Raw genomic sequence first — 144179 nt, forward strand, 5'->3', positions numbered from 1 at the left:
TCCTTGTCATTATGTTGTGTACGTGTTGTACTGGACTGCATTAGATGTTTTTTATTGGGTGCATATTATACACCCAATATATCACTCCCAATCTTCCGCCGTAGTCTGAAGACCCACCTTTTCAGACTCCATCATGGCCCATAGCACTTATCCTACCCCCTTAGATAGCACTTTTTAGACTTAGATAGCATTTGAAACAGACTTATAGCATGTCATGTAGACAGCACAATAATTGCATTGTATATAGTCATAGCACATCATAGTAGCCTACATATGTATAGCATAGTATAGTATATATGTATAGTTAATATGTATAGTGTCATTATATAGATATGTTCTAGTTACGTTCTTAGCTTACGCATGTTTCTTGATAAATGCATTTTATATATGTGATGTATTCCCATACATTTTCCTGAAAAACCCATGTTTCTTTGTCAGTGGTGCTCAACCTTTTTCATGTAAAGGACCCCCAGAATTATCTGTATTTGGCCGCAGACCCCCATCTGAAAATATGTTGTCCTAGGGACCCCCCAGAAGCCAATATTTTAGTTAAAAATGTTCGCTCTATATATTCAAAGATTTGCGCCACACGACTTCCCGACTTTTCAAAAATAGCAGACCTACAAGCTCGTATCGCGCCACTCGGTGCCGCGCTACAAGCTTGTAGATCTGCTATTTTTCAATAGCTAAAGTAGAACATAATGCTTAAAACACCAACAGGGGTTCCCTCCCAAAATGGGTTAATGACAGACGTAGTCACTACGACCACAAATGTCCCAAGAAACTAGCTAGCCTATAGCCACCGAGTTTGCTGCGCTCTGGGAGAACAGAGCAGCTGAATTCTTTGTTTTGATTAGGTGTGGAGTGGTGCTCGTTTGAACCACGGCTAGAAGGCTGTCTCAACCAATCAGATCAAGTATTATATCACTTATACTGTGTGGTGAAAGAGGCGTGTCTGTCTCACCTCTTTCACCATGTTCTTGATCAGCCGGTTGGCTTCCTGCAGGTCCTCTGGGTTCTTACTCCTCAGCAGCTCTGCCAGAAGCTGTGGAACACGCGCACGCACACACACACACACATGCACACACACAAAACAACGGTCAATTTATTTCTAAAGGATTTCTGTATGTTCCTTCCCCAAAGCACTTTGCAATCAATGTGCATTACATTCACTCAGCAGTTCTGAGAACCCACCATCAGAAATGTAAATCGGCAACCATGGTTCAGTGTCGTGCTCAAGGACCCTTCAACCATGGTTCAGTGTCGTGTTCAAGGACACTTCAACCATGGTTCAGTGTCGTGTTCAAGGACACTTCAACCATGGTTCAGTGTCGTGTTCAAGGACACTTCAACCATGGTTCAGTGTCGTGTTCAAGGACACTTCAACCATGGTTCAGTGTCGTGTTCAAGGACACTTCAACCATGGTTCAGTGTCGTATTCAAGGACACTTCAACCATGGTTCAGTGTCGTGTTCAAGGACACTTCAACCATGGTTCAGTGTCGTATTCAAGGACACTTCAGCCATGGTTCAGTGTCGTGCTCAAGTACACTTCAACCATGGTTCAGTGTCGTGCTCAAGGACACTTCAACCATGGTTCAGTGTTGTGCTCAAGGACACTTCAGCCATGGTTCAGTGTCGTGCTCAAGGACACTTCAGCCATGGTTCAGTGTCGTGTTCAAGGACACTTCAACCATGGTTCAGTGTCGTGCTCAAGGACACTTCAACCATGGTTCAGTGTTGTGCTCAAGGACACTTCAGCCATGGTTCAGTGTCGTGCTCAAGGACACTTCAACCATGGTTCAGTGTTGTGCTCAAGGACACTTCAGCCATGGTTCAGTGTCGTGCTCAAGGACACTTCAGCCATGGTTCAGTGTTGTGCTCAAGGACACTTCAGCCATGGTTCAGTGTCGTGCTCAAGGACACTTCAGCCATGGTTCAGTGTCGTGTTCAAGGACACTTCAGCCATGGTTCAGTGTCGTGCTCAAGGACACTTCAGCACAGAGCTAAGAGCTGCCGGGGATCGAACCAGGAACCTTCACCTTATATTAAACACGACGGCTGGCTAGGGTGACCAGATGTCCTGATTTGTGCGGGATTGTCCCGCATTTCAATGACTTTTCATGCGTCCCGCAAATTGAGACGTTGTCCCGCATTATGATAGACAGGCTCCGGTTTTCAAATGTGCGCTTTATCTGTGGGTCTGTGGGAGAGCAGCGGAGCTGCGGAGGCTGTCATGACAGGGCCAGGGGGCGGGCCGTGACTGTGTGTGTGTGTGTGTGTAGGTAGGTAGGATTGGCTGTCAATCAAACAGCCGGGCAGAGAGGGGGAAATCAAATCAATGCGGTGCGGATAGTTTAGTGAACACCCACCAAAACAAAACAACGCACGAAACACAGTACAACGAGTTAGCGTCTTAGCTAAAACATGGAGGAGAAAGGGGAAGAAAATGAAGTGCAGTTACAACAAGCACAGGGAAACTATTTATCCGTGGGTGAAGAAGCCATGCAGTTCAAGGCATATTGAAAGAGTCTTCTGTGACATTTGTAATTAGAGTTGTTTCTCAGTGACACACGGAGGAGGTGAATAACGACGTGAAGCAACGTGTTGATCAAAAGGAGGCTTCACGGTGCATGGACACGTTTTAGTACAAACGTGTCCATTGGACACGTTTGTACTAAAACCAAAACAAGAAGAAAAGGTAACAGCAGCTGAACTAACTAGTGTTTACCACATAAACACCTAAACACACTTACAAAGTGTATATCCTGGCTGTGCTGCTATGGTGGAGAAGTGTGTTTACAATTTAATTTATTATGAGTTGCCTCCAATGCTGACCAATTTTATTTTATTTTATCTTGTATTTATTTTACCTGTATAATTTCAAAATAATTTGCAGTACTTGGCTTTGTTAGGAGGAGGATACTTTGATAAAGTAAACATTTATTTATTGGTTCCTTATTGGTTGTAGGCTAATTCATGCCTTCACAATCAAATAAAAGCCCCTTGGTTGGTTGGTTGGTTCGTTGGTTGGTTGGTGAATTGTCCAGTTGTATTGGTTGGTTGGTTGGTGTATTTTTTCCCAGTTGTTTTGTTGGTGTATTGTCCAGTTGTATTGGTTGGTTGGTGTATTGTGTATTGGTTGGTCTATTGTCCTGTTTGTCCAATAATAGTTCATTTAAATGCATTTCTGTTAAGTTTATTTTATTTGCATAGTAGTTCTATTATAGTTATTATCATCATAGTCCTATTATGTGCTACTGAATCAACCAGATGGCAAAGCATAGATATGCTATGTGAGGGGCAGAATAGAAATGTCTAATTGAGGAATAGAAATTAGTTATTATTTTTTTTTCGTATACACATTATTCACGCGCACGACACAACCTAGCCCGTCTCCGGACCCCCCGGGTTGAGCTCCTTTGGACCCCTATGGGTTAGGGGTCCAAAGGAGCTCAACCCGGGGGGTCCGGAGACGGGCTAGACACAACCCCGCATGTGTCCCACATTGTCCCACACAAACACACTCTTTGTCCCACATCTGGTTAGTTGGGATCTGGTCACCCTACGGCTGGCCCCAAATATTACACTATTCTGATACCCGTTCAGCAAGTTTGCTATTTCAACATCATTTCAATATTGGGATGCTTCATATTAATGTATCATTTTAATCATTGCAGAGCTAGGTCATGTGTACACAAGGATCTGCTTTCTACATGCAGCTCCCATGCAGATCTGCCGCTGGCTGCTTGTGAGTGAATTATGCACAGAATATCCAGAGCTTGAAATAACTATTATTCGGGACGTCGGGACGACTGGTGTAGTAGAATGCATTTGACAACGTTCTGCATTCATTATGAACCCCTTGGACATTAAAGAGGAAGCTCACCTTGCCCATGTCCTCGTTGTCGAACACAGGGTTCTTGGGTCGCGTCGGGGGGGAGGGGATCAGGGTCTTGTCCAGCGGTAACTCTGGGTCGCTGGTCACCAGACCTGTCGGAGAGGGGGAGGGAATTAATGTTTGGACTGGGGGTCGCTGGTCACCAGACCTGTCGGAGAGGGGGAGGGAATTAATGTTTGGACTGGGGGTCGCTGGTCACCAGACCTGTCGGAGAGGGGGAGGGAATTAATGTTTGGACTGGGGGTCGCTGGTCATCAGACCTGTCAGAGAGGGGATGGAACTAAATGTTTGGACTGGGGGAGGCGATCTGGGTCGCTGGTCACCAGACCTGTCAGAGAGGGGGAGGGAATTAATGTTTGGACTGGGGGTCGCTGGTCATCAGACCTGTCAGAGAGGGGATGGAACTAAATGTTTGGACTGGGGGAGGCGATCTGGGTCGCTGGTCACCAGACCAGAGAGGGGGGGGGGAGGAAGTTCAAGGAACTAAATGTATGTACTGATGCTATCTAGTACTCGTAGGCGTACACAGATGAAATGGTAGGGAGGCCGCCTGGGACAAATAAAGTCCCAGGTTTCGTCCGGTAATGCCCCCTCTCTAGCATTCAGAGCTCAGAACAGAGTTCTGAGGCAGTGAAACACCTTTTCCCTTCCGAAGCCGAAGTTATTTTCCGTTTGCCATACGTTACAGGCAGCCTTAGGGTGTTGATGACGACACACCCTGTCTTCTGAGCGCCTGCTAGGCCTCAGTGATTTATTACATTTCTTTAGTCAATTCCATTTTTGATTTTCTGATCCGGTCCAGAGCGGAAATAACTTCACGCCATCAGGCGGCCGGAACACATGACAGGAAGCATCAGCGTAGTTTTCATCGTCGTTCTCAGTTTTAGAACGAATACCAGACTTTCCTGGGTAGTGTAAAGACTGGTGACGCAGGGTTACTGATTTATTAGACTGGTGACGCAGGGTTACTGATTTATTAGACTGGTGACGCAGGGTTACTGATTTATTAGACTGGTGACGCAGGGTTACTGATTTATTAGACTGGTGACGCAGGGTTACTGATTTATTAGACTGGTGACGCAGGGTTACTGATTTATAAAGACTGGTGACGCAGGGTTACTGATTTATTAAAGACTGGTGACGCAGGGTTACTGATTTATTAAAGACTGGTGACGCAGGGTTACTGATTTATTAGACTGGTGACGCAGGGTTACTGATTTATTAGACTGGTGACGCAGGGTTACTGATTTATAAAGACTGGTGACGCAGGGTTACTGATTTATTAAAGACTGGTGACGCAGGGTTACTGATTTATTAAAGACTGGTGACGCAGGGTTACTGATTTATTAAAGACTGGTGACGCAGGGTTACTGATTTATTAGACTGGTGACGCAGGGTTACTGATTTATTAGACTGGTGACGCAGGGTTACTGATTTATAAAGACTGGTGACGCAGGGTTACTGATTTATAAAGACTGGTGACGCAGGGTTACTGATTTATAAAGACTGGTGACGCAGGGTTACTGATTTATTAGACTGGTGACGCAGGGTTACTGATTTATAAAGACTGGTGACGCAGGGTTACTGATTTATTAGACTGGTGACGCAGGGTTACTGATTTATTAAAGACTGGTGACGCAGGGTTACTGATTTATTAAAGACTGGTGACGCAGGGTTACTGATTTATAAAGACTGGTGACGCAGGGTTACTGATTTATTAGACTGGTGACGCAGGGTTACTGATTTATTAAAGACTGGTGATGCAGGGTTACTGATTTATTAGACTGGTGACGCAGGGTTACTCATTTATTAGACTGGTGACGCAGGGTTACTGATTTATTAAAGACTGGTGACGCAGGGTTACTGATTTATTAAAGACTGGTGACGCAGGGTTACTGATTTATTAGACTGGTGACGCAGGGTTACTGATTTATTAAAGACTGGTGACGCAGGGTTACTGATTTATTAGACTGGTGATGCAGGGTTACTGATTTATTAGACTGGTGACACAGGGTTACTGATTTATTAGACTGGTGACGCAGGGTTACTGATTTATTAGACTGGTGATGCAGGGTTACTGATTTATTAGACTGGTGACGCAGGGTTACTGATTTATTAAAGACTGGTGACGCAGGGTTACTGATTTATTAGACTGGTGATGCAGGGTTACTGATTTATTAGACTGGTGACACAGGGTTACTGATTTATTAGACTGGTGACGCAGGGTTACTGATTTATTAGACTGGTGACGCAGGGTTACTGATTTATTAGACTGGTGACGCAGGGTTACTGATTTATTAAAGACTGGTGACGCAGGGTTACTGATTTATTAAAGACTGGTGACGCAGGGTTACTGATTTATTAAAGACTGGTGACGCAGGGTTACTGATTTATTAAAGACTGGTGACGCAGGGTTACTGATTTATTAGACTGGTGACGCAGGGTTACTGATTTATTAGACTGGTGACGCAGGGTTACTGATTTATTAGACTGGTGACGCAGGGTTACTGATTTATTAGACTGGTGACGCAGGGTTACTGATTTATTAGACTGGTGACGCAGGGTTACTGATTTATTAAAGACTGGTGACGCAGGGTTACTGATTTATTAGACTGGTGACGCAGGGTTACTGATTTATTAAAGACTGGTGACGCAGGGTTACTGATTTATTAGACTGGTGACGCAGGGTTACTGATTTATTAAAGACTGGTGACGCAGGGTTACTGATTTATTAGACTGGTGACGCAGGGTTACTGATTTATTAGACTGGTGACGCAGGGTTACTGATTTATTAGACTGGTGACGCAGGGTTACTGATTTATAAAGACTGGTGACGCAGGGTTACTGATTTATAAAGACTGGTGACGCAGGGTTACTGATTTATTAGACTGGTGACGCAGGGTTACTGATTTATAAAGACTGGTGACGCAGGGTTACTGATTTATTAGACTGGTGACGCAGGGTTACTGATTTATTAAAGACTGGTGACGCAGGGTTACTGATTTATTAAAGACTGGTGACGCAGGGTTACTGATTTATAAAGACTGGTGACGCAGGGTTACTGATTTATTAGACTGGTGACGCAGGGTTACTGATTTATTAAAGACTGGTGACGCAGGGTTACTGATTTATTAGACTGGTGACGCAGGGTTACTCATTTATTAGACTGGTGACGCAGGGTTACTGATTTATTAAAGACTGGTGACGCAGGGTTACTGATTTATTAAAGACTGGTGACGCAGGGTTACTGATTTATTAAAGACTGGTGACGCAGGGTTACTGATTTATTAAAGACTGGTGACGCAGGGTTACTGATTTATTAGACTGGTGACGCAGGGTTACTGATTTATTAAAGACTGGTGACGCAGGGTTACTGATTTATTAGACTGGTGATGCAGGGTTACTGATTTATTAGACTGGTGACACAGGGTTACTGATTTATTAGACTGGTGACGCAGGGTTACTGATTTATTAGACTGGTGATGCAGGGTTACTGATTTATTAGACTGGTGACGCAGGGTTACTGATTTATTAAAGACTGGTGACGCAGGGTTACTGATTTATTAGACTGGTGACGCAGGGTTACTGATTTATTAAAGACTGGTGACGCAGGGTTACTGATTTATAAAGACTGGTGACGCAGGGTTACTGATTTATTAAAGACTGGTGACGCAGGGTTACTGATTTATTAGACTGGTGACGCAGGGTTACTGATTTATTAGACTGGTGACGCAGGGTTACTGATTTATAAAGACTGGTGACGCAGGGTTACTGATTTATTAGACTGGTGACGCAGGGTTACTGATTTATAAAGACTGGTGACGCAGGGTTACTGATTTATTAGACTGGTGACGCAGGGTTACTGATTTATTAGACTGGTGACGCAGGGTTACTGATTTATTAGACTGGTGACGCAGGGTTACTGATTTATTAAAGACTGGTGACGCAGGGTTACTGATTTATTAGACTGGTGACGCAGGGTTACTGATTTATTAGACTGGTGACGCAGGGTTACTGATTTATTAGACTGGTGACGCAGGGTTACTGATTTATTAGACTGGTGACGCAGGGTTACTGATTTATTAGACTGGTGACGCAGGGTTACTGATTTATTAAAGACTGGTGACGCAGGGTTACTGATTTATAAAGACTGGTGACGCAGGGTTACTGATTTATTAAAGACTGGTGACGCAGGGTTACTGATTTATTAGACTGGTGACGCAGGGTTACTGATTTATTAAAGACTGGTGACGCAGGGTTACTGATTTATTAGACTGGTGACGCAGGGTTACTGATTTATTAAAGACTGGTGACGCAGGGTTACTGATTTATTGTATAGCAGACTTAGCAGTGGTTCTCAACCAGTGGTCCAGGGACCACCAGTGGTCCTTGAGGGGGTTCCAGGTGGTCCCCAGCGAAATGATAGAGTTGGTAACCAAATGGACCCTTATACAGTAGATCTCTATAACTCTTGAGTGTAAAATGAAACCAAATGGACAGTTACGGCTCCATTTGGTTTCATTTTATGCTCTCAAGAGTTAAATTATTGTTAAACAACTCCATTACTTAATTTACCAGAAGTCTACACAATTAGAGAATGTAGAAGAATTGTTATCTTGCTCAACGTTTGCCTGTTATCTCTCCTATCTCTCCCAGTTTACTGTCCTATGGTACTGTCCTAGAAGTAACGTAAAGGTATATATATTTGCTCACCCTGTCTCCTCAGGGTCTGGTAGGCCTCATGTATATAGTACTGTAGTACTGTAGTCTGTAGTACTGTAGTACTCACCCTGTCTCCTCAGGGTCTGGTAGGCCTCATGTATATAGTACTGTAGTACTGTAGTCTGTAGTACTCACCCTGTCTCCTCAGGGTCTGGTAGGCCTCATGTATATAGTACTGTAGTACTGTAGTCTGTAGTACTGTAGTACTCACCCTGTCTCCTCAGGGTCTGGTAGGCCTCATGTATATAGTACTGTAGTACTGTAGTCTGTAGTACTGTAGTACTCACCCTGTCTCCTCAGGGTCTGGTAGGCCTCATGTATATAGTACTGTAGTACTGTAGTCTGTAGTACTGTAGTACTCACCCTGTCTCCTCAGGGTCTGGTAGGCCTCATGTATAGTACTGTAGTACTGTAGTCTGTAGTACTGTAGTACTCACCCTGTCTCCTCAGGGTCTGGTAGGCCTCATGTATAGTACTGTAGTACTGTAGTACTGTAGTCTGTAGTACTCACCCTGTCTCCTCAGGGTCTGGTAGGCCTCATGTATATAGTACTGTAGTACTGTAGTCTGTAGTACTGTAGTACTCACCCTGTCTCCTCAGGGTCTGGTAGGCCTCATGTATATAGTACTGTAGTACTGTAGTCTGTAGTACTCACCCTGTCTCCTCAGGGTCTGGTAGGCCTCATGTATATAGTACTGTAGTACTGTAGTCTGTAGTACTGTAGTACTCACCCTGTCTCCTCAGGGTCTGGTAGGCCTCATGTATATAGTACTGTAGTACTGTAGTCTGTAGTACTGTAGTACTCACCCTGTCTCCTCAGGGTCTGGTAGGCCTCATGTATATAGTACTGTAGTACTGTAGTCTGTAGTACTGTAGTACTCACCCTGTCTCCTCAGGGTCTGGTAGGCCTCATGTATATAGTACTGTAGTCTGTAGTACTGTAGTACTGTAGTCTGTAGTACTGTAGTCTGTAGTACTGTAGTACTCACCCTGTCTCCTCAGGGTCTGGTAGGCCTCATATATATAGTACTGTAGTACTGTAGTCTGTAGTACTGTAGTACTCACCCTGTCTCCTCAGGGTCTGGTAGGCCTCATGTATATAGTACTGTAGTCTGTAGTACTGTAGTACTGTAGTCTGTAGTACTGTAGTCTGTAGTACTGTAGTACTCACCCTGTCTCCTCAGGGTCTGGTAGGCCTCATGTATATAGTACTGTAGTACTGTAGTCTGTAGTACTGTAGTACTCACCCTGTCTCCTCAGGGTCTGGTAGGCCTCATGTATATAGTACTGTAGTCTGTAGTACTGTAGTACTGTAGTCTGTAGTACTGTAGTCTGTAGTACTGTAGTACTCACCCTGTCTCCTCAGGGTCTGGTAGGCCTCATGTATGTAGTACTGTAGTACTGTAGTCTGTAGTACTGTAGTACTCACCCTGTCTCCTCAGGGTCTGGTAGGCCTCATGTATATAGTACTGTAGTACTGTAGTCTGTAGTACTGTAGTCTGTAGTACTGTAGTCTGTAGTACTCACCCTGTCTCCTCAGGGTCTGGTAGGCCTCATGTATATAGTACTGTAGTACTGTAGTCTGTAGTACTGTAGTACTCACCCTGTCTCCTCAGGGTCTGGTAGGCCTCATGTATATAGTACTGTAGTACTGTAGTCTGTAGTACTGTAGTACTCACCCTGTCTCCTCAGGGTCTGGTAGGCCTCATGTATATAGTACTGTAGTACTGTAGTCTGTAGTACTGTAGTCTGTAGTACTGTAGTACTCACCCTGTCTCCTCAGGGTCTGGTAGGCCTCATGTATATAGTACTGTAGTCTGTAGTACTGTAGTACTGTAGTCTGTAGTACTGTAGTCTGTAGTACTGTAGTACTCACCCTGTCTCCTCAGGGTCTGGTAGGCCTCATGTATATAGTACTGTAGTCTGTAGTACTGTAGTACTCACCCTGTCTCCTCAGGGTCTGGTAGGCCTCATGTATATAGTACTGTAGTCTGTAGTACTGTAGTACTCACCCTGTCTCCTCAGGGTCTGGTAGGCCTCATGTATATAGTACTGTAGTACTGTAGTCTGTAGTACTGTAGTACTCACCCTGTCTCCTCAGGGTCTGGTAGGCCTCATGTATATAGTACTGTAGTACTCACCCTGTCTCCTCAGGGTCTGGTAGGCCTCGGCGATCTTGGCCTCGTTAGGGAACGCCACCGTCCAGCTGTACAGCATCTCTATGATCTTGGTCTTCACCTTCTCTGGAACGCCGTCGCCCATGTACTGAGAACACAATAATCACACCCGCGTGAAGTGAGGGGCGCCCGCTGCGTTCATATCGGACACAACATGGCGTCTTATGTCAACATTTAGTGCTCTAAACAAAATTAATCATCCTATACTTGGCTGCCATATGACGTATTCCTCAAAAGTCATGCATTAATACTTCTGTACTGTACTGAGAACACAATACTTCATCACAATACTTCATGCACTGTGAGAACGGAGTAGACACCACCCTGGGAAAAGGAACGGGAATGCAAGGAGGTCCCAAACAAAATGGTAAATGGTGCATTTATATAGCGCCTTTATCCAAGGCGCTTTACATAGATGTGCATTACATTCACCCATTCACACACACATTCATACACCGATTGCGGCGGAAGCCATGCAAGGTACCAACCAGCACATCGGGAGCAATTTGGGGTTCAGTGTCTTGCCCAAGGACACTTCGACATGTAGACAGGAGGAGCCGGGATTCGAACCGCCGACCCATGGATCATTGGACGACCTGCTCTACCTCTTGAGCCACAGTCGCCCCCAAACACTGAATGTCTCTACGTTCAATAGATTCAGGACTGGACACCATGGCCACTGCTCGGCCAGCAAACTGAGCCCACTGTGTGCTGCTGGTGGAGAGGAGCAAACTGAATTAATCTTGTCCTCTCCAAAGACTGAAGTCACTCTCCATAGTACAGCAGAGAAGCAGGCACACGCGCGCGCACACACACACACACACACACACACACACACACACACACACACACACACACACACACACACACACACACACACACACACACACACACACACACACACACACACACACACACACACACACACACACACACACACACACACACACACACACACACACACACACACACACCTTTGGAGACACCACTTTGATCATCTCGTTCAGGAAGCGGTACTTCCCGATTTCATTGTGAAACCTTCTGCCACAGTTCTTCATACACGCCTCCAACACCTGCACGGGGAATGGAAGCAAAGAAAGAAAGGGTTTACAATTTAGTCTTTTAGAACAGGGGTTCTCAACGTTTTTGGCCGGGGACCCCCGGAAATGCTTTGGCAACGTCTCGGGACCCCCGCCCCGCCCCCTCCCGACCCCCAATATAAATTGACTGCTACAATAACCTTAACCCATTTTGGGGCGGGAACCCCTTTTGGTGTTTTAAGCATTATGTTATAATTTAGCTATTGAAAAATAGCAGATCTACAAGCTCATAGCGCGCCACCGAGTGGCGCGCTACGAGCTTGTAGGTCTGCTATTTTTGAAAAATCGTGAAAATAAAATTTAAAAAAAATCTTTTTTTTCTTCTTTTTTTTCGAAAATAATTTGGGGACCCCCTAAAATAATTTGGCGACCCCACGAGGGGTCGCGACCCACGGGTTGAGAACCCCTGTTTTAGAAGAAGCTCTTTTCCAGGGCGACTTACACATGATGAAGAATCAGAATAAGCATAATAGGACAAAAGTCATAAATAGAGGAAAACTTTAATACCAGATAAACAATGAACCTACAGTTAGCATCCGTCTAAAGCAGGTGTGACGCGTTGTGTTTTGGTGAATGTTGGTGAAGTAGTATAAAGTTATATACTAAGTTTAAGTTATATACATTTTAAGTGTAAAAGTTATTTTCAATTTATCCTAATGAAAACACGTTTTCCTCGTGACATACTGTAGGGTGGAAAGATTTACATATTTACGTAGCGACCGTTAATATAAGACAAGGTTCTATTACAATTTACAATTTAGGCATTTAGCAGACGCTCTTAATCCAGAGCGACTTACATTAGGCAAGAACAAAAGCATGGGAATACATCACATATATAAAAGCATTTATCATGAAACATGCGCAAGCTAAGAACGTAACTAGAACATATCTATATAATGACACTATACATATAACCTATCCATATATACTATACTATGCTATACATATGTACTATGATGTGCTATGACTACATACAATGCAATTATTGTGCTGTCTACATGACATGCTATAAGTCTGTTTCAAATGCTATCTAAGTCTAAAAAGTGGCTAGGATAAGTGCTATGGGCCATGATGGAGTCTGAAAGGTGGGTCTTCAGACTACGGCGGAACATAAGTAACAATGTAATCAAGGTGGTGCCGTGGATGAAATTTACAGGGGTGATCTGAGACAAAAAATGTTTGAGAACCTCTGATCTAAACATAAATACATATGGTACAGTCGATCAGGATTCTTACTGTCAGAGCTTGTAGAGCCTCCCATTCCTGCGGCGAATGGATTTTATGGACTAGCAACTTCACTGCTATCTGGGGTCTGGAACAGAAACGTTTAATAGTGACAATGAGTTTAATTAGCATTTTAACATTTTCAACGGTGACTCATATCGGTGTCATAATATTTCATACGCCTGCTGGCTATAGTTTAGTGATGCACAATTCATCGGAAAAAAGAAAGATAACGATCTAGATTCAGACACCTATGAGATGTCATTTCTAAATTTGAACAAAAATCATGCAGCACTAGTTAGTTACTCTTATGTTTTTGCTACAAGAGAAACTTTCATGCATTTTGGGCGGGAACCCCTGTTGGTGTTTTAAGCATTATGTTATGCTTTAGCTATTGGAAAATAGCAGATCTACAAGCTCATAGCGCGGCACTAGTACATGCTAGTGTACATGCTAGTGCTGCACGTATCACGATTCTTGCTCAAATGTGAATCTCGATTTTTCCTCCACAAGAATTGAGATCTTTCTTTGGTCAGTGTGTGTTCGATTAATGAGCAGCACTAATACATGCAGTCAGCGTTTCCACACCTACGCGCAAAACGGCCGACAGCCGCGGACAGAAGCTGCTTTTTCCGGGTTTTTAGACAGCTGGTGGATGGAAATTAAGCTCCACCTCCGCGGACGACTGCCGCGACGGCCAGATTCCCGGAAACGCTCTCCTCCGCGGCAGTCGTCCGCGGAGGTGGAGCTTAAGTTCCATCCACCAGCTGTCTAAAAACCCGGAAAAAGAAGCTGCGCACAGCCGTGAACGTCTATAAGTGTGGCAGCACCTAGTGTGTGTTCTATTAGTGTGCAGCACTAATACATGCAGTGTGTGTTCTATTAATGAGCAGCACTAATACATGCAGTGTGTGTTCTATTAGTGTGCAGCACTAATACATGCAGTGTGTGTTCGATTAATGAGCAGCACTAATACATGCAGTGTGTGTTCGATTAATGAGCAGCACTAATACATGCAGTGTGTGTTCGATTAATGAGCAGCACTAATACATGCAGTGTGTGTTCTATTAGTGTGCAGCACTAATACATGCAGTGTGTGTTCGATTAATGTGCAGCACTAATACATGCAGTGTGTGTTCGATTAATGAGCAGCACTAATACATGCAGTGTGTGTTCTATTAGTGTGCAGCACTAATACATGCAGTGTGTGTTCGATTAATGTGCAGCACTAATACATGCAGTGTGTGTTCGATTAATGAGCAGCACTAATACATGCAGTGTGTGTTCGATTAATGAGCAGCACTAATACATGCAGTGTGTGTTCGATTAATGTGCAGCACTAATACATGCAGTGTGTGTTTGATTAATGTGCAGCACTAATACATGCAGTGTGTGTAATATCAGGCATTGTGCAGCTCCAGTCCGTACCCTTCCAGCTCCTTGTTGATCTGATCACAGAAGCCCATGATGTACTCCCAGTCCTCCTGCCTGTTGCTTGGATGGGTGGCTTTATCTGTCCGTCACAGGAGGAAGAAAATACTTCTTATTAAAGTAAGTAAGTAGGCAGATCTACATCGCCATGGTTACAGCGGAAGTGAGGCTGTACGCGACCTATTGTATCGATGGATTCCATATTTGGACATCGTTGTCCCATAATTGTGACCATATATGATGATGAGCTGGCGCCTTCAGGGACAGACGTCATGGTCCGACTCATGTACCATATTTGGGCGTAGATGTTGTGGATCTCCATATAAGGATATATATAGTTGATATGTCATGATGACATCATCATGATGACCATAAGAGAGCTCAGTTATCAGGTCCAGCTACAGTCTGGATGGCACGGGTACGAGAACACAGGTACGCTACAGCACACCTGTCAGAAGCAACACAGTAACCAAGCATGTCAGTTTGGGAGTCTGGACCATTTTACAGTAAGTAGGTCAGTGATTATATTATAGTCATTACTTTAGTCATAATTTACTGAGGTTTACGTTTAGGAACATATCAGGCAGAGCAGTTACGCCGGCTGTCTTGAGCCAAGTGTTTATGGTATTCTTATGAACAGCAATATGCATTGGGTGATAGCACTCGACCACTGAATAGCTTAAAGTCAGTCTGTCCAGATTCACAGCTGAGCTGTATTCAAGTCCAGACCTGCTGTGCTGTTGTCTGTCCCTCTGACTGACTGATTTATTGAATTTCTTTGAGGGACGCTAGCCGCTCCTATATTCAGCTATTAGTGTAGATTTTCGTCCTACACAAACATTAAATTCCCATCGACAATGAATGGAGAATTCACGTCATATGTGTCTGAGCTAATCGGCCAGCAAATCTTCACACGGGTGTGATCTTTATTTCACACTGTGCAGAATGGCTATACATTTCAAAACGAAAGTACAGGTCAATCAATACAAGAACTGTCACTTGAGGATAAAACCAGAAAAAGACTTGTTTACATCAGGGTCCTCCATTTTCAATTCATCATAACATTTAATGACGTATATACAAATATTCACTTCTATGAAGTGCAGAGCAGACAGTATCCTAATGATACCCTCCTCCTCCTCCTCCTCCTCCACCCTCCTAATGATACCCTCCTCCTCCTCCTCCTCCTCCTCCTCATGATACCCTCCTCCTCCTCCACCCATCATACTGCTTCATCTCTAAACAAACCTACCTCCATCATAAAACACACACGTATCACCCTGCACCTCCCACAACAGCAAGGCACCCGAGCCAATTAATGTCATCTAATTATTAGTTAAAAATAACACCACCCATGACCCACCACATTTTCACACACACTTATCGCCCAATCATGTCTTACAGCACAGCTCAGCTCAGCTCAGCTAGACAGACAGACAGACAATATCATCCAATCCAATCCAGACACACACACACACACACACACACACACACAGACACAGAGACCGACAGACAGACACACACACACACACACACACACACCCCCACAACAACCAAGGAAGCATCATCGTAGCTCCTTGCATGAGACAGTCATCATTAATGGGTTTTATATTAATTTACTCACTGAGTCACACATACATAATGGACTCCACCATTATGCCGTCATTAAAGGCTTTTATATTAATTCATTAATTCATCATTAAAGGGTTTAATATTAATTCACTCACTGAGCCAGGACTCCAGCGTCTCTCCTTCTTCCTGGTACGCCATAGCGTCTGAAAACATCCCGTGACGTCACTACACGCACACGCACTGCGCGTGTGCTCGAGAAAGACCCAGACCCATTTATTGTTTTAATTATTATTAAGATAAATATATTACACACCTAGTAAATTACGCCTGGCAGTGGCATAACGTTAAATATACATTAGTGTTTAAATTAAGAGATAGTAATAATAACTGTTGCTGTTTGATTGTTTTTTTCCACGCAGGCATCTGATAGACGGTCCTAAGTGGGGTCCTCGTCGCGCTTCAGGCACATTTCCAAGATGGCGGCCTCCATCACTGGTCTGTTGTTGAAACCTTGGACTCCAAGGTAACTGTTTATAATTATTATGTTATTGTTTAATATATGACGGTTATCATCAGTTAATAACTATAAAACATTATAATAATGGTTCATTCATGCTGATTTGTGAACTGACGCCATGCTTAGATGTGTGTGTACTCTCTCTCTACTGTGGTTACTTTAGCTTCTGGCTAAAGTTCTCGTCGGAACAGGGATTGAGGGATTGAATACTTTAACAGTTTGCAGAAATAAAGCACAGGAGGAAAGTAGCGTTCTATATAAGCTTCAATACGAGATGATTTATTATTATAACCCAAGAAAGCCTGTGGCTTAATTGTTTACACGATTTTCAGTCAGAATCGATAAATACATCTACGACGAGAGTCTAAATCTTAGGTCCTCCATGTTCAATTCATCAGAACATTTAAATGACATACAAATACACAGTACTATCGCACAAAGATTTGACCGTATTTGGCCCTGCCTCTAGTTTTGATTGATTGATTGATTGATTGAAGAATTTATTAACAGTTTGCAGAATTACAGTACATTTCAAGCACAAACTCAATACAAAGGCTGTTAACTGTGAGTGGACGACCCAATTAAGCATTACACTTGTTTCCAATAGGGTCCACCATGTTCAAATCATCAAAACATTTAGAGACGTACAAATAGACACTTCTATAGACAGAACAGGAATTCATCATAAAGGAGGTAAAAAGGGAAAAGAAACATATACAGTGAGGGGAAAAAAGGGGTGGGCGGTGGGGGGGATTCACGTTCAGCTCCGTTAATTTGTTTGTTTTCCTGGGAGGAGCTGCGTTGGGTCCCCAAGTCGGCTCCGTAACTGTGAGGACCCCCCTGTTGAAGATCCCTGTTGTTCTTCTAAAATCTACTCCACTACATTTCAGAGATGAATATTGGATAGTGCACTTTTTACTCCACTGCAGTAATATATTTAATAATAATAATAATAATAATAACAAACAATGTTTTTAACTTTTTCTATTGTCTTGTTGGTGTTTCTGTGCTACGTGTGGTTTTTGATGTGGGGTGTTTGAACAGACTGTGAAGACAAATATCTTTCGGGACAATAAAGATTATTATTATTATCCCACCAATGAAGTGCTTTTTGAGCGTCATGTTGTGAACCACGGCTACAACAATGTGCATTACATCCACCCATTCACTTCACATACTGACAGATGGACCCTATAAAACGCTGTCTGTCTTGGCTTCCAGGGTGCTGGCAGTGAGATGGAGCAGGTTATAATTAGAGTTATACTAATAATAATAATGAATTGCATTTTTTTTATATCGCTTTTCTATCGAGGCAATGTAGGGTTCAGTGTCTTGCCCATGGACACTTCGACATGTAGTCAGGAGGAGCCGGGATTCGAACCGCCGACCCATGGATCATTGGACGACCTGCTCTACCTCCTGAGCCACAGCCGCCCCAAAGTTTTCCAGATAACCATTTTTTTCAGACCGAGTACAAGTACTTAATTTTTTGTACTTGCCGATACGGAGTACCGATACGAGTACTTTATTTTTGTTGAGTACCCACTTATTTTATCCCCTTTTCCTCATAGATGTGTAGATGGATCTCCGTTCTACTCTTGTTAGTTACTTGTCATTCATGCTTGTAGATCGGCTGTTTTGTATTGGGCGAGTTGCTGCAGTGTTGGGTCAGACTTGCTCCCGTTGCATTCGTTCAGGCTAGTGTCAATTGGATGTTTTGGTACGCGGGTCAGATTATCGGGCCGGTTCCGAGTACAGAGTACTTGAGGGTGATATCGGGGGTCCGAGTACCCGATACCACTATCGGTATGGGAACAACTCTAGTTATAATGTTGATCTCTTGGTCTTGGCAGGGTGCTGCTGGTGAGATGGAGCCGGTATAACCCGTACTACCTGGAGCCAGAGGTGCGTAAGGAGCCGCACAGCGTCCCAGAGACGGAGCTCAGCGCCGAGGAGAAGGAACAGCGGGAGCTGAAAGCCGTCAGACCCATAAAGGCAGCCAGCAACTCACAGAACAGCTCCCCGTTCCACGACCCCATCTTAAGGTACTGAACACAGTCCTAAATGGGGGTGGGTGTATTGCCTGCAACCTCACGACAGATGAGTATCACGATACAGACGCCACCATACGATATATATGATATACTATACGTTGATTCAAAATAATGACCATGTATTTACTTTATCATTCTGTAGCAAAGGCAAAGCCTTTAAGTATTGCATAAATACAATGAAACACGTTCAGGCCCACAGAGATCTTTAAATTAAAATAAAAGCCACCTCATGGCTTCATTGTGCATTTTCACATATCGTCTGGAGTATATATCGATATATTGCCGTATCGATTCATTTAACCCCCCCCCCCCCCCCCCCCCACTAGTCCTAAATTCATACTCATTTTTTAAAAGGCCTTATAATGTATTACATTTGTATTCGATTCATTTTCGAAAGGTCTCTTAAATATTGTTTAAATTAAGACCTGAGGCCAATTCTAGTTCTCACATTTTCAAGATGTTTCAAAAATGTAAAATAAAAATAAAAAATTAGTTTTTATATCTGCTGCTTTTGAATAGCCAACACTAAAATCACACAGATGCATTCCCAGTTTGAATGGGTTGCTGTAAATTTGTATACCAGTCGGACTCTATGACTACTATTTGACTCTATGACTACTATTAGTTTTGAGTGGAGAAAAGCTAATATTCTTGAACACCAGAACCACTTCTGAATTCAGATTTTTCATCTGAGTTTCATTACCTTGACAATATTGCATATTACATTGAGACCACCTTAAAACGTTTCGTGTTTATTTCTGTTGCAAGCTTGGCCTTACATTTCATTCTAGATGGCATACAATCCTTTAATGTAAGTTCCTAATACTTGCAGACAAGCTGACTGCTAGGCGTGTGTTGTGGTTAAGAAGAGCATGATGCAGCTGAGACAGCCTGAGAGCTAACCGCATGTTGTGTTTTCTCCACAGTAAGTTCATCAACATGATGATGAAAGGTGGAAACAAGGTTCTTTCCAGAGACCTCATGAATCAGGTGAGGGAACGTCTGCTCTCCTCTGATCCTGTTATTCACCCATTAAGACCCGAGGCACATTCTACACACATCTTCTAAATTCTAACGGTTTCATGAAAAGCGTACGTTTCTAGACCCCCACAATTATATGTATTTTGCCTAATACATATCATGGCCTAATACGTCTCAGGCAGACCCCCATCTCAGAATATTTTGTGCCGGGGACTCCCGGAAGCAAAGTTTCAGTTAAAAATGTTTGCTTTAGGCCGGGGCCATGGCTCAGCGGTCCAGGCACCTTGGCTGGTAATCCAGTCTGGCAGTGTGCCACGGGTTCGACTCCCGATCCCGACGGCCTTTACTGCATGTCACCCCCCCCATCTCTCTCCCCATTTTCCTGTCAGCCTACTGTCTGTCCCTCCATAAAACATATAAAATAAAGGCGAAAAAAAAAATGTTTGCTTTAAAAATATATACATTTTAAGATTTGCACACTTTTTCCACCTTCTTTTCAAAAATAGCAGATCCACAAGCTTGGAGCGTGGCACAGAGTGACGCACTGTGAGCTTGTAGATCTGCTCTTTTTGAATAGCCAAACCTAAAACCCCACGTGCCGACATCTACAGTAACCCCTCCGTGGTCTCTTCCTCTGTGGCAGACGTTGGAGAGCATCAAGAGGAAGCAGGTGGAGAAGTACCACAAGTCTCCTGAAGCCCAGAGGGAAGACATCCAGTGTAACCCGTACACCGTCTTCCACCAGGCTCTGGACAACTGCAAGCCCGTCATCGGCCTGGCCAGCATCCAGAAAGGAGGCAAGAAGTACCAGGTCAGTGACGTGACACTAACGGGAACGCTTTTATAGGAAATTACAAAGTGTCCAACAAAATGGGTACTGGATAAAAAACAAACCCTTGTAAAACTCCCATTACGAGGATTCCCTTTAACGCAGTGGCGTGACGTTTTGGAGCAACAAACAGCCTCTTGCTCTGTTGTCGTCACGTCATTGCATTCAATAAATCCTTCTAAGTCATTTCCTTTAGTTTTTTTCCTCAATGGGAGCTGTTTGGATCTTGCTGCGCTAACCTGACATGTTGTAGTCTCGTGTAGGCAAACTATCAAGAGATCTCCTTTTATGTATGAAACACCAGGAAAACCTATGCCCACTGATTTGAAAACAAAATTATGATATCTGCCCTAATTATCTGGATCTTTATTGACCGTGAGGGAAATGTGGTTGTCACAGCACAAACAAGGCTAAATAACTCTTAGTAAACATGGAGCTGAAACCATCTCTTCCTCCTCAGGTGCCCATCCCCCTGACGGACAACAGGCGTCGCTTCCTGGCCATGGACTGGATGATCTCGGAGTGCCGGAAGAACAAGCACCGCCGCACGTTCATGTACGATAAGCTCTCCCAGGAGCTGCTGATGGCCTTCCACAACGAGGGCAACGTCATCAAGAAGAAGCACGAGCTGCACAAGATGGCCGAGGCCAACAGGGCGTACGCGCACTACCGATGGTGGTAGTGTAGTGGCGTCGTGCTGCCTCCCGTGCAAAGAGACACACCGAGAAAGACAATGAACTTTGAGGATCTGGGATTCCACGTGGCTCCAATAGAGGCTATGTGTGTTACCGTACGTCGTCATATCTGGAAGTCATGCGAGAACGCCTACTACTGAGTGGTAAAAAACAACTTTCTGGGCTTGACAGCCCATACAGAAAAGTCCTGAGCGTATTAAACAACGTTATTTATGGAAACCTTGAACCTTGGTAAAAAGTTAGGAGGTAAATGATGTGACCTGTGCAGCGTTTTGTGACATTATCGCTTCTAGATTGTTCATAGCTATAATAAAACTCAGACAGGATTGAAAGAAGTGTCTTGTTGGCACTTAGGAGGACCGGTTCATGGGAGTGAATGTTCAACCAGAGCAGCATGGGACAAATCACTAAGGCCGCGTCTGAAATCACATACAAATCAGTGTCCCTCTTGTCAGCATACTTCATTGACAAGTGTTCTATACTATACACAATGCTATGTTTGATTTTGTGCATACTGAGACCAGACCACCCCGAAAGTTAGTTAAGTGCACCATCTTGTGACAAAGCACAGGTACTACATACATCTTCCCATCAGTTAACATGTCATTGGTTTCAACAAATACAGTATACTGGCATAATTGATTACTCAAGTCTTACTTGTTAGGCATACTGAAAAGTAAGTGACTTTTCAGACGCAACCAAATGCTTATGGTATGTTCCAGACTGATTGTAAATAGTGAACACTGTTGGTGAAAGAACAATGTAAAAGTGTGAGAGAAGTTAAATATTGTATCGAGTGTTTGTATTGAGATCTAATAAAGTACAAATGCAATAAATGTATCACACCAAATCCTTCAAACTCAAAGATTTATTCAAACAAATCTTTTTACATTCAGTGTACAATCCAACCGTAGGAAGTAAAACAAAATGGAATTGACCTACTACGTACAAATGTTAAGAGAATAGATATACATAACCCAGGAATACTAGAAAATATCTTGACGGGCAGTTTGCACCGTGTCCTGACAACCGTGTCCTGACACAGCAGAACATCGTTGACAATCAGTTGTTTGTGATCAGATTCATTCAACCTACTGCATATGATGGTCACGAAATACACCTGGATCTTTACAACACGTTTTCAACAGAACTGACTAGCTTTTACCAGACTATTAGTTTAATCTTTTAGTAAACCCTTCAGAACTCAAAATAATGCAGCTAAAAGTTTAGTGTTTCACTGGTGTTAATTGGCTTTTTAACTCTTTCATCCTTAAGCTGTACAAACTCACTAGAATTGGTCAAGTCCTATTATTTGCATCAAATGCACTGGGAAGCTCCGCCCAGGCAGTAGTAGTGCATGTTACGCAGGGAGACACATTTTGCTCGTCTAGTGTTGAAGTTTTACACGTTTATTTTAATGACCAATCGATTGACTTATTAAAATGAAACGTGCTCTGAAAAATGACCGTGGCACACCCATCTCTGCTGCCGTGTTAAAAGTGGTCAGATAGCTTTCAGGAATTCATCATTTTCCCAAGTGGTCAGAAAATGAAGAGAGAAAAATAAGATTTTTTCAGTCATTTGGAAAATAATTGTCGATTGTATGATCGTGAGTTGAGTGAATCGTTACATGCCTAAATTAGCCCACAGATAAAACGCAACAGATCAAGGTTTAAATTTCACAGCAAATCGAGTCTACAAGTTATTTTTGTTCTTCCCTCCTTAAAAGCTCCATTAGAGCTGTAAATTGACTTTGTTTTTATTTATATACCTGGTAACCATTTAACCCCAAGGAAGGCACGGCTTTGGTTTGGAATCATTGAAGCTGCCAAATGAGCCACAGAATAATACAAATAAAAACAACCATCGCTGAGGTCGGCTACTGGTATGTGCTGGTGGAACGAACAGCAGAGCAGACTACTGGTATGTACTGGTGCTGGTGGAACAAACAAGTAAAGAACAGCTTTTATAAAATATACAAGTACTGTCTGGCTGGGCCCCATGTTTATACTGCAAGTCTACAACTTGCCAATATAAGACCTAGCTCTTAAAAGGGATAGTTTAGTTTAGTTCACTTTTCTTTCCTTTCCCGACTTCACTTCAAGGAGCAGCTGAAGTGAGAGGAGACGGTGGAGCTCAGCTTCAAGGAGCAGCTGAAGTGAGAGGAGACGGTGGAGCTCAGCTTCAAGGAGCAGCTGAAGTGAGAGGAGACGGTGGAGCTCAGCTTCAAGGAGCAGCTGAAGTGAGAGGAGACGGTGGAGCTCAGCTTCAAGGAGCAGCTGAAGTGAGAGGAGACGGTGGAGCTCAGCTTCAAGGAGCAGCTGAAGTGAGAGGAGACGGTGGAGCTCAGCTTCAAGGAGCAGCTGAAGTGAGAGGAGACGGTGGAGCTCAGCTTCAAGGAGCAGCTGAAGTGAGAGGAGACGGTGGAGCTCAGCTTCAAGGAGCAGCTGAAGTGAGAGGAGACGGTGGAGCTCAGCTTCAAGGAGCAGCTGAAGTGAGAGGAGACGGTGGAGCTCAGCTTCAAGGAGCAGCTGAAGTGAGAGGAGACGGTGGAGCTCAGCTTCAAGGAGCTGAACCTACTTTGACGGAAGGAAACGTGGCAGGTGTTCCCCACGGGGGAGGAGGGGAAGGGCAGTAACGTCACCGAGCCTCTAGTCTAGAGAGAGCCGCCATCGAGATGGCCAACCGATAGCCCTGGTCCAGTGCTTACAGCGAGTCTCTCTGAGAGAGAGAGACTTGCTGTAAGCACTGGACCAGGGCTAGCCAACCGACACAAGTACAACGAACCTCGCTACGTCAACCTCTGGATTCAACTGAACTGGCCCAAAAGAGCATGATGTCCACTGGGGACATGTACAGCTACAGCTACACGCATTATATATATATTTTAAGTTATTTAAGTTATTTTTGGGCTGAACTATCCCTTTATGCAGCAGGAGGGGAAGTCCAAATGTAATTTCTATAGCACCCTGACAACAAAATATCTTGACCTGTATTGGATTGACAGCTGTACATGTACTATTGTTGGCACCATTTGTATTTCAATGAAAAACAAATGCAAATTCTGATTCCTACACGTCACCTGGCGTCATTAAAAAAAAAAGAAAAAACACATTGCCTGCCTATGACATCCCCCCCCCCCCCCACCCCCCAATGTTGAATCCTGCTGTTAACGTCACTCCAAAGATGCACATTATTATTAATGATATGTTAATTAACTAAATAAATCAACTAGTATTGATTATTGCTTATAACATCAAGAAGAAACTCTTAAACTACTCCAGATTCTTCAAGTGGTCACTGAAGCACCAGAACCGGGAAATCGTGACGGCTGCAGATGCAAAACATGGCGCTGCTGAAAGACCTTAAATTTGATTTCTACAAAATAATCACCCCGCCTCCTTTCTGCTTCCGTTAAAATAACGTCTACATTAAAAAGGTTAATACCTCCCCCTGGCCAGCCGGGGCGCCTGATGGAGGGGAACGGAACTGGTCGGAATAATGTGTTCCTTCCACGCGCTACGCCCGGCCGGGGAAACTCTCCCCTGTCAGGTGTAAAGATGCAGCTTGGACTCCTCATGCATAGAAGGAAGCATGAGGTCAGTCCGCTGCCCTCCCCAGGTTGGCAGAGGAAGTGTAGCGCCCAGGATTACATTAGATAATTGACACGGGGTAAAAAAAAAAAAAAGGGTTGCAAAATTGTGGGATAAAAATTTTAAGAAATACAAAAAAGTTTGAGCACGTCTTAAATCTGTAACAAAATAATCCCTGATATAAGCAAAAAAAACTAAAACGTTTTCTGTCTAGCACACGTTGGAAAACCACACCTTAATCTGAAAAGTGGCAGAGATGTGTTAATAATATAAATGTTAATATAAATTATACCACACAACAAGACGAAACCTTGAAATGATTGAACATATTTCAGTCGAAGCAATCCAAACCTTTTTGGAAAAATAAAAAAAACTGTCAAATATATATATATATATACTGCCTAAATAATTGAAAACAACTGTCCTCCCATTTAACAGCTGAAGAAATACACGGGTATTTCTGAATTAAAACTAAAGCAAAATGCACAGCGTATACCCCTGTTTGGAATGTCCGTTGGTACTACTTCAGTTCCATACAAAAAATATATAAAAAAATACCACAAAGTGTAAACCTTTTCTAAAACTGGAATGCCAGCAAGATGGGAACTAAAACAAATGACCTTTGTTTTAAAAAGTAACAAAACAGCAACTTCTTTTTCAGCTGGTATTCAAACCTATAAGCAACCAAATAAATTCGAAACACACCATACCAGCATAGTGGATAAATCTCTTTAAACTAAACCAACTATTTACAATTGCACAATCTGCATCCCCGGCTGCGTGCCATAGGTGCAATCTTTCCACTTCACACATCTGTAACCTTATCTTTACATAGAATTGGTCCTCAACTAACGCTCATTAGAAGAAGTCACCATTTCGGTCTACTCACTCCGAGTCTCATTGGAGAGCTGTGGACAGTTCAGCCTACCAGTGACATCATTGATGGGGATTCCAAACTAATAGAAACTAGTCTCTCTCTCCCCGGAAAGCTGGCATGCTGGAACAGAAGCCATTGTTCTTACTCTTAGTCAAGCGTCCGGCTGCGTTAAGCATGTATACGAACACTATTGGTCTGTGTTTGGGGGAGGGAAGCCGAGTGGGGCGGGGCGGTGAACCTGAACCTGAACCTGGGGCAGCAGCTACTCCTACGGGCCAGGTTGGGGGCAGCACCTACTCCTACGGGCCAGGTTGGGGGCAGCACCTACTCCTACGGGCCAGGTTGGGGGCAGCACCTACTCCTACGGGCCAGGTTGGGGGCAGCACCTACTCCTACGGGCCAGGTTGGGGGCAGCACCTACTCCTACGGGCCAGGTTGGGGGCAGCACCTACTCCTACGGGCCAGGTTGGGGGCAGCACCTACTCCTACGGGCCAGGTTGGGGGCAGCACCTACTCCTACGGGCCAGGTTGGGGGCAGCACCTACTCCTACGGGCCAGGTTGGGGGCAGCACCTACTCCTACGGGCCAGGTTGGGGGCAGCAGCTACTCCTACGGGCCAGGTTGGGGGCAGCAGCTACTCCTACGGGCCAGGTTGGGGGCAGCAGCTACTCCTACGGGCCAGGTTGGGGGCAGCACCTACTCCTACGGGCCAGGTTGGGGGCAGCACCTACTCCTACGGGCCAGGTTGGGGGCAGCAGCTACTCCTACGGGCCAGGTTGGGGGCAGCAGCTACTCCTACGGGCCAGGTTGGGGGCAGCACCTACTCCTACGGGCCAGGTTGGGGGCAGCAGCTACTCCTACGGGCCAGGTTGGGGGCAGCACCTACTCCTACGGGGCAGGTTGGGGGCAGCACCTACTCCTACGGGCCAGGTTGGGGGCAGCACCTACTCCTACGGGCCAGGTTGGGGGCAGCACCTACTCCTACGGGCCAGGTTGGGGGCAGCACCTACTCCTACGGGCCAGGTTGGGGGCAGCACCTACTCCTACGGGCCAGGTTGGGGGCAGCAGCTACTCCTACGGGCCAGGTTGGGGGCAGCAGCTACTCCTACGGGCCAGGTTGGGGGCAGCAGCTACTCCTACGGGCCAGGTTGGGGGCAGCAGCAGCTACTCCTACGGGCCAGGTTGGGGGCAGCAGCTACTCCTACGGGCCAGGTTGGGGGCAGCAGCACCTGTCAGCGGGGAGGAGTGGGAGGAGTAGGCGCTACATTTGTATCAAAGTCTCCTCAATGGCTTCTCTGGGCTTTATGGGCACTATTCTCTTTTATTTATTATTTAAGTTATTTTTGGGGTCAATGGCAGGTCAGTCAGTAGGACGCAACAGCAGTGACAACACACTGAAATGCGTGTGTGGGGAGGAATTCATTCATTGGCACGACGACTAAATTGAGGAGAAAAGTGTTAAGCGCCAACAGACGTTGTGGCGACACAGACAGACTGATGAGAACTCTGACGGACAGCCAGGAGTTACAGCAGAGTGGTACCGGACGGACAACAGGTCTCAATGCAAAGCGGCTGGCGGTCCACCTGTGATCCAAGTGCTTTACTTGCACTACACACGAGGCAACTAACTGCCCTCTGCCCAGTCAATCCATTATGACCCCTCTGCCATCGCTCCATTGTTGTTTACCATGCTATTCCACGCTCAGGTGCAAGATCCCCCCCCCCCCCCCCCCCCATGCTCCTGTCAATGCTCCTCCCCACAGTAGTGGACAGATGATCCACTGGTAGACAGGTTTCTGAACTGTCCACAGCCCTCCTCTGACACACAGAGTGAGTAGAAAGGTTGCTGGACTGTCCACAGCTCTCCTCTGACACACAGAGTGAGTAGAAAGGTTGCTGGACTGTCCACAGCTCTCCTTTGAGACAGAGTGAGTAGAAAGGTTGCTGGACTGTCCACAGCTCTCCTTTGAGACACAGAGTGAGTAGAAAGGTTGCTGGACTGTCCACAGCTCTCCTTTGAGACACAGAGTGAGTAGAAAGGTTGCTGGACTGTCCACAGCTCTCCTCTGAGACACAGAGTGAGTAGAAAGGTTTCTGAACTGTCCACAGCCCTCCTCTGAGACACAGTGAGTAGACAGGTTTCTGGACTGTCCACAGCTCTCCTCTGAGAGAGATGTGGACTGAGGTAGGACGTCCGCACACCGTTCTTAAGCTCAATAAAATACTACTGGGAGCTTAAGAACGGTGTGCTGACTGTGGACATCCTACCTGCTTTCTGTATGTATATTGTTTTGTTCAGCACCCGTCAACTTTTTTTTTAGATGTGCGTGCTTCCACTTGGGATCTTATGTCATCGACAGAAATGGTGCCATATTATAATGAGCACTGGCGAGGACCAATTATATAAAGATAAGGTTGAAAATGGGCGACGCGCTCGTGATTTAAGGTCAACTCATGCTTTGTGCGACAGGCGTTGCAGAGGGTGTCGCGTACCTTTGAAAATCGCAGACATGGTACTGTACCATTCTTGTTTGGAAGACGTTTGTCACCACGATGAACGAAAGAGTCACTTTCAGTCACAAGAATTCACTTCCTTCCTTCCATGTTGTGGCACCGCCGTCGGCGAGTCGCAGACAGCGTGAACGCTCAGAACTTGTGAACGTCGCTTCGTTACACACTCGTCACACAAAGCATGAATTGATCGTTAGACGCCGTTGCCGCCCGCGTGCCCAAAGAAAATAGCAGATCTACAAACTCAAACAATCTGCAAAGAATTCAGCACACGATCCCCGGCACACAACCACGTGTACAATAAATCAAGCCTTAGTCAAGCATGTCCATTCATTTGTTCTATGCTTTCTACCACTTCCCCAAAACACAGTGGCGTGCACAGATAGACACTAGGGGGTGCTAGAGCACCCCCTGCCCTTTTGGCAATGTGCCCTTTTGAAAAAAAAAAAAAAAAAAAAAAAACTTTTTTCCCCTTTTTTTTTGATTTTTCAAAAATAGCAGACCTACAAGCTCGTAGCGCGCCACTCGGTGGCGCGCTATGAGCTTGTAGATCTGCTATTTTTCAATAGCTAAAGCATAACATAATGCTAACACCAAAAGGGGTTCCCGCCCAAAATAGATTAAGGCAACCGGCCGGTTCCACGCGCTGCACAAGGTGCCCTTTTTTAACTTGAGCACCTGCCCCTCTAAATGTCTGTGCACGCCACTGTGTTTCATGGACTACCACCGACAGACACAGGCGTGATTAGCTGCCCGTCATCGATTGCCATCTTTAGTGATCAGTGGTAGTAAAACGAAGGAGGGTTCTTTCTCTACACATAAAGAAAACCTTACTCAAAGTGCTACTACTGTATATACGTCACCCGTTGGCTAACACATCTCCTCTTATTGGCTAAAAGCTACTGGATCAAAGCCACACCCCCTGCTGGGTCAGAAAGATTAAAAAAAAATCCCATTCAAAAATCTATTTTTTTTTTATAACTGTGTGCAAAAGATAGAGTGCAGACAAAGCACTCCACAAAGAATATTTGAATCCACAAAGATTCAAAAAAAATCCCATTCAAAAATCTATTTCTTTTTCCTTTTTAAACAACTGTGTGCAACAAATTAAAGAGAGCAGACAAAGCTCTCCTCAAAGAATATCTGAATCCACGACTAGAACTCCACGTTCTATTTGGTGAGACTGAAGAGATTCTACTAGAACTCCACGTTCTATTTGGTGAGACTGAAGAGATTCTACTAGAACTCCACGTTCTATTTGGTGAGACTGAAGAGATTCGACACCTCCATTATGTTAGTTGTGTATTCTGTTCCTCCTCCCTGCCGGAAACAATTATTTTTAAAATAAAATATCGTTTCGTTAAAAGATGGTAATTTGTTTCATGACTTTTCTTTTTAAGCTCAGCTTGCAGAGCTGCCAATGTCACTGTATAAACACAATCGTTTTAAACACGCCTGGTGTCAGGATTTAGTAGAAAAACCGAATGGGAGGGAGTTTATGACCCAGAGGGGGACATGGATTTGACGTCAGCAGACCTTCCGTCCCGACCTTAGCCTAGTATGACATCATCACCTAAATAAGGAGCTGGAAGCGGCGGGCTGTAGTGGCGGGCCGCGGCCACCGGGGCGGCGCTAGTCCGCCAGCTCGCTGTAGTAGTATTTCTGTGCCGTGTTGCTGAGGACCCAGCCCCCCGCCCGGAACTCCAGGATCTCCAGCAGCAGCAGGCGAGCCATGGAGGTCAACCCGTCCTGGAGAAGATAGGGATGGGTATAGTTAGGATTTCTGCTAAGATAGGGATGGGTATAGTTAGGATTTCTGCTAAGATAGGATGGGTATAGTTAGGATTTCTGCTAAGATAGGATGGGTATAGTTAGGATTTCTGCTAAGATAGGATGGGTATAGTTAGGATCTCTGCTAAGATAGGATGGGTATAGTTAGGATCTCTGCTAAGATAGGATGGGTATAGTTAGGATCTCTGCTAAGATAGGATGGGTATAGTTAGGATCTCTGCTAAGATAGGATGGGTATAGTTAGGATCTCTGCTAAGATAGGATGGGTATAGTTAGGATCTCTGCTAAGATAGGATGGGTATAGTTAGGATTTCTGCTAAGATAGGATGGGTATAGTTAGGATTTCTGCTAAGATAGGATGGGTATAGTTAGGATTTCTGCTAAGATAGGATGGGTATAGTTAGGATTTCTGCTAAGATAGGATGGGTATAGTTAGGATCTCTGCTAAGATAGGATGGGTATAGTTAGGATCTCTGCTAAGATAGGATGGGTATAGTTAGGATCTCTGCTAAGATAGGATGGGTATAGTTAGGATCTCTGCTAAGATAGGATGGGTATAGTTAGGATGTATCCTGCTATACCGCTTATCGATTCCAGTTCTTATGGTCTTATTTCGATTAGGATTTTATCGAATAAGGGCCCTTCTCGGCCCCACCCTTCTGCCATTGTTTATTTTATGTTTAGGATCCAAGATGGCCACAGCACAAGGAGGGGGTGGGGCGGGGTTGAGCGGGCGGGGTCGACATATGCCCTTACTGGGCTGCGTTCAAGACACTTGCCTTGTGTCTGAACACAGCTTTGATGGATGTGTTCTGCCTCCCTCCTTCCATCAAACAAGACGTTTGGTCAAACCACCTCCATCAAACAAGATGTTTGGTCAAACCACCTCCATCAAACAAGATGTTTGGTCAAACCACATGGGCTTCCATTGGAAATGCATTGGAGCGGCCATTAAACACAGACACAAGACGGGTGTCTTGAATGTGTGAATGCAGCCCAGTAAGGGCATATGTCGACCCCACCCGCTCACCTCCACCCCACCCCCTCCTAGTGCTACGGCCATCTTGGATCCTAAACACACTCTGGATTAAGAGCGTCTGCTAAATGCCTAAATTGTAAATTGTAAATTGTATAAACAATTGGAGAGGGGTGGGTCAGAGAAAGGCCCTTATTCCTGTGGACACCAAGGCCTACCTGCAGGAGGAAGCCGTCTCGCAGCAGGTAGAAGAGCTCGTCCATGCGCTGAGGGTTGATCCTCTCCAGCTGCTCCCCAATGCGGTGGAGCTGGAGGACCAGACAGTCCACCTGGGACAGACATGGAGGACACAGGACAGGTCAGAGAGAGACATGGAGGACCAGACAGTCCACCTGGGACAGACATGGAGGACAGGTCAGAGAGAGACATGGAGGACCAGACAGTCCACCTGGGACAGACATGGAGAACACAGGACAGGTCAGAGAGAGACATGGAGGACCAGACAGTCCACCTGGGACAGACATGGAGGACAGGTCAGCGAGAGCGACAGGGACATGGAGGACAGGAGAGAGAGAGAGAGAGATATGGAGGACACAGGACCGAGAGAGAGAGAGACAGGGACATGGAGGACAGGACAGAGAGAGATATGGAAGACACAGGACAGAGAGAGAGAGAGACAGGGACATGGAGGACAGGACAGAGAGAGATATGGAGGACACAGGACAGAGAGAGAGAGAGAGACAGGGACACGGAGGACAGGACAGAGAGAGATATGGAGGACACAGGACAGAGAGAGAGAGAGACAGGGACATGGAGGACAGGACAGAGAGAGATATGGAGGACACAGGACAGAGAGAGAGAGAGAGACAGGGACATGGAGGACAGGACAGAGAGGGACATGGAGCAGAGAGAGAGAGACAGGAACACGGAGGACAGGACAGAGAGGGACATGGAGCAGAGAGAGAGAGAGAGACAGGGACATGGAGGACAGGACAGAGAGAGATATGGAGGACACAGGACACAGAGAGAGAGAGAGACAGGGACATGGAGGACAGGACAGAGAGGGACATGGAGCAGAGAGAGAGAGAGACAGGAACACGGAGGACACAGGACACAGATAGAGAGTGATAGAGAGAGAGAGAGAGAGAGAGATGGAGGGAGGACACAGGACAGATAGAGAGAGAGAGAGAGAGAGAGACAGGAACACGGAGGACACAGGACAGAGAGAGAGAGGGAGAGAGACAGGGACATGGAGGACAGGACAGAGAAGGACATGGAGCAGAGAGAGAGAGAGACAGGGACATGGAGGACAGGCCAGAGAGAGATATGGAGGACACAGGACAGAGAGAGAGAGAGAGAGAGACAGGGACATGGAGGACAGGACAGAGAGGGACATGGAGCAGAGAGAGAGAGAGACAGGAACACGGAGGACACAGGACATGTCAGAGAGACGTCTCCACGTCCAGACAACAACAATATATTGTGATAGTAATCATTGCTTAGCAATGGAAGATTTGAACGCAACGGGAAAAAAGCCTAATTTAAATAACGATAAATCAATCAATGCTGTCACCTCGTCCTCGTTGAGCAGAGCGTCTGGCTGGGACAGTCTGAGCAGACAGTCGTACACGGGGTGGACCAGAGCTACCATGGGCATGTTGTTCACCTGAAACACACACATTAACCCATTCAGTTTTCTAAATCATGAAAAGTTTCGGAAAGAAAAAGGCACATTTTAACGATTTTTCAAAAATAGCAGACCTACAAGTTCATAGCGCGCCACTCGGTGGCGCGCTATGAGCTTGTAGATCTGCTATTTTTCAATAGCTAAATTATAACAATGTTTAAAACACCAAAACGGGTTCCCGCCCCAAAATGGGTTAATGGTTAATGTGGTTAAACGCTAACGTGACATGGATGCGTTCCAGGTCTCAATGGATTAAAACAATACATTAACAACAATTACACCATGGTGTGGGCATGCATTAAACATCTGCGACTACTATATAACGACATCCCAGAATGGGATGGAAATGGGACCTTGAGGTAGTCGAAGACGTTGCAGATGAAGGTGACGTAGCACACCCACTCCTGTCTGGAGCTCTTCCTCAGCTTCTCCCGCTCTGTGAACACCTGCTGCAGGCGGTTGAGGAGGTTCCTCCTGAACACGCTGCCGTTGTTCTGCTTGGACTCAGCCTGGAAGAGAGACAACACCATCAGCAATGATCTGCTTGGACTCAGCCTGGAAGAGAGACAACACCATCAGCAATGTTCTGCTTGGACTCAGCCTGGAAGAGAGACAGAGAACACCATCAGCAATGATCTGCTTGGACTCAGCCTGGAAGAGAGACAGAGAACACCATCAGCAATGATCTGCTTGGACTCAGCCTGGAAGAGAGACAGAGAACACCATCAGCAATGTTCTGCTTGGACTCAGCCTGGAAGAGAGACAACACCATCAGCAATGATCTGCTTGGACTCGGCCTGGAAGAGAGAAAACACCATCAGCAATGTTCTGCTTGGACTCGGCCTGGAAGAGAGAGAACACCATCAGCAATGTTCTGCTTGGACTCAGCCTGGAAGAGAGACAACACCATCAGCAATGATCTGCTTGGACTCAGCCTGGAAGAGAGACAACACCATCAGCAATGTTCTGCTTGGACTCAGCCTGGAAGAGAGACAACACCATCAGCAATGTTCTGCTTGGACTCAGCCTGGAAGAGAGAGAACAGCATCAACAATGTTCTGCTTGGACTCAGCCTGGAAGAGAGAGAACAGCATCAACAATGTTCTGCTTGGACTCAGCCTGGAACAGATGGATGGGAGAACAACAAGAAACACCATCAGGATCCTGCACTATGCATGCAGTCAAAGCGAGGTAAGCAAGCAACATTATTCCTCACGGTTTTTGTACGGAACGGAAGGGGGGGGGGGGGGGCTTTCAGAGTAAAAGCTGCCATATCTGCGCGACACCCCGAGCTTCTATTTTGAAAGAAATCCCGGCGCCGATTGTGTTAATAAACACACCTGTACGATGGCGAAGCAGATGCGTCCAGCCTCTTTACTGAACACCTGGTCCTTCAACGACTGGTCGATGATGATGTTAGACACCTTCTCCAGGTTCACTGAGGCCGGGTCTGGAAACAATAGACTACAGTAGCTGCTACTGAACATAAAGACATACTTAATGGGCGATATGCTCATTGAGAGAGAGAGAGAGAGAGAGAGAGAGAGAGAGAGAGAGAGAGAGAGAGAGAGAAAGAAAGAAGAGAGAGTGTGTGTGTGGTGTGGTTACCTGTGTATCTCCTTGAAGTATTTAGGAATATTAAGGAGAAGACTGCTTCTCTCCAGGAGAACCAAGACCAACTGGGCTGACAACTTCTCATCAGCTACCTGGAGCACGCACACACACACACGCACGCACGCACGCTCCACGCACGCACGCACGCACGCACGCACGCACGCACGCACGCACATGGCATATCCCACCAATAAAACATTCACAATGATCTGTCATCATATCATCCATGTCAGGTGGAAACCTTGTATGTTACTTTTCAGGAAATTCTCAGAAATAGAGAAAATAAGATCTACAAGCCCACAGCGCGTTGCCATGTGACATGTTGTGAGCTTATCGATCGGTTATTCTCACAACTTTTTGCTAGACACTCTTGTTGAAATTATGACGATACAAGATTTCTGCCCGACCTCAACGACAACCAAATAGGGTTTTATTAACCCATTTAGACCCGAGGACGAGTCTACAAATGCCTTCTAAATCCTGAGTTTTCTGAAAAACCCATGTTTCTGTCAGTGGTTCTCAAACATTTTCATGTCAAGGACCCCAAGAATTATATGTAATTGGCCGCCGACCCCCATCTGAAAATATGTTGTTCCAGGGACCTTCCAGAAGCAAAGATTTGAGTTAAAAACGTTCGCTCTGAAAGAATATATATTCAAAGATTTACGCCACATTTTCACGATTTATCAGAAAATAGCAGACCTACAAGCTCGTAGCGCGCCACTCGGTGCCGTGCTACGAGCTTGTAGGTCTGCTATTTTAGACAGACAGACCGACAGACAGACAGACAGACAGACAAGACAAGACAGATTGTCAGACAGACAGACAGACAGTGGCCCCCAAAAATAGCAGACCTACAAGCTCGTAGCGCGCCACCGAGTGCCGCGCTACGAGCTTGTAGATCTGCTATTTTAGACAGACAGACAGACAGTGGCCCCCAAAAATAGCAGACCTAGGGGGAACAACATATTTATAAAAGCTGACTGAATACAATTGTTTAGAATCTATACCAGTGCTTCTCAATTCGGGGTCCGGTGACCCCCAGGGGCCCTTGGGGGATTTCCAGGGGGTCCCCAGTAAACGTAGGTAATGCAACATCACAGTGGTTTGAACACGACTAGACAACAGTGCAGTCTGTTTTCACGTTTATAAAAGCTAACTGAGCATACACATATTATATGTGTAACTCCCTCCGAGCACAGACAGACACAAGTGGTTTCCTTGAAACTGATTTATTTGAAGACTTGTGGATCCTCCAAATTCACCGTGAAAACTCTAAACAATACAATAAAACAAGCACGTTACAATTAACATAAATACGACATGACATGCACAGCATGTAGATGCAAACATTTTACCAAAGTAAAATAAAGTAAAACGAATACCTCGTTGGCTGCCTGCAAATAACAAAGAATGGAATCTCTTCAGTCTTAGGTCCTTATAACCTTTCTTATGACAGTCTCTTGTAACTTAGTCTCTTTGTGTGACCAGTGCAAAAGGAGCTGCTGCAACCTGCTGCTGCTAGCAACCTGTGTACCCAATTTACATGAGCAGACCAAACGAGACACGGAACATGACTTTGACTCTTCAAAATAAAAGCATTACAACTTGACACAAATACATGAAATAATGTTTTAAACGTAAATTAACGTAAATTAAACTTCTTCATTATGAACTTGGACCTTTTAGGAATAAAGCAAACTATATCACCTATAGTGGCAACAGTTACAATATGAATGTGTTTAAATGCCAGTGTAGCTGGTTGTAGCTGCACACAATGCAGCAGGCATTAGACAACCTGACAGCCACCAACCTGGCAACCCTGAATGAGCCAATCAGCTGCCAGTCTCTGGTGTGTGTGTGAGTGTCACAAGTACTGTGTGGTATCAAATCCCTTTGATGTGTGTGTGTCGTCTCGGACGAGGAGCAGGAGGAGAAAAGAACAAACTCTACCCTAACGTCACTAAAAAGTACATTAAAACCCTTTTTCCTTTCCAAAACAAACACAACGTACATTATGACAATATTTCACCCTTTGCATTGGTAAAATAGACTTTATTTTTTTTTGTCTTCCCTTCCAAAAAAACAAAAAGATAAAATTACCCAAAATCCATGGTTAAGAGTATTCCACGATGGCTCAGTGGTTTGGGCAGCTTCCTACGGTGCCTGCCAGAGGATGCTGGTTCGAGTCAAGATTCGTGACCTCGGACCAAGGACTAAGGATCCAGAATGAATAAATCAAAATAAATCACTCTTTACCTTTTAGTCAAGGATTGAGGATAAATCAAAAATAAATCAGTCTTTACCTTTTGGTCAAGTAAATGTACTATTGGAATGTATTTTGGCGGACATAATCCAGTTGGTGCCACAGGGTGGTGCACTGCTCCCTTTTGTTTTGCTTTGTGTAGAAGATCTGACGTAAATTCCACCTCTTGCTATAGATAGACATGACATGACATGATGTGTGTCAAACAATTGTCACACATGGATGGATGATTAGCCGTGTTTATTTATTTATTTCCGGGGGGAATGAATGAATGAATGAATTCATAAGTGAATGACTAACCTAACCCTGTAAAACCCGGATTAATTTCTACTTGCAAAAAAACGATTTCAACCTTACTACTACTTTTTACTACTAGGACTTATAAGAGGAAATCATGTAAAATAAATTATATATATATTTTTTGCACATTTATAATAATTATTAAAATAATAATAATAAATTAATAATTTACATTTGGGGGACATCTTTCACAATAATAAGGATAAATCCAAATAAATCACACTTTACCTAAATGTACAATTGAAATGTATTTAAGACCCGACTCAGCGCCGTCCGAGTTACGTCCCGATAGGCAGAGAATAGTATATATCAGTAGCCCCTAGTTTCCATGTGCTGGCAATAGTTGGAAATGACACGTCCACCTGGGGGAAACCTTGACCAGGCTATGGTGAGTATGCCAGTATGGCCACATTATGCGTGTATTATGTTGGCAGCAGTGCTCCGTTCACGTTTGTTTATTATATTAGTGCTGTGAGACCTGGCTTAATATGGTCAATACTGAATCAGTCTAAAATATGCTTTGGCGCCCCCCCCCCCCCCTCCACCTCTTGCTATAGACAGACATGACATGACATGACATGACATGACATGACATGACATGACATGACATGACATGATGTGTGTCAAACAATTGTCACACATGGATGGATGATTAGCATTGTTTATTTATTTATTTCCGGGGGGAGGGAATGAATGAATGAATGAATAAATAAATAAATACATAAATAGATAAATAGATAAATAAATAAATAAATAAATAAATAAATAAATAAATAAATAAATAAATAAATAAATAAATACATTCATTCATTCATTCATTCATTCATTCATTCATTCATTCATTCATTCATTAATAAATAATCATATTTCCGGGGGCATTTCTCTCCAGGTGAGGACAACGCCATCCAGTCAACCAAATATGGATGTCAGAAGATCAGGCATCATCTCGTATGTATTACTTCTACTTCTACTACTACTACACACACACCTCACATTGGTTACAAACTCCACCTTACAAACTCCACCCCCTCTCGTTAATGACTCTGCCTCTCGTAATGTTAGGCCACACCTCCTCTCATTGTCTTAGGCCACGCCTACTCGCTATGTAACTCCGCCTGCTTTGTGGGCGTGGTCTATGCAAATTGCATGGGCGTCGTTTATGCTTATTGATGGCCGTCGTCCCGTCCGCTTTGTGGGCGTGGCCTATGCAAATTAATGGGCGGCGTCCCACCTGCTTTGTGGGCGTGGCCTATGTGAATTAGTGGGCGGCGTCCCGCCTCCTTTGTGGCCGTAGTTTCGGCTACTTTGTGGGATTGGCTTATGCAAATGAAAGGGCGTGGTATGCAAATGAAGGGGATATGCAAATGAAGGGTATTGGTATGCAAATGAAGGCGATATGCAAATGAAGGGGTGTGGTATGCAAATGAAGGGGAGTAGTATGCAAATGAAGGGCGTGTTTCGGCTACTTTGTGGGATTAGTTTATGCAAATAAAAGGGCGTTGTATGCAAATGAAGGGGATATGCAAATGAAGGAGTGTGGTATGTAAATGAAGGGGAGTAGTATGCAAATGAAGGGGAGTAGTATGCAAATGAAGGTGCGTGGTATGCAAATGAAGGGGCAAGGTATGCAAATGAAGGGGATATGCAAATGAAGGGTATTGGTATGCAAATGAAGGCGATGTGCAAATGAAGGGGTGTGGTATGCAAATGAAGGGGAGTAGTATGCAAATGAAGGGCGTGTTTCGGCTACTTTGTGGGATTAGCTTATGCAAATGAAAGGGCGTGGTATGCAAATGAAGGGGATATGCAAATGAAGGGTCTTGGTATGCAAATGAAGGGGATATGCAAATGAGGGGTGTGGTATGCAAATGAAGGGGAGTAGTATGCAAATGAAGGGCGTGTTTCGGCTACTTTGTGGGATTAGTTTATGCAAATGAAGGTGCGTGGTATGCAAATTAAGGTGCGTGGTATGCAAATGAAGGGGAGTGGTATGCAAATGAAGGGGAGTGGTATGCAAATGAAGGGCGTGTTTCGGCTACTTTGTGGGATTTGCTTATGCAAATGAAGGGGTATGGTATGCAAATGAAGGGGAGTGGTATGCAAATGAAGGGGAGTGGTATGCAAATGAAGGGGCATGGTTCCGGCTACTTTGTGGGATTAGTTTATGCAAATGAAAGGGCGTGGTATGCAAATGAAGGGGATATGCAAATGAAGGAGTGTGGTATGTAAATGAAGGGGAGTAGTATGCAAATGAAGGGCGTGTTTCGGCTAATTGGGGGGTTAGCTTATGCAAATGAAAGGGCATGGTATGCAAATGAAGGGGAGTGGTATGCAAATGAAGGGGAGTAGTATGCAAATGAAGGGGCATGGTATGCAAATGAAGGTGCGTGGTATGCAAATGAAGGGGAGTGGTATGCAAATGAAGGGGATATGCATATGAAGGGTCTTGGTATTCAAATGAAGGGGATATGCAAATGAAGGGGTGTGGTATGCAAATGAAGGGGAGTTGTATGCAAATGAAGGTGCGTGGTATGCAAATGAAGGGGCATGGTATGCAAATGAAGGGGAGTAGTATACAAATGAAGGGCGTGTTTCGGCTACTTTGTGGGATTAGCTTATGCAAATGAAAGGGCATGGTATGCAAATGAAGGGGAGTGGTATGCAAATGAAGGGGAGTAGTATGCAAATGAAGGGGCATGGTATGCAAATGAAGGTGCGTGGTATGCAAATGAAGGGGAGTGGTATGCAAATGAAGGGGATATGCATATGAAGGGTCTTGGTATTCAAATGAAGGGGATATGCAAATGAAGGGGTGTGGTATGCAAATGAAGGGGAGTTGTGTGCAAATGAAGGTGCGTGGTATGCAAATGAAGGGGCATGGTATGCAAATGAAGGGGAGTTGTATGCAAATGAAGGTGCGTGGTTTGCAAATGAAGGGGCATGGTATGCAAATGAAGGGGAGTTGTATGCAAATGAAGGTGCGTGGTATGCAAATGAAGGGGCATGGTATGCAAATTAAGGGCGTGTTTCGGCTACTTTGTAAGATTAGTTTATGCAAATTAAGGGGCGTGGTATGCAAATGAAGGGGCATGGTATGCAAATGAAGGGAAGTGGTATGCAAATTAAGGGGCATGGTTCCGGCTACTTTGTAAGATTAGTTTATGCAAATTAAGGGGCGTGGTATGCAAATGAAGGGGCATGGTATGCAAATGAAGGGGAGTGGTATGTAAATGAAGGGCGTGTTTCGGCTACTTTGTGGGATTGGCTTATGCAAATGAAGGTGCGTGGTATGCAAATGAAGGGGAGTGGTATGCAAATGAAGGGCGTGTTTCGGCTACTTTGTGGGATTAGTTTATGCAAATGAAGGTGCGTGGTATGCAAATGAAGGGGAGTGGTATGCAAATGAAGGGCGTGTTTCGGCTACTTTGTGGGATTAGTTTATGCAAATGAAGGTGCGTGGCATGCAAATGAAGGGGAGTGGTATGCAAATGAACGTGCGTGGTATGCACATGAAGGGGCATGGTATGCAAATGAAGGTTTGTGGTATGCAAATGAAGGGCGTGGCAACACCCACTAATTTGCATAAGCGACACCCACTAATTTACATAGCCCTCACCCACAAAGTAGCCGAAACAACGCCCTTCAAATTTTCATAACCCACTCCCACAAAGTAGCGGGAACCACGCCCCTTCATTTGCATGAACCGCTCCCACAAAGTAGCCGGAACCACGCCCTTCATTTGCATACCACGCCCCTTCATTTGCATACCACGCCCCTTCATTTGCACAAGCCAATCCCACAAAGTAACAGAAACACGCCCTTCATTTGCATACCAGTCCCCTTCATTTGCATACCACGCACCTTCATTTGCATACCACGCCCCTTCATTTGCATACCACGCCCCTTCATTTGCATAAGCAAATCCCACAAAGTAGCCGAAACACGCCCTTCATTTGCATACCACTCCCCTTCATTTGCATACCACTCCCCTTCATTTGCATACCACCCACCTTCATTTGCATAAACTAATCCCACAAAGTAGCCGGAACCATGCCCCTTCATTTGCATACCACGCCCCTTAATTTGCATACCATACCCCTTAATTTGCATAAGCAAATCCCACAAAGTAGCCGAAACACGCCCTTCATTTGCATACCACTCCCCTTCATTTGCATACCACTCCCCTTCATTTGCATACCACGCACCTTCATTTGCATACCACGCACCTTCATTTGCATAAGATAATCCCACAAAGTAGCCGGAACCATGCCCCTTCATTTGCATACCACGCACCTTCATTTGCATACCACTCCCCTTCATTTGCACACCACGCACCTTCATCTGCATACCACTCCCCTTCATTTGCATACCACTCCCCTTCATTTGCATACCACGCACCTTCATTTGCATAAACTAATCCCACAAAGTAGCCGGAACCATGCCCCTTCATTTGCATACCACTCCCCTTCATTTGCATACCACGCACCTTCATCTGCATACCACTCGCCTTCATTTGCATACCACTCCCCTTCATTTGCATACCACGCACCTTCATTTGCATAAACTAATCCCACAAAGTAGCCGGAACCATGCCCCTTCATTTGCATACCACTCCCCTTCATTTGCATACCACGCACCTTCATTTGCATACCACTCCCCTTCATTTGCATACCACTCCCCTTCATTTGCATACCACGCACCTTCATTTGCATACCACTCCCCTTCATTTGCATACCACTCCCCTTCATTTGCATACCACCCACCTTCATTTGCATAAACTAATCCCACAAAGTAGCCGGAACCATGCCCCTTCATTTGCATACCACCCCCCTTCATTTGCATACCACGCACCTTAATTTGCATAAACTAATCCCACAAAGTAGCCGGAACCATGCCCCTTCATTTGCATACCACTCCCCTTCATTTGCATACCACTCCCCTTCATTTGCATACCACGCACCTTCATTTACATAAACTAATCCCACAAAGTACCCGGAACCATGCCCCTTCATTTGCATACCACGCCCCTTCATTTGCATACCATGCACCTTCATTTGCATACCATACCCCTTCATTTGCATAAGCAAATCCCACAAAGTAGCCGCAACACGCCCTTCATTTGCATACCACTCCCCTTCATTTGCATACCACGCACCTTAATTTGCATAAACTAAATCCCACAATGTAGCCGGAACCATGCCCCTTCATTTAAATACCACTCCCCTTAATTTGCATACCACTCCCCTTCATTTGCATACCACGCACCTTCATTTACATAAACTAATCCCACAAAGTAGCCGGAACCATGCCCCTTCATTTGCATACCACGCCCCTTCATTTTCATACCATGAGCCTTCATTTGCATAAGCAAATCCCACAAAGTAGCCGAAACACGCCCTTCATTTGCATACCACTCCCCTTCATTTGCATACCACTCCCCATCATTTGCATAAGCCAATCCCACAAAGTAGCCGAAACACGCCCTTCATTTGCATAAACCGCTCCAACAATGTAGGCGGGCGACACCCACTCATTTGCATAATGACCAACTAATTTGCATAGCCCACACCCACAACGTAGCAGGAACCACACCCTTCATTTGCATAAACCACTCCCACAAAGTAGGCGGGGTGACACCCACTAATTTACATAAGTGACACCCACTAATTTGCATATACCACACCCACAAAGTAGCCGAAACCACGCCCATCAAATTTGCATAACCCACACCCACAAAGTAGCCGGAACCACGCCCTTCATTAGCATAAACTGCTCCCACAAAGTAAGTTAGCGAGAAAAGTCGCGAAATTCGACAGAACAAATCCGAGACCATCACCGCAACCGGGTCGCGGCCCCGATCGCAGCCGTATAGGGTTTGGGCCAAATGGACATACGGTCGCGACAGTAGCCCTGCACGAAAGCCTTGAAATTTGCGACTTTGACGCGAAAGTCGCAGAACAAATCCGAGACCATCACCGCGGCCGGGTCGCGGCCCCGATCGCAGCCGTATAGGTTTCGGGCCAAACGGACATACGGCCGCGGCGGTAGCCTTGAACGAACGCCTACAAATTGCCGACTTTGACGCGCTACAACGCGCCAACGATAAAACATCACGGTCCGACGTTCGGATATGTCGGAGAGCCAGCCGAGACGAACGGTTAGGTGTCTCGGACGTACGCCTCCGACAGTCGTACACAACGTCCTTCACTTTGGCTCTGTGCATGCAGACACGTCATAGACCCATAGACTAAAAAGTGAAACGAGACCGTGCCTCTTAGAAAGGTCGCCCGAGGACGTTCTATAGATCCATGCGTGCGTCTCCGGGAGCTCTATAACATATCCGAAAATCATCCCGGAAGGCCTCACCGTCGTGGCGTTCCAGTGAAGCAAAGTTTGACGTTCACGCGCGCCTACGACGACGATAGTAAGTCTGTTCGGGATGGGCCGAACACCTCTGCGATCGCGGCGACGAGCCGATCTTCGTGATGGTCTGAGTTTTTTTCTGCGACCTCGGGAACCTCAAATCTGACCCGAGGCCTAGCATTGCAGTGTAGTTCCCTTTATCGGACGCTTGTAAGAGTCCCACAAAATCGAGACCAACGCCATTTTATTCGCCATGGCCTGAATATGGATATTCGGGGGTGTTACATATTTAAAAAAATATCTATCACTTAATTGTTAAGGCATTTGGCCCAAAGGTCACCGTGGCAGTCTTTCGGCTGACCTTTGACCTTTGCAAACGTCGTGGAAATTCGAGACCGGTTCCATTGGATTCGACATGACCTGAATATGGATATTGGAGGTTCTTACATATTTTTAAAAATATATATCACCCCGTTTTTTTAAGAATTTGGCCCAAAGGGTCACCGTTGCAGTCTTTTTGCTGACCATTGACCTTTGCAAATGTCCTGGAAAGTCGAGACCGGCCCCATTGAATTTGGGACGCTCTAAATATGAATAAAATGTCTCGTTTGCGAAGAATAGGGTTAGGGAACATATTTTAAAGGTGTGTTTTGTCTGTTTTCACTTCTGTGGAGAGAGGGGAGAGAGGAGGCAGTCTTTTTGCTGACCATTGACCTTTGCAAACGGCGTGGAGAGCCCAGACCGACGCCATTGGATTCTGCGTTTTCTAAATATGAATAAAATGTCTAGTTTGTGAAGAATAACATTAATGAACATGTTGTGTTTTGTGTTTTGTCTGTTCATTCAAAAAGAGAGGAGAGGAGAGGAGGGGAGAGGCATATGCCTTCATACATGTGGATGGGCTGTGGCGCTGTTCTGAATTCCACTGGCAGATGACGGTCTTTTCTTTGATTCGTTTCTCTGACTTCCTATGTAAGTGCTGCTATTAAAATGCTTACTTTAAAAAGACTAAAATAGCTAAAATACAACAATTCATGGTCATAAGTTCATAAAGCATAATTCATAATAATGTCATGATACAATAATAAATATGTGGTTCATAATTGATTTCATATGAGGTTAAAAATGTAAACATGATGTGATGATAACTTTCTGAGGCAGAACCAAGTTCCCTGTCTGTCAGTAGCAACACTGGACCATGATTGATTGACTGATTGATGCATGATTGCCTGGCATTGCACACAGGTGGTACAAACATTTCTCTCACTCATTCAGACTCTGGTCTGCACAAGGAAGCACACTCGCAGCAGAGTAGTGTGTTTGAACTGTTTAAAGTTATTAAACACGGTCAAAAGGACATTCAAAGGACTGTATGAAACTCAAGAAGCATCAAGAACCTCTTTACACAACAAGCGGCCAACGAGGTATTATTATTTGAGAGTTATCTTTGTTGTGTTGTATTGTGGTGTTTTGGCGGACACGTTCACCTGCGCATCGCGCAAATCTACATGTTTTGTATTTCTTTGTTTGATCAATATTATGTATTGCGACGTAATTTGTTGATTGTTTATGTGTTTATTATTTTGTGTGAACATAGTTCTCACGGCATGGAACAGCAGAGGGATGAGAAGAATGCCCAATAAATGCCCGTTTATAAAGAACCGACCTGTGTCGTCAATGTTGTGAGAAGAGCTACATCCTACGTGTGTGTTTCGTGTCGTGTCATTCATCATCACTTTGTTTACTTTACTTCATCACAGCTAACAGTCACATCAAGGTCTGTGAAATAGTTAGTAATTAATGAATAGCTGACTCTGTCGCGATTTTGGCTTTTATGGTGAATGTTTTACAACTATATGAACTTCAACTTTGGCCAGTAGTTGTACAAAGCCATGGGTCTGAATGTAAACAAAGTATATGCTGCTTTATAAGACAACGTTTTATTTTTATATTGAGTGGTGGTGTGATTTGCATGTTATGTAATGAGTCCGAGTTTGTATTGTGCTAAACCAGTCACCAGTAGCATGGATAAGAAGCTAACTATGCTAATCAGAATTAGCATTAAGCTAACTGCATCCACTATAATGTTACACATTATATTAATGTGCTCTGTGTGTTCAGCCATGGCCAGGACGTCGAGGCACGACCGAGAGATGGCGCTGGACGCCAAGAGACGTCTGTGTGTGAGTTCAGATCCCGTGGAGAGGCTGAGGCTGCAGTGCCTGGCCCGAGGGTCGTCTGGCATCAATGGCCTGGGCAGGTGAGTGTGTGCGCGTGCGTGTGTGCGCGCGTGCCTCCCTCAGGCACAGCAGAGGCGTACATACAGACAGTTGGACTGTGAGGTGACGTGGCAGCCCTCCTCCTCGCCATCACCCAGGAAGCCTTGGAGGTGTCGGCCGGTGTTGCTGGGCTCTATAACATATGAAAATCAGACCGGAAGGCCTTACCGTTGTGGCGTTCTACAGAAGCAAAGGTTTTAAATAGCAGACCTACAAGCTCGTAGCGCGCCACTCGGTGTAGTGGAACGTTCGCGCGCGCCATGTCGACTAGAAAGGTCGCCCGAGGACGTACTACAGTTCCACGCGTGCGTCTCTGGGAGCTCTGTAACATATCCGATAATCAGACCGGAAGGCCTTACCATTGTGGCGTTCTACAGAAGCAAAGGTTTTAAATAGCAGACCTACAAGCTCGTAGCGCGCCACTCGGTGTAGTGGAACGTTCGCGCGCGCCATGTCGACTAGAAAGGTCGCCCGAGGACGTACTACAGTTCCACGCGTGCGTCTCTGGGAGCTCTGTAACATATCCGATAATCAGACCGGAAGGCCTTACCATTGTGGCGTTCTACAGAAGCAAAGGTTTTAAATAGCAGACCTACAAGCTCGTAGCGCGCCACTCGGTGTAGTGGAACGTTCGCGCGCGCCATGTCGACTAGAAAGGTCGCCCGAGGACGTACTACAGTTCCACGCGTGCGTCTCTGGGAGCTCTGTAACATATCCGATAATCAGACCGGAAGGCCTTACCGTTGTGGCGTTCTACAGAAGCAAAGGTTTTAAATAGCAGACCTACAAGCTCGTAGCGCGCCACTCGGTGTAGTGGAACGTTCGCGCGCGCCATGTCGACTAGAAAGGTCGCCCGAGGACGTACTACAGTTCCACGCGTGCGTCTCTGGGAGCTCTATAACATATCCGATAATCAGACCGGAAGGCCTTACCGTTGTGGCGTTCTACAGAAGCAAAGGTTTTAAATAGCAGACCTACAAGCTCGTAGCGCGCCACTCGGTGTAGTGGAACGTTCGCGCGCGCCATGTCGACTAGAAAGGTCGCCCGAGGACGTACTACAGTTCCACGCGTGCGTCTCTGGGAGCTCTATAACATATCCGATAATCAGACCGGAAGGCCTTACCGTTGTGGCGTTCTACAGAAGCAAAGGTTTTAAGTAGCAGATCTACAAGCTCGTAGCGCGCCACTCGGTGTAGTGGAACGTTCGCGCGCCATGTCGACTAGAAAGGTCGCCCGAGGACGTACTACAGTTCCACGCGTGCGTCTCGGGGAGCTCTATAACATATCCGATAATCAGACCGGAAGGCCTTACCGTTGTGGCGTTCTACAGAAGCAAAGGTTTTAAATAGCAGATTTACAAGCTCGTAGCGCGCCAGTCGGTGTAGTGGAACGTTCGCGCGCGCCATGTCGACTAGAAAGGTCGCCCGAGGACGTACTACAGTTCCACGCGTGTGTCTCTGGGAGCTCTATAACATATCCGATAATCAGACCGGAAGGCCTTACCGTTGTGGCGTTCTACAGAAGCAAAGGTTTTAAGTAGCAGATCTACAAGCTCGTAGCGCGCCACTCGGTGTAGTGGAACGTTCGCGCGCCATGTCGACTAGAAAGGTCGCCCGAGGACGTACTACAGTTCCACGCGTGCGTCTCGGGGAGCTCTATAACATATCCGATATTCAGACCGGAAGGCCTTACCGTTGTGGCGTTCTACAGAAGCAAAGGTTTTAAATAGCAGATCTACAAGCTCGTAGCGCGCCACTCGGTGTAGTGGAACGTTCGCGCGCGCCATGTCGACTAGAAAGGTCGCCCGAGGACGTACTACAGTTCCACCACCCGTTTCGAATGGGATCAGTGTATTGAAACGGGGAAAATCAGGTGCAATCAGGCCTTTCAATAGACTGAGTAGACGTCTACCCGTCTACTCAGGTGCTCAGTAGGTTGATTCCTTCCGATTGTGTCGGTTGATCTGTGCAGTTTAATGCATCGCATGCAGCTACTGGAGCGGTGCCGTGTCGTTAGTCAGAAGGTTCCTTGTTCCGAAATTACTATCCCTATCTCTAATCCTAACCTAAACATAACCGCAAGCACGGGAGCAGTGCATCTCTAATCCTAACCTAAACATAACCGCAAGCACGGGAGCAGTGCATGTTCGATGTTACGGCTGCATTGAAAGGAATGATCACCTACTGAGCTCCAGTAGCTGCATGCGATGCATTAAACTGCACAGATCAACCGACACAATCGGAAGGAATCAACCTACTGAGCACCTGAGTAGACGGGTAGACGTCTACTCAGTCTATTGAAAGGCCTGATTGCACCTGATTTTCCCCGTTTCAATACACTGATCCCATTCGAAACGGGAGGTTCCACGCGTGCGTCTCTGGGAGCTCTATAACATATCCGATAATCAGACCGGAAGGCCTTACCGTTGTGGCGTTCTACAGAAGCAAAGGTTTTAAGTAGCAGATCTACAAGCTCGTAGCGCGCCACTCGGTGTAGTGGAACGTTCGCGCGCCATGTCGACTAGAAAGGTCGCCCGAGGACGTACTACAGTTCCACGCGTGCGTCTCGGGGAGCTCTATAACATATCCGATATTCAGACCGGAAGGCCTTACCGTTGTGGCGTTCTACAGAAGCAAAGGTTTTAAATAGCAGATCTACAAGCTCGTAGCGCGCCACTCGGTGTAGTGGAACGTTCGCGCGCGCCATGTCGACTAGAAAGGTCGCCCGAGGACGTACTACAGTTCCACGCGTGCGTCTCTGGGAGCTCTATAACATATCCGATAATCAGACCGGAAGGCCTTACCGTTGTGGCGTTCTACAGAAGCAAAGGTTTTAAGTAGCAGATCTACAAGCTCGTAGCGCGCCACTCGGTGTAGTGGAACGTTCGCGCGCCATGTCGACTAGAAAGGTCGCCCGAGGACGTACTACAGTTCCACGCGTGCGTCTCGGGGAGCTCTATAACATATCCGATAATCAGACCGGAAGGCCTTACCGTTGTGGCGTTCTAGTGAAGCTAGTGCCGCGCTGTGAACTTGTAGATCTGCTATTTTTGAAAAATAGCAGATCTACAAGCTCATAGCGCGGCACTAGTACATGCTAGTGTACATGCTAGTGCTGCACGTATCACGATTCTTGCTCAAATGTGAATCTCGATTTTTCCTCCACAAGAATTGAGATCTTTCTTTGGTCAGTGTGTGTTCGATTAATGAGCAGCACTAATACATGCAGTCAGCGTTTCCACACCTAAGCGCAAAACGGCCGACAGCCGCGGACAGAAGCTGCTTTTTCCGGGTTTTTAGACAGCTGGTGGATGGAAATTAAGCTCCACCTCCGCGGACGACTGCCGCGGCGGCCAGATTCCCGGAAACGCTCTCCTCTATATTACACACCTAGTAAATTACGCCTGGCAGTGGCATAACGTTAAATATACATTAGTGTTTAAATTAAGAGATAGTAATAATAACTGTTGCTGTTTGATTGTTTTTTTCCACGCAGGCATCTGATAGACGGTCCTAATTGGGGTCCTCGTCGCGCTTCAGGCACATTTCCAAGATGGCGGCCTCCATCACTGGTCTGTTGTTGAAACCTTGGACTCCAAGGTAACTGTTTATAATTATTATGTTATTGTTTAATATATGACGGTTATCATCAGTTAATAACTATAAAACATTATAATAATGGTTCATTCATGCTGATTTGTGAACTGACGCCATGCTTAGATGTGTGTGTACTCTCTCTACTCCACTGTGGTTACTTTAGCTTCTGGCTAGCCCCATATGTGCCCTCTCCCTACGCTCATTCTGTAGCTCCGAGATGAGGTCACAGACAGAAACCCCTCCCACCCCGTTCAGAAACGGTGCATGTTTCCACAATTCCCCATTGCTTACCCTTTTCTTAACAATGCACCAAAACCTTGAAGTGACGTTCCGGGTTTACACTAATTTACCGTCAACAACGCCAAAGAAAATCCAACTTTAAACGGTTACACGAGCGTTACAGCGGTTGTTTAGCATGTTTTTCAAGGAAGTTGAAAAGCTTTAGCGCCTCCCCGGCGCCTCCCCTGGTCGAAAATGTCCAACTGACTTCAGTTCACTCGACATGCCCGCGCACACGCACCAATCCCTTGATAAACACGGAAGCGACTGACAAAATTCGCTTCGTAAAGGCTCGGTTCAAATCGCTAGTTGGATTTTCTTTGGCGTTGTTGACGGTAAATTAGTGTAAACCCGGAACGTCACTTCAAGGTTTTGGTGCATTGTTAAGAAAAGGGTAAGCAATGGGGAATTGTGGAAACATGCGCCGTTTCTGAACGGGGTGGGAGGGGTTTCTGTCTGTGACCTCATCTCGGAGCTACAGAATGAGCGTAGGGAGAGGGCACATATGGGGCTAGCTTCTGGCTAAAGTTCTCGTCGGAACAGGGATTGAGGGATTGAATACTTTAACAGTTTGCAGAAATAAAGCACAGGAGGAAAGTAGCGTTCTATATAAGCTTCAATACGAGATGATTTATTATTATAACCCAAGAAAGCCTGTGGCTTAATTGTTTACACGATTTTCAGTCAGAATCGATAAATACATCTACGACGAGAGTCTAAATCTTAGGTCCTCCATGTTCAATTCATCAGAACATTTAAATGACATACAAATACACAGTACTATCGCACAAAGATTTGACCGTATTTGGCCCTGCCTCTAGTTTTGATTGAAGAATGTATTAACAGTTTGCAGAATTACAGTACATTTCAAGCACAAACTCAATACAAAGGCTGTTAACTGTGAGTGGACGACCCAATTAAGCATTACACTTGTTTCACCATGTTCAAATCATCAACACATTTAGAGACGTACAAATAGACACTTCTATAGACAGAACAGGAATTCATCATAAAGGAGGTAAAAAGGGAAAAGAAACATATACAGTGAGGGGAAAAAAGGGGTGGGCGGTGGGGGGGATTCACGTTCAGCTCCGTTAATTTGTTTGTTTTCCTGGGAGGAGCTGCGTTGGGTCCCCAAGTCGGCTCCGTAACTGTGAGGACCCCCCTGTTGAAGAATGAAGATCCCTGTTGTTCTTCTAAAATCTACTCCACTACATTTCAGAGATGAATATTGGATAGTGCACTTTTTACTCCACTGCAGTAATATATTTAATAATAATAATAATAATAATAATAATAACAAACAATGTTTTTAACTTTTTGTATTGTCTTGTTGGTGTTTCTGTGCTACGTGTGGTTTTTGATGTGGGGTGTTTGAACAGACTGTGAAGACAAATATCTTTCGGGACAATAAAGATTATTATTATTATCCCACCAATGAAGTGCTTTTTGAGCGTCATGTTGTGAACCACGGCTACAACAATGTGCATTACATCCACCCATTCACTTCACACACTGACAGATGGACCGCTATAAAACGCTGTCTGTCTTGGCTTCCAGGGTGCTGGCAGTGAGATGGAGCAGGTTATAATTAGAGTTATACTAATAATAATAATGAATCGCTTTTCTATCGAGGCAATGTAGGGTTCAGTGTCTTGCCCATGGACACTTCGACATGTAGACAGGAGGAGCCGGGATTCGAACCGCCGACCCATGGATCATTGGACGACCTGCTCTACCTCCTGAGCCACAGCCGCCCCAAAGTTTTCCCGATAACCATTTTTTTCAGACCGAGTACAAGTACTTCATTTTTTGTACTTGCCGATACCGAGTACCGATACGAGACTACGAGTACTTTATTTTTGTTGAGTACCCACTTATTTTATCCCTTTTCCTCATAGATGTGTAGATGGATCTCCGTTCTACTCTTGTTAGTTGTCATTCATGCTTGTAGATCGGCTGTTTTGTATTGGGCGAGTTGCTGCAGTGTTGGGTCAGACTTGCTCCCGTTGCATTCGTTCAGGCTAGTGTCAATTGGATGTTTTGGTACTCGGGTCAGATTATCGGGCCGGTTCCGAGTACAGAGTACTTGAGGGTGATATCGGGGGTCCGAGTACCCGATACCACTATCGGTATGGGAACAACTCTAGTTATAATGTTGATCTCTTGGTCTTGGCAGGGTGCTGCTGGTGAGATGGAGCCGGTATAACCCGTACTACCTGGAGCCAGAGGTGCGTAAGGAGCCGCACAGCGTCCCAGAGACGGAGCTCAGCGCCGAGGAGAAGGAACAGCGGGAGCTGAAAGCCGTCAGACCCATAAAGGCAGCCAGCAACTCACAGAACAGCTCCCCGTTCCACGACCCCATCTTAAGGTACTGAACACAGTCCTAAATAGGGGTGGGTGTATTGCCTGCAACCTCACGACAGATGAGTATCACGATACAGACGCCACCATACGATATATATGATATACTATACGTTGATTCAAAATAATGACCATGTATTTACTTTATCATTCTGTAGCAAAGGCAAAGCCTTTAAGTATTGCACAAATACAATGAAACACGTTCAGGCCCACAGAGATCTTTAAATTAAAATAAAAGCCACCTCATGGCTTCATTGTGCATTTTCACATATCGTCTGGAGTATATATCGATATATTGCCGTATCGATTCATTTAACCCCCCCCCCCCCCCCCCCCCCCCCCACTAGTCCTAAATTCATACTCATTTTTTAAAAGGCCTTATAATGTATTACATTTGTATTCGATTGATTTTCGAAAGGTCTCTTAAATATTGTTTAAATTAAGACCTGAGGCCAATTCTAGTTCTCACATTTTCAAGATGTTTCAAAAATGTAAAATAAAAATAAAAAATTAGTTTTTATATCTGCTGCTTTTGAATAGCCAACACTAAAATCACACAGATGCATTCCCAGTTTGAATGGGTTGCTGTAAATTTGTATACCAGTCGGACTCTATGACTACTATTTGACTCTATGACTACTATTAGTTTTGAGTGGAGAAAAGCTAATATTCTTGAACACCAGAACCACTTCTGAATTCAGATTTTTCATCTGAGTTTCATTACCTTGACAATATTGCATATTACATTGAGAGCACCTTAAAACGTTTCGTGTTTATTTCTGTTGCAAGCTTGGCCTTACATTTCATTCTAGATGGCATACAATCCTTTAATGTAAGTTCCTAATACTTGCAGACAAGCTGACTGCTAGGCGTGTGTTGTGGTTAAGAAGAGCATGATGCAGCTGAGACAGCCTGAGAGCTAACCGCATGTTGTGTTTTCTCCACAGTAAGTTCATCAACATGATGATGAAAGGTGGAAACAAGGTTCTTTCCAGAGACCTCATGAATCAGGTGAGGGAACGTCTGCTCTCCTCTGATCCTGTTATTCACCCATTAAGACCCGAGGCACATTCTACACACATCTTCTAAATTCTAACGGTTTCATGAAAAGCGTACGTTTCTAGACCCCCACAATTATATGTATTTTGCCTAATACATATCATGGCCTAATACGTCTCAGGCAGACCCCCATCTCAGAATATTTTGTGCCGGGGACTCCCGGAAGCAAAGATTTCAGTTAAAAATGTTTGCTTTAGGCCGGGGCCATGGCTCAGCGGTCCAGGCACCTTCGCTGGTAATCCAGTCTGGCAGTGTGCCACGGGTTCGACTCCCGATCCCGACGGCCTTTACTGCATGTCACCCCCCCCATCTCTCTCCCCATTTTCCTGTCAGCCTACTGTCTGTCCCTCCATAAAACATATAAAATAAAGGCGAAGAAAAAAATGTTTGCTTTAAAAATATATACATTTTAAGATTTGCACACTTTTTCCACCTTCTTTTCAAAAATAGCAGATCCACAAGCTTGGAGCGTGGCACAGAGTGACGCACTGTGAGCTTGTAGATCTGCTCTTTTTGAATAGCCAAACCTAAAACCCCACGTGCCGACATCTACAGTAACCCCTCCGTGGTCTCTTCCTCTGTGGCAGACGTTGGAGAGCATCAAGAGGAAGCAGGTGGAGAAGTACCACAAGTCTCCTGAAGCCCAGAGGGAAGACATCCAGTGTAACCCGTACACCGTCTTCCACCAGGCTCTGGACAACTGCAAGCCCGTCATCGGCCTGGCCAGCATCCAGAAAGGAGGCAAGAAGTACCAGGTCAGTGACGTGACACTAACGGGAACGCTTTTATAGGAAATTACAAAGTGTCCAACAAAATGGGTACTGGATAAAAAAAAACCCTTGTAAAACTCCCATTACGAGGATTCCCTTTAACGCAGTGGCGTGACGTTTTGGAGCAACAAACAGCCTCTTGCTCTGTTGTCGTCACGTCATTGCATTCAATAAATCCTTCTAAGTCATTTCCTTTAGTTTTTTTCCTCAATGGGAGCTGTTTGGATCTTGCTGCGCTAACCTGACATGTTGTAGTCTCGTGTAGGCAAACTATCAAGAGATCTCCTTTTATGTATGAAACGCCAGGAAAACCTATGCCCACCGATTTGAAAACAAAATTATGATATCTGCCCTAATTATCTGGATCTTTATTGACCGTGAGGGAAATGTGGTTGTCACAGCACAAACAAGGCTAAATAACTCTTAGTAAACATGGAGCTGAAACCATCTCTTCCTCCTCAGGTGCCCATCCCCCTGACGGACAACAGGCGTCGCTTCCTGGCCATGGACTGGATGATCTCGGAGTGCCGGAAGAACAAGCACCGCCGCACGTTCATGTACGATAAGCTCTCCCAGGAGCTGCTGATGGCCTTCCACAACGAGGGCAACGTCATCAAGAAGAAGCACGAGCTGCACAAGATGGCCGAGGCCAACAGGGCGTACGCGCACTACCGATGGTGGTAGTGTAGTGGCGTCGTGCTGCCTCCCGTGCAAAGAGACACACCGAGAAAGACAATGAACTTTGAGGATCTGGGATTCCACGTGGCTCCAATAGAGGCTATGTGTGTTACCGTACGTCGTCATATCTGGAAGTCATGCGAGAACGCCGACTACTGAGTGGTAAAAAACAACTTTCTGGGCTTGACAGCCCATACAGAAAAGTCCTGAGCGTATTAAACAACGTTATTTATGGAAACCTTGAACCTTGGTAAAAAGTTAGGAGGTAAATGATGTGACCTGTGCAGCGTTTTGTGACATTATCTCTTCTAGATTGTTCATAGCTATAATAAAACTCAGACAGGATTGAAAGAAGTGTCTTGTTGGCACTTAGGAGGACCGGTTCATGGGAGTGAATGTTCAACCAGAGCAGCATGGGACAAATCACTAAGGCCGCGTCTGAAATCACATACAAATCAGTGTCCCTCTTGTCAGCATACTTCATTGACAAGTGTTCTATACTATACACAATGCTGTTTGATTTTGTGCATACTGAGACCAGACCACCCCGAAAGTTAGTTAAGTGCACCATCTTGTGACAAAGCACAGGTACTACATACATCTTCCCATCAGTTAACATGTCATTGGTTTCAACAAATACAGTATACTGGCATAATTGATTACTCAAGTCTTACTTGTTAGGCATACTGAAAAGTAAGTGACTTTTCAGACGCAACCAAATGCTTATGGTATGTTCCAGACTGATTGTAAATAGTGAACACTGTTGGTGAAAGAACAATGTAAAAGTGTGAGAGAAGTTAAATATTGTATCGAGTGTTTGTATTGAGATGCAATAAATGTATCACACCAAATCCTTCAAACTCAGATTTATTCAAACAAATCTTTTTACATTCAGTGTACAATCCAACCGTAGGAAGTAAAACAAAATGGAATTGACCTACGTACAAATGTTAAGAGAATAGATAACCCAGGAATACTAGAAAATATCTTGACGGGCAGTTTGCACCGTGTCCTGACAACCGTGTCCTGACACAGCAGAACATCGTTGACAATCAGTTGTTTGTGATCAGATTCATTCAACCTACTGCATATGGTCACGAAATACACCTGGATCTTTACAACACGTTTTCAACAGAACTGACTAGCTTTTACCAGACTATTAGTTTAATCTTTTAGTAAACCCTTCAGAACTCAAAATAATGCAGCTAAAAGTGTAGTGTTTCACTGGTGTTAATTGGCTTTTTAACTCTTTCATCCTTAAGCTGTACAAACTCACTAGAATTGGTCAAGTCCTATTATTTGCATCAAATGCACTGGGAAGCTCCGCCCAGGCAGTAGTAGTGCATGTTACGCAGGGAGACACATTTTGCTCGTCTAGTGTTGAAGTTTTACACGTTTATTTTAATGACCAATCGATTGACTTATTAAAATGAAACGTGCTCTGAAAAATGACCGTGGCACACCCATCTCTGCTGCCGTGTTAAAAGTGGTCAGATAGCTTTCAGGAATTCATCATTTTCCCAAGTGGTCAGAAAATGAAGAGAGAAAAATAAGATTTTTTCAGTCATTTGGAAAATAATTGTCGATTGTATGATCGTGAGTTGAGTGAATCGTTACATGCCTAAATTAGCCCACAGATAAAACGCAACAGATCAAGGTTTAAATTTCACAGCAAATCGAGTCTACAAGTTATTTTTGTTCTTCCCTCCTTAAAAGCTCCATTAGAGCTGTAAATTGACTTTGTTTTTATTTATATACCTGGTAACCATTTAACCCCAAGGAAGGCACGGCTTTGGTTTGGAATCATTGAAGCTGCCAAATGAGCCACAGAATAATACAAATAAAAACAACCATCGCTGAGGTCGGCTACTGGTATGTGCTGGTGGAACGAACAGCAGAGCAGACTACTGGTATGTACTGGTGCTGGTGGAACAAACAAGTAAAGAACAGCTTTTATAAAATATACAAGTACTGTCTGGCTGGGCCCCATGTTTATACTGCAAGTCTACAACTTGCCAATATAAGACCTAGCTCTTAAAAGGGATAGTTTAGTTTAGTTCATTTTTCTTTCCTTTCCCGACTTCACTTCAAGGAGCAGCTGAAGTGAGAGGAGACGGTGGAGCTCAGCTTCAAGGAGCAGCTGAAGTGAGAGGAGACGGTGGAGCTCAGCTTCAAGGAGCAGCTGAAGTGAGAGGAGCCGGTGGAGCTCAGCTTCAAGGAGCAGCTGAAGTGAGGAGACGGTGGAGCTCAGCTTCAAGGGGCAGCTGAAGTGAGAGGAGACGGTGGAGCTCAGCTTCAAGGAGCAGCTGAAGTGAGAGGAGACGGTGGAGCTCAGCTTCAAGGGGCAGCTGAAGTGAGAGGAGACGGTGGAGCTCAGCTTCAAGGAGCAGCTGAAGTGAGAGGAGACGGTGGAGCTCAGCTTCAAGGAGCTGAACCTACTTTGACGGAAGGAAACGTGGCAGGTGTTCCCCACGGGGGAGGAGGGGAAGGGCAGTAACGTCACCGAGCCTCTAGTCTAGAGAGAGCCGCCATCGAGATGGCCAACCGATAGCCCTGGTCCAGTGCTTACAGCGAGTCTCTCTGAGAGAGAGAGACTTGCTGTAAGCACTGGACCAGGGCTAGCCAACCGACACAAGTACAACGAACCTCGCTACGTCAACCTCTGGATTCAACTGAACTGGCCCAAAAGAGCATGATGTCCACTGGGGACATGTACAGCTACAGCTACACGCATTATATATATATTTTAAGTTATTTAAGTTATTTTTGGGCTGAACTATCCCTTTATGCAGCAGGAGGGGAAATCCAAATGTAATTTCTATAGCACCCTGACAACAAAATATCTTGACCTGTATTGGATTGACAGCTGTACATGTACTATTGTTGGCACCATTTGTATTTCAATGAAAAACAAATGCAAATTCTGATTCCTACACGTCACCTGGCGTCATTAAAAAAAAAAGAAAAAACACATTGCCTGCCTATGACACCCCCCCCCCCCCCACCCCCCAATGTTGAATCCTGCTGTTAACGTCACTCCAAAGATGCACATTATTATTAATGATATGTTAATTAACTAAATAAATCAACTAGTATTGATTATTGCTTATAACATAAAGAAGAAACTCTTAAACTACTCCAGATTCTTCAAGTGGTCACTGAAGCACCAGAACCGGGAAATCGTGACGGCTGCCGATGCAAAACATGGCGCTGCTGAAAGACCTTAAATTTGATTTCTACAAAATAATCACCCCGCCTCCTTTCTGCTTCCGTTAAAATAACGTCTACATTAAAAAGGTTAATACCTCCCCCTGGCCAGCCGGGGCGCCTGATGGAGGGGAACGGAACTGGTCGGAATAATGTGTTCCTTCCACGCACTACGCCCGGCCGGGGAAACTCTCCCCTGTCAGGTGTAAAGATGCAGCTTGGACTCCTCATGCATAGAAGGAAGCATGAGGTCAGTCCGCTGCCCTCCCCAGGTTGGCAGAGGAAGTGTAGCGCCCAGGATTACATTAGATAATTGACACGGGGTAAAAAAAAAAAAAGGGTTGCAAAATTGTGGGATAAAAATTTTAAGAAATACAAAAAAGTTTGAGCACGTCTTAAATCTGTAACAAAATAATCCCTGATATAAGCAAAAAAAACTAAAACGTTTTCTGTCTAGCACACGTTGGAAAACCACACCTTAATCTGAAAAGTGGCAGAGATGTGTTAATAATATAAATGTTAATATAAATTATACCACACAAGACGAAACCTTGAAATGATTGAACATATTATTTCAGTCGAAGCAATCCAAACCTTTTTGGAAAAATAAAAAAAACTGTCAAATATATATATATATATATATATATATATATATATACTGCCTAAATAATTGAAAACAACTGTCCTCCCATTTAACAGCTGAAGAAATACACGGGTATTTCTGAATTAAAACTAAAGCAAAATGCACAGCGTATACCCCTGTTTGGAATGTCCGTTGGTACTACTTCAGTTCCATACAAAAAATATATAAAAAAATACCACAAAGTGTAAACCTTTTCTAAAACTGGAATGCCAGCAAGATGGGAACTAAAACAAATGACCTTTGTTTTAAAAAGTAACAAAACAGCAACTTCTTTTTCAGCTGGTATTCAAACCTATAAGCAACCAAATAAATTCGAAACACACCATACCAGCATAGTGGATAAATCTCTTTAAACTAAACCAACTATTTACAATTGCACAATCTGCATCCCCGGCTGCGTGCCATAGGTGCAATCTTTCCACTTCACACATCTGTAACCTTATCTTTACATAGAATTGGTCCTCAACTAACGCTCATTAGAAGAAGTCACCATTTCGGTCTACTCACTCCGAGTCTCATTGGAGAGCTGTGGACAGTTCAGCCTACCAGTGACATCATTGATGGGGATTCCAAACTAATAGAAACTAGTCTCTCTCTCCCCGGAAAGCTGGCATGCTGGAACAGAAGCCATTGTTCTTACTCTTAGTCAAGCGTCCGGCTGCGTTAAGCATGTATACGAACACTATTGGTCTGTGTTTGGGGGAGGGAAGCCGAGTTGGGCGGGGCGGTGAACCTGAACCTGCACCTACTCCTACGGGCCAGGTTGGGGTTGATTCGTGTCACTGCACCTACGGGCCAGGTTGGGGGCAGCAGCTACTCCTACGGGCCAGGTTGGGGTTGATTCGTGTCACTGCACCTACGGGCCAGGTTGGGGGCAGCAGCTACTCCTACGGGCCAGGTTGGGGACAGCACCTACTCCTACGGGCCAGGTTGGGGGCAGCACCTACTCCTACGGGCCAGGTTGGGGGCAGCACCTACTCCTACGGGCCAGGTTGGGGGCAGCACCTACTCCTACGGGCCAGGTTGGGGGCAGCACCTACTCCTACGGGCCAGGTTGGGGGCAGCAGCTACTCCTACGGGCCAGGTTGGGGGCAGCACCTACTCCTACGGGCCAGGTTGGGGGCAGCACCTACTCCTACGGGCCAGGTTGGGGGCAGCACCTACTCCTACGGGCCAGGTTGGGGGCAGCACCTACTCCTACGGGCCAGGTTGGGGGCAGCACCTACTCCTACGGGCCAGGTTGGGGGCAGCACCTACTCCTACGGGCCAGGTTGGGGGCAGCACCTACTCCTACGGGCCAGGTTGGGGGCAGCACCTACTCCTACGGGCCAGGTTGGGGGCAGCAGCTACTCCTACGGGCCAGGTTGGGGGCAGCACCTACTCCTACGGGCCAGGTTGGGGGCAGCAGCTACTCCTACGGGCCAGGTTGGGGGTAGCAGCTACTCCTACGGGCCAGGTTGGGGGCAGCAGCTACTCCTACGGGCCAGGTTGGGGGCAGCACCTACTCCTACGGGCCAGGTTGGGGGCAGCAGCTACTCCTACGGGCCAGGTTGGGGGCAGCAGCTACTCCTACGGGCCAGGTTGGGGGCAGCAGCTACTCCTACGGGCCAGGTTGGGGGCAGCACCTACTCCTACGGGCCAGGTTGGGGGCAGCAGCTACTCCTACGGGCCAGGTTGGGGGCAGCACCTACTCCTACGGGCCAGGTTGGGGGCAGCACCTACTCCTACGGGCCAGGTTGGGGGCAGCACCTACTCCTAAGGGCCAGGTTGGGGGCAGCAGCTACGCCTACGGGCCAGGTTGGGGGCAGCAGCTACTCCTACGGACCAGGTTGGGGGCAGCAGCTACTCCTACGGGCCAGGTTGGGGGCAGCACCTACTCCTACGGGCCAGGTTGGGGGCAGCACCTACTCCTACGGGCCAGGTTGGGGGCAGCAGCTACTCCTACGGGCCAGGTTGGGGGCAGCACCTACTCCTACGGGCCAGGTTGGGGGCAGCAGCTACTCCTACGGGCCAGGTTGGGGGCAGCACCTACTCCTACGGGCCAGGTTGGGGGCAGCAGCTACTCCTACGGGCCAGGTTGGGGGCAGCAGCTACTCCTACGGGCCAGGTTGGGGGCAGCACCTACTCCTACGGGCCAGGTTGGGGGCAGCAGCTACTCCTACGGGCCAGGTTGGGGGCAGCAGCTACTCCTACGGGCCAGGTTGGGGGCAGCACCTACTCCTACGGGCCAGGTTGGGGGCAGCAGCTACTCCTACGGGCCAGGTTGGGGGCAGCAGCTACTCCTACGGGCCAGGTTGGGGGCAGCAGCTACTCCTACGGGCCAGGTTGGGGGCAGCAGCACCTGTCAGCGGGGAGTGTTGGGTGGGAGGAGTAGGCGCTACATGTTTATCAAAGTCTCCTCAATGGCTTCTCTGGGCTTTATGGGCACTATTCTCTTTTATTTATTATTTAAGTTATTTTTGGGGTCAATGGCAGGTCAGTCAGTAGGACGCAACAGCAGTGACAACACACTGAAATGCGTGTGTGGGGAGGAATTCATTCATTGGCACGACGACTAAATTGAGGAGAAAAGTGTTAAGCGCCAACAGACGTTGTGGCGACACAGACAGACTGATGAGAACTCTGACTGACAGCCAGGAGTTACAGCAGAGTGGTACCGGACGGACAACAGGTCTCAATGCAAAGCGGCTGGCGGTCCACCTGTGATCCAAGTGCTTTACTTGCACTACACACGAGGCAACTAACTGCCCTCTGCCCAGTCAATCCATTATGACCCCTCTGCCATCGCTCCATTGTTGTTTACCATGCTATTCCACGCTCAGGTGCAAGATCTCCCCCCCCCCCCCCCCCCCCCATGCTCCTGTCAATGCTCCTCCCCACAGTAGTGGACAGATGATCCACTGGTAGACAGGTTTCTGAACTGTCCACAGCCCTCCTCTGACACACAGAGTGAGTAGAAAGGTTGCTGGACTGTCCACAGCTCTCCTCTGACACACAGAGTGAGTAGAAAGGTTGCTGGACTGTCCACAGCTCTCCTTTGAGACACAGAGTGAGTAGAAAGGTTGCTGGACTGTCCACAGCTCTCCTTTGAGACACAGAGTGAGTAGAAAGGTTGCTGGACTGTCCACAGCTCTCCTTTGAGACACAGAGTGAGTAGAAAGGTTGCTGGACTGTCCACAGCTCTCCTCTGAGACACAGAGTGAGTAGAAAGGTTTCTGAACTGTCCACAGCCCTCCTCTGAGACACAGTGAGTAGACAGGTTTCTGGACTGTCCACAGCTCTCCTCTGAGAGAGATGTGGACTGAGGTAGGACGTCCGCACACCGTTCTTAAGCTCAATAAAATACTACTGGGAGCTTAAGAACGGTGTGCTGACTGTGGACATCCTACCTGCTTTCTGTATGTATATTGTTTTGTTCAGCACCCGTCAACTTTTTTTTTAGATGTGCGTGCTTCCACTTGGGATCTTATCTCATCGACAGAAATGGTGCCATATTATAATGAGCACTGGCGAGGACCAATTATATAAAGATAAGGTTGAAAATGGGCGACGCGCTCGTGATTTAAGGTCAACTCATGCTTTGTGCGACAGGCGTTGCAGAGGGTGTCGCGTACCTTTGAAAATCGCAGACATGGTACTGTACCATTCTTGTTTGGAAGACGTTTGTCACCACGATGAACGAAAGAGTCACTTTCAGTCACAAGAATTCACTTCCTTCCTTCCATGTTGTGGCACCGGCGTCGGCGAGTCGCAGACAGCGTGAACGCTCAGAACTTGTGAACGTCGCTTCGTTACACACTCGTCACACAAAGCATGAATTGATCATTAGACGCCGTTGCCGCCCGCGTGCCCAAAGAAAATAGCAGATCTACAAACTCAAACAATCTGCAAAGAATTCAGCACACGATCCCCGGCACACAACCACGTGTACAATAAATCAAGCCTTAGTCAAGCATGTCCATTCATTTGTTCTATGCTTTCTACCACTTCCCCAAAACACCATCATGTTTCATGGACTACCACCAGGGCCGGATCTACCATATGGGCACTTTGGGCACGTGCCCAGGGGCCCTTGGGCACCAGGGGCCCCTAAAAAAATAAATAAAATAAAAAAAAGTTTAGATTTCTTTTTTCTTTTTTTCTTTTTTTTTTAGCTCCACCGAATATTTCTCTGCTAATCCGAATGAAATAAATGGTGTCTAAAAAGATTAGTGTTTTATTGTTGGTGAGAAGGGCAGCTAAAAAGTGCAATTGTGTGTAAAGCAGCAACAATGCGCTAGATTGGCTGTCACTCTGGGGGGGGGGAAATAGGCCAATATAACGGCATAAAACTGCCCCAAAACGGCTCCAAAACAGCAAAAATGTTGCGCGCGCGAAGGGGGGCCCTTCGAGCTTCAGTGCCCAGGGGCCCTCAGAGGTGTTAATCCGGCCCTGACTACCACCGACAGACACAGGCGTGATTAGCTGCCCGTCATCTTTAGTGATCAGTGGTAGTAAAACGAAGGAGGGTTCTTTCTCGACACATAAAGAAAACCTTACTCAAAGTGCTACTACTGTATCCGTCACCCGTTGGCTAACACATCTCCTCTTATTGGCTAAAAGCTACTGGATCAAAGCCACACCCCCTGCTGGGTCAGAAAGATTAAAAAAAAATCCCATTCAAAAATCTATTTTTTTATCTTCTTTTTTTGCACTGTGTGCAAAAAATAGAGTGCAGACAAAGCACTCCACAAAGAATATCTGAATCCACGACTAGAACTCCACGTTCTATTTGGTGAGACTGCAGAGATTCGACATCTCCATTATGTTAGTTACTAGAACTCCACGTTCTATTTGGTGAGACTGAAGAGATTCTACTAGAACTCCACGTTCTATTTGGTGAGACTGAAGAGATTCGACACCTCCATTATGTTAGTTGTGTATTCTGTTCCTCCTCCCTGCCGGAAACAATTATTTTTAAAATAAAATATCGTTTCGTTAAAAGATGGTAATTTGTTTCATGACTTTTCTTTTTAAGCTCAGCTTGCAGAGCTGCCAATGTCACTGTATAAACACAATCGTTTTAAACACGCCTGGTGTCAGGATTTAGTAGAAAAACCGAATGGGAGGGAGTTTATGACCCAGAGGGGGACATGGATTTGACGTCAGCAGACCTTCCGTCCCGACCTTAGCCTAGTATGACATCATCACCTAAATAAGGAGCTGGAAGCGGCGGGCTGTAGTGGCGGGCCGCGGCCACCGGGGCGGCGCTAGTCCGCCAGCTCGCTGTAGTAGTATTTCTGTGCCGTGTTGCTGAGGACCCAGCCCCCCGCCCGGAACTCCAGGATCTCCAGCAGCAGCAGGCGAGCCATGGAGGTCAACCCGTCCTGGAGAAGATAGGGATGGGTATAGTTAGGATTTCTGCTAAGATAGGATGGGTATAGTTAGGATTTCTGCTAAGATAGGGATGGGTATAGTTAGGATTTCTGCTAAGATAGGATGGGTATAGTTAGGATTTCTGCTAAGATAGGATGGGTATAGTTAGGATTTCTGCTAAGATAGGACGGGTATAGTTAGGATTTCTGCTAAGATAGGACGGGTATAGTTAGGATTTCTGCTAAGATAGGACGGGTATAGTTAGGATTTCTGCTAAGATAGGACGGGTATAGTTAGGATTTCTGCTAAGATAGGACGGGTATAGTTAGGATTTCTGCTAAGATAGGACGGGTATAGTTAGGATCTCTGCTAAGATAGGACGGGTATAGTTAGGATCTCTGCTAAGATAGGACGGGTATAGTTAGGATCTCTGCTAAGATAGGACGGGTATAGTTAGGATCTCTGCTAAGATAGGACGGGTATAGTTAGGATCTCTGCTAAGATAGGACGGGTATAGTTAGGATCTCTGCTAAGATAGGACGGGTATAGTTAGGATCTCTGCTAAGATAGGACGGGTATAGTTAGGATCTCTGCTAAGATAGGACGGGTATAGTTAGGATCTCTGCTAAGATAGGACGGGTATAGTTAGGATCTCTGCTAAGATAGGACGGGTATAGTTAGGATCTCTGCTAAGATAGGACAGGTATAGTTAGGATCTCTGCTAAGATAGGATGGGTATAGTTAGGATCTCTGCTAAGATAGGATGTGTATAGTTAGGATCTCTGCTAAGATAGGATGGGTATAGTTAGGATCTCTGCTAAGATTGGATGGGTATAGTTAGGATTTCTGCTAAGATAGGATGGGTATAGTTAGGATTTCTGCTAAGATAGGATGGGTATAGTTAGGATTTCTGCTAAGATAGGATGGGTATAGTTAGGATTTCTGCTAAGATAGGATGGGTATAGTTAGGATTTCTGCTAAGATAGGATGGGTATAGTTAGGATTTCTGCTAAGATAGGATGGGTATAGTTAGGATTTCTGCTAAGATTGGATGGGTATAGTTAGGATTTCTGCTAAGATAGGATGGGTATAGTTAGGATTTCTGCTAAGATAGGATGGGTATAGTTAGGATTTCTGCTAAGATAGGATGGGTATAGTTAGGATTTCTGCTAAGATAGGATGGGTATAGTTAGGATCTCTGCTAAGATAGGATGGGTATAGTTAGGATCTCTGCTAAGATAGGATGGGTATAGTTAGGATTTCTGCTAAGATAGGATGGGTATAGTTAGGATCTCTGCTAAGATAGGATGGGTATAGTTAGGATCTCTGCTAAGATAGGATGGGTATAGTTAGGATCTCTGCTAAGATAGGATGTGTATAGTTAGGATCTCTGCTAAGATAGGATGGGTATAGTTAGGATCTCTGCTAAGATAGGATGGGTATAGTTAGGATTTCTGCTAAGATAGGATGGGTATAGTTAGGATTTCTGCTAAGATAGGATGGGTATAGTTAGGATTTCTGCTAAGATAGGATGGGTATAGTTAGGATTTCTGCTAAGATAGGATGGGTATAGTTAGGATTTCTGCTAAGATTGGATGGGTATAGTTAGGATTTCTGCTAAGATAGGATGGGTATAGTTAGGATTTCTGCTAAGATAGGATGGGTATAGTTAGGATTTCTGCTAAGATAGGATGGGTATAGTTAGGATTTCTGCTAAGATAGGATGGGTATAGTTAGGATTTCTGCTAAGATAGGATGGGTATAGTTAGGATCTCTGCTAAGATAGGATGGGTATAGTTAGGATCTCTGCTAAGATAGGATGGGTATAGTTAGGATCTCTGCTAAGATAGGATGGGTATAGTTAGGATTTCTGCTAAGATAGGATGGGTATAGTTAGGATTTCTGCTAAGATAGGATGGGTATAGTTAGGATTTCTGCTAAGATAGGATGGGTATAGTTTGGATTTCTGCTAAGATAGGATGGGTATAGTTAGGATTTCTGCTAAGATAGGATGGGTAAAGTTAGCAGGCACATGCAGAGAGTGTTGGAGAGGCAGGGTCTGAAGGCACTTATGGACAAAAATAGCGAAAATAGCAGATCTACAAGCTCACAACACGTCGCACTGCGACGCGTTGAGAGCTTATAGATCAGCTATTTTCGGGGCACAACCCAGCACTCTTTAGCTAGTGGAGATGCAGGTGTAACGACATGGATTTCTAAACAAATTTGTTCAGCGCAAAATACTGTGTTCACGGCCCAGGCGGTGGCGTAACCGTCTGGGCACCCGACTGGTAATCCAGTCGCAGTGTGCCGCGGGTTCGACTCCCGAGCCCGACACGGCCTTTACTGCATGTCTTCCCCCATCTCTCTCCCATTTCCTGTCAGCCTACTGTCTGTCCCTTCAAAAAACCAATAAAAGGCGTAAGCCGCAAAAAAAATATCTTTAAAAAAAAAATACTGTGTTCACGTTCAGGAGACTTCCTTCCTTCCTTCCTTCCTTCCGGCATGGCATGGCCAGGAAAGGAGTGGCATTTGCATTTCTATCACCATAGTAAATGGTTTCTATCACCATAGTAAATGGTTTCTATCACCATAGTAAATGGTTTCTATCACCATAGTAAATGGTTTCTATCACCATAGTAAATGGTTTCTATCACCATAGTAAATGTTTCTATCACCATAGTAAATGGTTTCTATCACCATAGTAAATGGTTTCTATCACCATAGTAAATGGTTTCTATCACCATAGTAAATGGTTTCTATCACCATAGTAAATGGTTTCTATCACCATAGTAAATGGTTTCTATCACCATAGTAAATGGTTTCTATCACCATAGTAAATGGTTTCTATCACCATAGTAAATGGTTTCTATCACCATAGTAAATGTTTCTATCACCATAGTAAATGTTTCTATCACCATAGTAAATGGTTTCTATCACCATAGTAAATGGTTTCTATCACCATAGTAAATGTTTCTATCACCATAGTAAATGGTTTCTATCACCATAGTAAATGTTTCTATCACCATAGTAAATGGCAGTTGTTTTACAACGTATCGATTTCAGTTCTTATGGTCTTATCCATTAGGATTTTATCGATTCCAATTCCTTCATTTTCGTGGCAATTTGGATTTGGTTCCTGCTTGGAACCTAATGTGGACACCAAGGCCTACCTGCAGGAGGAAGCCGTCTCGCAGCAGGTAGAAGAGCTCGTCCATGCGCTGAGGGTTGATCCTCTCCAGCTGCTCCCCAATGCGGTGGAGCTGGAGGACCAGACAGTCCACCTGGGACAGACATGGAGGACACAGGACAGGTCAGAGAGAGACATGGAGGACCAGACAGTCCACCTGGGACAGACATGGAGGACAGGTCAGAGAGAGCGACAGGGACATGGAGGACAGGAGAGAGAGAGAGAGACATGGAGGACACAGGACCGAGAGAGAGAGAGACAGGGACATGGAGGACAGGACAGAGAGAGATATGGAGGACACAGGACAGAGAGAGAGAGGGAGAGAGACAGGGACATGGAGGACAGGACAGAGAGGGACATGGAGCAGAGAGAGAGAGAGAGAGGGAGAGAGACAGGGACATGGAGGACAGGACAGAGAGGGACATGGAGCAGAGAGAGAGAGAGAGACATGGAGGACACAGGACAGAGAGAGAGAGAGAGAGAGAGAGAGAGAGACAGGGACATGGAGGACAGGACAGAGAGGGACATGGAGCAGAGAGAGAGAGAGAGACAGGAACACGGAGGACACAGGACATGTCAGAGAGACGTCTCCACGTCCAGACAACAACAACAATATATTGTGATAGTAATCATTGCTTAGCATTGGAAGATTTGAACGCAACGGGAAAAAAGCCTAATTTAAATAACGATAAATCAATCAATGCTGTCACCTCGTCCTCGTTGAGCAGAGCGTCTGGCTGGGACAGTCTGAGCAGACAGTCGTACACGGGGTGGACCAGAGCTACCATGGGCATGTTGTTCACCTGAAACACACACATTAAAACAATACATTAACAACAATTACACCATGGTGTGGGCATGCATTAAACATCTGCGACTACTATATAACGACATCCCAGAATGGGATGGAAATGGGACCTTGAGGTAGTCGAAGACGTTGCAGATGAAGGTGACGTAGCACACCCACTCCTGTCTGGAGCTCTTCCTCAGCTTCTCCCGCTCTGTGAATACCTGCTGCAGGCGGTTGAGGAGGTTCCTCCTGAACACGCTGCCGTTGTTCTGCTTGGACTCAGCCTGGAAGAGAGACAACACCATCAGCAATGATCTGCTTGGACTCAGCCTGGAAGAGAGACAACAGCATCAGCAATGTTCTGCTTGGACTCAGCCTGGAAGAGAGACAACACCATCAGCAATGATCTGCTTGGACTCAGCCTGGAAGAGAGACAACACCATCAGCAATGATCTGCTTGGACTCAGCCTGGAAGACAGAGAACACCATCAGCAATGATCTGCTTGGACTCAGCCTGGAAGAGAGACAACACCATCAGTAATGTTCTGCTTGGACTCAGCCTGGAAGACAGAGAACACCATCAGCAATGTTCTGCTTGGACTCAGCCTGGAAGAGAGACAACACCATCAGCAATGATCTGCTTGGACTCAGCCTGGAAGAGAGACAGAGAACACCATCAGTAATGTTCTGCTTGGACTCAGCCTGAAAGAGAGACAGAGAACACCATCAGCAATGATCTGCTTGGACTCAACCTGGAAGAGAGACAACACCATCAGCAATGTTCTGCTTGGACTCAGCCTGGAAGAGAGACAGAGAACACCATCAGCAATGATCTGCTTGGACTCAGCCTGGAAGAGAGAGAACACCATCAGCAATGATCTGCTTGGACTCAACCTGGAAGAGAGACAACACCATCAGCAATGTTCTGCTTGGACTCAGCCTGGAAGAGAGACAGAGAACACCATCAGCAATGATCTGCTTGGACTCAGCCTGGAAGAGAGACAGAGAACACCATCAGCAATGTTCTGCTTGGACTCAGCCTGGAAGAGAGACAACACCATCAGCAATGTTCTGCTTGGACTCGGCCTGGAAGAGAGACAGAGAACACCATCAGCAATGATCTGCTTGGACTCAGCCTGGAAGAGAGACAACAGCATCAGCAATGATCTGCTTGGACTCAGCCTGGAAGAGAGACAACACCATCAGCAATGTTCTGCTTGGACTCAGCCTGGAACAGATGGATGGGAGAACAACAAGAAACACCATCAGGATCCTGCACTATGCATGCAGTCAAAGCGAGGTAAGCAAGCAACATTATTCCTCACGGTTTTTGTACGGAACGGAAGGGGGGGGGGCCTTTCAGAGTAAAAGCTGCCATATCTGCGTGACACCCCGAGCTGCTATTTTGAAAGAAATCCCGGCGCCGATTGTGTTAATAAACACACCTGTACGATGGCGAAGCAGATGCGTCCAGCCTCTTTACTGAACACCTGGTCCTTCAACGACTGGTCGATGATGATGTTAGACACCTTCTCCAGGTTCACTGAGGCCGGGTCTGGAAACAACACAAAATCACACACACAAAAAAATGTAATAGCGATTTTCCAAGTGCTCAAAGCACTTTACAATGGTTCATTCATTCATACATTGGGAGGTGAAGCGGCGAACAGTCGACGGCAGCGTCCTCACTTCCCACATTCACACACCGACGGTGGCGAGCTCACACCGACCGACTCATTGGAGGCTGTGTATAGGGTTCAGTGTCTTCTTGCCCAAGGACACTTTGACATGTGGACGGGAGGAGGAGCCGCCGACCCAGGGATCATTGGACGACCTGCTCTACCTCCTGAGACACAGCCGCCCAATACAACTTTACCATTTAACCCATTCTGGGCTTTTTGGAGTTTAAAGCATTATGTTAATACTTTAACTATTGAAAAGTTCTGACGTCCGTATACTAGTGGCTGCATTATGCTTTATAAAGTGAAGCTGACCTTTGAGAGCCGTTTTCAGTAACTTCTGGGTCTCCAGGTCGAATGACTGGATCTTGAGGTCGTCTTTGGAGTTCTCCATCGTTACATGTAGTGGATTACAGCATTCAGCTTACAACTGGGAGATGTCGCTCTGTGGAAAAACAAACAAAATATGATTTAATTTAGCCACTGACTTAAAGGACAACTGTAGTTTCTTTCAACCAAGGTTCATGTTTTAGGTTGTTATTAGAGAAAGTAAGATACGAGTGTTTTTTTATAGGGGGGCATGGGCATTCGAACATGGGGCTAAATATGTATTTGTTTTACTAAATTGTATAGCAATATATTTTTTCATGTAATTCCGACAGAGCATTAGTCGGACATGCGCTGCTCCCGTGCTTGCGGTTATGGTTAGGTTAGGAGATGAGGTGGGTTGTCGTTTGTCGGACCAATGACTAGTCTGAACTACATACTGCACCCAGACCCCATACAATTACATCTGGCTACAAAAGATCACAGGATCTACTGAATGTGAAGGGGGAGGTGACAAACATATTGAGCCTACAACAGTACAGTATGGCAGCCCCCTATAGTACCCCCCTTCACATTGATTCAATAGATCCTGTGATCTTTTGTGGCCAGATGTAATTGTCTGGACTATAGTAAATAATAAATAAATAAAGCGCTCTAAAATGTTGTAAAAAAATACATATTTAGCCCCATGTTCGAATGCCCCTGCCCCCCTGTAAAAAATAGCTAAAACGAAAGAAAGCAGCAAATGAAAAACGTTTAACACTCATCTTTTACTTTCTCTAATAACAACCTACGGTAAAACATGAACCTTAGTTGAAAAAAAACTAAAGTTGTCCTATAAGTCATGGATGGACAAATTGCAAACTTGTCCATCCAAAGAAGGGAATGTCTGCTTAAAAAAAAGAATTAAACTAGCAATTGAATTAGAACAAAGTTTCTCCCGTGTTGGACTTCATCATAGCATCAGATGAGGTTTTCAAAATATAGCAAACAGTCCTTCTACAGTACGTACAAGCTCACAACGCAGGTTCGCCGATAGGCCGTTTTCAGTACTTTTGAAAACTTTTGCATTAAAAAGCCCAGAATAGGGATGCCAGGTCATCAGGATTAAAGTGGTTAAGAAATAAGTAAAAACAAAAAATTCTCTTTTCTTTCATCTTTCTGAATTTTCATTGCATTAGTTCCAGTAAGTACGAGTACAACGGGCGGCGGTGGCTCAGGGGTAGAGTGGCTGGATGGGAACCGCAAGGTTGCCAGTGCGAACCCAGGCTCCCCCAGAGTTAGTGTCGAAGTGTCCTTGAGCATGACCCTCTAATTGCTCCTGATGTGCTGGTTGGTGCCTTGCATGGTTTCCGCCGCCATCGGTGTGTGAATGGGTGAATGTGATGCACAATCTATGTAAAGAGCCTTGGATAAAGGCGCTATATAAATGCACCATTTAACAATAAACCTGGCAGAAATCAATCAAAAGCACTAATAATAAATGGACACTTGTTTGGACTTTCACTTCCAAACATTCACTTAATGCAGTGGTTTTCAACCCGTGGTTCAGGGACCACCAGTGGTTCGGGGACCACAAGTGGTTCAGGGACCACCAGTGGTTCGGGGACCACCAGTGGTTCAGGGACCACCAGTGGTCCTTGAGGGGGTTCCAGGTGGTCCCCAGTGGTCCAGGGACCACCAGTGGTCCTTGAGGGGGTTCCAGGTGGTCCCCAGCTAAATGACAGGAGAGTAGGTAACCAAATGGACCCTTATAGATCTTTAACTATCAAGAGTGTAAAATGAAACCAAATTGTTTCATTGTTATGTTCTCAAGAGTAAAATTATTGTTAAACATCTGCATTACGTAGAAGAATAATTGATATTTTGTTCAACAAGTGCCTGTGATCTCTCCCAACATCAATGCAGCATGGAATTGTGAAAATAATCTTATCCAACAACAGTAACAACATATTGCAAATGTTTGGTCTGAGAGGCTAAATGTCATCACATGGTGGTCCATGGCTCAAATGTAGAATAAATAACGGACCTTGATGTGCAAAGGTTTTTACATGTCATTTGGTTTGAATGAAACTATGTAGCCTTTTATATGGATTAATATTTAACATTTATCTCATTAGACAGTGTGTAACTTGACAACAATGATTCCCCGACGCAAGAGTTTAATAATCTTTTCGTCGGGACGAAAATCACAACGCTTGCAGACAGTTTTAATAGAAAGTAATATTGACTGTAAATCAAAACGACGCCGTGTATATTCACACATTTAAACAAAGCTATAACGCACAAATACAAGTTAAATACAAGTATTATAAACACAACAGGACTGGTTTTACGAGACAGTGCTGTTCATTAACGTTATAAATCCATATAGATGACATTGATTGTTGTTGTTTGCTAACTACTTAGCTCAGTTAAGTTTTTTTAGCCCAGGTTTAAAGGTTTGCTGAAATCAAATTGAACATCATTAACGGCTTCAAAACGACCTCAACGCGTCATAACAGCATGTCAACGTGTCGCACACACGGAGAACACATGCATTAATAAATGAATTAACGCGTTAAATTGACGCCAACGACATTTACACACTAATATAATACTTACATTCCTACAGTGTGCAGCAGTAACACATTAGCATTAGCATTAGCAGCTTGTGTTGCTTCTTCTTCTGTGGTGGTGACAGCAGGCTGAGGCCCGTCCTGGAGGCGGCGTTACTGCCACCTGCACAGAAGGAGAAAGGGACACCTTTGTTTTGTAGTTTTTTGATAGTTTTTCTTCTCTCTAATAATTATAATTATTTGTTCGGCCCCCAACAAATGTGTTTATTGTCATGATTTGTCAACTCGGCTGTTGGCTTTGTCCGAGGCTTTACAGGTCTTTAAAATATAAATACTTTTTGAAACGCCTATGGGGGAAAAATGAATGGTGCCTCGCCGTTCTGAAAATAGTTTGCAGCATTGCACAGTGCGCTGATCAGCGCGCTATTTCCGAACGCGCCCCATTTGTAGGCTTTTGTGTACCATTTATTTTCCGACCATCTTTATAAATATAATAATCTTTGTTTGTACACACTGTGACTCTACTGTCTCTTTAAAACACAGCTGCCTACTGCAAACATACAGGAAGTCCCCGCCCCCTTGGGTCCCACCCTCTCTGCCTCTCCCAGTTTTACGTAACCTCGCCTCACCAGGCTTTCCACCAGTTTTACGAGTTTTCTGCAGAAGAAAACAAACTCAGAGCTGTTGCTCTCTCTCCGACTCCCTCTCTTCACAGTAAACCAGTGGTTTTCAACTGATTTTGAGTTGACCCAGGGACCACCATCCTGATTCCTGACTGATTTTGACCCTGCAGGGACCACCATCCTGACTGATTTGGACCCAGGGACCACCATCCTGACTCCTACCAGGTAGGAGAGATAACAAGAAAATGTTGATCAAAATAACAATAGATTTCTTGTAAATTAAGTAATGCAGATTTCTGGGTGGGAAGGGAACCCCTTTTGGTGTTTTACCCCTTCAGGGGGTGGGGGGGGGGGGGGGGGGGGGGGGAATCACACCTGTGTGAAGTGAGGGGCACTAATATATTAAAGTCTAACTCATGTTGCGATCAACAGATAGATAGCATAACAATAATAACTCTTGAGAGCGTAAAATGGAACCAAATGGATGGTCCATTTGGACCCGTATGGGTGGTCCATTTGGACCCGTATGGGTGGTCCATTTGGAGTTAAAAAGTTAAAAATCTATAAAAGGGTCCATTTGGTTACCAACTCTCCATCATTTAGCTGCATGGGGACCACCTGGAACTCCCTCAAGGACCACTGGTGGTCCCCGGACCACTGGTTGAGAACCACTGCAGACGGTAAACTAGAGTGTTCTCAATTGTCATGTTATGCACTTTGTGCTCTTCTCTTCTCTCTACCTTTTTAACCAAGGTTTTCACCCACCTTACTTAATAATAACGTAATGTGATGTCAATAAAGATTGATTCTGATTCTGTTGTGTGTTTTCTCTCAGTGTGAACGCTGTCTGTCAGTGAAATGGTTCTGATTCTGTTGTGTGTTTTCTCTCAGTGTGAACGCTGTCTGTCAGTGAAATGGCACAACAACAGCAACAGGGATGTGATCTGGACCGGGAGCGGTTCTGCTGTTCTGTGTGTCTGGACCTCCTGAAGGTACCGGTGTCTCTACCGTGTGGACACAGCTACTGCAGCAGCTGCATCGGGACTTACTGGGACCGCTATGACGACACCGGAGTCTACCGCTGTCCCCAGTGCAGAGAGAGCTTCAGTCCCAGGCCTGTTCTGAGGAAGAACACCTTGCTGGCTGAGGTGAGATGATATGAAGTTATGAACCACATCATTCATTGAACTGCATTTGCTGCCACAGCAGTTCAGTTCTACTATATATATAGGCCATTATAGCATGCAAATCCCTTGACTCCTTCAGAACTGCTCTCAAAGGGCACCTACGGACGGCTGCAATTCGAAACTGGCCCCCGTAAAAAATTGCGGATTTGACCGTTATCATACGATCTTATGGGCCCAGTATGTCCGTTTATCATGCATCTTATGGGCCCAATATGGCCATACTGGCCTACTCACCATAGTAGCCTGGTCAAGGTTTCCCCCTGGTGGACGTGTCATTTCCAACTATTGTCGGTGCATGGAAACTAGGGGCTACTAATATATACTATTCTCTGCCTATCGGGACGTAACTCGGACGGCGCTGAGTCGGGTCTGGTGGCCTTCGCAACGCTCGGCACGGCGACTCGCTCGGCGGTGCCTCACGTAGCTCAAGGCCACCAGACACGGCGTGCCTCCGTCAGGACATCAGTGATTATCAAGCGAAGAAAGAGAAAGTGTAGATGCTGGTGTATCTTAGAACACAGTGTTGTAACATGCGTGTGCCAGCTCAGGTTCTCATCGATCTGTACTCCCAGGTATTTATACGAGGGGACCTGTTTGATGTTGTGGTCATGGACAGTAATCATACTGTGGTCTCCTATGGACCTGGGGTCCACTATGACCTCCTCTGTCGCTTTTGAGCAGACTATTATGTAATACATAATATGAAACCAAATGGACCCATACACTCTCAAGAGTCTCTCCTAATGGTACCAACATCAATACAGCATGGATAGTGGATAGAATATTATTCAACGACGACAAAATATTCTTTAGTTTTGAGTCTGAGATAGCCTAAAATGTAGACACTCGTAGATGTATGTATCGATTCTGACATGTCAGAATCGATACATACATCTATGAGAGTCTACATTTTAGGCTAGGTCTGAGAGGCTAGATGACATCAACATCTACTCTACGAGAGTCTAAATCTTAGGCTAGGTCTGAGAGGCTAGATGTCATCAATATCTACTCTATGAGAGTCTACATTTTAGGCTAGGTCTGAGAGGCTAAATGTCATCAACATCTACTCTACGAGAGTCTAAATCTTAGGCTAGGTCTGAGAGGCTAAATGTCATCAAATGGTGGTTTGTGGCTCAAATGCTGAATAAATAATGGGCCACTGTCTGATTGGCTACATTGTTTGTCCACATGTGCTAGAGCAGTGGTTCTCAAAGTGCGGTCTGGGGACCCCAAGGGTCCATGAGGCGATTCCAAGAGGGTCGGTAAAAAATGTGTTAATAGAGCATCACAGTCTGTTTAACCACTGTAAACCTATGCATCAGTTATTTGAACATTGCAGATCTACAAGCTCACAAAGCATCTCAACACGATATGCAATATCTTGGTTGATTGAAACAACATAAATCTTGTATGGGGGTCCCTGGCACAAAATATTTGGACAAATGCACATTAATTTGAGAACCACTGGTTTAAACAGATGCTAGGTAAGGTTTTGTGGTGGTATCCCACTGTGCATTTTATTGTCTAATAGACGTCCCTATTCTTGGCTTGACATTCATTTTAGGCGAACATAAAATAAGTGCTTACATTGTAGGCTACTTTTATTTTTCCAGTGAGGTTGTTGTAGTTTGCGCTGGTCACCTCTTCACCGAAAACTTGACTATGAATAGGCCATAACTTTATGAAATGCAAAGTTCAGAAGAATCAGTGCTAAGATAATGTTATAATGTGTTTATCGCCATCACATTTGTATGTATTTGTCCTCAGTGAGTGAGCTCCCCTCCTCTTCTCTTTACTTCCAGGTCAATGACTGTGTTGTATTTGTCCTCAGTGAGTGAGCTCCCCTCCTCTTCTCTTTACTTCCAGGTCAATGACTGTGTTGTATTTGTCCTCAGTGAGTGAGCTCCCCTCCTCTTCTCTTTACTTCCAGGTCAATGACTGTGTTGTATTTGTCCTCAGTGAGTGAGCTCCCCTCCTCTTCTCTTAACTTCCAGGTCAATGACTGTGTTGTATTTGTCCTCAGTGAGTGACCTCCCCTCCTCCTCCTCTCTTTACCTCCAGGTCAATGACTGTGTTGTATTTGTCCTCAGTGAGTGAGCTCCTCTCTCCTCTTCTCTTAACTTCCAGGTCAATGACTGTGTTGTATTTGTCCTCAGTGAGCTCCTCTCCTCTCCTCTTTACTTCCAGGTCAATGACTGTGTTGTATTTGTCCTCAGTGAGTGACCTCTCCTCCTCTTCTCTTTACCTCCAGGTCAATGACTGTGTTGTATTTGTCCTCAGTGAGTGAGCTCCCCTCTCCTCCTCCTCTCTTTACCTCCAGGTCAATGACTGTGTTGTATTTGTCCTCAGTGAGTGAGCTCCCCTCCTCTTCTCTTAACTTCCAGGTCAATGACTGTGTTGTATTTGTCCTCAGTGAGTGACCTCCCCTCCTCTTCTCTTAACTTCCAGGTCAATGACTGTGTTGTATTTGTCCTCAGTGAGTGAGCTCCTCTCCTCTCCTCTTTACTTCCAGGTCAATGACTGTGTTGTATTTGTCCTCAGTGAGTGAGCTCCCCTCTCCTCCTCTCCTCTTTACCTCCAGGTCAATGACTGTGTTGTATTTGTCCTCAGTGAGTGAGCTCCTCTCCTCTCCTCTTTACTTCCAGGTCAATGACTGTGTTGTATTTGTCCTCAGTGAGTGAGCTCCCCTCTCCTCCTCTCCTCTTTACCTCCAGGTCAATGACTGTGTTGTATTTGTCCTCAGTGAGTGAGCTCCCCTCCTCCTCCTCTTCTCTTTACTTCCAGGTCAATGACTGTGTTGTATTTGTCTTCAGTGAGTGAGCTCCTCTCCTCTCCTCTTTACTTCCAGGTCAATGACTGTGTTGTATTTGTCCAAAGATGGTTTATGTATGAAGATGGGCCAACTTCATTGGAGCCACTAGAGGCGAAATGGTACACAAAGCCTACAAATGGTCTCCTAAATATAGTAGGCGTGGTTTGCTTCTCCCCGACCTCCACCCTCCCCCCCTGACAACAACACTGTTTCCACACTCAGTCTAGTAGGTGGCGGTAATGCACCATTTAGGTTTACCAACCGCCATGAAACCCGATAGAAGAAGAAGACAACAACACTGACAAGTCATTTAACAAAGTACATTGAAAACAACTGACAAGGTGTACTTTTGAAATAGTCGTTTTAGTTTCTCGAAGTCCTCCAACCATATCAATTCATGATTTGGATCTACCTCATTAAAAAGTCTCTCCCTAATAGAGTTGTAGAATGGACAATAAAAATTTCCTTTAGATCACACAGACTACATAATCTATCCTCCTCAACCGTGCCTACATATCTGCCTGTCTCAATATGCAGACCAAGTATGCCAGCTCTAATTTGGGCACATAAGGATCATTTCTAATCGTTTTAAATATGTCCATTCATTTCACATTATAATATTCACATATTATCATCTTAAATATGGGGTCAGAGCCCCCTATGTGTTGTCCGTGAAATTGCAGATGGACAGAGAGAGGCTTCCGGACTCATCTCAAATCTCGCGAGAGTTTGTTGCTGGGATAAAGAAATGTCATTAACAAAGTCGATTTTCTCCTGATTTGTCTCGCTAAAAGAAGCCATTTTACTATGAATATCTTGTAAATATTGTGTGCCTTGTGATGATTTGGTCCAGTATTTAGTTCAGTGACCATGGAGTTAAGGAATGGTTCAGAAGCTGTGTTCACGTTCACTCTCCCATTGGAAATGAATAGACTCCAACATTCTTCCTGTCTCCTAATAATGTTACCGCCCACCTCACGCAGATACAGGAAGTAAAGCAAAGTGGTCTCTCTTGCTAATTCTCCTCTTGGATTTGTCCTCAGTGAGTGAGCTCCCCTCTCCTCCTCTTCTCTTTACTTCCAGGTCAATGACTGTGTTGTATTTGTCCTCAGTGAGTGAGCTCCCCTCTCCTCCTCCTCTCTTTACCTCCAGGTCAATGACTGTGTTGTATTTGTCCTCAGTGAGTGACCTCTCCTCCTCTTCTCTTAACTTCCAGGTCAATGACTGTGTTGTATTTGTCCTCAGTGAGTGAGCTCCTCTCCTCCTCTTCTCCTTACTTCCAGGTGGTGATGACGCTGAGAGGTACAGGAGCTCAGCACAGTCAGCAGTCTCCTGAACACAAGGGCCATGATGCGGTGTCAGCTGCTGCGGAGAAGGCAGAGAAACAGGTGGGGTGCGCACGCTTATCCGACACGCCAAAAGTCTGTGAAAATCACCCCGTCGCTCCCGACATGCGTTGGTTGGTCCGACATGCGTTGCATCCCGCGTGCGGTTAAGTTAGGGTTTGGGGTATAGGGACTGTCGGACTAATGACTTATGCCTGGACTCGAAACAGGTAGCAGCACGATTAGGGATGTCCCGATCACGTTTTTTTGCTCCCGATCCGATTCCAATCTTTGATTTTGAGTATCTGCCGATACCGATTTTCCCGATCCGATATTTATATTTTTATAGACACTTATGCCATATCACAATAGTACAATATCCAAAATCCCAGACAATATCCAGTCTAATATCATGATATGGATATAATATTGATTCTAGGGATGTCCCGATCGCGTTTCTTTGCTCCCGATCGAAAAATGATGTGATCGGCCCCGATTTCCGATCACATGGTCGGATCGGGACAACCCTAACCACGATCACTTGAAGACAAATCACAAGATGGATCATGTTTAAAGATGGACTGTCAGAGACATTAAAAGCCCAAACCCGGGTGGAAAAAGTAGTAATTTTGGACCCAATTAAAAAACGGAGGGATTGATAACTTTTAATGAATCATATTTCATGTCCATTAATCTTGCCACTCCAAAAGTGTATTTTGGAGAAGTTACACAGTTCATTTAACATGATGTGTGGATCCAAACTAAACTGTCTCCAATTTCACTTGTTTTTACCCTGTATGAGTTCTCTCTCTCCTGATTGGATAGAATTGGACATGAACAAGTCCACAATGTTTACAAACCAGACTGTCTCTCGTCCTGTTTCCTGCAGAAACAGCTGGTGAAGAGTCAGGAGGAAGTCCAGCAGAAGATCCAGGAGAAAAAGCAGGAGCTGAATGACCTGAGACAGGTCGTGGAGGACCTGAACGTGAGTGGTTCTCAAAACCTTTTCATGCCAAGGACCCCTAAAATGAGCATGACAATATTTTGTTCCAGCCACCCCCAGAAGCAAAGATTTTAGTTAAAAATGTTTGCTTTACAAATATATTCAAAGATTTACACACATTTTCACGATTTTATTTCTCGAAAATTAGCAGATCTACAAGCTCATAATCGTGGCACCAAGTGACATGATATGAGCTTGAACAGCCAACGTATAAAATATGGTTTTAATGATTATGACGCAAATCTAAAATGGCACAGATGCTTTCCCAAATTGAACGGGTTAAACCGATTTTTATGATATAACTGGAGTGGGAACCACTGCACTAAAGTACCCAGAACATCTTAACAACACTGTGTGTGTGTGTGTGTGTGTGTGTGTGTGTGTGTGTGTGTGTGTGTGTGTGTGTGTGTGTGTGTGTGTGTGTGTGTGTGTGTGTGTGTGTGTGTGTGTGTGTGTGTGTGTGTGTGTGTGTGTGTGTGTGTGTGTGTGTGTGTGTGTGTGTGTGTGTGTGTGTGTGTGTGTGTGTGTGTGTGTGTGTGTGTGTGTGTTAAGCAGAGGTCTGCAGAAGCAGCGGTGGAGGCCAGTGACATGATCTTCAGTGAGATGATGGTCTCCATTGAGAGAAGACGTGGCGAGCTCAAACAACTGATCAGAGATCAGCAGCAGACTGCTGTGGCTCAGACTGAGGCTCTCCTGAGACCGCTGGAACAGACCCTGGAGCAGCTGGAGAGGAGACATGCTGAGCTGGAGGAGCTGTCCAACACTGAGGACAGCCTCGCTTTCATTCAGGTTCCACACCGGGATTTTTTATTTACACGTTGGTTTTGTCTCGTTTAGGACAAATGGGCTTCACATTTCATCCCATTCCGCTTTTTGATAATCACAATAGTTCTGCATAATTGTTTCCATTTTGAAAAATGTTCAAACATTTTCCAAAAATAGTAGACCTAAATGATCAGCATGTGTACAATTATTAAATCATTGCAATTGTTTGTAGATTAGAACATAAATGTAATTCTTTGTAAATGTATATTGTTAATAACTAGTCTTTTGTATGAGAATGAAAGACAAATTCAGTTCATCATTTAGTACAGAGAACATTTACTGATAGTTTGTCTACAGTTTGACTAAAGCAGTACACTTGTTTACAATAGGGCCCACCATTTTCAATTCATCGAAACATAAAACACAGGTTACAAGAGCACTAATCTATTGACGTTCCATCCCTGTCTGAAGTGCTTTACTCGTCTCTCTCCAGAGTTTCCAGTCTCTCTCCACTTCCACTGGATCTCCAGCCCCACCCAGTGTGATCGTCCGTCCTCTGAGGTCCTTCACAGATGTGACTGATGTCGTGTCTGCTCTGAGAGACCAACTAGACAACATGCTGAAGACAACTTGGCCCCAGATGGCAGAGAGAGGTGACATTTACATTGATGTGTTTTTTTTTCATAGTAAACATGGATGGATGAAGCCAGAAGGCAACTGGAGATGTTTTAACTAGAGCAGACCGATGGTACACAGGTTGGCTGTCTGTCAGATTGGACAGTAAAATGGAAGAATTAAGTAAGATAATTACTCAAAGGGAGAGATGAGATTTAAATACTAGTAACACTGTTACTGAACAAACACTCTATAGCAATGATTACTATTCAGTTATAATAGCTTTAACTTTTTGACTAAACATTTGGAACTTCAGTTGAATCCATTCTTCAGTATGATGTCATGATGACAGTTAGTGTTTTCTTGTGTCTCCAGTGTGTGCAGTTGATGTTATCCATCCAGCGGAGCCTCAGACCAGGAAGGACTTCTTACGATGTGAGTCCATGTTGATGCTGTTTCTGAACGTTTCACTCTGAAATGTTGTTATTTAAAGCTCTTAGTGAGTTTGATCTGAGAGACGAACTCTAAACACAACGAGGTTCATGAGATTTGTATGTTCTTTTGTCGTTGTGTGTTCTCACAGATTCCTGTCCTCTGTCTCTGGACATCAACACAGTACACAAACGTCTCTCCCTGTCAGAGGAGAAGAGGAAGGTGACTTTAACACGACAACAACAACCTTACCCTGCTCATGTAGAGAGATTCACTGAGGCCCAGGTGATGTGTACAGAGGGTCTGTCTGAACGTCGTTACTGGGAAGTAGAGAGGAGTGGTAGAGGGATCGGTATAGCAGTCTGCTATAAAGACACCGGCAGACACACCTGGTTTGGATACGAGGATAAATCCTGGTGTCTACTGTGCGATGGCAAAGAAGCCGTGTTCAGACACAACGGTGTTAGCACTAACGTGTCAGGGCTCGTCTCCTCCAGGGTGGGGGTGTATCTGGACCACGAGGCGGGCACTCTGTCCTTCTACAGTGTTTCTGACACCATGACCCTCCTCCACATGGTTCACACCTCGTTCACACAGCCTCTCCATCCAGGGATAGGGATAAAGCTCTGGAGCAATGGAGTTACAGCGGAGCTGCGTAAGACATGGTAGACATGGAGTTACAGCAGAGCTGCGTAAGACATGGTAGACATGGAGTTACAGCAGAGCTGCGTAAGACATGGTAGACATGGAGTTACAGCAGAGCTGCGTAAGACATGGTAGACATGGAGTTACAGCAGAGCTGCGTAAGACATGGTAGACATGTTATGAATATTGATGACGATATTCAGTTGAAAACTTTATTTGATTCTAGATTCTCCCTTCTGGATAAAGCATGTGTAAGTTAATCAATCAACCAATAGATTGTGTTCCGCTCATTGCATTTCTTTGCAGATCAATCATTATACAGTATGTCCAGTTATCTTGTTGAAATTACTACAGAATCGGCCGGAGTTCCCCCCACCCCCCCACTCGCATGATGCTAATTGGCCCCGTCAACATTTTAATCCAGGCTACGCGGCTGCCATGAGCAACTGTAAATAATCATCTTATTGAATAGATTATTATTTATTAGGCTATTTAATTGGCTTTTGCCCTGACAAAACAAAAGCCCGGGGTCCGACAACAGACAAAACAATGAACACAAACATCACTGTACATCAAGTTCAACTTTATTCCATCACTATATTCTATGTAATAAATGGAAATAATGTAATGGTACAAAAAATAAACCAAACCCATGTAAAACTGTATTCCTCTGGATTTGTATTTTAACCTTTTCTTGAAAGGCGAGTGTTTGTATTTTATGCAATTAGGAAATGAGATACTGTAGATTGGACTAGGTGCTACGTACCAGATAACCGGTACAGGTCCATTTGTACACTCTGAGTTAGACCTGTACAGGTCCATTTCTACACCATCAGAGTTAGGGACCTGTACAGGTCCATTTGGTTCCATTTGTACACCTTCAGAGTTAGGGACCTGTACAGGTCCATTTGGTTCCATTTGTACACCTTCAGAGTTAGGGACCTGTACAGGTCCATTTGGTTCCATTTGTACACCTTCAGAGTTATGGACCTGTAAGGGTCCATTTGTACACCATCAGAGTTACGGACCTGTAAGGGTCCATTTGGTTCCATTTGTACACTCTCAGAGTTACAGACCTGTATAGGTCCATTTGTAGACACTCAGAGTTAGGGACCTGTACAGGTCCATTTGTACACTCAGAGTTACAGACCTGTAAGGGTCCATTTGGTTCCATTTGTACACCTTCAGAGTTACGGACCTGTACAGGTCCATTTGTACACTCTCAGAGTTACAGACCTGTACAGGTCCATTTGTAGACACTCAGAGTTAGGGACCTGTACAGGTCCATTTGTACACTCTCAGAGTTACAGACCTGTAAGGGTCCATTTTGTTCCATTTGTACACCATCAGAGTTACAGACCTGTAAGGGTCCATTTGGTTCCATTTGTACACTCAGAGTTACAGACCTGTAAGGGTCCATTTGTACACTCTCAGAGTTACAGACCTGTAAGGGTCCATTTGGTTCCATTTGTACACCATCAGAGTTACAGACCTGTAAGGGTCCATTTGGTTCCATTTGTACACCATCAGAGTTACAGACCTGTAAGGGTCCATTTGGTTCCATTTGTACACTCTCAGAGTTACAGACCTGTAAGGGTCCATTTGGTTCCATTTGTACACCATCAGAGTTACAGACCTGTAAGGGTCCATTTGGTTCCATTTGTACACCTTCAGAGTTACAGACCTGTAAGGGTCCATTTGGTTCCATTTGTACACTCTCAGAGTTACAGACCCATAAGGGTCCATTTGGTTCCATTTGTACACTCAGAGTTACAGACCTGTAAGGGTCCATTTGGTTCCATTTGTACACCATCAGAGTTACAGACCTGTAAGGGTCCATTTGGTTCCATTTGTACACTCTCAGAGTTACAGACCCATAAGGGTCCATTTGGTTCCATTTGTACTCTCAGAGTTACAGACCTGTAAGGGTCCATTTGGTTCCATTTGTACACCATCAGAGTTACAGACCTGTAAGGGTCCATTTGGTTCCATTTGTACACCATCAGAGTTACAGACCTGTAAGGGTCCATTTGGTTCCATTTGTACACCTTCAGAGTTACAGACCTGTAAGGGTCCATTTGGTTCCATTTGTACACTCTCAGAGTTACAGACCTGTAAGGGTCCATTTGGTTCCATTTGTACACTCTCAGAGTTACAGACCTGTAAGGGTCCATTTGGTTCCATTTGTACACCATCAGAGTTACAGACCTGTAAGGGTCCATTTGGTTCCATTTGTACACTCAGAGTTACAGACCTGTAAGGGTCCATTTGGTTCCATTTGTACACCTTCAGAGTTATGGACCTGTAAGGGTCCATTTGGTTCCATTTGTACACCATCAGAGTTACAGACCTGTAAGGGTCCATTTGGTTCCATTTGTACACTCAGAGTTACAGACCTGTAAGGGTCCATTTGGTTCCATTTGTACACTCTCAGAGTTACAGACCTGTAAGGGTCCATTTGGTTCCATTTGTACACCATCAGAGTTACAGACCTGTAAGGGTCCATTTGGTTCCATTTGTACACTCAGAGTTACAGACCTGTAAGGGTCCATTTGGTTCCATTTGTACACCTTCAGAGTTACAGACCTGTAAGGGTCCATTTGGTTCCATTTGTACACCATCAGAGTTACAGACCTGTAAGGGTCCATTTGGTTCCATTTGTACACCTTCAGAGTTATGGACCTGTAAGGGTCCATTTGGTTCCATTTGTACACCATCAGAGTTACAGACCTGTAAGGGTCCATTTGTACACCATCAGAGTTACAGACCTGTAAGGGTCCATTTGTACACCATCAGAGTTACAGACCTGTAAGGGTCCATTTGTACACCATCAGAGTTACAGACCTGTAAGGGTCCATTTGGTTCCATTTGTACACCATCAGAGTTACAGACCTGTAAGGGTCCATTTGGTTCCATTTGTACACTCAGAGTTACAGACCTGTAAGGGTCCATTTGGTTCCATTTGTACACCATCAGAGTTACAGACCTGTAAGGGTCCATTTGGTTCCATTTGTACACTCAGAGTTACAGACCTGTAAGGGTCCATTTGGTTCCATTTGTACACTCTCAGAGTTACAGACCTGTAAGGGTCCATTTGGTTCCATTTGTACACCATCAGAGTTACAGACCTGTAAGGGTCCATTTGGTTCCATTTGTACACCATCAGAGTTACAGACCTGTAAGGGTCCATTTGGTTCCATTTGTACACCATCAGAGTTACAGACCTGTAAGGGTCCATTTGGTTCCATTTGTACACTCTCAGAGTTACAGACCTGTAAGGGTCCATTTGGTTCCATTTGTACACCCTCAAGAGTTTTGAAAATAGTCCATGAAAACATTTTGCCTGCTGAAGACCTAGCGGTCGAATCGTTGGGCCTTTTGCCAAATACATAAATAGTGTTAATTTAATTCAAATGAGTGTACAAATGGACCCATCATGATGTGTACAGTACACTATACAGTACAAGTACACTTTAAACAATGAGGATTTTACATTGTGGGCTGCAGAAAAGGGGAGGGGTACTGCTAATGTTGAAAATGCAAAGTTACACCAGGGCTCCACCGGGCGCGTCAGTGTCGCGTCTCCGTCACCGTCAGGGAATGTTCCCTTTTTAATCAATGAAGGGTGGCTCCACTGCCCGCGTTGCGTTGCGTGACATGTGACGCGTGCATTAAAATTTAACCGGTGCGTTTTTTGACGCACGCGACGGAGACGCAGCGCGTCCGGTGGAGCCCTGGCGTAAGACTAAGAAAAAGAGTAATAAGTAACAAGTTACTTTTGGCAGGGAGTATTAAGTAAAGTAATGTTACTTTTTTAACATTAACTAAAAAGTAATTTTACTTACCCCCTTTTTTATTTTTAACTCTTTAATAACTGTATATGATTAACTTTTGTTCATATAAGTGTACATTTGTACGTCTTTAAATGTGAATGTGGGGGGGGGGGGGGGGTTCCAGCGATAGGTTCACTTTTCAACCTATCGTCATATAATTGGTCCTCACTAATGCTCATGATAAAATACCACATTTGTTTTCCTACTGTGTGGCTGATCTCGGAACTGTGTGCAGTTCCGAGATCTGCCTAACAGTGGCATCATCTTTAGGCATTTTCGCATTGCAACTTTTCAGGAATGGATAGCCTGCAGTTTGTATTAGCTTGGATTCCCCATCTATGATGTCACTGCAGGTGGACAGGTTTCTGAACTGCCCACAGCCCTCCTGAGTCTGGCGGAGTCAGGTCACTCCTGAGACACAGTGGTTTCTGAACTGCCCACAGCCCTCCTGAGTCTGGCGGAGTCAGGTTACTCCTGAGACACAGTGGTTTCTGAACTGCCCACAGCCCTCCTGAGACACAGTGGTTTCTGAACTGCCCACAGCCCTCCTGAGACACAGTGGTTTCTGAACTGCCCACAGCCCTCCTGAGACAGTGGTTTCTGAACTGCCCACAGCCCTCCTGAGACACAGTGGTTTCTGAACTGCCCACAGCCCTCCTGAGACACAGTGGTTTCTGAACTGCCCACAGCCCTCCTGAGTCTGGCGGAGTCAGGTTACTCCTGAGTCTGGCGGAGTCAGGTTACTCCTGAGTCTGGTCGGAGTCAGGTTACTCCTGAGACACAGTGGTTTCTGAACTGCCCACAGCCCTCCTGAGTCTGGCGGAGTCAGGTTACTCCTGAGTCTGGCGGAGTCAGGTTACTCCTGAGACACAGTGGTTTCTGAACTGCCCACAGCCCTCCTGAGTCTGGCGGAGTCAGGTTACTCCTGAGACACAGTGGTTTCTGAACTGCCCACAGCCCTCCTGAGTCTGGCGGAGTCAGGTTACTCCTGAGACACAGTGGTTTCTGAACTGCCCACAGCCCTCCTGAGTCTGGCGGAGTCAGGTTACTCCTGAGACACAGTGGTTTCTGAACTGCCCACAGCCCTCCTGAGTCTGGCGGAGTCAGGTTACTCCTGAGACAGTGGTTTCTGAACTGCCCACAGCCCTCCTGAGTCTGGCGGAGTCAGGTTACTCCTGAGACACAGTGGTTTCTGAACTGCCCACAGCCCTCCTGAGTCTGGCGGAGTCAGCTAGGTTACTCCTGAACTGCCCACAGCCCTCCTGAGTCTGGCGGAGTCAGGTTACTCCTGAGTCTGGCGGAGTCAGGTTACTCCTGAGACACAGTGGTTTCTGAACTGCCCACAGCCCTCCTGAGTCTGGCGGAGTCAGGTTACTCCTGAGACAGTGGTTTCTGAACTGCCCACAGCCCTCCTGAGTCTGGCGGAGTCAGGTTACTCCTGAGACACAGTGGTTTCTGAACTGCCCACAGCCCTCCTGAGTCTGGCGGAGTCAGGTTACTCCTGAGACACAGTGGTTTCTGAACTGCCCACAGCCCTCCTGAGACACAGTGGTTTCTGAACTGCCCACAGCCCTCCTGAGACACAGTGGTTTCTGAACTGCCCACAGCCCTCCTGAGACACAGTGGTTTCTGAACTGCCCACAGCCCTCCTGAGACACAGTGGTTTCTGAACTGCCCACAGCCCTCCTGAGACACAGTGGTTTCTGAACTGCCCACAGCCCTCCTGAGTCTGGCGGAGTCAGGTTACTCCTGAGTCTGGCGGAGTCAGGTTACTCCTGAGTCTGGCGGAGTCAGGTTACTCCTGAGACACAGTGGTTTCTGAACTGCCCACAGCCCTCCTGAGTCTGGCGGAGTCAGGTTACTCCTGAGACACAGTGGTTTCTGAACTGCCCACAGCCCTCCTGAGTCTGGCGGAGTCAGGTTACTCCTGAGACAGTGGTTTCTGAACTGCCCACAGCCCTCCTGAGTCTGGCGGAGTCAGGTTACTCCTGAGACACAGTGGTTTCTGAACTGCCCACAGCCCTCCTGAGTCTGGCGGAGTCAGGTTACTCCTGAGACAGTGGTTTCTGAACTGCCCACAGCCCTCCTGAGTCTGGCGGAGTCAGGTTACTCCTGAGACACAGTGGTTTCTGAACTGCCCACAGCCCTCCTGAGTCTGGCGGAGTCAGCTAGGTTACTCCTGAACTGCCCACAGCCCTCCTGAGTCTGGCGGAGTCAGGTTACTCCTGAGTCTGGCGGAGTCAGGTTACTCCTGAGACACAGTGGTTTCTGAACTGCCCACAGCCCTCCTGAGTCTGGCGGAGTCAGGTTACTCCTGAGACAGTGGTTTCTGAACTGCCCACAGCCCTCCTGAGTCTGGCGGAGTCAGGTTACTCCTGAGACACAGTGGTTTCTGAACTGCCCACAGCCCTCCTGAGTCTGGCGGAGTCAGGTTACTCCTGAGACAGTGGTTTCTGAACTGCCCACAGCCCTCCTGAGTCTGGCGGAGTCAGGTTACTCCTGAGACACAGTGGTTTCTGAACTGCCCACAGCCCTCCTGAGACAGTGGTTTCTGAACTGCCCACAGCCCTCCTGAGACACAGTGGTTTCTGAACTGCCCACAGCCCTCCTGAGACACAGTGGTTTCTGAACTGCCCACAGCCCTCCTGAGACACAGTGGTTTCTGAACTGCCCACAGCCCTCCTGAGACACAGTGGTTTCTGAACTGCCCACAGCCCTCCTGAGACAGTGGTTTCTGAACTGCCCACAGCCCTCCTGAGACACAGTGGTTTCTGAACTGCCCACAGCCCTTCTGAGACACAGTGGTTTCTGAACTGCCCACAGCCCTCCTGAGACACAGTGGTTTCTGAACTGCCCACAGCCCTCCTCTGAGACACAGTGGTTTCTGAACTGCCCACAGCCCTCCTCTGAGACACAGTGGTTTCTGAACTGCCCACAGCCCTCCTCTGAGACAGTGGTTTCTGAACTGCCCACAGCCCTCCTCTGAGACAGTGGTTTCTGAACTGCCCACAGCCCTCCTGAGACACAGAGTATGTTTGAGGGGTGCAGGCGTGCAGCTTTTGTCCCCACATGTCTCATATTTGACAATGAAAGGAGAAATTAGGTCAAATGTACCTCAAATATGACACATTTGAGGCAACACAAACATTAAATGCCTTTGACAATGAAGGGAAACTTTACGTCATATGAGTACCACAGACGAATAACAGTCTAAGTCCTTATGTAAACGAGCAAATCGGCTAACCAATCACATAAATATGATAAGAGCGCCCCTCACTTCACACGGGTGTGATTTTTTTTCTTTTTGAGTGGTGCAAACCACTCCAACAACCAGCTTTGTCTGTATGTTTGTGTACCTGTCCGTGCACAGGTGAGCATGGTTACTATGGTCACTGACATTACGTCAGACCACAGCTGATCAGGCTATATAAGACCTTGCACCACTCAGTTCACACAGGTGTGATTTTTTTTACAGTACAGTAAAGAGGCTTCTAGAAATGTGTAAATATATCTAAATGTACTTCCCACTGCAGCTTTGCATGCCTATTAATTATTGTCAAGTCTGTTGTAAATTACATAAACAACTTTATTTTAAAAATAACAGCATGAGAAGAACATCCTTTTAAAGTATACACATCAGGACTGTCACTTGTGACACCGAATTAAGTTTTAAACTATAGTAGTTCAATCTTTAGTTACAGTGCAATAAGGCCAGTGGTTCCCAAATGGGGGTCAGGACAAAATGTATTTGGGGGGGGGCTTAATTCTAAAGGGACATTTTTTTAGACCAAATTGTCAAATATTACATAAGAAAGAGGCAAACTATATTTATAGTATTTATATTTTTCTATATATATCTGTGGAACAGAGTCAAATTATTGTGTAATCAATGCCTCAACTCCTACAAGTCCTAGTGCTTGTCAGGGTTGGGGAGGGGAGGGGGTGCCCAGTTCAAATATGATTATTGTGGGGGTTATTTTTGGGGAGTAGCAGCCTGTAAAGTTTGGGAACGCTTAACCCATTTTGGGCGGGAACCCCTTTTGGTGTTTTAAGCATTATGTTATACTTATAGCTATTGAAAAATAGCAGATCTACAAGCTCAGAGTGCGGCACCGAGTGCCGCGCTACGAGCTTGTATAGGTCTGCAAAAATAGTAAAAATGTGGCACAAATTTGGAATATATATTCTTTAAATCTCAAATCTTTGCTTCTGGGGGGGGTCCCTGGAACTACATATTTTGAGATGGGGTCGGCAGCCAAATACATATAATTCTAGGGGTCTTTGACATGAAATAGTATGAGCACCACTGACTAAGGCCCCATTTACACTGGCAGACAAATCTAGCCTGAATCAGATCTGTGCCACATCCAGATTGAAATCAGATTGGTTTAAATGGTCACATGACTCATTTATACAAATCAGATTCCAATCTGGATGTGGCTCAGATCTGATTCAGGCTAGATTTGTCTGCCAGTGTAAATGGGGCCATAGAAACAGAGGTTTTTCAGAAAACTGTCACGATTTAGAAGAGATTTTGTAGAATGGAGCTCAGGTGAGAATACAGTACAATCTGCTCTGGAACCAAGAAGTGCTATCCTTTGTCCACACATAATCACACAATAAATATAACCTTTACAATAAGAGATATGTTCTATGCACACAAAAAAAATCAATAATACAACCCTCAAATGCATTATTATACAGCATGTTTCCCTGCATAAGAAAATAAATGTTGAGAAAAGAGCAATCCCACCACATTGTTATGTAATTTAGCATTTTTACATTCTATATCACAATATTGTTGCTGTTGGGAAACCTTGTATGTCCAAGACGGTGACTTTTCAGGAAATGTAAAAAGAAAATGATCCAATGTAGTCACAAGCTCCCAAACCGGGGGGTCCTTGAAATTAATCGTGTTTAGAATCACTGTTAGAGCCGTACAAATCTTCTCTTATGGGGGTCCCTGGCGTATCTCTTCAAACGGGGGTCCGCGGTGCCAATTCGTGTCCTTAGCGCCAGTGGTCTACTCTACTCTACACCGAGTGGCGAAACATTGAGCAGCACGCATGGAGTGTTGGGAGTTTGGAAGCGCTGGTTGTAAATCCCCTCAGCGGTCCTGCGTGCGTACCACCCGTTTCTACATGTCACAGAATGCAGGAGGCAGCAGGACGTTTAGCGTTATAGATAACGAGCGCTTCCAAACTCTGAAAACGCATCACCTGCACAGAACTTCTTGACAGAAAGTAAGTCATAACATATTGTCTATGGTGGATTTTTATTTATTGGATAATTCAAGCTTTCTGTACAGGTGCGATGTTGATGAGTTTAACCCATTCTGGGCGGGAACCCCTTTTGGTGTTAGCATTATGTTATGCTTTAGCTATTGACGTTTTTTTTTTAAAAATCGAAGAACCACTGACATAGAAACATAGCTTTTTCAGAAAACTGTCAGGATTTAGAAGACATTTTTAGAATCTGATCTCAGGTCAAAATGGGTTAACGTCATTTCAATTATTTTATTGGATGTATGGGACTGTCAAGGCCAGAATGTTTTGGGGTTTTTTGCCACTCACTCAGTAGGCGTTCCCCGCATAACGTCCAGGTATGATGATGTCACATGATGATGTCACGTGAATTATGGCCTCTACCAGCGTAGTCTAGTATAAGAGTGACGACACCATAGCGTTGACTCCATTCATTGTAACAATGGAATGCGGAACTAGTGCTCATTCTATCTCAATGGGATAGTTCCAATGTTTGGAACTATATGGTATACCTGGCCTATGGTATACCTGGCCTCTACATACCTTCCATTGGTTCAATATTTGTAAAACTCCCAGACAGACTTGACCACTTTCACAGAAGCGTTGTGAGCTTGTCCATAAGACTGGTTTTACTACCTTTGTGCGACACTGTTACATTAACCCATTTTGGGCGGGAACCCCTTTTGGTGTTTTAAACATTGTTATAATTTAGCTATTGAAAAATAGCAGATCTACAAGCTCATAGCGCGCCACCGAGTGGCGCGCTACGAGCTTGTAGGTCTGCTATTTTTGGATTTAGAAGATTTTTTATTTTATTTTGAGGTCAGGCCTAAATGGGTTAATTTACTAAAGAGAAACAACTAAAATAACATACGTTGACACATGGAGATGAGGTTTTTGCCCGACAGCAACTATATTTAACCCTAAACAGGAGTCAATAATAACGGCACCGACTCTCCCTTTATCAAAACACCACACGAGTGCTTCACCATCACCTTCAAATAATATGATTTCAGTAGGATTCAAGTATTCTCACAAAGGATATACCTTAGAAACGACAGGCGATATGTTTGGAGAAGGACGGGGTACATGGAAGATGAACCTTTTAAGAGCCACTGTTTTAGGTATTACAAATAAAATGCTGCACAATTAGACGATGAGGTACACAAATATGTTACTATGGAAGAGAACCTGACAACCTTTTGAAACATCAATAACAATATATCTACCCGAGGCTGAGGTATAGTTATGTATAACGAGCAGCTCAGGATGCAGAGCTGCCGCTGGGGGGGGGGGGGGGGGGGATTGGAAGGTTCCCGGTTCGATTCCCTGGCTCCTCCTGCCCCGGGTCAGTGTCCTTGAGCAAGGCACCTCTAACTGGCTCTGACTGATGAGCCTATGCCGTCTGCAGTGTGTGAACTGAATGTGTGTGTGAATGTGTGCGTGTGCGTGCGTGCGTGCGTGCGTGCGTGCGTGCGTGCGTGCGTGCGTGCGTGCGTGCGTGCGTGCGTGCGTGCGTGCGTGCGTGCGTTTGAGAAAGTGCAGGCGCCATATAAATGCACCATTCACCAAATAAAGTTGAAAATATAAAAAGAAGAGTGTGTAGATAATATACCGGAGGCACTAGTGCTAACATGATGCACGTAATATGTATATTTGACCACTTTCTATGTATGTGAAAACAAATAGAATAACAGAAAAGGAAAAACTAATGGATGACCCCATCAGTCTTATGACGTTGTTGGCCCAGTGAAGTGTGTAAGGGTCCGCGTCCACAGATACGTGTGTCTTTAGGGAGCAGCGTCCTCAGATACGTGTGTCTTTAGGGAGCTGCGTCCTCAGATATGCGTGTCTTTAGGAGCCACGTCCTCAGATACGCGTGTCTTTAGGAGCCACGTCCTCAGATACGCGTGTCTTTAGGGAGCCGCGTCCTCAGATACGTGTGTCTTTAGGGAGCCGCGTCCTCAGATACGTGTGTCTTTAGGGAGCTGCGTCCTCAGATACGTGTGTCTTTAGGGAGCCACGTCCTCAGATACGTGTGTCTTTAGGGAGCAGCGTCCTCAGATACGTGTGTCTTTAGGGAGCCACGTCCACAGATACGTGTGTCTTTAGGGAGCCACGTCCACAGATACGTGTGTCTTTAGGGAGCCACGTCCTCAGATACGCGTGTCTTTAGGGAGCCACGTCCTCAGATACGCGTGTCTTTAGGGAGCCACGTCCTCAGATACGCGTGTCTTTAGGGAGCCGCGTCCTCAGATACGTGTCTTTCGAGCTGCCAAAGTCTTCCTGCCATGTGTTTCTATGGTAAAGTATTTTTATCACGTGTCTCTATGTCATGTATTTCTATGGTAAAGTCTTTCTCTCATGTATTTCTATGGTAAAGTCTATGTCATGTATTTCTATGGTAAAGTCTATGTCATGTATTTCTATGGTAAAGTCTTTCTGTCATGTATTTCTATGGTAAAGTCTATGTAATGTATTTCTATGGTAAAGTCTATGTAATGTATTTCTATGGTAAAGTCTATGTAATGTATTTCTATGGTAAAGTCTTTCTCCCATGTATTTCTATGGTAAAGTAAAGTCTTTCTGTCATGTATTTCTATGGTAAAGTCTTTCTGTCATGTATTTCTATGGTAAAGTCTATGTCATGTATTTCTATGGTAAAGTCTATGTCATGTATTTCTATGGTAAAGTCTTTCTGTCATGTATTTCTATGGTAAAGTCTATGTAATGTATTTCTATGGTAAAGTCTATGTAATGTATTTCTATGGTAAAGTCTATGTAATGTATTTCTATGGTAAAGTCTATGTAATGTATTTCTATGGTAAAGTCTATGTAATGTATTTCTATGGTAAAGTCTATGTAATGTATTTCTATGGTAAAGTAAAGTCTTTCTGTCATGTATTTCTATGGTAAAGTCTTTGTCATGTATTTCTATGGTAAAGTCTATGTCATGTATTTATATGGTAAAGTCTATGTCATGTATTTCTATGGTAAAGTCTTTCTGTCATGTATTTCTATGGTAAAGTCTTTCTGTCATGTATTTCTATGGTAAAGTCTATGTCATGTATTTCTATGGTAAAGTCTTTGTCATGTATTTCTATGGTAAAGTCTTTCTGTCATGTATTTCTATGGTAAAGTCTATGTCATGTATTTCTATGGTAAAGTCTATGTCATGTATTTCTATGGTAAAGTCTTTGTCATGTATTTCTATGGTAAAGTCTATGTCATGTATTTCTATGGTAAAGTCTTTCTCCCATGTATTTCTATGGTAAAGTAAAGTCTTTCTGTCATGTATTTCTATGGTAAAGTCTTTCTGTCATGTATTTCTATGGTAAAGTCTATGTCATGTATTTATATGGTAAAGTCTATGTCATGTATTTCTATGGTAAAGTCTATGTCATGTATTTCTATGGTAAAGTCTTTGTCATGTATTTCTATGGTAAAGTCTATGTCATGTATTTATATGGTAAAGTCTATGTCATGTATTTCTATGGTAAAGTCTATGTCATGTATTTATATGGTAAAGTCTATGTCATGTATTTCTATGGTAAAGTCTATGTCATGTATTTCTATGGTAAAGTCTTTCTGTCATGTATTTCTATGGTAAAGTCTTTCTGTCATGTACGTTTTCTCAGGCCAATAAAGCTCCTTTGAATTGAATTGTATTTCTATGTGTTCTGGACATGACATCCAAAGCGCCGCTCCTCTGCTCATAACGACATTGTTGTGCTCTGGACATGACATCCAAAGCGCCGCTCCTCTGGACATGACATCCAAAGCGCCGCTCCTCTGGACATGACATCCAAAGCGCCGCTCCTCTGGACATGACATCCAAAGCGCCGCTCCTCTGGACATGACATCCAAAGCGCCGCTCCTCTGGACATGACATCCAAAGCGCCGCTCCTCTGGACATGACATCCAAAGCGCCGCTCCTCTGGACATGACATCCAAAGCGCCGCTCCTCTGGACATGACATCCAAAGCGCCGCTCCTCTGGACATGACATCCAAAGCGCCGCTCCTCTGGACATGACATCCAAAGCGCCGCTCCTCTGGACATGACATCCAAAGCGCCGCTCCTCTGGACATGACATCCAAAGCGCCGCTCCTCTGGACATGACATCCAAAGCGCCGCTCCTCTGGACATGACATCCAAAGCGCCGCTCCTCTGGACATGACATCCAAAGCGCCGCTCCTCTGCTCTGGACATGACATCCAAAGCGCCGCTCCTCTGCTCTGGACATGACATCCAAAGCGCCGCTCCTCTGCTCTGGACATGACATCCAAAGCGCCGCTCCTCTGGACATGACATCCAAAGCGCCGCTCCTCTGGACATGACATCCAAAGCGCCGCTCCTCTGCTCATAACGCTCTGGACATGACATCCAAAGCGCCGCTCCTCTGGACATGACATCCACTCCCGCTTCGAATGGGATCAGTGTATTGAAACGGGGAAAATCAGGTGCAATCAGGCCTTTCAATAGACTGAGTAGACGTCTACCCGTCTACTCAGGTGCTCAGTAGGTTGATTCCTTCCGATTGTGTCGGTTGATCTGTGCAGTTTAATGCATCGCATGCAGCTACTGGAGCTCAGTAGGTGATCATTCCTTTCAATGCAGCCGTAACATCGAACATGCACTGCTCCCGTGCTTGCGGTTATGTTTAGGTTAGGATTAGAGATGCACTGCTCCCGTGCTTGCGGTTATGTTTAGGTTAGGATTAGAGATAGGGATAGTAATTTCGGAACAAGGAACCTTCTGACTAACGACACGGCACCGCTCCAGTAGCTGCATGCGATGCATTAAACTGCACAGATCAACCGACACAATCGGAAGGAATCAACCTACTGAGCACCTGAGTAGACGGGTAGACGTCTACTCAGTCTATTGAAAGGCCTGATTGCACCTGATTTTCCCCGTTTCAATACACTGATCCCATTCGAAGCGGGTGACATCCAAAGCGCCGCTCCTCTGCTCATAACGCTCTGGACATGACATCCAAAGCGCCGCTCCTCTGGACATGACATCCAAAGCGCCGCTCCTCTGCTCATAACGACATTGTTGTTCTGTGGACACGGACCCCTAAATCTCCTATGTGAGTTATGTTGTGCAATCTTTACTCTGTACTTTTTTTTAAAATGAAGTTCCTGAGTCCGTCCAGCTCAGCGGCTCCCCTTGAGGCCGTGCATGGAGTTGAGGAAGAGCTCGTAGCAGAAGAAGGTGAAGCCGGTGGACATGGCGGCTTTCAGCAGGCTGGGCGACAGGCCTTTGAAGAACCCTGGCAGGCCTTCGTCTCGGGCGATCTGCAGGCCGCAGTCCACAAAGTTCCTGTAGCTGCGCACCTGCATGTGGGGAAAACACACACATGGAAACGATTAGGGATGTCCCGATACACCTTTTTTTTGTTTTCCGATCCAATTCCCGATACCACAATTTCTGTGTTAGCCGATACCGATAACCGATACCAGTGTTGTGATCTCGTGTTGTGTTTATAGCTATCTATAGCTATACTATATCGTGTTCTCTCGTGTTGTGTTTATAGCAGACTCCTCACTCAAATGTGCACTTGCAGTTTGGGCAACTCCAAAGCAAACTCCACATGCCCCAACATTTTATTTACCTGCCATAATGTCAACCACTTACCACTGTGTCGGATCGGTGGTTAGACTGGCATATTCGCCGATACCGATATGACGATACTTTTCCGATACAGTATTGGAGTTGGGACATCTCTAGAAACGATACACTGTCAGTCACAGGTGTGTGACAGGCACCTGAGTGTGGGTCCTGTCAGTCACAGGTGTGTGACAGGCACCTGAGTGTGGGTCAGGTGTCAGTCACAGGTGTGTGACAGGCACCTGAGTGTGGGTCCTGTCAGTCACAGGTGTGTGACAGGCACCTGCGTGTGGGTCAGGTGTCAGTCACAGGTGTGTGACAGGCACCTGAGTGTGGGTCAGGTGTCAGTCACAGGTGTGTGAAAGGCACCTGAGTGTGGGTCAGGTGTCAGTCACAGGTGTGTGACAGGCACCTGAGTGTGGGTCAGGTGTCAGTCACAGGTGTGTGACAGGCACCTGAGTGTGGGTCAGGTGTCAGTCACAGGTGTGTGACAGGCACCTGAGTGTGGGTCCTGTCAGTCACAGGTGTGTGAAAGGCACCTGAGTGTGGGTCAGGTGTCAGTCACAGGTGTGTGACAGGCACCTGAGTGTGGGTCAGGTGTCAGTCACAGGTGTGTGACAGGCACCTGAGTGTGGGTCAGGTGTCAGTCACAGGTGTGTGAAAGGCACCTGAGTGTGGGTCAGGTGTCAGTCACAGGTGTGTGACAGGCACCTGAGTGTGGGTCAGGTGTCAGTCACAGGTGTGTGACAGGCACCTGAGTGTGGGTCAGGTGTCAGTCACAGGTGTGTGACAGGCACCTGAGTGTGGGTCCTGCAACCTTGGCATCTGTCTGTGGTACTGCTGTGTTGTGCAAATATTGCTTTATCTCTGGAAGAAAGCCTATGGTTCCTTATTGAAGTAAGGCTGAGCTCACACCTTTAATGCAATTCTCGTGCTCGTTGGATGCATGTTGTGTTGTGTCATGGCCGCCCAATGTATTTCCAATGGAGGTCACATGGTTTGACACAACATTGTGTTGTGTGAGGGGGAGGGGTGTTTCGACTGCGCCCCTCCCCCTCACACAACACAATGTTGTGTCAAACCATGTGACCTCCATTGGAAATACATTGGGCGGCCATGACACAACACAACATGCATCCAACGAGCACCAGAATTGCATTAAAGGTGTGAGCTCAGCCTAAGGGTGAGGAACCGGTCTGGCTGGGTCCGTCTGAGACACCAAGTCATGCTGCACACAAACCCATGCATGTTGCTGCTGTGTGATCCTTACCAGTTATACCTCATCGTAAAGGTCACAAATCAACGATACAAGTTATAGAAAATAAAATACCAATTGGTATTATTGAAGGGGAGAAATATTCGACCGCAGTTACGTTTACAAACATTTTGTGAGGAGTTTAGTTAAGGGGAACACAGTGCTCGTTCGTGTGTGTGTGTGTGTGTGTGTGTGTGTGTGTGTGGGGGGGGGTCTCCTTTGAAAAATCACAAATTGGGACTCGGTTGGGGTAAAAAAAAACTGTTCAGTTAATTTTCTTTTGCATTAAAAGGTATATTCAGTGATTTGACTTAATTCAAATATCACTTATTTTTTATTTTTTTCTGGATAATCCTCCCTACTATAGAGTGTGCTGACCATATAAGGAGTTCCTCCCTGTCCCCAGTGAGCCCCTGGGGTAAAAAAAACGCAAGTTATGTATATAACTATGGTTCTATGAATACCGGATGACCGCCAGAGGGCGGTGATTTCATCACCTGGATATACATCGCGCGCACGCGCAGAGGTCGAATATTAATACCAACACTGTCACTCGTGACCCCCTGTGGGCGTGAGCCACCGATATAGGTGCCCAGTTCACAGGGTTCATCCTCATGAATCTTTTCGTCGGGATTCCGAGTGACAATGAACTCTGGCGGTCATCCGGTATTCATAGAACCATAGTTATATACATAACTTGCGTTCTATTTCATACCTACTGACCGCCAGAGGGCGGTGATTTCATCACCTGGATGACTCATACCAACATGGTCACGAGGAATCTGTGCTTACCGAGGTCGGTTTGCAGATCTAATGGACAGCCAAACAGCCGTCACCACAGGGTGAGGGAGTCAGGTTGGCTGACTCTTGGCAAAAGCCCAAAACAGATGGAGCCCATTTGGCTGCACTGCAGCACAGATGTCCACCCCCTGGTCTGGCATGTCAAAATGCCTCTGGGGAGGCCTTGAGGCCTACTGAAGAAATCTACCTCAACGCAACAATCAAAGTACCTCTAAGTGTTGCGTTAGTCTCTGTTGAATCAAGGCACAGCCCTTCCTGTGCCCTTTACTCATACAAAAACAACCAAACAGCCATCACAGCTATGCCGTGCCACAGAGCCCGGACAGGGCACAATAGGCAGGTACTAGAATGCTCCATGCCTGGCTGTGGAGCAAACTAAAAATGATAGGCTAGCCAACGTGAAAGGCAGAAAGTCCTTGAAGACATAAGAGGGATTGGCGAATGGTAAACCCAGACCCATCGGCATCCCAGTCTCAGGCACCGGGCAGGGCCTGAAGACAACCTACTCACTTCCGTAGGGTCGCAGTGAGGGCAAATGGTACTAGCAGATAGCCATTTGAGAACGGCCCGATCCAAGGGCTGGGGACAAAGTCCATCCAAACCTGGTAGAGTGGTACCTCGTACCAGATGGTAGGGGGCGATTGCTCGCCCCGTCAGCGTGGCTGATGGCATACCCACAATAAAGTGTGACAGGCGCTGTCCAGAGAGAGCGCAACCTTTATTAGAGCCATCATAGCCAATGAAGAGCCGTTCTGACCACCAAGTGCATGTGGTAGGTCTAACATAATAGGCTCTCATAACAGTTCTCAATCACAATTACTCTCCTGGTGGAGAGGTTAAGGCTGCCAATATCACAGGCAGGTATTGAAAACACAGAGCAACATGGTGGTGCTTTGTCTCAACTAAACCACAGTTTACTTGTGTTGGCGTGCAACGCCCTGGTGCAGGATGCACAAGAATCAAGTAGGGTTCGGACAATAGGCATGATTGTCAGTGGTCAGTTTACGCAGCCGAAGGTGACCCGGGTGAGAATGCACCCTCTCCCTGAACTGTGACAGGGGATTCTGTCTGTGGGGAGGCCAAAGCACTTCATCGAGAAGCTGCAGTAGATGATTCGGCTGCAGTGGTAACCAAAAACGAACCTCAAGTCGCGTATAGCCCGCCCAATATGAAAAACAAATTGAGGCGGAAACATGGAAACTCATACTTCCTGACCGGTATGGTGGCACCATACTACTGTGCGACTGCCTCTGCCTATCCTGTGAAGGATACACGACACCAAAAGTGGCAGTGTAGAGAAGACTTACAAGAAGTCTCCTGGCCAGGGGTGGGCCAGAGTGTCCTGCCCTAACGGTCAGCACCGGAAGGGAGAACTACAGTTGGCCACGCGCCAAGCGCTCAAGGCCAAAGATCCTGCTCTGCCGTACATATGCCCAGTGATACGAAACATCATCGGATCCAAGAGGCTTAAATGGGAAGCATGTCCGCCGCCTGGACTGTATACCCAACAAGAGCATTGCTATGAAACCAGCAAGATGAGGCAAGACCTCCTGCAGAGACTGACTGGATCGAGCGACCCCTTAGTGGGTCGGAAGATAGACTGTTGACATAACATGTTACGAACAAAGTCTAAACATCCCAAGGGCCAAGTCCACTGCACACTGGCCCAGTACATCACAGACACTGGCTGGAGATGGTAGGCAGTAGAGCGAAGCACGCTTAAATGCCTGTACATAACTGAAACAGTAACCCAACCGTATCCACGGTGGTAGGCAGAATTCTGGGGTTCGAGGCCCAGAAATTATAGACAGAACATGTAAAAGGGTGCAATGAAAGCAGCCCTAGAGAAGCAACTGTCTACGTCGCTTCGGTGTGCCCAACAACCAGAGGAACTGGCTGGCAGCACTGTACTCGTCCAAGACGAGACAGGTCAGTGGAAGCTGTCCGTCAGCCCCCCATTAACTCTAAGAGTTTAAGCAAGGCCATGCTTGCAGACCATTCTCAATCTGGCACCGCCTGGAGCACATCCACTGTGCCCAGCATACATGACCAGAGGCAACTGGTAGGTCTGAGATCGAGGATCAGGCGAAAACCACCACCGTCATCAGTCACATCATGAATCAAGGAGAAAACCTTCAGTTGAACCAAACTGCTTGTTCACCGTGAGCTATGCTGCAAGGTCTGTTGGGTGGCAGGCCCAAACATCCGGTCTGGAACGACAGGCAGAGTGTTAAGTGTCCCACTGTACTTCCCTGAAAGTGGGGCCTGTTAGAATGCTGAGTCTATAATTGATGTGCAAGCTAGTTCAGCTGTACGGTTGCACATACGCAACATGTGTCCCCTGCATTCACCCATCTTATTGCTACTAGGAGCAATGAGCAGCCATTCTACAGCGCTCGGGGAGCAATTAGGGGCTCAGACCGGGACACACATGGGCACATTGCTGGCCGGATCTGGCATTGAACCCGGGACATCCAGGGGCTCTGGGTCGCCAGGCGGGCTCACTAACCCGCCGTGGCCGCCCCTCTGGGCCACACTAGGCCCCAACATCATCAGGGTAGTTAGTTACCACGTAAGCTAACGCCTAGAACAAGCATCACCCATAGGTGCCGTGCCTGCGCATCAATGCGCGCAGGCCAGAGGGCCAGGATGAGGTGACCATTAAGGGACCGTCCAACACGTCCCAGTCCAGCTGCCGTGGCATGGATCTAGTTGGCAGACCAGTGACTCTACACTGCGTGCGGCCATGGGCAATAGCCATACTAGCTCGAAGGCTTCATCTAGTGACACCACCAGAGAAGCAGGTTAGGGACCCTGTCTCGTTGGTCACCCCCAGAAGGCAATCTAAAGGTCAGTGCTACTCATCACAGACCACGAGTAGCGGCTCTGGAAACAGCAGGAAAAGAGCAGCACCCATGTATCAACCCATTAAGACAGGAACAAGTCTGGGTTGCCGCTGCTATGTAAAGTATATAGCCATATGTATACTCTTCTCAATTCATCAAATCGACATTTGAAATCATTCCGAGACCTAGGTCCGGATTCAGAAGGTGTTTACAGCATCGGCCCTAAATGGGTTAAGACGTTCTTAACCTGAGCAACTTGGTGGCCAAGAGTACCACCTTGAAATTTCCCCTAGTTGAGAGAGCATCATCTCACAACGCTAGCATCCTTGTGGGAGGCAAATCAGCCACAACCACGGCCAACACAGTTGGCATACGTGCCAGCAGTATGCAGCCACAATAACAGCAATATCTTCAAAATGGCCTTGGATCGTCTCGGGATCCCCCAGAATGAAGTTACTAATGCTGCTCTGGAGAGGAAGTCTGCAGCTCTCGGTATGGAGCTGTTTCCCTCGCGACCAGACTACGGATAAGCGGTTGGAGATGGATGGAAGAATGAACCACAGCCATAGCCTGTGTCCGGCGCCCAAGTCGAAACCCGACTACAGGCGCAAGTAATGGACCTCCTCTGTGGGACCAGAGAGGACCAGCATGTTGCACTAATCCATGAACAGCAGCAGAGCGAGACACTCTAAATACTACTGGTTACGTAGTTGTAGCGAAAGAGCGAAAATCACTCAAGCTACAGTGTCAAGTAGTGCCATAGTATAGTGGGAAAGCCAAATATTTGGACTGTCATATACAACCATTTTAATACCAAGCATATTGGTAATATCTGGCAGCAGCAGAGTGACGTACACTCAAGCTATGATAGCAAGTAATCACAGTATACTGCACATGTCAAAGCAGTAGTGAGTACCAGGTACACAATGTCGTGGTTATACGAAGATCTAACCCTCAGCAGTTCGCTATGGGACGCGTCCCAACTTGGGCGCGGACAACAGAAGTACTTATAGTACACTCACATTCTATTAAGTATATAAGAGAATGGGCCTCTTTTGCGTCATGACGTAGCACGTGCCCTCTCGATGAGGGCATAAAAGCACGTACTCGCGCATGCCTCGCTTATATCTCTTATAACCATGGTTACCGCGTAACCGTCAGAGAATGGCAGCAGAGCGAAACACTCTCAATGCCAGTGAACCAGTCAGCCACAGCGTTACGCTTATTGATCATCTGTACGCACAGTATGTTAATACAATGCAGACATGGCGAAGAGCGGAGACTACTCATGCCTATGTCAAGTACACAATATGATAGTGGCGGGGCGGTACATGCCCTCGGTGCTAGTGAAAATGACCATCTGTACACACAGTATGTCAACAATACTATGTAGACATGGCGAAGAGCGAAGACCACTCAAGCACACAGTATGACAGCAATGGAGCGAAACACACCCCCAGTGTCAGTGATAATGCAGCAAAAGAGCATGATCACTCAAGCTACAGTACTTCTATGTACAGTAGACATGGCGAAGAGCGAAGACCACTCAAGCCCACAGTATGATAGCAATGGAGCGAAACACACCCCCAGTGTCAGTGATAATGCAGCAAAAGCTACAGTATCAAGTACACTACATATGTACCCGCCAATGTATCCTGTTGTCTTGCCCCCAAGACGGATCAGGGCAGTTGCTGCAAAGGCAGCTAATGAGGACTAGTCCAAATAGGAATAAGCACAGCATTATATGCCTATTGATATTGATTATCAGTACATGTTATGTACATGTATAACGCTGAGGAAGGCCATACAGGCCGAAACGTGTAAGCTTGTTCACTCTCGTCAGAGGTAAATAAAAATCATGCAAAAGGACATACAATGAGTGCTGCATTTGCTTCACCTCAACTTATCAGTACATGTTACCAATACTATGCAGACATAGGGAAGAGCACTCAGCACATGCCCAGTGGCGTATCTACAATAAGGCGAGGACAGGCGTCCGCCTGTCCAAATCCATTTTCTGCCTGGCCAAGATGTAATTCTTGCCTGCTCAAAATGTAATGCCTGTAAATGCCACTGCCCCTGCCAAGTAGATAGTTTGATAACCATGCAATGGTAAAGCGATAGACGCTTGAACCATTATATTAGTAATTGTACTGCCAAGCACAAACAAGTATTACCCAAACAGCAGCTGAGCGGATCACACTCAATCTATGAGATACAAGCACTATGCCTATCTCAGATAGCAGTACACACTTAAGTTAAGCTGTGACGTTAAGCACACTGTGACAACATTGTCATATTCCTGCTTGATATAACGAGCAAAACAAACTAGCAAGTCAGCACTGAGCTGCGTTTACAACTTGACATGCATTTGAAAAAGTTTGTTCCTTAACCAGAAATCGTCTGGGGAGGAGCGCTCATTAACGTCACGACCACACAACCCTCCTCTTGGTAGACATCGTTGCATCCAAGCGCCACATATGTGGTTGATTGCACGTCTGCGACAGAGCAAAACACTCTTCTGCAGAAAACACGTGGAGAGGAGTGGTCATTCAACATGACTAGCGTCGCGGCAGTCGCTCTATCGAGGCGAAGCACACCTCTATGAGCCCATAGTTACCAACGCCATAAAACATTGCTGTGTTGCTGTTCATTTTAGTATCGTGCCGCGGCCATTCAACGTGAGTATTGATTAATAGTCAATAAGCGCCGCCGCGGTCGCTCTGTCGAGGCGAAGCACACCTCTGCGAGCCACATTAACAGCACACAGTCACCACGAAACATTAAATACAAAGTTAGCTTTTAGTTAGTGAACACACAACCGCTAACCCTTAATGCATTAATCGGGAGGATGGACGGCCACTGCCGCCACCGACAAATCATACAAGTTGGATTTCAGCGAACAAACACTGTCACCAACCCAATGTAACGCCACACAGCAAAGCGAAAATAACGCAATGCTGTAGCAGGCACTCCCGCCGGGCAAGTAAAGTAACACGCAACTTACCTGTAGAAAATAAAGTCCAACATAATAGTTGGACCAGGGAGCCCGGCGGAAAATTATCGCCGCCATGAAGCCTCTGGAGGACGCAAGGTAGCTCCAACCGAACGGTTACGAGGCTTATTAGGCATGGCCGGCGTCGAGAGCCCACCCATACAGCCTCAAAGGGCTAGTAGCAGGAGCTCAATAAAATAAATCGACCTGCGCTCAAAGGCGAAAAGATGAAAGAGGATGAACCCTGTGAACTGGGCACCTATATCGGTGGCTCACGCCCACAGGGGGTCACGAGTGACAGTGTTGGTATTAATATTCGACCTCTGCGCGTGCGCGCGATGTATATCCAGGTGATGAAATCACCGCCCTCTGGCGGTCAGTAGGTATGAAATAGAACCCTAGTTTCAGTTTTGGTGGCGGGTGGCAAAGCCTTCATCCAATCAGGATGAGAGGGGCCTTCCTCCAATCATGATCAAGTGGGGGCGGGCCTTGGTGCACATGCTGTTGGCCTGTTGCACTTCCCCCCACTGTAGAGCGTGCATGTGCACATTTTGTTACCGGGGCGGACTGGGTGGTTTTCCAAATCACCCAAATCACTGAATGCTCCTTTAATCCCTGAATACATTGACATTATACTCAGTGGAAACATGTGTAGTGGAAGGACCAGAGGCATACCACCCTACCTGTCCAAAGTGAACTCTAAAACATGTGTAGTGGAAGGACCAGAGGCATACCACCCTACCTGTCCAAAGTGAACTCTAAAACATGTGTAGTGGAAGGACCAGAGGCATACCACCCTACCTGTCCAAAGTGAACTCTAAAACATGTGTAGTGGAAGGACCAGAGACATACCACCCTACCTGTCCAAAGTGAACTCTAAAACATGTGTAGTGGAAGGACCAGAGACATACCACCCTACCTGTCCAAAGTGAACTCTAAAACATGTGTAGTGGAAGGACCAGAGACATACCACCCTACCTGTCCAAAGTGAACTCTAAAACATGTGCAGTGGAAGGACCAGAGGCATACCACCCTACCTGTCCAAAGTGAACTCTAAAACATGTGTAGTGGAAGGACCAGAGACATACCACCCTACCTGTCCAAAGTGAACTCTAAAACATGTGTAGTGGAAGGACCAGAGGCATACCACCCTACCTGTCCAAAGTGAACTCTAAAACATGTGTAGTGGAAGGACCAGAGGCATACCACCCTACCTGTCCAAAGTGAACTCTAAAACATGTGCAGTGGAAGGACCAGAGACATACCACCCTACCTGTCCAAAGTGAACTCTAAAACATGTGTAGTGGAAGGACCAGAGGCATACCACCCTACCTGTCCAAAGTGAACTCTAAAACATGTGTAGTGGAAGGACCAGAGGCATACCACCCTACCTGTCCAAAGTGAACTCTAAAACATGTGTAGTGGAAGGACCAGAGACATACCACCCTACCTGTCCAAAGTGAACTCTAAAACATGTGCAGTGGAAGGACCAGAGACATACCACCCTACCTGTCCAAAGTGAACTCTAAAACATGTGTAGTGGAAGGACCAGAGGCATACCACCCTACCTGTCCAAAGTGAACTCTGGCCTCGTCGAAGCCGCCCACTTGCAGTCTCTTCTTGAAGAGGTCGAAGGGGTAGGTGACCGTCTTGCTGATGACCCCGGCACCGCTGCCACATACCAGACTGGCCAGGCCACCTGGGAGAGAGGTCACACACAGAGAACACATCACAGACTGCCCAGGCCACCTGGGAGAGAGACCACACACAGAGAACACATCACAGACTGCCCAGGCCACCTGGGAGAGAGGTCTGGATTTAATCCCTCCGCCCACGTATAATAATAGCAGAACTGCTTTACTTCATCCATCCATCCATCCATCCATCCATCTTCAACCGCTTATCCGTAGTCTGGTCGCGGGGGCAACAGCTCCACCAGAGTGCTCCAGACTTCCCTCTCCAGAGCAACATTAGTGACTTCCTCCTGGGGGATTCCGAGACGTTCCAAGGCCAGTGTTTCCTCCAACTGCGCCTTGGTCTGCCCCAGGGTCTCCTCCCAGTAGGACGTGCGTCGAGGACCTCCCTAGGGAGGCGCCCGAGGCATCCTAACCAGATGCCCGAACCACCTCAGCTGGCTCCTTTCCAGGCGAAGGAGCAGCGGTTCTACTCCGAGTCTCTCTCGTGTGACTGAACTTCTCTTTACTTTACTTTTACTATTTTAGTGGGCTACACTGTTAAGCATACTGTATACCTTGAAGCCCCACATCTTGGTGAATGTATGGACTTGGACCTGACTTTTCTTTTTTTGGGGGGCTTTTTATGCCTTTATTGATAGGGTACAGCAGGGTTTTTTTTTTTATAAAATCACGATTTTTCAAAAATAGCAGACCTACAAGCTCGTAGCGCGCCACTCGGTGGCGCGCTACGAGCTTGTAGATCTGCTATTTTTCAATAGCTAAATTATAACATAATGCTTAAAACACCAAAAGGGGTTCCCGCCCAAAATGGGTTAAGGTTATTGTAGCAGTCAATTTATATTGGGGGTCGGGAGGGGGCGGGGCGGGGGTCCCGAGACATTGCCAAAGCATTTCCGGGGGTCCCCGGACAAAAACGTTGAGAACCCCTGGGGTACAGTAATTAGACAGGAAACGGGGAGAGAGAGATGGGGAGTGACACGCGGCAAAGGCCGTCGGGCTCGGGCTGGTTGAGCTAACCATGCAGCCACAGTAACACAATTACAAAGTCAGCCTTGGTCATCTTTAGAATAGCATTTAAGAACGTATATAGCAGCTTTCACACATCCATCTGACCGAACGTCAAACCGAAGGAGGGCGACGCCCGGTGTTAAGCCGGTCAGACCAGCGCTTTGCCCAGAACCACAGATCTGACCCATATACCCATATATAGGCATAATGGAGTTCTGGTTGTCCAGAACATGTTGACCTGCTTGTCATACAGACAACAGGTGAGTCTCCTCACTGGACTCAGTCTAGACTCCTTGTCCTTCATGGCTGTGATTGACAGGAGAGATGATCAGAGGAGCAGAGTTTGTACCATTTTGGTACCATTTTGGACTGAAGTATGGGTAGAGTCTCTCAGTGAAGGAGCAGCCGGTGAAAGAGTAGAGGTGAACTCTGGTCTCCACATCATAAAAGGAGACCAGACCCTCCTCATAATCCACAAACACTCCCACTTTCTGGAGCTCCTGTCTTACAGGGAGGAAGACAGAAGGGCCAGCTTTAGCCTTGTACCGATTACCATTCCTCAACAAACATATAGTCCAGTAACCATTGTTGGGACCCAGATAGATGCTTCCCTTCCTGTTGATGGACTCTCTGGCCACTCCTAAACTCCAGCCAGTCTTCCCTCCAACCTGAACCTCATAGTAAAACCTTCCTGAGGTGAGGCTTTGTTTCCCTAAGACAATGACACATTTAGAGAATCTCTCTGTGTTGTTTGGGAGCTTCTTCTGCACATTTCCATCATGCACTTGTTTTCCATCCTCAGACAGGATGAGTCTGCATTGTGCTGTATCAGGGTCCAGAGTTACATCCACCTCATATTGTTGGATAATCTTCAGCTCAGCATCACAGAGCTTCTTCATTTCATCACAGAGTGTCTTCTCCAGCTGAGCCACAGCTGTCCTCACAGTCTCCACGTATGAAGACTGATGGACATTGACCTTTGTCCAGTCCTTGGTGGGTGGAGGGGTGTTGATGGAGGTGATGTTCTGGAGGAGGTGGTCTTCAGGGTGTGAGCGCTGCTTGAGCTCAGAGCTTCTCTTCTCCAACTGAGTGATTTCCTGTTGCAGATCTTCGATGAAGCCTGCAGCCTGTTTCTCTGTTTTTTTCTGCTTCTCTTCAATCACACCAATGAGCTCAGCCTGGCTTCTCTGAATACAGCTGATCAGAGCAGTGAGGACCTGCACACTGTCTGCTATCACTGTGTCTGAATACAGCTGATCAGAGCGGTGAGGACCTGCACACTGTCTGCTATCACTGCGTCTGCAACTTTCCTGCTGATCTCTACTGAGCGTTTGACCTCCTGAATCTTCACTCGTCTCTCCTGGATCATCTGCTGGATTTCAGCCTCTGCCTTTCTGTCATATTCTCCGCTGGCAGACGCCATCTCTACACACTGACGATAACTGGAAATATATGAACAATACTTACAAACTGAATAACTAGGAAGTGTCCGGTGAAGTCTGAGCCACTCACACTGTGGGAACCATCCTTTAAATAGAGCTCCTGGAATCTCCACATCATAATATGACGTCAGCTATTTCAGGCATCACCATCTCTGCCTGTTCGTTTGGGGAGTGAGCTTCACACCTCCAGACAGCCCATTGTTCAAGTAGTCGGTATTTAACCCATTTTTGGTGTTTTAAGCATTGTGTTATGCTTTAGCTGTTGAAAATAACATATCTACAAGCTCATGAACTTGTAGGTCTGCTATTTTTGAAAAATCGTGAAAATGTTCCTGAAATCTTTGAATATATATTGTTACAAATCTTTGCTTCTGGGAGGTCCCTGGAACAACATATTTTCAGATGGGGGTCGGCGGCCAATTACATATCATTTTTGTGGTCCTTGGCAAATTATATTTATGTATATATATCCCTGATTCCCTGTGCTCATCAGCAGCACACAGCTGGACTGACCTTTGGAGTTCCCTGTGCTCATCAGCGGGGCCAACAGCTGGACTGACCTTTGGAGTTCCCAGTGCTCATCAGCGGGGCCAACAGCTGGACTGACCTTTGGAGTTCCCTGTGCTCATCAGCGGGGCCAACAGCTGGACTGACCTTTGGAGTTCCCTGTGCTCATCAGCGGGGCCAACAGCTGGACTGACCTTTGGAGTTCCCTGTGCTCATCAGCGGGGCGAACAGCTGGACTGACCTTTGGAGTTCCCTGTGCTCATCAGCGGGGCGAACAGCTGGACTGACCTTTGGAGTTCCCTGTGCTCATCAGCGGGGCGAACAGCTGGACTGACCTTTGGAGTTCCCTGTGCTCATCAGCGGGGCGAACAGCTGGACTGACCTTTGGAGTTCCCTGTGCTCATCAGCGGGGCCAACAGCTGGACTGACCTTTGGAGTTCCCTGTGCTCATCAGCGGGGCCAACAGCTGGACTGACCTTTGGAGTTCCCTGTGCTCATCAGCGGGTCGAACAGCTGGACTGACCTTTGGAGTTCCCTGTGCTCATCAGCGGGGCGAACAGCTGGACTGACCTTTGGAGTTCCCTGTGCTCATCAGCGGGGCCAACAGCTGGACTGACCTTTGGAGTTCCCTGTGCTCATCAGCGGGGCCAACAGCTGGACTGACCTTTGGAGTTCCCTGTGCTCATCAGCGGGGCGAACAGCTGGACTGACCTTTGGAGTTCCCTGTGCTCATCAGCGGGGCGAACAGCTGGACTGACCTTTGGAGTTCCCTGTGCTCATCAGCGGGGCGAACAGCTGGACTGACCTTTGGAGTTCCCTGTGCTCATCAGCGGGGCGAACAGCTGGACTGACCTTTGGAGTTCCCTGTGCTCATCAGCGGGGCCAACAGCTGGACTGACCTTTGGAGTTCCCTGTGCTCATCAGCGGGGCCAACAGCTGGACTGACCTTTGGAGTTCCCTGTGCTCATCAGCAGCACACAGCTGGACTGACCTTTGGAGTTCCCTGTGCTCATCAGCGGGGCGAACAGCTGGACTGACCTTTGGAGTTCCCTGTGCTCATCAGCGGGGCCAACAGCTGGACTGACCTTTGGAGTTCCCTGTGCTCATCAGCGGGGCGAACAGCTGGACTGACCTTTGGAGTTCCCTGTGCTCATCAGCGGGGCCAACAGCTGGACTGACCTTTGGAGTTCCCTGTGCTCATCAGCGGGGCGAACAGCTGGACTGACCTTTGGAGTTCCCTGTGCTCATCAGCGGGTCGAACAGCTGGACTGACCTTTGGAGTTCCCTGTGCTCATCAGCGGGGCGAACAGCTGCTTGAACACGTTGTAGAAGAAGAACTGCAGGCCGGCGTAGGGAAACACCGCCACCAGCGTCGGGACCAGGCCACGGTAGAACCCCAACACTCCCCCCGTGTGGTACATGCTGGACACTGCATGTCTCAGGTTCCTGTACACCTGGAAATGAAGCATCATGATTAATACAGGGTTCCTTTCCTACTAGGGGCGGAAGATAACATCGATTTATATATTATTAACCCATTTAGACCCGAGGACGATTCTACAAATGTCTTCTACATCCTGGCAGTTTTCTGAAAGATCCTATGTTTCTATGTCAGTGGTTCTCAAACTATTTCATGTCAAGGCCCCCAAATATTATATGCATTTGGCCGCCGAGCCCCATCTGAAAATATGTAGTTCCAGGGACCCCCCAAAGAAGCAAAGATATGAGTTAAAAACGCTCGGAAAGATTTGCGTCACATTTTCACAAATTTTCAAAAATAGCAGACCTACAAGTTCATAGTGCGGCACTCGGTGACGCGCTATGAGCTTGTAGATCTGCTATTTTTCAATAGCTAAAGCATAACATAATGCTTTAAAAACACCAAAAGGGGTTAACGCCCAGAATGGGTTAATCGCGATGCGGACATTGACGATTATGAATCTAGTCACAAATATCAAAAATAGATCTTATTATTTATTATTTGTTTTTGTATGTTGGCACAGAAGGGATGCACTCGCAGATTATACACACCAACAGGCGGAAACAACGGTCGGACATGCGGTCGGACATGTGCTGCTCCGTGCTTGCGGTTAGGGTAGGGTTCGAGATAGGTTGTCGGTCTAATAGTATGTCTAAACTAAAGCCTGTACCCGGCACTGAATTCATATATCTTTTTTGAGGGGTGCAACCACTGTACGTCCCTGTGTCCCTGGCTGTGTCCGAGCACGAAAATAGCGGTATAGCGTTTGTTCACCACCAAGTGTGACAGACACACACAGGCCAGGGAGGAGGGCTTGTACAGTACAGTACAGTACGATACGGTACGGTACGGTACGGTACAGTACAGTACAACTCACTTCAGACAGGTCTGATGTTTTTTAAAGAACGCTGCTTAATGTGTGTTTGTTTGTAGTGTAATGAAAGATAACGGAGGTAAATTAATCTGTTTTCATTATGGATCATTAGAAAGCACTTTGTTTACTGGTCACACAGTGAGGGGAAACCAAACACACAGTGAGGGGAAACCAAACACACAGTGAGGGGAAACCAAACACACAGTGAGGGGAAACCAAACACACAGTGAGGGGAAACCAAACACACAGTGAGGGGAAACCAAACACACAGTGAGGGGAAACCAAACACACAGTGAGGGGAAACCAAACAAAGCACTGTGTTTACTGGTCACACAGTGAGGGGAAACCAAACACACAGTGAGGGGAAACCAAACACACAGTGAGGGGAAACCAAACACACAGTGAGGGGAAACCAAACATGCATTGGAAATCCATATGCAGCTCCATAAATAAGGTCAATCCATTTATAATCCAATCGTAGCCCTCTGTATCGTAATCCAATAATCAGGTACCTAGAGATTTCCGCTCCTAATGATTGTGACGATGCGTGATACGCATGGCGTGTTATTTGCGTGTACCTTGGGCTCTCACCGAGCCGCGAGGCATGTGCGTAGCGTGTGGTGGTGTTAGCTATAGCGTGTTATTAGCGTGTACCTTGGGCTCTCCCTGGGCCGCCAGGCGTGTGCGTAGCGTGTGTTGGTGTTAGCTGTAGCGTGTTATTAGCGTGTACCTTGGGCTCTCCCTGGGCCGCCGGTGTGTGCGTAGCGTGTGTCGGTTAGCTGTAGCGTGTTATTAGCGTGTACCTTGGGCTCTCCCTGCGTAGCGAGGCGTGTGCGTAGCGTGTGTGTTGGTGTTAGCTGTAGCGTGTTATTAGCATGTACCTTGGGCTCTCCCTGCGTAGCGAGGCGTGTGCGTAGCGTGTGTGTTGATGTTAGCTGTAGCATGTTATTTGCGTGTACCTTGGGCTCTCCCTGGGCCGCCAGGTGTGTGCGTAGCGCGTGTGTTGGTGTTAGCTGTAGCATGTTATTTGCGTGTACCTTGGGCTCTCCCTGGGCTGCGAGGCGTGTGCGTAGCGTGTGGTGGTGTTAGCTGTAGCGTGTTATTTGCGTGTACCTTGGGCTCTCCCTGGGCTGCGAGGCGTGTGCGTAGCGTGTGGTGGTGTTAGCTGTAGCGTGTTATTAGCGTGTACCTTGGGTTCTCCCTGGGCCGCCAGGCGTGTGCGTAGCGTGTGTTGGTGTTAGCTGTAGCGTGTTATTAGCGTGTACCTTGGGCTCTCCCTGGGCCGCCAGGCGTGTGCGTAGCGTGTCCAGCGGCTGGCAGGCCACCGTGGCCGAGCAGGCGCCCAGACCGCCGCACAGGAAGTGAGCCGCCGGCGTCCGGCTGTCGAACGGCGTCGCCTTGTGGACGAGCTCGGTGAGGCGCTCGAAGCTGACGAACTGCAAGGCAAAACATACTCAAGAGATTAAGGCAACTAAAAGGTTTTGTTAGATCTGTGATTTGTGAAACAGCGGGAAAATAGTTCACAACACCCACTGAGCATTTCTCTGGCTAGTAGACGTAAAAAATGGCTATGCTAAAACCGAGGTAAACTGGTCTAAAACCATTTTTTTTAGGCTAGGTTTAGCCTAGACGTCTGTATATAGCCGTTGAAATGACTTTGTTTTCTACTAGACATAACAATGCTGCATTTGTTTTGATACGATCGAGACATACTACTATGCAAGACCTTTCTTTCATAGCTGTCATCAGGGTTGAGGGCCCTCTAGCACAAGCAGGGAATAGAGGTTATCCCTTAGTTAGGAGGTTGGGCAGTGGAAGGGTTCCACTGCTGGAACTCAGGTTTACAATGTTTTTTGACCATTTACGGTATTATTATTGTGTGTGTATTTTGCTTTTTCTTCCCACTCTTTCTTCCTTTTCTCCTGAAATGTACACTCTGAAGTGATGTTGCCCTGTTGCCCCTGTTAAGTGTTGACTTGATGCCATATGTAGTCCATCTGAAGAAAGCGAGGATTATACAGAGACATTGGAGATGGAGTCACTTGGAGGGGGCATGAGGGGGGAGGGAGGGAAGAGGGGTGAAAAAAAAATCCTGGGAATTGCACTTGTGTCCTATGTATAAATAGAAATGCTGTCTATACTGTACTGCTTTTTCCAGAAGGCAGACGGTCCCTCTTCAGTGTGTGTGTGTGTGTGTGTGTGTGTGCGTACCTACCTGCACAGCTCCAAAGCAGACAGACAGCAGCTGCGCGGGGACGTGGCCCTTCCAGAAGGCAGACGGTCCCTCTTCAGTGTGTGTGTGTGTGTGTGTGTGTGTGTGTGTACCTACCTGCACAGCTCCAAAGCAGACAGACAGCAGCTGCGCGGGGACGTGGCCCTTCCAGAAGGCCGCCGGTCCCTCTTCAGTGTGTGTGTGTGTGTGTGTGTGTGTGTGTGTGTGCGTACCTACCTGCACAGCTCCAAAGCAGACAGACAGCAGCTGCGCGGGGACGTGGCCCTCCTCAGTGTGTGTGTGTGTGTGTGTGTGTGTGTGTACCTGCACAGCTCCAAAGCAGACAGACAGCAGCTGCGCGGGGACGTGGCCCTCCTCAGTGTGTGTGTGTGTGTACCTGCACAGCTCCAAAGCAGACAGACAGCAGCTGCGCGGGGACATGGCCCTTCTCAGTGTGTGTGTGTGTGTGTGTGTGTGTGTGTGTCTACCTGCACAGCTCCAAAGCAGACAGACAGCAGCTGCGCGGGGACGTGGCCCTCCTCAGTGTGTGTGTGTGTGTACCTACCTGCACAGCTCCAAAGCAGACAGACAGCAGCTGCGCGGGGACGTGGCCCTTCTCAGTGTGTGTGTGTGTGTGTGTGTGTGTGTCTACCTGCACAGCTCCAAAGCAGACAGACAGCAGCTGCGCGGGGACGTGGCCCTTCTCAGTGTGTGTGTGTGTGTGTGTGTGTGTGTGTGTGTCTACCTGCACAGCTCCAAAGCAGACAGACAGCAGCTGCGCGGGGACGTGGCCCTTCTCAGTGTGTGTGTGTGTGTGTGTGTGTGTGTGTGTGTGTGTGTGTGTGTACCTACCTGCACAGCTCCAAAGCAGACAGACAGCAGCTGCGCGGGGACGTGGCCCTTCTCAGTGTGTGTGTGTGTGTGTGTGTGTGTGTGTGTGTGTGTGTGTGTACCTACCTGCACAGCTCCAAAGCAGACAGACAGCAGCTGCGCGGGGACGTGGCCCTCCTCAGTGTGTGTGTGTGTGTGTGTGTGTGTGTGTGTGTACCTACCTGCACAGCTCCAAAGCAGACAGACAGCAGCTGCGCGGGGACGTGGCCCTTCCAGAAGGCAGACGGTCCCTCTTCAGTGTGTGTGTGTGTGTGTGTGTGTGTGTGTGTGTGTGTGTGTGTACCTACCTGCACAGCTCCAAAGCAGACAGACAGCAGCTGCGCGGGGACGTGGCCCTTCTCAGTGTGTGTGTGTGTGTGTGTGTGTGTGTGTGTGTGTACCTACCTGCACAGCTCCAAAGCAGACAGACAGCAGCTGCGCGGGGACGTGGCCCTTCCAGAAGGCAGACGGTCCCTCTTCAGTGTGTGTGTGTGTGTGTGTGTGTGTGTGTGTGTGTGTGTGTGTGTACCTACCTGCACAGCTCCAAAGCAGACAGACAGCAGCTGCGCGGGGACGTGGCCCTCCTCAGTGTGTGTGTGTGTGTGTGTGTGTGTGTGTGTACCTACCTGCACAGCTCCAAAGCAGACAGACAGCAGCTGCGCGGGGACGTGTCCCTCCTCAGTGTGTGTGTGTGTGTGTGTGTGTGTACCTGCACAGCTCCAAAGCAGACAGACAGCAGCTGCGCGGGGACGTGGCCCTCCTCAGTGTGTGTGTGTGTGTACCTACCTGCACAGCTCCAAAGCAGACAGACAGCAGCTGCGCGGGGACATGGCCCTTCTCAGTGTGTGTGTGTGTGTGTGTGTGTACCTACCTGCACAGCTCCAAAGCAGACAGACAGCAGCTGCGCGGGGACGTGGCCCTCCTCAGTGTGTGTGTGTACCTACCTGCACAGCTCCAAAGCAGACAGACAGCAGCTGCGCGGGGACGTGGCCCTTCCAGAAGGCCGCCGGTCCCTCTTCTCGCAGGATGCAGCGCCATGCTTGGAACAAACCCCAGTATTTTCCCTCCGGACTCCGAGACGACACTCTCTCGATCTGCAACTGTGGATCAACATATACAGACGGAAGATGTTGTTTCCATACCGATACCAGTGACGGGAAAGTATCGGCGAGTATCTCAGTCTATATGCCATTCCGATACCACGATAATTTATCACATGATGATATAATATTTGATGTTGTAGACTAGTACACATTCACCCATTCACACCCACATTCATACACCGATGGCGGAGGAAACCATGCAAGGCACCAACCTGCACATCAGGAGCAATTAGGGGTTCAGAGTCTTGCTCAAGGACACTTTGACACTAGCCTCGGAAACCCAGACGTTTTTATTTCCAGGGAGAAAAAGAAAAGTCTGGGTCCGAGTCCACTTCAATTCGGCATAGAGTAGCGCAAACGTCCATCACTCTCTGCTGATTTCCGATCGTCTGCACCTTTGTTAAATTGACTCACACACACACGCACACATGTACACACACACACTCCTCTCTCTCTCTCTCTCTGTCGCTCTAATGAATTAGTCTCATGTCGCGCAGCTGCGTCTAGATTCTATGCCATAGAAAGCATAGGTGGACCCCAGGCTACTTTGACACTAACTCTGGGGGAGCCCACAGGGATCGAACCGGGAACCTCACGGTTCCCATCCGGCCGCCGCCTCTAACGGCCCGCTCTACCTCCCTGAGCCACTCCACTGCCGCCACTCAGCAGCAGCATATACTGCCGTTATGAATTATCTTCTCACCTGGAATCTGATTTTCAGGACGTCCAGGGGGCTGATCAGGGCTCGGGTGACCATGCCAGCAGCGGACCCAGCCAGGGCTGCCTCCTCTGGGGTGGGAGGGGCACCCTGGGCCCCTGGGTCGTAGCCCACCATCCCTCCTCCACAGCCTCAGCACTCACTACTGAGAGAAACCATCAGAATCATGATAAATGTCTGCTTATTCATCAAATGGTATTTTTAGAATAGATGATGTTAGCTGACTTAACTGATATATTTGATTGATTTTTGTATTCACAGTATGTAGAATTCTCAGAAACATTTCAAACGAAAGCACAAGTCAATAAACAAAAACTGCTACGAGGATGAAACCATGAAACGCAGACTTAAACATGTTTACATCAGGGTCCTCCATGTTCAATTCATGAGGAAACCGATGTCACTTGTTTTATTACAATAAGGTTATAATGCAGTTAATGTGAGAGATCTGTATCAAGATCTATTACAATAATAAATAGCTACATTTGGAAAGAATGTATCATTGTACTTGTAGGATGAGTGCATCATTCAAGACCAAAAAAGATGTTATTACCAGTGATTGATTTATTGATTGATTGAAGTATTTATTAACTTAACAGTTTGGAGAATTACAGTACATTTCAAGCACAACTTGATTGATTGATTGAAGAATTTATTAACAGTTTGCAGAATTACAGTACATTTCAAGCACAAACTCAATACAAAGGCTGTTAACTGTGAGTGGACGACCCAATTAAGCATTACACTTGTTTCCAATAGGGTCCACCATGTTCAAATCATCAAAACATTTAGAGACGTACAAATAGACACTTCTGTAGACAGAACAGGAATTCATCATAAAGGAGGTAAAAAGGGAAAAGAAATATATACAGTGAGGGGAAAAAGGGGGGGGCGGTGGGGGGGGATTTAGATTTTACGGGGGCCAGTTTCGAATTGCAGCCATCCTTTGAGAGCGGTTTTGAAGGAGTCAAGGGATTCGCATGTCTTAATGACAGTTGGTAGGGCGTTCCACATTTTGGTGGCATAGGAGCGAAAAGAATTTAGTCCCTTGTTTGTGCCGAATCTGGGTTGTACATGGTTCGTTGCAACTCAATACAAAACTGTTAACTGTGGACGACACCATAAAGCATTATACTTGTTTACAATAGGGTCCACCATGTTCAATTCATCACAACATTAATTTTCAGAGACGTACAGATATACACTTCTATATAGCCAAAAACAGGAAATCCTCAGAGGTAAAAAAAAAAAAAAGGGGGGAAAACATATATAGTGAGGGGAAAAGGGGTGTTTGGGGGATTCAGAATGTACGGGTCCCTCCCTGGCATATCTCTCTTCAAATGGGGGTCCGCGGGATAATTAGTGTCAATTCGGGGGTCCTTGACATGAAAAGGGTTTGGGAACCAGCTGTGTTCTAAGGACACAGATGACAGCCAGGAGCACCTTGACTTGACTGAGAGGCAGCGATGCTAAGCTAAAGCTAACAACAACAGAAGCTGTATTATTAAAAGCATGTAACGTCTATAGGCAGAATGACTGTGTTGTGCAGTCCACTGTCCTACCTTGTTGTGAGAACACCACATGAAGAGGAGAACCTACCTTGTTGTGAGAACACCACATGAAGAGGAGAAAGGAAGGAATGAAGGTGAAATGAATCCTCAGTCAGAGACACTGCTGTGTTCTCTGTTCTCTCACACCCTCTGCTTCTCTCTGTGTGAGGCTGGTGGCGAGTTTAGAGGTGCTTTACCGCCATCCAGTGGACTAGATGTGCAACAGCAACAGGAGATTTGTTTTACCAGCTGGTCAGACACCAGTATGAAAACGTAAAATACCCAAATCTTTCACTGATTTTGCCCCCCCATGATAGGCGGGGCCTCCCCATGATAGGTGGGGCCTCCCCATGATAGGTGGGGCCTCTCCATGATAGGTGGGGCCTCCCCATGATAGGTGGGGCCTCCCCATGATAGGTGGGGCCTCCCCATGATAGGTGGGGCCTCCCCATGATAGGCTGGGCCTCCCCATGATAGGTGGGGCCTCCCCATGATATCTATTTTTCGTTTTTTGGGAGAAATTCCATGTTGAAATATTAAAGAAGAGTACCTACCTCAAGTTGCCATGTAGGCTATATTGCTGTAGGCCTACTCTAATATATTTTGATCAGATATCCCCGGGTTTAGTGATGGTGTGACAAAAGTTGGATTTAGTGTTCTAGAACGGGTTCTGAACAGTTCAGGCCTATTCATAGATCCACTTTTAGTTGATAAGGTGACCACCAAAACGGTGGTTGGTTAGTAAAAACAGAGAGATGTGTTGGGGTGAGCGCGAGTATGAATAGGCCTTTGGCCGGGTTAGTTCAAATAAATACCTTAAGGCCTATTCATAGTCTGGTTTTTCGGTGGTGAGGTGACCACCGCTCCGGTGGTGAGGTGACCACCGGAGCTGAAATAACGTTGATCGGTGGTGAGTAGCCTAAAGGCTCATACATAGTCTGGATTTTCGGTGGTTAGGTGACCACCGAACTACAACATGACGTCACGAGCCGCGGTGAAGAGAAAACCACCGTCACCGCTCCAGCCCTTCTCTCTGTTTTTACTCACCACCGCTCAATGTTATTTCAGCTTCGGTGGTCACCTCACCACCGAAAATCCAGACTATGAATAGGCCTTAAAAACAGAGAGAATGGCTGGGGCGGTGGAGGTGGTTTGCTCTTCACAGCGGTTGTTATTATTATAAATGTTATTTCAGCTCCGGTGGTCACCTCACCACCGAAAATCCAGACTATGAATGAGCCTTTAATAGTTTGGTCTGACACCGAAATGCTACCACTGGCTTGATGTAAAATGGGTGGACCGTCACCACACTAGCCTCGCGCAGCCAACCTTCATCTGCCTTTGCAGAATGCACATTGCCCCGGGTAGTACCGCTACGAGGCTATAGGACCAAGCATCAGAACCATGGACCTCATAGGGAGACAGACCTCCCTCCTGCGGGTCACAGTCAAGGTCAGAAAGAGAATGACGAGGCTGTTCTGGGCGGACTGGACACTGTTTCAGACACCTGGATGTTCAAAACTAGCAGAGAGCAAACTGACACAGTGGGAGTCAACCGAGTATATGGCTGAGCAGATCTACTAATGGCTATTTTAAAGGTATATTCAGTGATTTCACTTAATTCAAATATCACTTATTTTTTTTATTTTTTGGATAATCCTCCCTACTATAAAGTGTGCTGACCATATAAGGAGTTCCTCCCTGTCCCCAGTGAGCCCCTGGGGTCAAAAAACCCTAGTTTCGGTTTGGTCTTTGGGTGGCAAAGCCTTCATCCAATCAGAATGAGAGGGACCTTCCTCCAATCATGATCGAGTGGGGCGGGCCTTGGTGCACGTGCTGTTGGTCTGTTGTACTTCCCCCACTGTAGAGCGTGTGCATGTGCACGTCGTCTTGTTACCGGGGCGGACCGGGGTTTTCTTTTTCAAATCACCCAAATCACTGAATGCTCCTTTAACTATATTTCTATATGTATTTGATGTATCAGCCTACACATGTTGTAGTTTAGCTTACTGTGACAAGTATGTGTGCAAAAGTACACCAGCCAAAGTACACCAGGGCCTTCATTTTCTCCGAAGGCTCAGACTTTTTGGTGTAAGTATAGAAACATAATGCTGATCGTCTATAGAGCTAGTATAGAGTCAATTCTAAGGTATGGTATCACCAGTTGGTTTGGAAACCTAACTGTAAAACACAAATCTGAGATCCTTAGATTAGCCAAAATGGCAGGGAAGATCATGGGTATGTCTACACCTCCGATCACCCCCCAGGTCATCTTTGAGCAGGCCACCATTGGACAGGTTAAGAAAATTGTGTCTGACCCCTCCCATGTACTATAGGCTACCCTGAGTATCGGCTAATGCCATCAGGTAGGAGGTACGAGGTCAATGCATGCAAATATAATAGGTACAAGCATTCCTTTGTCCCCTCTGTCAATCACACTCCTTAACAGAGTCCTTGCAGAGGGCAGACAGGGTAGGGGTCGAAGGTTATGAGGTGATGTTCTTCCTCTTTTGCACTAGGTATGTTGGTGTGTAACAAGGCCAGAGTGGTGTTTAACATGCTCAGGAAGATCTGGAGCTCAAAGAACATCTCCACCAACACCAAAATACGCATCTTCAACTCCAGTGTGAAACAGGTGATGCTATATGGAGCCGAGACCTGGAGGACAACAACCAGTGGCGTGCACAGATAGACACTAGGGGGTGCTAGAGCACCCCCTGCCCTTTTGGCAATGTGCCCTTTTGAAAAAAAAAGAAGAAAAAAACTTTTTTTTTCCTTCTTTTTTTTTGATTTTTCAAAAATAGCAGACCTACAAGTTCATAGCGCGCCACTCGGTGGCGCGCTATGAGCTTGTAGATCTGCTATTTTTCAATAGCTAAAGCATAACATAATGCTAACACCAAAAGGGGTTCCCGCCCAAAATAGATTAAGGCAACCGGCCGGTTCCACGCGCTGCACAAGGTGCCCTTTTTTAACTTGAGCACCTGCCCCTCTAAATGTCTGTGCACGCCACTGACAACAACACTTACAACACACAGGCTGCAAACATTTACAAACACATGCCTCAGGAGAATTCTACACATCTGGTGGAGGGACAAAGTTAGCAATGTGGACCTGTGGAAAACAACAAACCAGGATCCCATTGACCTACAGATCCGAAAAAGAAAGTGGAGTTGGATTGGCCACACCCTCAGAAAACCTGCGACAAATATCACCCGACAAGCCCTGGAATGGAACCCCCAGGGGAAAAGGAAACGATGTCGCCCCAGGAACAGCTGGAGAAGGAGCATCGAGGCAGACATGGCAGAGAGTGGGCTCAACTCTGGGGAGATCTAGAAAGAACGGCTAAAAGCCGAGTGAAATGGAGGACATTTGTCAACGGCCTATGCACCCTAGAGGAGCAAAGGGCTTAAGTCAAAGTAACTCATGTTGGTGTGTGTTTTCCAAGACAAATGTCTCCCTCGGGAGACAAAATAAAGAAACCTTGAACCTTGTAAATCGCTCTGGATTAAGTGTCTAAATTATAAAATTGTAAATATAGTTTGGATCCGGGAGAGACTTCAAACTTATCCTTTGGGTCGCGTGCTAAAACAGTTTGGGAACCTCAATGTTCTAACCCGAGCAAACACCACCCTTGAGTAAAGTAAAAGTTTGCCTAAGTAAGTATATTTTATTTATAGAGCACCTTTCACGAAGAGTAAAGTAACAGTCACTCACTAAGTGCTACAGGTTTAAAAACATAAAAGCATATAATCTATCACTGAGTTAATGATGCCACAATACGCAATCTGAACTCAATTCTGCAGCATGTCATATCATTTGATTTATTGGGTACAAACAGTCTCAATTTTTAAGAGGACATTAACACAAAGTGGATCATTAGCAGAACGTATACTGTACAGGCAATTCATGAAACTCATGGCAGCAGAGCAGTCAATCAATTATCATTGTCACCCGTGATTATATTATTATAACAGTCCAATGAAAGAGAGAGAGAGAGAGAGAGAGAGAGAGCGAGAGAGAGAGAGAGAGCGAGAGAGAGAGAGAGAGAGAGAGAGAGAGAGAGAGAGAGAGAGAGAGAGAGAGCGAGAGAGAGAGAGCGAGAGAGAGAGAGAGAGAGAGAGAGAGAATACAACAGAGACCAGGGTTTAATTCACAGCTACAGTATCTGCAAGCAACAAAACCATGCAAATGACACACAAGTCATGTATATAAAGACAGTTCCTCTGGTTGGTTGATCAAACATACAATAATTGACACACTGTTGTGGGGGGTGGTAGCTGACAGACAGACAGACAGACAGACAGACAGACAGACAGACAGACAGACAGACAGACAGACAGACAGACAGACATTTAAACTGACTGACTAACTGACTATAACTGACTGACTGACTGACAGACAGACAATAATCACCATTAACAAGGGGTGCCTTGTGGACAGCAAGATAAGTCAAACTTGTCTTCTTGTAAAATACATATACATCGTAACAGCTGTTTTTATACAAAGCAGTCTGGTGCGGCAACAGCTCGTCAAAGTTCATATTATTTACAATTAAAACGCTGTCCGTCGAGTGAAAACCTATACTCGGCCGATACAGCAACCAATGAGGATCTGAAGAAGAAAACGACGTCCAACAGACAATGTCCATAATTGTCCAATCACAAGCGGGCAGGGGGAGGGTGTGTGCCTGCGTGTGCGTGCGACGTGCGTGCATAATATAATACGTGATAATACATTGTACTTTGTGCAAAGTGCTTTACACAGAGAAAACAGAGAAAAGAGAGCAGTGAAATAAAAGAGATAAAACAGTGAAGTGTTAGCATTATGTTATGCTTTAGCTATTGAAAAATAGCAGATCTACAAGCTGATTAGCGACACTCGGTGGCGCGCTATGAGCTTGTAGATCTACATTGCTATTTTTTAAAAACATAGCTTTTTCAGAAAACTGTCAGGATGTAGAAGACATTTTTAGAATCTGATCTCAGGTCAAAATGGGTTTAAATCAAAAGTAAAATAACTTACTTAAAACAAACAGAGATTTTTTTTTAAACGCATAATACACACACAGAAACAGGACTTGACATAGCAATATGTTTTCAGAAGTTATTTAAAAGATGACAGTGACTTTTATATACAGTGTCAGGTAGCATCAGAGTCAGTGTTCCTCAAGGTCTGGTCCGGGAACGACCAGACCGGGAACCAAATGGACCCTTTACAGGTCTGTAACTCTGAGAGTGTACAAATGGAACCAAATGGACCCTTTACAGGTCTGTAACTCTGAGAGTGTACAAATGGAACCAAATGGACCCTTTACAGGTCTGTAACTCTGAGAGTGTACAAATGGAACCAAACGGACCCTTTACAGGTCTGTAACTCTGAAAGTGTACAAATGGAACCAAATGGACCCTTTACAGGTCTGTAACTCTGAAAGTGTACAAATGGAACCAAATGGACCCTTTACAGGTCTGTAACTCTGAAAGTGTACAAATGGAACCAAACGGACCCTTTACAGGTCTGTAACTCTGAGAGTGTACAAATGGAACCAAATGGACCCTTACAGGTCTGTAACTCTGAGAGTGTACACACATGGAACCAAATGGACCCTTTACAGGTCTGTAACTCTGAGAGTGTACAAATGGAACCAAATGGACCCTTTACAGGTCTGTAACTCTGAGAGTGTACAAATGGAACCAAATGGACCCTTACAGGTCTGTAACTCTGAGAGTGTACAAATGGAAGCAAATGGACCCTTACAGGTCTGTAACTCTGAGAGTGTACAAATGGAACCAAATGGACCCTTACAGGTCTGTAACTCTGAGAGTGTACAAATGGAACCAAATGGACCCTTACAGGTCTGTAACTCTGAGAGTGTACAAATGGAACCAAATGGACCCTTTACAGGTCTGTAACTCTGAGAGTGTACAAATGGAACCAAACGGACCCTTTACAGGTCTGTAACTCTGAGAGTGTACAAATGGAACCAAACGGACCCTTTACAGGTCTGTAACTCTGAGAGTGTACAAATGGAACCAAACGGACCCTTTACAGGTCTGTAACTCTGAGAGTGTACAAATGGAACCAAACGGACCCTTTACAGGTCTGTAACTCTGAGAGTGTATACACATGGAACCAAACGGACCCTTTACAGGTCTGTAACTCTGAAAGTGTACAAATGGAACCAAATGGACCCTTACAGGTCTGTAACTCTGAAAGTGTACAAATGGAACCAAATGGACCCTTACAGGTCTGTAACTCTGAGAGTGTACAAATTGAACCAAATGGACCCTTACAGGTCTGTAACTCTGAGAGTGTACAAATGGAACCAAATGGACCCTTACAGGTCTGTAACTCTGAGAGTGTACAAATGGAACCAAACGGACCCTTACAGGTCTGTAACTCTGAGAGTGTACAAATGGAACCAAACGGACCCTTACAGGTCTGTAACTCTGAGAGTGTACAAATGGAACCAAAAGGACCCTTACAGGTCTGTAACTCTGAGAGTGTACAAATGGAACCAAATGGACCCTTACAGGTCTGTAACTCTGAGAGTGTACAAATGGAACCAAATGGACCCTTTACAGGTCTGTAACTCTGAGAGTGTACAAATGGAACCAAACGGACCCTTTACAGGTCTGTAACTCTGAGAGTACAAATGGAACCATACGGACCCTTTACAGGTCTGTAACTCTGAGAGTGTACAAATGGAACCAAACGGACCCTTTACAGGTCTGTAACTCTGAGAGTGTACACACATGGAACCAAATGGACCCTTACAGGTCTGTAACTCTGAAAGTGTACAAATGGAACCAAATGGACCCTTACAGGTCTGTAACTCTGAAAGTGTACAAATGGAACCAAATGGACCCTTACAGGTCTGTAACTCTGAGAGTGTACAAATGGAACCAAACGGACCCTTTACAGGTCTGTAACTCTGAGAGTGTACAAATGGAACCAAATGGACCCTTTACAGGTCTGTAACTCTGATGGTGTACAAATGGAACCAAACGGACCCTTTACAGGTCTGTAACTCTGAGAGTGTACAAATGGAACCAAATGGACCCTTACAGGTCTGTAACTCTGAAAGTGTACAAATGGAACCAAATGGACCCTTACAGGTCTGTAACTCTGAGAGTGTACAAATGGAACCAAATGGACCCTTTACAGGTCTGTAACTCTGAGAGTGTACAAATGGAACCAAAAGGACCCTTTACAGGTCTGTAACTCTAAGAGTGTACAAATGGAACCAAACGGACCCTTTACAGGTCTGTAACTCTGAGAGTGTACAAATGGAACCAAACGGACCCTTTACAGGTCTGTAACTCTGAAAGTGTACACATGGAACCAAATGGACCCTTACAGGTCTGTAACTCTGAGAGTGTACAAATGGAACCAAATGGACCCTTTACAGGTCTGTAACTCTGAGAGTGTACAAATGGAACTAAATGGACCATTTTTGTACACTCTCAGAGTTACAGTAAATAAACATTGAGGTATGGCTTGAGGTCCCAACGATTTACCGTATAGATCAGACATAATCAGCTCGCTGTAAGTCGTTTTTCTCTCGGTTGAAAACACCACTTCATTAAGGCCCGAGTTGAGAATATTTGAGCTCTCAGCAGGCAAAGCAAAGCGCCGTACGTGCACACACACACACACACACACACACACACACACACACACACACACACACACACACACACACACACACACGCACACACACACACACACACACACACACACACACACACACACACACACACACACACACACACACACACACACACACACACACACACACACACACACACACACACGCTCGCGCACGAGTGCGGCCAAGCTGCTGGAGTTTCCAAAAAACGCGGCGCTCCCGTTATTATAAACACTTTAAAACATGCACTGCGCTCAGAATAAAAATAAACACCCGTTCGCGTGTTTTCATCCATGCTAAACCCCTTATCCCTAAACTACTTTAGCCTTTTTTTTTTACTATTTTGAAAAACATTTTTGAACAGTTCAAATAGCCAATCTACAACGACCCGTTGTGATCTTGTAGATTTTAACTATTCAAAAATGTTTTTTAAAATAGTAAAACAAGGCAAAGTAGGACGAGAATAGGAGGGCCTATATTATAACCACAGTCTGTTGTATGTTGTTATCTGGTATTTTTGAGTGATGCAACCACTCCTATAGACAGCTATGTGTGTCCCTGGGTCTGTCCCTGGGTCCCTGGGTCTGTCCCTGGGTTCCTAACTTCCTCGGTCTGTCCCTGGGTTCCTGCCTCCTGGGTCTGTCCGAGCACGAAAATAGCGTTATAGCGTTTGTGTCACTGTTGCACAGCCTAACACACAGACACAGTCAGACTCACACACAGGCCAGGGAGGAGGGCTTGTACAGTACAGTACAGTACAGTACAGTACAGTACAGTACAGTACAGTACAGTACAGTACAGTACAGTACAGTACAGTACAGTACAGTACAGTACACACTTCAGACGGGTCTGATTTTTTAATTTAAATGAAAAGACAGAGCCTGCACACCTGCAGCTACAATGTGGTTCAAGACTCATTCAATCACAACAAAGACAACATTTCCATTCATAGCGGATCTCGAATAAAGACACCTTGACCGTAGCTTGTCGTGCTGCTGGCTATAACTTTTAAACAGTGGCTTTGAATCCAGCAAATGTGCATATAGTTCGCCCCATCGGTTGATATGGCTGTTTGATAATTTGATTGATTGATTGATTCAATACTTTATTATCAGTTTGCAGGAAAAAAGCACAGCAAAGTCTACAGTTCAAAACAAGGTCTGCTGAGAGGATTTAAAACCCGAGAAAGCACTATGGCTTTGTTTCCATTGGTGTCCTTCATATTCAATTCATCAGGAAATGCAGCCCGTTGACACAGGCTTGCTGATGGGTGGGCTTTGGGGGGAGAGATTTGGGTTTGGGGGGGACGTCATTGTTTTTAGGTTCCTTTTCCGACTATAGAACCAGTTCAGAGTGTTTCCATGAACTGAAAATGAATTGGTTTCAGAACCATAAAAAGTTGGTTCGAAACTGCAACCAAAAAAATGGCCGCCGGTTTCCGTGAAAGCGGCAAAAGGTCCATGAATCTAGAACGAAACCAGTTCTAGAACCAGTTCTAGAACCACAGTTCTGTTGGTGGAAAAGGAACCAGTTCTAGAACCACAGTTCTGTTGGTGGAAAAGGAACCAGTTCTAGAACCACAGTTCTGTTGGTGGAAAAGGAACCAGTTCTAGAACCACAGTTCTGTTGGTGGAAAAGGAACCAGTTCTAGAACCACAGTTCTGTTGGTGGAAAAGGAACCAGTTCTAGAACCACAGTTCTGTTGGTGGAAAAGGAACCAGTTCTAGAACCACAGTTCTGTTGGTGGAAAAGGAACCAGTTCTAGAACCACAGTTCTGTTGGTGGAAAAGGAACCAGTTCTAGAACCACAGTTCTGTTGGTGGAAAAGGAACCAGTTCTAGAATACAGTTCTGTTGGTGGAAAAGGAACCAGTTCTAGAACCACAGTTCTGTTGGTGGAAAAGGAACCAGTTCTAGAACCACAGTTCTGTTGGTGGAAAAGGAACCAGTTCTAGAACCACAGTTCTGTTGGTGGAAAAGGAACCAGTTCTAGAACCACAGTTCTGTTGGTGGAAAAGGAACCAGTTCTAGAACCACAGTTCTGTTGGTGGAAAAGGAACCAGTTCTAGAACCACAGTTCTGTTGGTGGAAAAGGAACCAGTTCTAGAACCACAGTTCTGTTGGTGGAAAAGGAACCAGTTCTAGAACCACAGTTCTGTTGGTGGAAAAGGAACCAGTTCTAGAACCACAGTTCTGTTGGTGGAAAAGGAACCAGTTCTAGAACCACAGTTCTGTTGGTGGAAAAGGAACCAGTTCTAGAACCACAGTTCTGTTGGTGGAAAAGGAACCAGTTCTATAACCACAGTTCTGTTGGTGGAAAAGGAACCAGTTCTAGAACCACAGTTCTGTTGGTGGAAAAGGAACCAGTTCTAGAACCAAAGTTCTGTTGGTGGAAAAGGAACCAGTTCTAGAACCACAGTTCTGTTGGTGGAAAAGGAACCAGTTCTATAACCACAGTTCTGTTGGTGGAAAAGGACCCAGTTCTATAACCACAGTTCTGTTGGTGGAAAAGGAACCAGTTCTAGAACCACAGTTCTGTTGGTGGAAAAGGAACCAGTTCTAGAACCACAGTTCTGTTGGTGGAAAAGGAACCAGTTCTAGAACCACAGTTCTGTTGGTGGAAAAGGAACCAGTTCTAGAACCACAGTTCTGTTGGTGGAAAAGGAACCAGTTCTAGAACCACAGTTCTGTTGGTGGAAAAGGAACCAGTTCTAGAACCACAGTTCTGTTGGTGGAAAAGGAACCAGTTCTAGAACCACAGTTCTGTTGGTGGAAAAGGAACCAGTTCTAGAACCACAGTTCTGTTGGTGGAAAAGGAACCAGTTCTAGAACCACAGTTCTGTTGGTGGAAAAGGAACCAGTTCTAGAACCACAGTTCTGTTGGTGGAAAAGGAACCAGTTCTAGAACCACAGTTCTGTTGGTGGAAAAGGAACCAGTTCTAGAACCACAGTTCTGTTGGTGGAAAAGGAACCAGTTCTAGAACCACAGTTCTGTTGGTGGAAAAGGAACCAGTTCTATAACCACAGTTCTGTTGGTGGAAAAGGAACCAGTTCTATAACCACAGTTCTGTTGGTGGAAAAGGAACCAGTTCTAGAACCACAGTTCTGTTGGTGGAAAAGGAACCAGTTCTAGAACCAAAGTTCTGTTGGTGGAAAAGGAACCAGTTCTAGAACCACAGTTCTGTTGGTGGAAAAGGAACCAGTTCTATAACCACAGTTCTGTTGGTGGAAAAGGACCCAGTTCTAGAACCACAGTTCTGTTGGTGGAAAAGGAACCAGTTCTAGAACCACAGTTCTGTTGGTGGAAAAGGAACCAGTTCTAGAACCACAGTTCTGTTGGTGGAAAAGGAACCAGTTCTATAACCACAGTTCTGTTGGTGGAAAAGGAACCAGTTCTAGAACCACAGTTCTGTTGGTGGAAAAGGAACCAGTTCTAGAACCAAAGTTCTGTTGGTGGAAAAGGAACCAGTTCTAGAACCACAGTTCTGTTGGTGGAAAAGGAACCAGTTCTATAACCACAGTTCTGTTGGTGGAAAAGGACCAGTTCTAGAACCACAGTTCTGTTGGTGGAAAAGGAACCAGTTCTAGAACCACAGTTCTGTTGGTGGAAAAGGAACCAGTTCTAGAACCACAGTTCTGTTGGTGGAAAAGGAACCAGTTCTAGAACCACAGTTCTGTTGGTGGAAAAGGAACCAGTTCTAGAACCACAGTTCTGTTGGTGGAAAAGGAACCAGTTCTAGAACCACAGTTCTGTTGGTGGAAAAGGAACCAGTTCTAGAACCACAGTTCTGTTGGTGGAAAAGGAACCAGTTCTAGAACCACAGTTCTGTTGGTGGAAAAGGAACCAGTTCTAGAACCACAGTTCTGTTGGTGGAAAAGGAACCAGTTCTAGAACCACAGTTCTGTTGGTGGAAAAGGAACCAGTTCTAGAACCACAGTTCTGTTGGTGGAAAAGGAACCAGTTCTAGAACCACAGTTCTGTTGGTGGAAAAGGAACCAGTTCTAGAACCACAGTTCTGTTGGTGGAAAAGGAACCAGTTCTAGAACCACAGTTCTGTTGGTGGAAAAGGAACCAGTTCTAGAACCACAGTTCTGTTGGTGGAAAAGGAACCAGTTCTAGAACCACAGTTCTGTTGGTGGAAAAGGAACCAGTTCTAGAACCACAGTTCTGTTGGTGGAAAAGGAACCAGTTCTAGAACCACAGTTCTGTTGGTGGAAAAGGAACCAGTTCTAGAACCACAGTTCTGTTGGTGGAAAAGGAACCAGTTCTAGAACCACAGTTCTGTTGGTGGAAAAGGAACCAGTTCTAGAACCACAGTTCTGTTGGTGGAAAAGGAACCAGTTCTAGAACCACAGTTCTGTTGGTGGAAAAGGAACCAGTTCTAGAACCACAGTTCTGTTGGTGGAAAAGGAACCAGTTCTAGAACCACAGTTCTGTTGGTGGAAAAGGAACCAGTTCTAGAACCACAGTTCTGTTGGTGGAAAAGGAACCAGTTCTAGAACCACAGTTCTGTTGGTGGAAAAGGAACCAGTTCTAGAACCACAGTTCTGTTGGTGGAAAAGGAACCAGTTCTAGAACCACAGTTCTGTTGGTGGAAAAGGAACCAGTTCTAGAACCACAGTTCTGTTGGTGGAAAAGGAACCAGTTCTAGAACCACAGTTCTGTTGGTGGAAAAGGAACCAGTTCTAGAACCACAGTTCTGTTGGTGGAAAAGGAACCAGTTCTAGAACCACAGTTCTGTTGGTGGAAAAGGAACCAGTTCTAGAACCACAGTTCTGTTGGTGGAAAAGGAACCAGTTCTAGAACCACAGTTCTGTTGGTGGAAAAGGAACCAGTTCTAGAACCACAGTTCTGTTGGTGGAAAAGGAACCAGTTCTAGAACCACAGTTCTGTTGGTGGAAAAGGAACCAGTTCTAGAACCACAGTTCTGTTGGTGGAAAAGGAACCAGTTCTAGAACCACAGTTCTGTTGGTGGAAAAGGAACCAGTTCTAGAACCACAGTTCTGTTGGTGGAAAAGGAACCAGTTCTAGAACCACAGTTCTGTTGGTGGAAAAGGAACCAGTTCTAGAACCACAGTTCTGTTGGTGGAAAAGGAACCAGTTCTAGAACCACAGTTCTGTTGGTGGAAAAGGAACCAGTTCTAGAACCACAGTTCTGTTGGTGGAAAAGGAACCAGTTCTAGAACCACAGTTCTGTTGGTGGAAAAGGAACCAGTTCTAGAACCACAGTTCTGTTGGTGGAAAAGGAACCAGTTCTAGAACCACAGTTCTGTTGGTGGAAAAGGAACCAGTTCTAGAACCACAGTTCTGTTGGTGGAAAAGGAACCAGTTCTAGAACCACAGTTCTGTTGGTGGAAAAGGAACCAGTTCTAGAACCACAGTTCTGTTGGTGGAAAAGGAACCAGTTCTAGAACCACAGTTCTGTTGGTGGAAAAGGAACCAGTTCTAGAACCACAGTTCTGTTGGTGGAAAAGGAAACAGTTCTAGAACCACAGTTCTGTTGGTGGAAAAGGAACCAGTTCTAGAACCACAGTTCTGTTGGTGGAAAAGGAACCAGTTCTAGAACCACAGTTCTGTTGGTGGAAAAGGAACCAGTTCTAGAACCACAGTTGTTGGTGGAAAAGGAACCAGTTCTAGAACCACAGTTCTGTTGGTGGAAAAGGAACCAGTTCTAGAACCACAGTTCTGTTGGTGGAAAAGGAACCAGTTCTAGAACCACAGTTCTGTTGGTGGAAAAGGAACCAGTTCTAGAACCACAGTTCTGTTGGTGGAAAAGGAACCAGTTCTAGAACCACAGTTCTGTTGGTGGAAAAGGAACCAGTTCTAGAACCACAGTTCTGTTGGTGGAAAAGGAACCAGTTCTAGAACCACAGTTCTGTTGGTGGAAAAGGAACCAGTTCTAGAACCACAGTTCTGTTGGTGGAAAAGGAACCAGTTCTAGAACCACAGTTCTGTTGGTGGAAAAGAAACCAGTTCTAGAACCACAGTTCTGTTGGTGGAAAAGGAACCAGTTCTAGAACCACAGTTCTGTTGGTGGAAAAGGAACCAGTTCTAGAACCACAGTTCTGTTGGTGGAAAAGGAACCAGTTCTAGAACCACAGTTCTGTTGGTGGAAAAGGAACCAGTTCTAGAACCACAGTTCTGTTGGTGGAAAAGGAACCAGTTCTAGAACCACAGTTCTGTTGGTGGAAAAGGAACCAGTTCTAGAACCACAGTTCTGTTGGTGGAAAAGGAACCAGTTCTAGAACCACAGTTCTGTTGGTGGAAAAGGAACCAGTTCTAGAACCACAGTTCTGTTGGTGGAAAAGGAACCAGTTCTAGAACCAAAGTTCTGTTGGTGGAAAAGGAACCACAGTGGGTTGTACCGTGGGCCAGGGGTCAGTGGGTTGTACCGTGGGCCAGGGGTCAGTGGGTTGTACCGTGGGCCAGGGGTCAGTGGGTTGTACCGTGGGCCAGGGGTCAGTGGGTTGTACCGTGGGCCAGGGGTCAGTGGGTTGTACCGTGGGCCAGGGGTCAGTGGGTTGTACCGTGGGCCAGGGGTCACTGGGTTGTACCGTGGGCCAGGGGTCAGTGGGTTGTACCGTGGGCCAGGGGTCAGTGGGTTGTACCGTGGGCCAGGGGTCAGTGGGTTGTACCGTGGGCCAGGGGTCAGTGGGTTGTACCGTGGGCCAGGGGTCACTGGGTTGTACCGTGGGCCAGGGGTCAGTGGGTTGTACCGTGGGCCAGGGGTCACTGGGTTGTACCGTGGGCCAGGGGTCAGTGGGTTGTACCGTGGGCCAGGGGTCAGTGGGTTGTACCGTGGGCCAGGGGTCACTGGGTTGTACCGTGGGCCAGGGGTCAGTGGGTTGTACCGTGGGCCAGGGGTCACTGGGTTGTACCGTGGGCCAGGGGTCAGTGGGTTGTACCGTGGGCCAGGGGTCACTGGGTTGTACCGTGGGCCAGGGGTCAGTGGGTTGTACCGTGGGCCAGGGGTCAGTGGGTTGTACCGTGGGCCAGGGGTCAGTGGGTTGTACCGTGGGCCAGGGGTCAGTGGGTTGTACCGTGGGCCAGGGGTCAGTGGGTTGTACCGTGGGCCAGGGGTCAGTGGGTTGTACCGTGGGCCAGGGGTCAGTGGGTTGTACCGTGGGCCAGGGGTCAGTGGGTTGTACCGTGGGCCAGGGGTCAGTGGGTTGTACCGTGGGCCAGGGGTCAGTGGGTTGTACCGTGGGCCAGGGGTCAGTGGGTTGTACCGTGGGCCAGGGGTCATCGCCATGCAGGCTTGTGGTGGAGGTTTTTTGTCAATATATATATTTTTGCCACAGACAAAACCAAAGGAATATCTATAATACCAGAAACACATAATGAGTTGGCCTACGTAGGACCATAACAACAGGTCAGTAACTCTGAGAGTCCTACGTAGGACCATAACCTACGTAGGACCATAACAACAGGCCTACGTAGGACCATAACAACAGGTCAGTAACTCTGAGAGTCCTACGTAGGACCATAACCTACGTAGGACCATAACAACAGGCCTACGTAGGACCATAACAACAGGTCAGTAACTCTGAGAGTGTAGAAAGTGTAGAGATGTCTACACTCTCAGAGTTAATTAATGGGGTCCTCCTTGCAAATAAAACATTTGAGAACCACTAGTACTAGTTGGACTCTCAATATGCCATATATAGTGTCATAGTAAATACGTTTCATACATATTCGGAAGAAAACCTGAGACTGACATTAAGTAATTGGGTCTCATGACCAAAATAAGAACATTATAATGGTGTGTAAAACAGAAAATGTAGAATTTGCATACGGACAAGATCAAGTCTTTCCCACGGAAACATTTGTCAGTGTACGGACATGTTGATGACCCCTCCCTGCTGTGGGCTGTAGCGAGGGCGGACATGTTGATGACCCCTCCCTGCTGTGGGCTGAAGCGAGGGCAGACTTGTTGATGACCCCTGCTGTGGGCTGTAGCGAGGGCAGTGTATGGACATGTTGATGAGTGATGACCCCTCCCTGCTGTGGGCTGTAGCGAGGGCAGATATATTGATGACCCCTCCCTGCTGTGGGCTGAAGCGAGGGCAGTGTACAGACATGTTGATGACCCCTCCCTGCTGTGGGCTGAAGCGAGGGCAGTGTACGGACATGTTGATGACCCCTCCCTGCTGTGGGCTGTAGCGAGGGCAGTGTACAGACATGTTGATGACCCCTCCCTGCTGTGGGCTGAAGCGAGGGCAGTGTACGGACATGTTGATGACCCCTCCCTGCTGTGGGCTGAAGCGAGGGCAGTGTACGGACATGTTGATGACCCCTCCCTGCTGTGGGCTGTAGCGAGGGCAGTGTACAGACATGTTGATGACCCCTCCCTGCTGTGGGCTGAAGCGAGGGCAGTGTACGGACATGTTGATGACCCCTCCCTGCTGTGGGCTGAAGCGAGGGCAGTGTACGGACATGTTGATGACCCCTCCCTGCTGTGGGCTGTAGCGAGGGCAGATATGTTGATGACCCCTCCCTGCTGTGGGCTGAAGCGAGGGCAGTGTACGGACATGTTGATGACCCCTCCCTGCTGTGGGCTGTAGCGAGGGCAGCGTACGGACATGTTGATGACCCCTCCCTGCTGTGGGCTGAAGCGAGGGCATCCTCCGTTCCGTGTGGCACACGGACGGGCACAGCACCACTCGGCCACTTTGACACCCGCGTATAAATAGGGGTGTGTCAATATATCAATATCGTGATACTTCTTCCTGCAATATTGTATCGTCCTCCCAATATTGTGATATCGATTAGTTAGTAGTAGTAGTATAGGCTACCCATTGTTGTGGACAGACAAGTTGTGGACAAGTTGCAAAGCAAAGAGTCAGTGGTTTGACTTATTGGCCAGTTTGTGACACAAAAGATATTTTGGAATAAATACGTAATTCCATATTTTTGCCTTTTATGTATTTTTTTTCATTTTCAGTTACAGATATCGTGATATATCGTTGATGAAATAAATCTCTCGCAATATATTGAATATCGCAATATCGCAACATATCGAATATCGTGATATTATCATTACCGAGGGCCTAACATCGCCACAGACATCGTATCGTATCGTGAGGCACCCGTAATCGTCCCATGCCCCTACGTATAAACCACAGACATCGTATCATGAGGCTCCCATATCGTCCCATGCCCCTATAAACCGGTCCCTCGTCATTCCGGCTGGGCCGGGGGGTCCGGGGGGCTAGCGGCGGTCCAGGAGAACATGCTGAAGAAGCCCCCCGCCGAAGAGTTCCTGCGGCCCGCCGCGGCCTGCGGGTCGGGCAGGGTCAGGGTCTCCGGGGCGGACTTCTTGCGGAGCCGGGCGGCCATGGGCTGCACAACGGGCAGACCCAGGAGGTCGTCGGGAGCCTCGGTGGCCATGGGCGTGGACGGGGCGCTGCTGTGGTGCCCGCCGCCGCGCTGCGGCGACATGGCCGCCAGCGGCATCTCCGTGATGGAGATGGACGGAGGGAAGGGTCCGATCTTCAGGTTGGTGGCCTCCTGGGATGCGCGCTCGTACTCCCTCACCTCCTCCATGGTCATGTCTGCACGGAATGGAACAGAACAGAACAGAACAGAACAGAACAGGAGGAGAGGAGAGGAGAGGAGAGGAGAGGAGAGGAGAGGAGAGGAGAGGAGAGGAGAGGAGAGGAGAGGAGAGGAGAGAGAAGAGAAGAGAAGAGAAGAGAAGAGAAGAGAAGAGAAGAGAAGAGAAGAGAAGAGAAGAGAAGAGAAGAGAAGAGAAGAGAAGAGAAGAGAAGAGAAGAGAAGAGAAGAGAAGAGAAGAGAAGAGGGGTAAGCAACCTTATAGGAACGGGTGCAAAAATTGGCACAGTGAACGGTGACCACTGGCACACTGGCATTAGTGTGAGAGAGATGATTAGTTGTTTATTCTACATTGATTCAAACTGAACTGTGACTGGGGAGGGAGTCTGGGAGATTATTGCATTATTACAATTACATTATTATAATGATCATTACAATGTCCTGATGTGAACCCAGGCATAACAACTATAGTGAACTCACCGATCCACTCGTCCACTCAGACATAACTATAGTGAACTCACCGATCCACTTGTACACCCAGACATAACTATAGTGAACTCACCGATCCACTCGTCCACCCAGGCATAACAACTATAGTGAACTCACCGATCCACTTGTACACCCAGACATAACTATAGTGAACTCACCGATCCACTCGTCCACCCAGGCATAACAACTATAGTGAACTCACCGATCCACTCGTCCACCCAGACATAACTATAGTGAACTCACCGATCCACTCGTCCACCCAGGCATAACAACTATAGTGAACTCACCGATCCACTTGTACACCCAGACATAACTATAGTGAACTCACCGATCCACTCGTCCACCCAGGCATAACAACTATAGTGAACTCACCGATCCACTTGTACACCCACAGACATAACTATAGTGAACTCACCGATCCACTCGTCCACCCAGGCATAACAACTATAGTGAACTCACCGATCCACTTGTACACCCAGACATAACTATAGTGAACTCACCGATCCACTCGTCCACCCAGGCATAACAACTATAGTGAACTCACCGATCCACTCGTCCACCCAGACATAACTATAGTGAACTCACCGATCCACTCGTCCACCCAGACATAACTATAGTGAACTCACCGATCCACTCGTCCACCCAGACATAACTATAGTGAACTCACCGATCCACTCGTCCACCCAGACATAACTATAGTGAACTCACCGATCCACTCGTCCACCCAGACATAACTATAGTGAACTCACCGATCCACTCGTCCACCCAGACATAACTATAGTGAACTCACCGATCCACTCGTCCACCCACACATAACTATAGTGAACTCACCGATCCACTCGTCCACCCACCCAGACATAACTATAGTGAACTCACCGATCCACTCGTCCACCCAAACATAACTATAGTGAACTCACCGATCCACTCGTCCACCCACCCAGACATAACTATAGTGAACTCACCGATCCACTCGTCCACCCAGACATAACTATAGTGAACTCACCGATCCACTCGTCCACCCAGACATAACTATAGTGAACTCACCGATCCACTCGTCCACCCAGACATAACTCACCGATCCACTCGTCCACCCAGACATAACTCACGGATCCACTCGTCCACCCAGACATAACTCACCGATCCACTCGTCCACCCAGACATAACTATAGTGAACTCACCAATCCACTCGTCCACCCAGACATAACTCACCGATCCACTCGTCCACCCAGACATAACTCACCGATCCACTCGTCCACCCAGACATAACTCACCAATCCACTCGTCCACCCAGACATAACTCACCGATCCACTCGTCCACCCAGACATAACTCACCGATCCACTCGTCCACCCAGGCGAAGGCCTGTCTGTGTCCTAACAGGAGAACATCTCGTATCACCTGAGGAGAGAGTGAGGAGAGAGTGAGGAGAGAGTGCAGAGGAGAGAGTGAGGAGAGAGTGAGGAGAGAGTGAGGAGAGAGTGCAGAGGAGAGAGTTAGGAGAGAGTGAGGAGAGAGTGAGGAGAGAGTGCAGAGGAGAGAGTTAGGAGAGAGTGAGGAGAGAGTGAGGAGAGAGTGAGGAGAGAGTTAGGAGAGAGTTAGGAGAGAGTGAGGAGAGAGTGAGGAGAGAGTGCAGAGGAGAGAGTTAGGAGAGAGTTAGGAGAGAGTGAGGAGAGAGTGAGGAGAGAGTGAGGAGAGAGTGCAGAGGAGAGAGTGAGGAGAGAGTGAGGAGAGAGTGCAGAGGAGAGAGTTAGGAGAGAGTGAGGAGAGAGTGAGGAGAGAGTGCAGAGGAGAGAGTTAGGAGAGAGTGAGGAGAGAGTGAGGAGAGAGTGAGGAGAGAGTGCAGAGGAGAGAGTTAGGAGAGAGTGAGGAGAGAGTGAGGAGAGAGTGAGGAGAGAGTGCAGAGGAGAGAGTTAGGAGAGAGTGAGGAGAGAGTGAGGAGATAGTGCAGAGGAGAGAGTGAGGAGAGAGTGAGGAGAGAGTGAGGAGAGAGTGCAGACGAGAGAGTGAGGAGAGAGTGAGGAGAGAGTGAGGAGAGAGTGAGGAGAGAGTCGTGGAAACACTTTTACTGAAGAAAAGTATCAATACTGCAATGTGGATATTATACTCCTGCATTCAAACTGTACTTTATTAAAGTACAAAAGATTTGGCATCAAAATATACTTAAAGTATACCGAAAGTAAAAAGTAGTCACTGTGCAGAATGTCCCGTTTCACAAGTTAAAAATGTATAAACAATATATTTTCAAAAAGATGAAATATATCGATGTTTAGTAATAGTAATACAAATATAAACCTAAAAAAACTAAAGTGTTCAAATAACTGTAGTGGATTAAAAGTACAATAGTCCTCAGAGATGTAGTGAAGTAGAAATAAAAGTATTGGAAATTGAAAATACTCCACTAAAGACACACACAGCCACAGAGCATAATGAATGTGACATTCACAGTGAAGCTTCATTATGATAAGACCTTTGTTCCTGACCTTGTGTACAAACTGCTCCACGCGGGTCTGCAGACCCCAGACCTCGAACTTGACCGTGACCAGCTTGTAGGAGCACATGATTGGCTCCTGGGTGTCCATCCAGTCCTCCTTCAGCAGGCCTCGCTCCGTCTTCTCTGACTTGAAGTACCGCAGGTCCTGGAAGGAAGGAAACGTCAGAATTACGGCATCAGAAAGATATGAAAAAAGGAGGGGGGGAAAGTATAGGTCCGTCAAAATGTTAACATTTTGACAGCCGAGACAGACAGCGCTCCACACGTCCCAGACTCTAGACAGCGCTCCACACGTCCCAGACTCTAGACAGCGCTCCACGCGTCCCAGACTCTAGACAGCGCTCCACACGTCCCAGACTCTAGACAGCGCTCCACACGTCCCAGACTCTAGACAGCGCTCCACGCGTCCCAGACTCTAGACAGCGCTCCACACGTCCCAGACTCTAGACAGCGCTCCAGACGTCCCAGACTCTAGACAGCGCTCCACGCGTCCCAGACTCTAGACAGAGCTCCACGCGTCCCAGACTCTAGACAGCGCTCCACGCGTCCCAGACTCTAGACAGCGCTCCACACGTCCCAGACTCTAGACAGCGCTCCACGCGTCCCAGACTCTAGACAGCGCTCCACACGTCCCAGACTCTAGACAGCGCTCCACACGTCCCAGACTCTAGACAGCGCTCCACACGTCCCAGACTCTAGACAGCGCTCCACGCGTCCCAGACTCTAGACAGCGCTCCAGACGTCCCAGACTCTAGACAGCGCTCCAGACGTCCCAGACTCTAGACAGCGCTCCACGCGTCCCAGACTCTAGACAGCGCTCCACGCGTCCCAGACTCTAGACAGCGCTCCACACGTCCCAGACTCTAGACAGCGCTCCACACGTCCCAGACTCTAGACAGCGCTCCACACGTCCCAGACTCTAGACAGCGCTCCACACGTCCCAGACTCTAGACAGCGCTCCACACGTCCCAGACTCTAGACAGCGCTCCACACGTCCCAGACTCTAGACAGCGCTCCAGACGTCCCAGACTCTAGACTCTAGACAGCGCTCCACGCGTCCCAGACTCTAGACAGCGCTCCACACGTCCCAGACTCTAGACAGCGCTCCACACGTCCCAGACTCTAGACAGCGCTCCACACGTCCCAGACTCTAGACAGCGCTCCACGCGTCCCAGACTCTAGACAGCGCTCCAGACGTCCCAGACTCTAGACAGCGCTCCAGACGTCCCAGACTCTAGACAGCGCTCCACGCGTCCCAGACTCTAGACAGCGCTCCACGCGTCCCAGACTCTAGACAGCGCTCCACACGTCCCAGACTCTAGACAGCGCTCCACACGTCCCAGACTCTAGACAGCGCTCCACACGTCCCAGACTCTAGACAGCGCTCCACACGTCCCAGACTCTAGACAGCGCTCCACACGTCCCAGACTCTAGACAGCGCTCCACACGTCCCAGACTCTAGACAGCGCTCCAGACGTCCCAGACTCTAGACTCTAGACAGCGCTCCACGCGTCCCAGACTCTAGACAGCGCTCCACACGTCCCAGACTCTAGACAGCGCTCCACACGTCCCAGACTCTAGACAGCGCTCCACACGTCCCAGACTCTACACAGCGCTCCAGACGTCCCAGACTCTAGACAGCGCTCCAGACGTCCCAGACTCTAGACTCTAGACAGCGCTCCACGCGTCCCAGACTCTAGACAGCGCTCCACACGTCCCAGACTCTAGACAGCGCTCCACACGTCCCAGACTCTAGACAGCGCTCCACACGTCCCAGACTCTACACAGCGCTCCAGACGTCCCAGACTCTAGACAGCGCTCCAGACGTCCCAGACTCTAGACAGCGCTCCACGCGTCCCAGACTCTAGACAGCGCTCCACGCGTCCCAGACTCTAGACAGCGCTCCACGCGTCCCAGACTCTAGACAGCGCTCCACACGTCCCAGACTCTAGACAGCGCTCCACGCGTCCCAGACTCTAGACAGCGCTCCACGCGTCCCAGACTCTAGACAGCGCTCCACGCGTCCCAGACTCTAGACAGCGCTCCAGACGTCCCAGACTCTAGACAGCGCTCCACGCGTCCCAGACTCTAGACAGCGCTCCAGACGTCCCAGACTCTACACAGCGCTCCAGACGTCCCAGACTCTAGACAGCGCTCCACGCGTCCCAGACTCTAGACAGCGCTCCACACGTCCCAGACTCTAGACAGCGCTCCACACGTCCCAGACAGCGCTCCACGTGTCCCAGACTCTAGACAGCGCTCCACGCGTCCCAGACTCTAGACAGCGCTCCACGCGTCCCAGACTCTAGACAGCGCTCCACACGTCCCAGACTCTAGACAGCGCTCCACACGTCCCAGACAGCGCTCCACGCGTCCCAGACTCTAGACAGCGCTCCAGACGTCCCAGACTCTAGACAGCGCTCCAGACGTCCCAGACTCTACACAGCGCTCCAGACGTCCCAGACTCTAGACAGCGCTCCACACGTCCCAGACAGCGCTCCACGCGTCCCAGACTCTAGACAGCGCTCCACGCGTCCCAGACTCTAGACAGCGCTCCAGACGTCCCAGACTCTAGACAGCGCTCCAGACGTCCCAGACTCTACACAGCGCTCCAGACGTCCCAGACTCTAGACAGCGCTCCACACGTCCCAGACAGCGCTCCACGCGTCCCAGACTCTAGACAGCGCTCCACGCGTCCCAGACTCTAGACAGCGCTCCACGCGTCCCAGACTCTAGACAGCGCTCCAGACGTCCCAGACTCTAGACAGCGCTCCAGACGTCCCAGACTCTAGACAGCGCTCCACGCGTCCCAGACTCTACACAGCGCTCCAGACGTCCCAGACTCTAGACAGCGCTCCACACGTCCCAGACAGCGCTCCACGCGTCCCAGACTCTAGACAGCGCTCCACACGTCCCAGACTCTAGACAGCTCTCCAGACGTCCCAGACTCTAGACAGCGCTCCACGCGTCCCAGACTCTAGACAGCGCTCCACGCGTCCCAGACTCTAGACAGCGCTCCAGACGTCCCAGACTCTAGACAGCGCTCCACGCGTCCCAGACTCTAGACAGCGCTCCACGCGTCCCAGACTCTAGACAGCGCTCCAGACGTCCCAGACTCTAGACAGCGCTCCACGCGTCCCAGACTCTAGACAGCGCTCCACGCGTCCCAGACTCTAGACAGCGCTCCACGCGTCCCAGACTCTAGACAGCGCTCCACGCGTCCCAGACTCTAGACAGCGCTCCACACGTCCCAGACTCTAGACAGCGCTCCACACGTCCCAGACTCTAGACAGCGCTCCAGACGTCCCAGACTCAAGACAGCGCTCCACGCGTCCCAGACTCTAGACAGCGCTCCAGACGTCCCAGACTCTAGACAGCGCTCCACACGTCCCAGACTCTAGACAGCGCTCCACACGTCCCAGACTCTAGACAGCGCTCCACACGTCCCAGACTCTAGACAGCGCTCCACACGTCCCAGACTCTAGACAGCGCTCCACACGTCCCAGACTCTAGACAGCGCTCCACACGTCCCAGACTCTAGACAGCGCTCCAGACGTCCCAGACTCAAGACAGCGCTCCACGCGTCCCAGACTCTAGACAGCGCTCCAGACGTCCCAGACTCTAGACAGCGCTCCAGACGTCCCAGACTCTAGACAGCGCTCCAGACGTCCCAGACTCTAGACAGCGCTCCACGCGTCCCAGACTCTAGACAGCGCTCCAGACGTCCCAGACTCTACACAGCGCTCCACGCGTCCCAGACTCTAGACAGCGCTCCACACGTCCCAGACTCTAGACAGCGCTCCACGCGTCCCAGACTCTAGACAGCGCTCCAGACGTCCCAGACTCTACACAGCGCTCCACGCGTCCCAGACTCTAGACAGCGCTCCACACGTCCCAGACTCTAGACAGCGCTCCACACGTTCCAGACTCTACACAGCGCTCCACGCGTCCCAGACTCTACACAGCGCTCCACGCGTCCCAGACTCTAGACAGCGCTCCACACGTTCCAGACTCTAGACAGCGCTCCACGCGTCCCAGACTCTAGACAGCGCTCCACGCGTCCCAGACTCTAGACAGCGCTCCACGCGTCCCAGACTCTAGACAGCGCTCCACGCGTCCCAGACTCTAGACAGCGCTCCACGCATCCCAGACTCTAGACAGCGCTCCACGCGTCCCAGACTCTAGACAGCGCTCCACACGTCCCAGACTCTAGACAGCGCTCCACACGTCCCAGACTCTAGACAGCGCTCCACACGTCCCAGACTCTAGACAGCTCTCCAGACGTCCCAGACTCTAGACAGCGCTCCACGCGTCCCAGACTCTAGACAGCGCTCCACGCGTCCCAGACTCTAGACAGCGCTCCACGCGTCCCAGACTCTAGACAGCGCTCCACGCGTCCCAGACTCTAGACAGCGCTCCAGACGTCCCAGACTCTAGACAGCGCTCCACGCGTCCCAGACTCTAGACAGCGCTCCACGCGTCCCAGACTCTAGACAGCGCTCCACGCGTCCCAGACTCTAGACAGCGCTCCAGACGTCCCAGACTCTAGACAGCGCTCCACGCGTCCCAGACTCTAGACAGCGCTCCAGACGTCCCAGACTCTAGACAGCGCTCCACGCGTCCCAGACTCTAGACAGCGCTCCACACGTCCCAGACTCTAGACAGCGCTCCAGACGTCCCAGACTCTAGACAGCGCTCCACGCGTCCCAGACTCTAGACAGCGCTCCACGCGTCCCAGACTCTAGACAGCGCTCCACACGTCCCAGACTCTAGACAGCGCTCCAGACGTCCCAGACTCTAGACAGCGCTCCACACGTCCCAGACTCTAGACAGCGCTCCAGACGTCCCAGACTCTAGACAGCGCTCCACGCGTCCCAGACTCTAGACAGCGCTCCACACGTCCCAGACTCTAGACAGCGCTCCACGCGTCCCAGACTCTAGACAGCGCTCCACGCGTCCCAGACTCTAGACAGCGCTCCACACGTTCCAGACTCTAGACAGCGCTCCAGACGTCCCAGACTCTAGACAGCGCTCCAGACGTCCCAGACTCTAGACAGCGCTCCACGCGTCCCAGACTCTAGACAGCGCTCCACACGTCCCAGACTCTAGACAGCGCTCCACGCGTCCCAGACTCTAGACAGCGCTCCAGACGTCCCAGACTCTAGACAGCGCTCCACATGTCCCAGACTCTAGACAGCGCTCCACGCGTCCCAGACTCTAGACAGCGCTCCACACGTCCCAGACTCTAGACAGTGCTCCACGCGTCCCAGACTCTAGACAGCGCTCCACGCGTCCCAGACTCTAGACAGCGCTCCACGCGTCCCAGACTCTAGACAGCGCTCCACACGTCCCAGACTCTAGACAGCGCTCCACACGTCCCAGACTCTAGACAGCGCTCCACGCGTCCCAGACTCTAGACAGCGCTCCAGACGTCCCAGACAGCGCTCCACGCGTCCCAGACTCTAGACAGCGCTCCAGACGTCCCAGACAGCGCTCCACGCGTCCCAGACTCTAGAAAGCGCTCCACGCGTCCCAGACTCTAGACAGCGCTCCACGCGTCCCAGACTCTAGACAGCGCTCCACGCGTCCCAGACTCTAGACAGCGCTCCACGCGTCCCAGACTCTAGACAGCGCTCCACGCGTCCCAGACTCTAGACAGCACTCCACGCGTCCCAGACTCTAGACAGCGCTCCAGACGTCCCAGACTCTAGACAGCGCTCCACGCGTCCCAGACTCTAGACAGCGCTCCACGCGTCCCAGACTCTAGACAGCGCTCCACGCGTCCCAGACTCTAGACAGCGCTCCAGACGTCCCAGACTCTAGACAGCGCTCCACGCGTCCCAGACTCTAGACAGCGCTCCACGCGTCCCAGACTCTAGACAGCGCTCCAGACGTCCCAGACAGCGCTCCACGCGTCCCAGACTCTAGACAGCGCTCCAGACGTCCCAGACAGCGCTCCACGCGTCCCAGACTCTAGAAAGCGCTCCACGCGTCCCAGACTCTAGACAGCGCTCCACGCGTCCCAGACTCTAGACAGCGCTCCACGCGTCCCAGACTCTAGACAGCGCTCCACGCGTCCCAGACTCTAGACAGCGCTCCACGCGTCCCAGACTCTAGACAGCGCTCCACGCGTCCCAGACTCTAGACAGCGCTCCAGACGTCCCAGACTCTAGACAGCGCTCCACGCGTCCCAGACTCTAGACAGCGCTCCACACGTCCCAGACTCTAGACAGCGCTCCACGCGTCCCAGACTCTAGACAGCGCTCCACGCGTCCCAGACTCTAGACAGCGCTCCAGACGTCCCAGACTCTAGACAGCGCTCCACGCGTCCCAGACTCTAGACAGCGCTCCACACGTCCCAGACTCTAGACAGCGCTCCACGCGTCCCAGACTCTAGACAGCGCTCCACACGTCCCAGACTCTAGACAGCGCTCCACGCGTCCCAGACTCTAGACAGCGCTCCACACGTCCCAGACTCTAGACAGCGCTCCACGCGTCCCAGACTCTAGACAGCGCTCCACACGTCCCAGACTCTAGACAGCGCTCCACGCGTCCCAGACTCT

General features: G+C 46.9%; 7 protein-coding genes across 9 annotated transcripts in view; 3 read left to right on the top strand and 4 right to left on the bottom strand.

The window, feature by feature from the left end:
* LOC306936280 (ADP-ribosylation factor-binding protein GGA3-like) overlaps window positions 1–16359 on the bottom strand; it is a 42809-nt gene extending 26450 nt beyond the window's left edge. The window contains exons 1-7 of the mRNA XM_079519769.1: window positions 16282–16359; window positions 14552–14636; window positions 13136–13211; window positions 11774–11872; window positions 10764–10887; window positions 3889–3992; window positions 965–1045 (exon numbers count right to left, since the gene is read on the bottom strand). Of these exons, the coding sequence (XP_079375895.1) occupies window positions 965–1045; window positions 3889–3992; window positions 10764–10887; window positions 11774–11872; window positions 13136–13211; window positions 14552–14636; window positions 16282–16339 (627 nt within the window). The 5' untranslated portion in view covers window positions 16340–16359. The remainder of the gene's footprint in view (window positions 1–964; window positions 1046–3888; window positions 3993–10763; window positions 10888–11773; window positions 11873–13135; window positions 13212–14551; window positions 14637–16281) is intronic.
* A 186-nt stretch (window positions 16360–16545) lies between these two features.
* LOC306937507 (small ribosomal subunit protein uS7m-like) lies at window positions 16546–21537 on the top strand. Its single transcript, XM_079521335.1, has 5 exons — window positions 16546–16649; window positions 18497–18688; window positions 19624–19687; window positions 20322–20489; window positions 20968–21537. Exons 1-5 carry the CDS (start codon window positions 16603–16605, stop codon window positions 21187–21189), a joined length of 693 nt encoding a protein of 230 aa, XP_079377461.1. The 5' UTR covers window positions 16546–16602; the 3' UTR covers window positions 21190–21537.
* A 7510-nt stretch (window positions 21538–29047) lies between these two features.
* Window positions 29048–34124, bottom strand: LOC306936281 (MIF4G domain-containing protein B-like; the record flags this gene model as incomplete). The annotated part of the gene is made up of 5 exons (XM_079519770.1): window positions 29048–29932; window positions 31169–31279; window positions 32524–32616; window positions 32991–33146; window positions 33978–34124. The coding sequence occupies 5 exons, from the start codon at window positions 34122–34124 to the stop codon at window positions 29816–29818; spliced, it is 624 nt and encodes a 207-aa protein (XP_079375896.1). The 3' UTR covers window positions 29048–29815.
* A 14826-nt stretch (window positions 34125–48950) lies between these two features.
* Window positions 48951–55052, top strand: LOC306936035 (small ribosomal subunit protein uS7m-like). The gene is made up of 5 exons (XM_079519452.1): window positions 48951–49058; window positions 51514–51705; window positions 52646–52709; window positions 53345–53512; window positions 53990–55052. Exons 1-5 carry the CDS (start codon window positions 49012–49014, stop codon window positions 54209–54211), a joined length of 693 nt encoding a protein of 230 aa, XP_079375578.1. The 5' UTR covers window positions 48951–49011; the 3' UTR covers window positions 54212–55052.
* Window positions 55053–62755: 7703 nt separating this feature from the next.
* Window positions 62756–72114, bottom strand: mif4gdb (MIF4G domain containing b). Its single transcript, XM_079519500.1, has 8 exons — window positions 72001–72114; window positions 69385–69514; window positions 68836–68945; window positions 67519–67674; window positions 67311–67403; window positions 66584–66694; window positions 62957–63421; window positions 62756–62852 (listed from the first exon to the last, which is right to left on the bottom strand). Exons 2-7 carry the CDS (start codon window positions 69461–69463, stop codon window positions 63305–63307), a joined length of 666 nt encoding a protein of 221 aa, XP_079375626.1. The 5' UTR covers window positions 69464–69514; window positions 72001–72114; the 3' UTR covers window positions 62756–62852; window positions 62957–63304.
* A 397-nt stretch (window positions 72115–72511) lies between these two features.
* Window positions 72512–81975, top strand: LOC306937698 (E3 ubiquitin-protein ligase TRIM65-like). Its single transcript, XM_079521606.1, has 8 exons — window positions 72512–72802; window positions 73469–73725; window positions 77860–77964; window positions 78791–78886; window positions 79460–79693; window positions 80163–80322; window positions 80660–80719; window positions 80868–81975. Exons 2-8 carry the CDS (start codon window positions 73492–73494, stop codon window positions 81383–81385), a joined length of 1407 nt encoding a protein of 468 aa, XP_079377732.1. The 5' UTR covers window positions 72512–72802; window positions 73469–73491; the 3' UTR covers window positions 81386–81975.
* A 13135-nt stretch (window positions 81976–95110) lies between these two features.
* On the bottom strand, window positions 95111–117606 carry slc25a19 (solute carrier family 25 member 19). Of its 3 annotated transcripts, none has more exons than XM_079521582.1 (7): window positions 117481–117606; window positions 115867–116026; window positions 115005–115160; window positions 112244–112414; window positions 109898–110078; window positions 105539–105669; window positions 95111–95799 (listed from the first exon to the last, which is right to left on the bottom strand). In XM_079521582.1, exons 2-7 carry the CDS (start codon window positions 115996–115998, stop codon window positions 95620–95622), a joined length of 951 nt encoding a protein of 316 aa, XP_079377708.1. In that variant the 5' UTR covers window positions 115999–116026; window positions 117481–117606; the 3' UTR covers window positions 95111–95619. The 3 variants fall into 3 exon arrangements, with proteins under 3 accessions (XP_079377708.1, XP_079377710.1, XP_079377709.1); XM_079521584.1 differs by having other exon boundaries at window positions 115867–116023; window positions 117481–117602; XM_079521583.1 differs by lacking the exon at window positions 117481–117606 and adding an exon at window positions 117444–117474.
* Window positions 117607–144179: the final 26573 nt, after the last annotated feature.

This window comes from Electrona antarctica, assembly GCF_951216825.1.
Source record: "Electrona antarctica genome assembly, chromosome: 14".
Classification (NCBI taxonomy): domain Eukaryota; kingdom Metazoa; phylum Chordata; class Actinopteri; order Myctophiformes; family Myctophidae; genus Electrona; species Electrona antarctica.

Excerpts from the sequence above, each read along its gene's own strand:
- slc25a19 (XM_079521582.1), bottom strand. The coding sequence starts at position 115,998 with ATGGTGGGCTACGACCCAGGGGCCCAGGGTGCCCCTCCCACCCCAGAG. Across the intron at positions 105,670-109,897 it reads GAGCACAGGGAACTCCAAAG|GTGGCCTGGCCAGTCTGGTA; the intron begins GTCAGTCCAGCT and ends CCTCTCTCCCAG. Across the intron at positions 95,800-105,538 it reads CCAGAGTTCACTTTGGACAG|GTGCGCAGCTACAGGAACTT; the intron begins GTAGGGTGGTAT and ends CCCCACATGCAG.
- LOC306936035 (XM_079519452.1), top strand. The coding sequence starts at position 49,012 with ATGGCGGCCTCCATCACTGGTCTGTTGTTGAAACCTTGGACTCCAAG. Across the intron at positions 52,710-53,344 it reads CCAGAGACCTCATGAATCAG|ACGTTGGAGAGCATCAAGAG; the intron begins GTGAGGGAACGT and ends CCTCTGTGGCAG. Across the intron at positions 53,513-53,989 it reads AAGGAGGCAAGAAGTACCAG|GTGCCCATCCCCCTGACGGA; the intron begins GTCAGTGACGTG and ends CTTCCTCCTCAG.
- mif4gdb (XM_079519500.1), bottom strand. The coding sequence starts at position 69,463 with ATGGAGAACTCCAAAGACGACCTCAAGATCCAGTCATTCGACCTGGAG. Across the intron at positions 66,695-67,310 it reads CTCTGCTCAACGAGGACGAG|GTGGACTGTCTGGTCCTCCA; the intron begins GTGACAGCATTG and ends TGTCTGTCCCAG. Across the intron at positions 63,422-66,583 it reads GAGACGGCTTCCTCCTGCAG|GACGGGTTGACCTCCATGGC; the intron begins GTAGGCCTTGGT and ends TATCTTCTCCAG.
- LOC306937698 (XM_079521606.1), top strand. The coding sequence starts at position 73,492 with ATGGCACAACAACAGCAACAGGGATGTGATCTGGACCGGGAGCGGTTC. Across the intron at positions 77,965-78,790 it reads CGGAGAAGGCAGAGAAACAG|AAACAGCTGGTGAAGAGTCA; the intron begins GTGGGGTGCGCA and ends TGTTTCCTGCAG. Across the intron at positions 80,720-80,867 it reads CAGGAAGGACTTCTTACGAT|ATTCCTGTCCTCTGTCTCTG; the intron begins GTGAGTCCATGT and ends GTGTTCTCACAG.
- LOC306937507 (XM_079521335.1), top strand. The coding sequence starts at position 16,603 with ATGGCGGCCTCCATCACTGGTCTGTTGTTGAAACCTTGGACTCCAAG. Across the intron at positions 16,650-18,496 it reads TTGAAACCTTGGACTCCAAG|GGTGCTGCTGGTGAGATGGA; the intron begins GTAACTGTTTAT and ends TGGTCTTGGCAG. Across the intron at positions 18,689-19,623 it reads TTCCACGACCCCATCTTAAG|TAAGTTCATCAACATGATGA; the intron begins GTACTGAACACA and ends TTTTCTCCACAG.